The sequence below is a fragment of the Photinus pyralis genome, unplaced genomic scaffold, assembly GCF_008802855.1.
Source record: "Photinus pyralis isolate 1611_PpyrPB1 unplaced genomic scaffold, Ppyr1.3 Ppyr1.4_LG3a, whole genome shotgun sequence".
Classification (NCBI taxonomy): Eukaryota; Metazoa; Arthropoda; class Insecta; order Coleoptera; family Lampyridae; genus Photinus; species Photinus pyralis.
Window position 1 is genome coordinate 13,073,783 of NW_022170509.1, and position 129,390 is coordinate 13,203,172.

Consider the following 129,390-nt stretch of genomic DNA (forward strand, 5'->3'; position numbering starts at 1 on the left):
TACAACTACACCGGCCTGAAAGTACAAACTTAAAGTGAGCACACTAAAGGAATTTGGTGAACTTACCTTCTCCAGTGCATTAATTTTGTCACGAGCACCACCTTTGCCTCCAGAAATGATGGCGCCAGCATGTCCCATCCTACGGCCAGGTGGTGCAGACAGTCCAGCAATGAACGACACTACCGGTTTTGCATCTGGCCCCTATACATTAATAGACAATTTATCGCACATTAGTTGTATTTTTTATTATTAGGTTTTTTCCAAAAAAATGGTGTTTGAAAAAAACCTGAATCAGTTTTTCTTTTTTTTTTAATTTCAAAAGTCAAAGTTGGATGCGTGATCTTTCTGAAATTTGAATGCCACCTCTTTTTAATAAAGGCAAACTAATCGCTAATATCAAATAAGAAGGGGGGGGGGGGCAATTTTGAATTTGAAAATCTTGAAACCAAAGCATCAGAAGAGGGTAGTTATACAGGGAAAATTATAAAAGTCGACGCGTACCGTCCATAGGGTCAAAACTTCAATTTTGATTATTTCAAAAATGGAGCGCCGAAAGAGGAAACCTACAGAGCTGTTGACAAAGTGCATGCGTGTCATTTTTGTTTCCTTGTTTGATTTTGTTTTAAAGAGTCCACATGACACCTTTTAGTGCACATAAAAGAATAGCCTCTGCCCAATTCAAAAATTACAAAATTTTTTTAAACTCTTTTTACATGATTGACCTCCCTGAAGTAGACAGGGCAAGTTGAGCTCAAAAATTGTTCAATGTTTTATTACTATGAGCTTTTTTTAAGCTTTTCAACAGTACCGTTTGAAATTTTTGAGTTCTTACAGCCAGTTCACTAATCAATTTTTCTCTTGCTGCAACACAACCACCACCTACAAATTAACGAAGTACCATGAAGAATAATGTTGTAGGTAATTCTGTAGCTACTACCTGCAGTAATGTTAACTACTTGTTTTAAGTAATATTCCTGCAACAGTACGTCAGTTTCTCCTAGCTCATAGCTCTTAAAAATGATAAAAAAATCTGTGGTTTGTTTTCATATTAAATTAACTTGGATTCCGCGTAGCACTGCTTTCTTATGCTACAAACTTACCTACGCCCCAGCCTTACTGGTCCCACTTACCGAATTGTGCTTTAAGAGATATTCCGCAGCATTTTCTTCGGCAACTCCACCAATTTCTCCAATAAGAATAATTCCCTTAGTTTTCGGATCCTGTAAAAATACTTCTAGGCAGTCTATGAAGTCGGTACCGTTAAACGGATCACCGCCGATGCCGATACATAACGTTTGGCCTAATCCGACTTGCGTAGTTTGATGTACGGCTTCGTACGTTAACGTGCCCGATCTTGAGACAACTCCTATTCTACCTTTCTGGTGTATGTGACCGGGCATTATGCCAATTTTACACTGCAAAAAAAAGGCAGTTGGCTTATTTATAATGACGATGTAAAAAAATTACTTCTTCGGGGGCAATTATTCCGGGACAGTTAGGGCCGAGCAAGCGTGTTTTGTTCTGTCTCAATAGTTTGTGCTTAACTCTAACCATGTCCTGCTGTGGAATGCCCTCAGTGATGCATACGATGAGAGGAATTTCGGCATCTATGCCCTCCATAATGGCAGCTGCAGCTCCTGGAGGCGGAACGTAGATGACAGTCGCATCGGCACCAGTTGCATTCATCGCCTACAACAAAAGGTAGACGACACTTCCACAAGATGCAAACGTACTTCCTTAACAGTATTAAACACTGGCTGACCAAGATGCATCTGGCCTCCTTTACCAGGAGAAACTCCGCCGACAACATTAGTTCCATATTCTATAGCTTGTTTACTATGAAATGTCCCTTGTTTACCGGTAAACCCTTGGCATATCACTTTTGTATTGCTATTAATTTTTAAATTTTTGCGAGTGGCCTCATAACTGTTAAATCGGACAATCTGAGTATGTCTTAGACTTCCAGCTAAAACAAAACCAAAATCGATTCAAAGTTGGGACCGAAATGCACAGGAAATGAATACTATTGAAAATAGGAACTTATATAATATTATTTAGCTATTATTACATACGGGCTCACCTATTATTCTAGAAAACATCCTACTTAACACAACCATATTTGAACAAAAGCAGTAAGTAACAATTGAATTGTAAGTTAAAAATAAGCCGTTTTTATAAATTTAACCATAATAATTTAAATATTCAATGGATAAGATATCTGTTCTTGTTAACCACAATACAAGGAGTAGCTGAAATGAGAGAGAGAAGACAAAGTACAAAAAGCAGCTGACTTAATACAGGGCGCTACTATCACCTTTATTATACAAGGTGTCTATGTGAAAATTTTCAACAGGTTTATACAGGCGCAGTTGCGTCTCGTAAAGTAGGCCTAAAAAAAATAACGGCCAACTTTCCGAAATCAACCACAAATTTTAAATAAATTGCCAAACTATTATTAATGTACCTTTTTCATAATTTAATTCGCCACTGCACCATAATTCGTACCTCCGCCATTTTTTTTTCAGTATTATTCTATATAAAAAACACTTGTGGCCATTGTTCTTACATGTCGTCGAGTTGGTCGGAAACAGATTTTTCAAAGGTTCCAAGGGTGTAATGGAAAAGGGTTTTGTTATAGACTTATTCGAAGTTCATCCGATGTTGTGTCATGAAGTTGACCGTGGAACCTGATTTTCCGAAAATAGATGAGGCACAAGGTTTCTCAGTATATTTTGACCCCCGCTTTTATTTTCATTAATTTTGGGAACACAAAAAAGTTTCAAATAATAAGGTTTTCTTATTTTATTATTACCAGCACTACGCGCAACCTGGCCAACCTCTCCTACACTCCATACTCGACCTATCCGGAAGTGGACTGCCGTTTGTCCGAGACAAGTAGGGGTTGTAGTGAGCTTGGTTTGCTTCCTTCCGAATTTTATATAATTTTACAGATCGTATAATTTGAAAGAGCTGGGAATTTGCCCACGTTTCTGTGTAATCTGTTGATCTATCTGGGAAATTACATGTTTCTGTAAACCTAGTTCCTCGAATTAAGCGATATCGGCAGCCATAAACCCTACGATTGGTTACAAATACATTCCCTCCACTGCCCAGGGTAACGAAGCGAATAGCATAAGTGATGCATATGAATGAAACAGTGACTATGGTAGCAACCAAAGACAGCATCGCAGACCAGCTACCGCCGTCTAGCTGTCTCTCCTGTCGTGGGCAAGGGCTTGAACGGGATTAAACGGCGCCGACATGTATTCACATTCACATGCGCCAACCATGTCGATATACCATGCACTAACCGGTTGAGCTTAGGATGGTGCGGGGGTTTTTGGCTTAGCCGCCTGGACCAAGAGGAGACAGCTTCAGCAAATATCCTAAATCCGAAGGGTCCACAATTACTGGCTCCAAACTCGGAGCACCAGGCGCCACTCCATGAATTAAGTCGCCTTATATACACGTGTGTAGAGGCACCGTGAGTGTGTACATTTTTTCCCCCATATACTCGGACTTATATGGACCAGGAAAAAGAAAAACTACATCCTGATAACCTGGTATTGGGGAGCCTAAAAAACACAATGGGGCAGCGTGCCGGAAGCTAACAAAAATGCACCAAAAAACCAGGGAGAGCTAAGAAGCCTTTGACCTCACATATCGATATCTGCTGAAGTTGGGCAACCTGGGCGCTCTAAAAGCCGCTTTACATTAGGCAATTTTCGTGCAATGCAAGAGCAATGCAAGTTAGAGATACGTTACTGCGCATGTTCATACGCAATTCAGGTGCAAGAAAAATAAATAGAGAAAGTTCTATTTCACTTGCAAGTTTGGCGCAAGTTCTAGTAACTTTTCTAGTAATTTTGTCAATACCACAATTTATTTGGTTTCGCGTGTGTTATTTTGTGTGTTTTTTTTAATAGCAAGTCCCACCACATAATAAGCTGTAGCCAGCTTAATTTCCTTTTGTTTGCTCATACCTAATGGTCAATTTTATTAAGTTTCAAGAATAACCTTCGGTGTAAACAAACTGAAAAGTTTCAATTTTTGAAAAATATGTTGTCAGTACTGCAACACTTTTCTGAACTTGCACAAAAGTTGCAACACAATTGCATAAATGTAAAACCGTAATAAGCAATGCAAGGCAATTTTAGATTGCATAGCACAAGCCTTGCATTGCACTAAAATTGCCTAATGTAAAGCGGCTTTAAGCGAGCAGGAAACGCGCCTACCAAGGCTGCACTGAAAATTGGGACGCAAAAGCGACACCGATCTGAAGGTAGCACTTCCAAGGGAAGCAGCTCGAAAAAGGCAAAAACTGGGACCGTCGATCGTAAGATGGATCCGAGACGTGCTCGAAAGCAGAGTCATTATGTCCTCAATTGGGATTACGGAAATGAGCTCATCGGTCACTAGAGGATGTCCGCAGGGTGGTGGGGTGTTGTCTCCACTGCTGTGGTGCCTGGTACTAGACGGGCTCCTCCGCACCTTGAACGAGGGGGGAGCGTATACACAGGGATACGCGGACGATCTCGCGATCGTCATAACTGGGAAGTTTCCAAACACCGTGAAAGAACTCATGCAGGGGGCTCTTGAACAGGTGGATATGTGGTGCAGTAGCCATGGCCTTTCCGTTAACCCGGAAAAGACCGAGGTTGTTTCATTCACGAATAGAAGGAGAGCGGATCTTACTGGGCTCGCTCTTCGAGGACGTCAACTGGGTCTGACCAGGTCAGTGAAATACCTGGGAGTCATCATTGACTCCCGCCTGACCTGGAAAGGGCACATTGAGCGCATAAGCAAAAAGGCCACTGCATGTCTATGGGCATGTAGAAGGGCTTTTGGTTGTACATGGGGCTTGAACCCTCGACTGGTATACTGGCTTTACACTGCAGTGATAAGGCCAATAATACTGTATGGTGCACTTGTATGGTGGCCTGCCATGCGCAGGGTAACCTACAGGAAGCAGCTAGGAAAGGTCCAGCGACTCGCCTGTCTGGGAGTCACTGGAGCCCTAAAAACCACGCCAACCTTGGCCATGGAGGCACTTCTGGGACTAGAGCCTTTACACTTAGCTGTGGAGGCAGAGGCTCGGAAAGCTTCCATACGGCTAAACGATTGGGACGAGTGGAAGGACCGAGGCAGCATTGGGCACGGCGGAAACCCTCTGAACCGATCCCCTCCTCGCAAGAAGGGATGCGATCCGGGTTATCTTGCTAAGTAACAAAGTGTTATAAAAGTCATACGTACCACGTATTAACCATATGGCAAAAATCCGCCGTTCTGATTGGCCCACGGCGAAACGCAGTACGTTTTGTCCAGCTAGAGACAGTTATCTGGAACCGGGGAGGGTGAAGCAGGCTAAACAGGGTTCTATCCTTCATTGAGAGGAACGGGCTCTGAACTCAGTTGCGAAAGAAAGGGGGTAGACACAATGGGCCTCTGGTGTGCCTGGTCGGGCTCCCCTGAGGATAGAAAGACACCACCTCTGCCAATGTGACGCTTTATGCATCAAAAAAAATTTACAACGAAGATTCGCCCTATCAAAATCCCACCTTTTTTCCTATGGCGCGAACAAACGCTTTATCAATCGTGCGAGTGCGACGGTCAAAAGCTCTAAAGCATCAGGTGCCGAATGCAGTTACGTTTAAAACTGGCGCGCTTGAAAACCGGAAGTCGCATCAGTTCACCGTTTGACAGGTGAGGGCGCACTTTAAACCGTCAAATCTTTCTCTAACTATCAAAGTTTATTTAACTTTTAAAACTTAATTTGCGAGAATGGATGGCGAAAAACCAGCTGTGATGTGGCTACACCACATCGGTGGAAGCGTAAGTCACTGTTAAAAGTCACAGTCCACGACAAAGTGCATTTTTTAGCATGGCCGAGCTGCAACGATTCTTGAACGGTTCATTGATGCAACTACGGATGTGCCCCGCTTGCATTCCTTAGAGGGGTACTCGTCCTACGAATTAAGCGACCACCTCGCTAACTTTATACGCGTCCAGTCATTACTAAAGGAATATTCCCCTGATTCCCTGTATTACTTCTGCTTAGGTAAACTGACAATACTTGCAGACTTAGTGACTCTTTTCTTTCGTAGGAATACAGTGGTACCTTCATGCGTGTGGTCGCGTCGGTAATATATTTTTTCACGATACTTTCATGGATTGCAGAAAATTGTTGAACCAATTCGCACTGAAATTTATTGGCTCCTATTATGATGATCCGAGTAAGTAATTACGTGCTTAGTACGTTGAGTAGCTTGTTACCATTTTTAAGTATACATCTCCACCTGTGTTTCGGAGAAGTACTTGTGGGAATCTGATCACCTAAGTCCAAAGTGGCCACACACCTTATTATGGACGGTGGTGTATTTGGTGATGAAGTACTTTAAACTGTCGGTAAGTATCTTTACGGTTGTGCTATTTAAATAATTTACTTCTTCGCAGACAGTGGAAGAGCACAAAGCTCTAAAAATGAAAAATTTATTTAAACGTGAGACACGTGATCGAGTCAAGGGGAAACAAAGCTATTTTTTCTATTTTCTACAAGAATCACGAGGTTGATTTCATTGTCTTTGAGTTTTTTTTTGAAACTTTAAATCTTTAGGGACACAGTATTGCAAGCGACAACTGCTACCAGATAAGAATCCTTCACGATGCCCTGTGGAAATAATGAAAATATACTTATCCAAGTGGTAAGCATATTTGAGTATTGAGAGTTGTGTCTATTAGCTCTTTTAGTCCCCGATTGCCAAAGATGAGAGACTCATGCCTGTACCTGAAGCCTATTTCAAGATGTGATCTGGAGAGTCAGCCATACTGGTTCACACAAGAGGAACTACCTGATAAAGACCTGGCTGAAATGCTTAATAGATTTAAAATGGTATCTGAAATTACAGAGCTATTTGTGAAAGATCGCATAACATCATTAATTCCATGGTATTAGAACTCGTTCTTGTATCTATAGTTTGTTGATTACATCCCCGCAAATAAAGTATTTATTTTGGTTCATTTATTATAGGTACTTTACTTAATAGTATCAGGTGTGTTGGTTAGTGCCCTAAAAAAATTATCCAGCATTACCATAAAATGCACAAAATTTATATCATAATTTGATTCAATCAGGTGAACCTACCTGTCCAGAACCGAAAAAAGGTTTTTTAAATCCCTCAAATTGATAATCCAGGATAATAATAATCAACTAAATATATAAAGATCGCCTCTATAACTACAGCATATTCCACTACAAAAAGAACACCTTGAATTCCATATGCCACTTGTTTGTAGGAAATCTTACAAATTATGCCTGTACAACTCTTTCTTCTTCAAGTATTTATAAGGGGACCCGTTGTGCCTACCCCCTTTTCTTTTGCAACTAGGTCCAGAGCTCGCTCCTCTAGGATAGGACCCTGTTTAGCCTAAGTTACTTTGCCCTCCCCGGTTCTATATATAATTGTTGCCCAGGAGTTGATGTCTGCCTCTGCTCAAGGTGTCACAGTGACAGACCATATGCCACAGAACCTGCACGTGGCCACTCCTTCAAAGCCAATATGTTGTGCAGGTGATAGTTGACCATTTCAGTGCCTCGTGAGGACACCAGTGATATTCGTAATCTGCCTTCTTTTCAGTTTTTGGCTTAGAAGACTCAGATTTGCCAAGGGGCACTGAACTGTCCGAGTCCAGTTGTTTGTTGCCACCGTGCCTGCCTGGAATTGGGAGCAATTCCTACCGAGTATGCTCGAACCAGCTGAAGACCCCACTACTGCCTTTGTAGGCCAGCTCGTACACCCTTTTTCGTTGTCCCCTATTTAGACTCACCTAATACATCTAGAATTACTCTACAGTGACCCGCATAATGCTTTTCAAAGGTACTCCTGCAGAAGGTTTTAAGTTGTTCTATACTACTCCAGGTCAGGCAGGAAAGTCTATGATGATTCCCAAATACTTTACTGACCTGGTCAAACGTACTCAAAGAATGAGGTCCGGCCTCCTTTTATTCGTAAATGGAACTATCTCGGTCTTTTCCGCATTAACGGAGCCGCCATGGCTACTGCACCACCTGTTCAAGAGCTCCCTGCATGAGCTCTTTCACGGTGTTAGGAAACTGGCAAGATCGTGCGCCTATCCCTGTGTATACGCTCCCTCCCCCTGGAGGAGCCCGTCCAGCCCAGGTACCACAGCAGTGGAGACAATACTCCACCCTGCAGAAATTCTCTAGTTAAAGAAGAGGTCATCTCCGTCTACCCGATGGAGGACCCCTGCTTCTGAGCATGGCGCAAATCCATTCTACCATTGACCCATCAATGCCAAAGCCTTCAGTAGCCTCACTAATGGAATCAAACATGGTGTTGTTAAACGCACCCACCGGCCTGTGTGGCGCATCAGTGCCGTGGAAACGCGACTGATGTGGTACTAGGGGTCTGGGCGAATCTGGGTTCGGGGATGGATGTTTGTCGATATGTATAGTGGGTTGACAGTTGTGGAGGGTCGACATGCATTAATTGTCGGTAAGGTCGTGGTTAACTTTTGGTGTAGTTAATTCTAGAGGGTTAATTCTGCATGTTTGGCAGAATGGCACAGGATTTCCTTGTACAAAAAATTGTATATCTGTGAAGTGCGCCCTCTTTTTGAGATATTTGTATTTAAAACTATCGACCCCACAGACAGTGTGTGTGTGTGTGTTGTGTTTTACACTTTCAACTGAATTCTTGAAATTTTTCAGATCCATAAGTCAAAGATTTTTAGATCTTAATCCCGGCCATAATTTTTTAATTCTTAGGACCCTCTATATGAAACTGTGAACTAACCTACTACATGAGTTTTTAGTTACTACTGTAATTCAAATATAAAATAGTATCTTCATCAGTTTTGATCCCTCTCTTCACTGCTCCTTCGATTTCACACATTTGACTAATACCCTCTTCTGTTGCCCATTTTCGAGATATCCCTTATCCTCCACTTCCAGGGCGGACAAACAAAATAAAATGTCACAAATAATATAAACTGTCAACAGTCTATCCAACCAAGTATTTTGTTGCTGTTTGTCTCAAAAAGGATGACCTAGGGATTAGTCCAGACCCAGAGGTCACCATTCTTTCTTTGAATCACAGTCGCTGCATTTTGAAATTTTCCACTCCTATAATCTTTTTATATATGGGGTGAATAACAATGAGTAAAAGAGGACACTAAAGAAGATTTTTAAAACAAACCACGGGTGAAAAATGTTTCAATAAAAAAAGTTCTCCAATTAGCGTTGTTTTTAAAATTTTTTCTCAGCAACCATAAAATTTAACGCCTTTACTTGGGTTTTTGGAGATACTGTTGTCAACATTTCCAAGATGGGCTACACGAGTTGCAAAAATTTTACCTAAAATCCTGAGCCTGACAATGAAAAAAGATTTTGTATGAAGGGCAAAGCTCATGTCAAAAAATTACAATAAAAAAACAGACTACATTTTATTTGACTACAATAGAAATATGAACAAAAAACTAGTATCACATAAAGTTGTGGAAAGAATAAATTAATATACTATACTAAGAACTAATTATCCTCGTTTTCTTCGTAATAAAACGGATTATCTATTATGAGTTTGTTACCTTCGCCGTCTACAAAAATTTATTCGATATTAATATACAGATCATAAATTGAAATATACATGAAAAGGTACTCTATTGAAAGAAAGTGTTAGTTTATGGTGGTATATGCAGATGAGGAAACATAAAAAATGTGTTCATCAGTAACAGTTTTCACTTTAGGTAGTGACCTACTGTCAGCACAAGCTATGTAGACTCGATGTTGAAATTAATTAGAAAAATAACCATTCACATCAGTATCAAATAAACGCCTATTCTACAATGTTTGTTAAAAGGTAAACATCAAATTCTGATCCTTTTTCTGAGTTTTTCATGCCACAGTTGATGAAAAAGTTTGAAGTGTGGATTGTATACAATTTTCAATTAATTTGACCCAAAAAAATTCGATTGGTTAATATCAAACAGTGATCACAATCACGTATCGGTATAAAGTATAAAATGAAAATATACATACATGTAAAGTAACAAAACTCTTTAATTTTTAGGCTTGTTTTCCCGTTTCCTACGCATATAAAGATGTTATTACATTTTTCTTACGACTACAAAGTTTGTTCAATTTGATTGATAACATTTTGTTTTTTCTGTTTTTTTTTATTAAATTATATGTTCTGCTGTGTTATTTTTTTTGTGCATTAAAAAATGAAATTATATATACATAATAGCAATAAAAAACTAGCAAACAAAAAACAACGATTTTTTGCCAAAATTATGCCAATTGCAAAAAAGGTACTCAATAAATCTTTGAATGTGTTGTATTTTTTACCTGGTCACAATTTTGATTCACGGATAGATGGTGCCTACACTTAATAAACGTAGAGTTCAATTTGAGCCCGATCTAACGGTTACTTTTTTAATAAGCCCCAAGTCGAGTCTGCATACGTTTTGCGCCAACAATATTGTCAATTACTAGCCACATACAGTCTAAATATTATTATTTATTTGGTCATTAAGGTTAGGTTGCATAATAATGATAATCAATAAATCAAGGACACTAACAAAACAATAAAGAAGAAAGAACCAATACATTGGCATGGTTGGGAAAAATTCAGAAAAAAATGATTTAAAAAAATATTCATACACATTCTATATTTATCGCGGCGTTTTAGAGAAAGATTGTTAAAAATGTATGCGGATGACTCACTATTTCTACGAAATATGACATGCCAACCTTTTGAGAATTTTCTAGATACTTTTTGTTCACTATATAAGCAATTGAAATGTGTTTAGTTTCAGTCTTAACATCGATGTCCAAGTCATAAATACTGAAACCAGTGGTTAAATTTAAATGTTACAAATGTGGCTGCAATTAAGTGATTATTAACTGTTACTGTCATAGATCAATCTACTGTATAAATAAATATATCACGTATCAAGTTTACATTAAAATATGTTGACGTTTTCGCCTACATAAAAAAAATCATGATTTTAGAAGGTTGTGACATTTGATTTTTAAGGTAATTGTAAACTTTATTGCATTCAAAGTAAGATATAAACTGGAAAAATGTCTCGCGTTCTTAGTCACATAGTAGAATGTGGTATCGTGTTGAATCATAGGTCCATTGAAAATGTTAGTTTCCTCCCTTAACGCTACGTAACATTTTTTTGTGTTATCAGCGTGACTTTACAAGATCATAGATAAATTGAGTAGTATGTTTCCTCAAATGTATACAACAACATACTTTCATTGAAACATCAAAATACAATGTGCAAGTTTTAATTAAGTTTTCCAATCAAAGCGCTTCATATTTTGTTGCCAAACTTCTCTGTATACAGTGCGTTTTAGTTTTAACCCACAGGGATTCACATGTAAATTTGGGATCTCAATTTTTCCAAATATACTTTGATTGGTGCAGTTGTAATTACGAAGATTATCGAACCATCGCAGAATGTTATGCTGGTACAATTCATACTTTTTCGATCAGACTTCTCAATAAAAAGTTATAGACTAGAAACCAATTTCGAAAGAAAATTCAAAGGGCTGTAACTTTTGAACTAGTAGCCCAATCTGGGAACTGTTTGAAATTATGGATTCTACAGGCCACGTTCTATAAGAAAAATTTTTTTCCGGGTCGCTCTGAGACAATTTTTTTTTTCGGGCCTCAAAAAAAGGCAGTGTATAACCTTCCTTTTTTACCAAAAATCGACTGCCCCAAAATGTCTCGGGAAAACACTTTTTCTTATTAATTTTGGTGCGTAAAATCCAAAACAATTCGTACTTTTTTGGCCAGACTTCTCAATAAAAAATTATAGACTAGAAACGAATTTCGAAAAAAAATTCAAAGGGCTGTAACTTTATCCTCTGATGTAGGCGCAAACAATATCAAAATATTCTTAGTCGGTAAAGAGCAGTAGAAACCACAGGTAGAAACTGACAAGTTGACAGACAGAACGAGAAAATTTGTGTGATTGTAGTTAATTATCTGTATCAGTGTACACACTTCCAGTTTGCTAGCATTTCTAGAACAAATGATAACATAGGGATCCCAAACTAACATGTAAATTGGTATGGGCAAAATTAAAAAAAAACGCACGGTATGTTGGTCAATGACGATAGGACATTGCGCAAAAAAATTTCTAAAAATTTATAGATAAAGGTTTTTCAACGAGTCTATTTCAGCTCAAATATTTTCAATTGCATATTGTAAAACCAATTTTCTTCTCTAAACTCAATGGACTTTAATTTAAATGAACTATCAAGAAATGCTTGTGTAAAAAAAATGGGCGTTTCAAGGACACAAACATTGTTTGCATTCCAAAAAACAATTTATTTTGTAAAAGGGTACAAACAATAAATAATTTTGATAAAATTGAATGTTAAACTGAAAATATTTCAGCTGAAACAGACCATTTGAAAAACCCTCGTGTCATTGAGGACTACAGAAAAGTTTTAGTTAAATATCAATATCAGCAATGATCCAAGATCTAACAAAAGTCTGTTCACCAACACTGCTGTCACAACACGTATAATTTAAGTTTGCGTTTTTTGTTTAGGCCACATAAAATATGCGCAATTGTTGCTTTTATTTCATCTGATACTCCATATCTTTAGAAATTATTTGTTAGACACTATTTTTGAATAAAATGGGCAGATGTGTTAATAGTTCATAGGTTTGGATAAAGCAACAATTGATAAAATTCTGGTTGAACCTAGTAAGTGCAAAAATGTGGAAGTGGGATTCGTAATTACGGGTGTATATTGCTATGTAACGGACGTGGACGTTGAGATTTGGGTCCAGCCGCCTGAATTAATGAGGGGTTTTTAATGTTAGTCAAATTTTCGTTTCAATTTGTTAAATTAGTCTGGTGGGGTTTTATGTTCAAGCACGGAACGATTGTTGCGTGTTTAGTTGTATCCAATTTTTTGCTTATAAAAGATTATTTCCTACAATTGTTAAATGTAGAGCAATGTATCGCTGATTTATGTTATGAATTTTACTTTGTTAAATCATTTAAGTGACTGTTTTACTGTATAGGCACTTTTATTACTTTTGTTAAAAGGTTGGTGTAATTTATTAGCGATAAGTGGGAAAAATCTGCGTCTTTTCCATAGATAAGAGAATTCCGTTTAAAATTTAAATACTGAAGGAGGCCCTTTTGTCAATTTCCAGGCCAGGTTGCTGTTCGTTGTGTCGTGTGCATGGCCAGCGAGTTGGGAGTAAAATTACATTCCTGTGGCCCAAAGAGAAGAAAAACAATTTTTGGGAATTTAACACAAAACGTTAAGTATTTTAAGTTTTCACTAATTTGTTTACTTGTGATGGAACGCGTATGCGGGGTGTGTAAACGGACCTTGTTATAGTCCACTCTGTTAGAATTTTATGATTAATTTGATTGTGTTCGTAATCTGATTGGTTATTTATAAAATAAAAATTTGTGTTAGGGAAAATAAAGCAATTAAATTTGGTTTTAAAAAATAGTCATTGCGACTTTAGTAGGGTGACAGTTTACTTTGATAGCATTTTCATTCGAAATACTTACAACAATCTTGGCAACAAAAAAAGAAAAAATAGAAAACTATACTTCGCCAACTACCTGGCAAATTTTGATTAAGTACAGTTGAGCCATTTGAGATCGCAACCGACGCACACAAATGATTTGCTAATTTAAAACAGCTCAGCTGTAACTCGCTACGATTGGAAAACTTCGACAGATGAATTCATACTTATTAAACAAAACTAAGCCTTAAAAATCGATAGAATGGCAATATATTATCGGTTAATTTCATATAGATATTTTTCACATAAGAAGAATTGTTACCTTCAATAATTTGAAATTTCTCGACTTGCTCTGGTCTACGCCCGGACTGTGTCTCTTCTACAAAGAATAAATATAACAACCATGTCGTTAATACAAAAAATCTACCTACCTTTCTGTGGTCGCTCCAACTGCTCTGTGGTGGAGCCCGAAGTGGATGGTGTTGGTTCTGTTTGTTGTCCTACTAAAACGTAAACCACTGTGGTCAATAAAACCTTTTTGCTATCTAGTTAAAAGTGTATAATCCAGTTTAATAAATTCAGCAGAAAGCATGAATACTGATTGTTATACAGAGGTTAAATATTTTTTTAAACTATCAATGTACAATGTGTCAAACACTATATTAGATCTGGAACTTGTTTCAGTAAAGAAAATCTTTAGACCCAGGCGGGTAGTTAATTACAGACATAAAATTTGAAAATAAAACCACTGTAATTATACTGCATACACAGAAAATCTGATACCTGATTCTGTTGGTGACGCCGGGCTTGGCTTAAAGCAGCTTGAGAACTGTTGCTTATCTGTGAAGTAAAAATTAACCCCCGTTCTTTAATGAATCACAAGGTTTTGGCTCAAATGCAAACATTCGTACCCAATAATAGCTTTCTTTAATATCAATAATGGGCTCATTTTATAATGTTTACTGCGTAATTATTAATCAGTTACAATCCTGAAAAGGTTAATTACTTTTGACTTAATTGTGAGTTCCTAGCAATGAGGTCAAGTTTGAGTGTTATAAACTAGAGTTGCCACGAATAGTGATATGGCTGAATATCCGGCCCCGCCCTTGACTGAAGGGCCGAATATTCGACTAGTACACATTTCGCGGTCTTCATGCAAGTACCGCCCATCAACTTCGCGCTGTATACCTCAGTTGCCTGGGACGCTGTGTCTCCGCTACAACCGTCGACCGTGCGGCGAGACGAAACAGTTTAAAGGAGAGAGGGGGCAGTGTAACGAACATTCCAGAAAATTCGGTAGACATTGAGACGCCATGAAAGATTAGTCATCGGCCATAAGGCACGAAGACGGATGTGATCTAATATTTCAAAGAAATATGGTTTGGGATGAATCAGTTAGTTCTTAACTTTGCTTAAACGCGAAATAACTTTTGTATATATATGCTGGCTATCTAGTGTACTATGATCTTTGCGCTTTATGAGGAAAAGCTCAATCAGTTGTTATGAACAAATGCTGAAACTTGTTTTCATTCATCACCTCTCATAATGCTTGGTGAAATATAATTAGCTTCCTAGCATGAGCTCGGGTACCTATTGCCATCATCGTTTTTTAGACATGTCAAAATTTCATCAGATGTCAACATTTTACATCATTTTAAGCAACTTTCATAGGATACAATTTTATTCTGTCTTATGTGCATAGGTATGTTGGCAATTTTCCTAGGTAATGGCTCGACGGATTCGGTTGAAATTTTGGATATGTATATTAGGCATACGGAAACGGAAAATAACAAGTCGGAGTTTTGGGAAAAAATCTTTGGAGCTCCGCAATAGTATCGAACTTTTTTTTTTCAAAAAGCAACCTAAAATTTTGATTAAGGTATTCGAAAGACCTTATTTTTCCGTGTACAACCTACAAAAATTGTCCAGGTTTTATTACAAAAAAACTGATAAAAAAATTTAGTTTTGGCAAAAAACCAACCCTTTCAAATGAGCCGTATATTGCCCAAATCGGTTCAGTCGTATAGAAGGAGTACGTGTGACGGATTTTTCACTTTCGAGGAAAATACGCTAAAAAAGCGGTCAACCATCCAAATAGAGCGGGAGCGCAGATCGAACGAGACCAGAGTTTTCAACGTGGTATTGCCGCTGTCGAGAAAACGACTGTTGTAAGGTAAGGTCAGAATTTCTCGAATTGGGGCTTTGAGTGCTTTGTAAAAGATCGTTAAACAATTTTCGCATGCTTGACGGAAAATGCGTCAAGATCGCAGAGGGAAAATACACAAAACAATAGAAAGAATCCAAAACAAAGCAATTTTCAATTATGTAATAATTTGATAACTGGTTTTTTAAATGAACTTTCACTTTCAAAAAATGTTTGAGTCACACAGGCGCCACAACTATACCACTTGGTATTGGTGTCATTCGATCTGAAATTAAGACTTATTTCATGTTTGAATTCTCGTTAAGACATGAAAGGCCCATAAGTGCTATTAAAATTGAAAATACAAATTTGAAAGTGCACTCTTCGCCTCTACCTAACGAGCGGCTTAACGAGTTTCTTTTTAGTAATAGGTGCGAATATTCGTGACAACTCTGTGTAAAAAATTCGTCAAAAAAACCTATTTTGAAGAAAGAGACTTTGAGAAAGTAACATTTACAAAAATCCTTTTTACAATAGCAACATTAGGGTATAGAATTTTGTTCACTAAATAACAACTTTCATACATCAACAGACATGGCGAAAAGCAAGAGCTTCAAAATCGGTTACCTTTTAATTTATGATAAAACTGCGATACAGCCTCATATGCAGAAGATAAAGTTGTTGGTTTTTTGTCTGTAGAATGGTCTTTCTTTCCATCTGCTACAAAATGGAAACACAATAATTATTCAATAGTATTAAAAGTTAGTGGTATAAAATCTATCCACGCAATAAAGTAGCGTGAGCATGCATTTTGCGCACGCCTGCTTTGGGGGTTAACGCCTCATTGTCTATCTGTGTATCAAATTTGAGCTCTATATACCAAAGGATCTTCAAGTTATATAAACGCACGTTCAGATTTTTTGCTTGTTACTATCATTTTATTCAATTACTATATTACCTTTTGTAGGTACAGGCGTCTTGAAACGTCCTAGTAGTGGTCGACCTGCGGGGGTCCTAGTTCGCCGTAATATACCTACAAAATGAATGAAATATCGAACTATCCATTTTTTGACAGTTATCTTGTTAGTCACTTATACAGTATACTAGGGTACTTTAATTTTAAAGTTAGAGTATGTATTACAAATCGTAAGTTATCAATAAAATAAACAAGCCAGCATTTAGTCATTACCTTTTAAAGGTGCAGCAGGTGTTGGAACAGTGCCTAGAAAATAAATCAAACACAAATAATCAAATATTATACAAAGAATTACAAGGTGAATAAATTATGACAGATGAAAACGAGCTAATATTTACCTGGTATTGGTGTAGGGGTTTTTGGAATCGCACCTTGCTGTCTTCTTTTCTCTAGATCTGATTGTTCTATAATAAGATAATTATTCAAATCTTCGATTAATCATTTAATCCATTATTAAACGTTTATTAACCAAAACTTCATTCAAATTTATATTAATCGAATGAAAATCGCCCACCTCTAACAGGATAACATTTATTATTATTATTATTGGGTATTAACACAACAAGAAGTGCTAGTCCTGAAAACTCTGTTTACTAAAAAGGCTCCAGTGTAATAATCGAATTGGAAGTAGCAAATTATCAGGTCACAATCAGATAACCAGTTTGACACAGGGAAGTAAAAGTAATATTAGATAGAGGTCCATACGTTAGCAACGGCATCACAGGCATGTGTATAACCAACCCTTTCTAAGTGTGCCAAATTCTTGACAGAACAGCTTCCTAGTTCAAACCAAAAATCGCGCTTCTGGAAGTGTTTGCAAAAAATGAAAAGTGTAGGGAAAAACGTTTCCCACAAAGTGTATTATTTTCCGATGTAGAATGAGAATATTCAATAAAAAGTATAGGTTTCTACTTGAAAAAATTAAGTTGCCATACACTTCACCCTTAACCTTAAAGGACAGTTATATGAAAATGTGCATAGCAAATTTTACAAAAATCATTTTTGATACCCTCGCTAGTTTCCGCAATAGTCGACTGTCTGAAGATAAAGGGGAATTAAGTAATATTCAAATATAAGATTACGAAACTGGTAGTCGCAAAGTTTACTGCAACTCACAAAAGAAATGACTGCTATACCCCAGTTCTTCTGGCTTATGCAGGTAGTTACCCCCCAGTAAATCATCCCCTGAAACTTATATCTTTTCTAGGCAAAATTTAATCCAATATAATGAGCAAAATGGGCTATCCGAAACAGTATTTCAATGGCTTGTGTCCAAACCAGTTTTCCGTGACAAACGAAAATAACTTTCCCTGTGAAAATGCACGTCTTAGAGAAAAAATTGATATCTAGAAATCTAAACATTTCTGAAACACTTTAAAAATTGCTTAAACATTTTCAATATGTCTGCGCGCTTTTATCAGAAAAAAAATATCGATCTCGAGGCAAATTTAATCCAATATACCAGACAAAATGAGATATTTGAAACACTGTTTCAATCGCCTGTGTACCTGTTATTTTTTCGAACCATTGTTTGTTGCTAACTTTATGTAGCTTAATGTTAGCAGACTTGGTTAATTTTTCTACCACACAATTTTGTTGTAGCTCTTGTAAAAGGGAATTTTTATCCCGTTACTACCATTCAAATATTGACCTTTGGTTTGTTGCATTTTTTTGTGTATAACAAAGCGTGATACTTGCTCTTAGGTGCTTTCATACTTGTCATGGAAAAACTAGCGTAGACACAGGCCATTGAAACTCCATTTCAGATATCCCAACAGACTTATCCAATACTAACACCAAGTGTCAGGAAACCCATTATATCTCAATCAAAGAATAAGTAAAATCCTCTATTTACTCACCTTCGCTATTAATAGTTGTCAGCTCCTGCGCCTCACAAGATGGAGCAGGGGGAATATCTTCCGCTGCCGCTGCACAACAATTTAAATACACATTAGAGCTTCTAACACACAGAATTATACTTTCAATGTCGTCTTTAATTAGCATGGTAAAGTTTTTTCTTTGCAATTGTGACAATTCTACAATTATCTTTTTTAGAGCATTTTTCAACGAAGTTGGGTGCGCTATTGCAGACACTGTCCGAGGCCTTAACTACACATACAGTTTTCAAGATATTAAGTTCGTTCTTTTTGCATTCGGTAGCGTATAGCTCTAGCACCTGATCCAAGGAAAATCTTCAATTAAACTGCGCAATGTCAACTTCCTTATTTATTAATATATTTTGTTGAAATTTTAACCCAGATATTTCTGGCGAAGGCAAACATGTCACATATAGTAAAAATCAGATGTGCGCATGCGCAGACTGCGCAATGGCAACTTTCTTATTTATGGAGATATTTCTTTGAAATTTTAACCAAAGTTGCTTATAGTGTAAGCAAATGTATCGCATATTCTAAACATCAGGTTAATGCGTAATATCAACTGTTATTTATGGAGATATCTTTTTGAAATTTTAATCACAGATGCTTCTGTTAAAGGCAAACATAACTGATATTGCAAACATTAGATGTGCGCATGCGCAGTCAGTGCCAACTTCTTTATCAAGATATTTCTTTGAAATTTAAACCATAAACGCTCCTAGCAAAAACAAACATCGCATACCTATAGCATACGAACTGCGCAACGCCGTTTTGTTTATGGAGATATTTCTCTGAAAATATAAAAAAGGGAAATTTGGAAACCCCCTCCCTTTTCATTCAAGATTTACCCATCTATCATTAAAAATATTCGGACCAATCGCCTGTCACCTTTTTTAACGCCACCTTTCAGTGTAAACAAATGGTAAAACATCCCATTTTATTTTAACATAATGGAATTGCTATATCCATTTTGCAGATCTACTATTATTTGGGGCGATTTGGGAGCTACCATTCAGACAATTGGGAAAACATATTGTCAAATATTAACCGCACAAAATTCGCGTACCCGTTATATTTGCATGACATGAGATATCATACACAATTTTCAAAGCACCAATTTAAATACAAATTAACCCTAAATATTAACTTAAGCAACAGGAAATGAATAACTAAACTTAATTACCTCTGGCATGAGAAGGTCCTGCTTCGTCGTCTAGATTTCGTGATTTAAATATTACTTTACCCGGAGCGAACCTCACTTCCTTGTGAATCATAGAGTCACTTTTCGAACCTGAAAAAGTTATACATTTATATCCAAACATATGCATACGCTATCTGAAAGCTGTCCAAATCAGCTGATCCAAATAACGTGAAGGCCAAAGAATAGTAACAAACTGGACATTTGCAAATCAAATAATGATAAAATTGCTCATTAGTATCCAGACGATGAAAGCAACATGAGAACTCAATAGACTATTATAAACACACACGAAATGATGTTTTCTAAACGACCCTTGTAAGTTCTACTTTTATAAGCTTCTCTTGAATCGAGTATACTAATTTTTTAAATAGGTGGGGTGAGGGTTTGTACCAATTTTTATGAAATTTTTTAAAATATTAGGTAGGTATGAGAATAGGTCATAAAGTATATTTCATACCATACCGCTAATAATAATATAGGTATATTACTATTATCATTATTATAATATTATTATTAGCGGTATGAACCATACCGAATAGCGTGTTTATACTAAATTACAGGTATTTGTTTTGTTGAAGATGCAGTTCATTTTTTTATAATAAATCTGTGCAGAAGCAAAGTTTCTACCTTCTGAACAGCCACCGAAAATTTGTTCATCTTATTCATCAAACCAAATTTTTTCAAAAGCTATCAGCGTTTGTGTGAGATTAGTGCGTCTTATATCACAAAACGGATGTGAGCCTCGCAGTTACTTCCTTTGAGCCAAGGAGTACTGCAAATTAATGTCGTCAAAACAAGCACAACAATCACTATGAATTGTAAATTAGTTTGACCTACTAACTATAGATATAAATATGATGTTCTTTTATTTCAGATATCATATAAAGAAGTTATGACGGTGCAGGGGATACAGCTATGAGTATCAGTGTTTATTTAGGGTACATGATTAAAAAAATGTTTGAGAAACGCTGTTCTAAAATATTCGAGGATTGTTTTCTTGAACGCAAAACATGATCTACTGTCAACACAACAAATCGGATGCCCTACATACAATTAGATATATCGACAATGGTAAATGCCAAGTAGGTCTCGTTTACTATCTTTTCATTTTTGTGCAATAGAGAACAGGTAGTTTCAATAACTGGCCCAGTAAATAGAGTAAAACAAAAGCTTTACACAAATAAAAATTATAAATACTGGTGACCCCTAAGTTCCTGGGACCTACGCTATTCCTTCTCCACATGAAGGATCTATTCACTTAGGTACCTGGGAACGAAAGTACCCCACTTTTTGTATGCGGAGGACATATCGCGACTGCTGTTACAGAGAGATGAAATGGCACTTACCGACTTAACAAATATTTAGAAAGGCTTGAGGTTTAATGGAAATATTGAAAAATAATAATGCCATTATTTGTTATTTTTATAGAAAATTGAATTTAGTTTAAAATTGCATAAAAATAAATAAAAAGTTATTTTGTAATAATTAAACAAATTTTTTATCAAACTCTGTTGATATATGTCTAGGCTACTTCCTGTTTTGCTTGGTAGAGTTTATCGATGGCAACCCTAGTATACCTTGTTCTCTGCATTTGAACACTTCTGTATTGGTCCCCCATGCTCACTACCTAATAATTTGATACATTAAAAATGAGCTCGAACACTTTGTAGATTTTTGCAAATGCCCACCGTTGCAGTTTAGAAACACTACTTACCACATTCAATAATTGTTTTGGTCAGATTGCCTGTGTTTGACAGTTGTGACTTATAGCTTGTATTGGATAAATTATCACATCACAGTGTACACTTTTAAATTTTTTTTTGTTTTAGAAAACCACCTTTTAAGTGTTTTCATTAGCGTCTTTTTTTGATATTTATTGAAATTTGACATCAGACATGAACTTTACGTTCACACTAGATAGAGAAAACTACCAGAACAATTATTGAACACCAACATGTTATACCTCTTTTACTTTGACTTACGTAAATCACTCCATTGTGTATCCCAACATTGGGGAAAACGTCTTGGTAAGCACTCTGTAATAGCTAAAGGAAAAAAAATCACTTTTTGGTATAATCTAAAAGTCTGCTTACCTTGTCCATGCTGCTTCAATACCGCCATAGGTCGTATCGGTGCTAAAAGTACAAAAAATTTATTAAACAAATTTACTAATAATTGCATTCTTACCGTCAACAGATTGATGTGACCAGGACAATGGGGATGCATTATCTAAAACAGACCAAAAATCAATAAAAAAATAATTTCTTACTATTATTATCTTCAACCATTGTTTATAGTTGAACAATCAAGAAATGTGTGGTATGTTTCCAAAAATTAGCAAACAAAGTTTATGTAGGGTACCCATCGACGAGCTAAATTGATTATTAGCTGGGAAGCTAATGCTGAAAATTTATTAGCTCTTCAAATAAGCCCGTTTCAGCTAAAACATTTTTAAATGTATACGACTTTTAGTTGGACTAGCACTTTATTATTTTAAATGGGATGCCCTAATTTGTATTCATTTTCTCAATTGGGGCTAATTTTAATTTCAATGACTATCGAACCAATCCGATTTTGAAATTATTTCAGTTTTTTCAACATTTTTCTTTAAATAAAATACTTTCCGTAAATAAATTGCTTTTTATAAAACCGACAAGGATTTGCGTCAGTAAGGCTTTATGCAATATGTAACAATTGTTAAAAAATTTAAACTGTGCACAGTAATTCATGCAAATTTAGAGAAAACTTTCCCTGATGTCTGGCGTTAAACGTGCCGAGCACATTGATTTTGGGCACCATAAATTAAGATAATTTCCACTCTTTCGTTTAGTGTGTAAACCATTTTGCCAGTAAAATCTGAAGCAATAAATTAATTTTCACTATCCCAAGATGGTCACAAAGGTAACTGACAGCAAATCAAATTCTTTCTTTCCCATAGGAACAAATAAGTGATATTTTCGTTTGTTTTTGTTTTCTATCTGAACAAATTAACATAGGTCGATTAAATAAATTAAATAGATTTTTCTAATTCTCTCGAAAACGAATTGACCGATTTAAAAAAATAAAACGTCAAAATAAACGACTAAACAAGCAATTACTCGATACCACTTGCCATTTAAAATTTTTAAGAGAATGAACCTGAGGTGAAAGGGGGTGAAGTAGTTTTTGGTTAAACAGTTGTTCCCCTTGACAAATCTTTGGATGTGTCTCGGCGATTTTTTCCTTTAATCAGTGGTGGACATTTTTAAATGAACACCCTGTATGTGTAATGAAGTGTAAATATTGTACAGATTTAATAAACATAATAATAACACCACATCATGGGTGTACAGGAGGGTCCACATTCGTGGCCCACTATTGGAAACTCAGTAATGAAGATGAGATACAGTGTAGGTTAAATATTTGCTCCTTTTTTTGACTAAAAAAAATCTGTAATCAGCATTTCCATAACACGCTAGATGTAGAAGCTATAGGGTGCCATATTGAATTTTTACAAAATGAGAGGACAAAAAAAGAAAAAAATGACGCGTCACAATTTACAAGGTCAAATTCAAAAACAGTTTTACATTCATTTCTCAACAAAACATCCACCGGTAACTATACCCTACTAAATCAACATGGCTATGGTGGCGACGCATTCAAATGAATTTCTTTTTTTGTCCTCTATCTCTTTCTGTAAAAATCCAACATGGCGTCCATAATATTTTTGGTTTAAGTTTAAAATTATCGATCTCACGAGTAATCTAACTCAGAATACCCTAGAGCATGCACATCGACACTATAGCAGGAAGCATTTAGTGAAAATTTGAAGTCTCAATCTACCTATTGTAATTGCTGAGATCTCAGCCGGACAGACAGCTAGCCATAACAAATAGCGTATTTTTTTTCACAAATAGGCTAAAAATAGTGTTATTTTCAGATTTTTCAAAAATTAGAAAAGTGTTTTTTTAGTCACAAAAAGGGGCAACTTTGCGTCTATTTAACCTACACTGTACCTATCTCTCATCGTTAACCAACCCTGTACAAAAACAGAAGGTACACTTCTAAATGGATACATTGGATCTGTTCTTATTGTTTCAACCCACCTTCCCTTAATGGCAACTGCTTGCTGTAGTCCCGTATTCCAAGCGAACCTCCTAAAAAAAGAGAAAGGTATACACATTCGGCCAAACATAAAAATGTACATTGTCATTTTTGGTTTAATAACACTGCTACATTATTGGATTATACCAGACACGCTACCTACGTACCTTGTTTGGTGCAGATTAAGTAAGCAGGAAGCCTGAATCAAACACGCAAAAATATATAGGCCTGTATGGTTGAAACAAAATATTCAACAAGTTACAAAAGTAATAGTCAACATTTTCACATTAATAGAATAGTCATTTCTCCTAAAAAATTAAGCCCCACCCTTAAAAGATCAAAAAACACCCATAAATAATACCTTTAAATCTGCACATGACTAAACAATTTTTTTTTGATAACAACGCAGATATGAAAACATTACAAGATATCAAAAAGTTTAAACCAGAAAAATGATTTCTTATTTTACAATCTACCGGCGGCACACCGGAAAAAATTGTAGTAGTGTAATGGCCCCTGAAAAAACATCACCCTTTAGACTCACTTAACTGAAAAACTGCATCAAATTATAACTCCCTATAGACCGCTAACAAAGCATTTGCGGACCTATGTTTATATGTATAATGAGCAATAAGAAGTAGTCAGTTTAAAAGTTTTGAATTTGAGTACAATAGCACGATAAAGAAATGTGAGCAGCAATCATTCAACTCCGTCATCACAAACAAGCTCAACAAATGAATTATGGTACAGAAATTGAAAATGTGAAATGGATGCCGATGTACTCGAGAATTGACAAAGTACTTCAAATCCAAAAAGAACAAACAATGAGTAATTAGATATTAAAAATCACCTTCAGGCAGTATTTGTTCGAGAGCGTACGTCAACGCTAGGTCGGATGCATCGACCAGCTTCCTAGTTTTAAAAGAACTCGTTTTTATGCAAAGTGCTACCGTAGCTAAAAATAAAAAAATTATCAATGCAAATCATGAGAAAGTGTTACCTTTGTCCACACTATCAAAAATAACAACCACCGAATTCAGGTTGCAACTGAAGAAAGTCACGTCAGGACTACCCCAAAGCTCGACCACGTCCACCATACTGACTCCATACCTTATGTCGTACACTTCGACTATACGAGCAAAATCCCATGTATTGGTAGTCAAAGATGAATAATCTTGTGATGCCAATACGACGAGAGTATTAGCACCAAAGGACTCTTCAATCTAATAAGAAAAAAAATTATGATGCATGAAGTCAGACGTAAGTAGACTTACTTGACGAGCAATGTTAGGATTAAGATCGAAACCCTTACACCATGCCAAAAAGTTCAGATTATTGCCCATTGAATTAAAACAGGCCTGAATGGTAGAACTCGATTCTGTGGAACACGCCGAAACGTTGTCGGGTGGAGCCTCACTAACTGGTTCGGGAGGATTTTCTTCGCCTGTACTTTCATTCTTACTGTTACTCTGCGGATTCATCTCGTCCTTAAGTTAAATTGTATAAGTATACAATACAGAATGCGGGATGATACAACACACCATGAAAGTAAACGCTTCAATGCAAAACAAACACTTAACGAACAAAGAAAACGTAAACTTCTGCGGAAGCGCCGATGAAAATGTTGGCGGTAATTTGTACTTTTTTAGGTTAGCGTCGCGTCGGTTGCATGTTTATTCATTGGTTGCCTGTGCATGACGTCACACTCAAAAATGCTTACAATTGCTACGTTGCCAAATTGCCAATATTAACTTTCACAAGAGTATTGTTATATTTATCACTTATCAATTGGTCGATGCAATACAAAAAAATGGCAGCAAATTAGTCCCAGTCTATCAGACTTTCGCTAATGCAGTCTTTTGGTCTGCTATCCATGTACACCATGTGCATAAGAACCGTACATTTACGTATCATATAAATTTCTAAGCAAAGAGGTCTGGATTTCCACTTACGGATGTCAGAACCTAATAGAATTAAACTTCAAACTAGCCTTTGACCATTGAATGAGATATAGGAGTTAATAGCCCGTTGATCACTGATCCACTCTACGCCCAGGGGGAGGGGGCATTCTTTACTTGAGCAACTGTTCTTGCATTATTTGCAGCTGCGGGAGAAAGGTAAGAGTTGTGTACCTACCTAAACCGGGTCGTGCCAAATAAGACCCGGCGAAGGATTATTACATGCCAATCAACCTGTTATAGTTTCTTATAAAAACGGTAGAAAAGCTGATGGATGCATACATAAGGAATGGTCCTTGATTGATTACTCCCATTCCATCATGCTTACAGGGCTGGTATGTCCATGGAAACGAATTTTCACAGCTATGGTCTGCAGGTTGGAGAGAGTCGGTCGGGGGGTAACCCTGGGAGAGTTTTTATCATAGGTATCGAAAGTGCGTTTAACAACGTACCATGTGCGCGGGTAGACGATCTCTCGATCGCAATAACTGGATCGTTTCCAAATACGTGAAAGAGCTCATTCAGTGGATAGGTGTATACTGCGGTAGTCATAGCCTTTAGACTGAGGGTACTCCCATTCACGTGTCTTGCAAAATGTGATTACTTTCGCCCCTAGGAAAAAAAAACAAAACTCCATCAAGCAAGCAGAATGGAATCAAAGAAAATCTTTTTTAAACACGTTTTTTATTAGGTCCTATTGCGGCTATCGATTTCGACCTTATAAGGTCATCTTCAGGCCGAGCTATAATATATTGTATAGCTCGGCCTGAAGATGACCTTATAAGGTCGAAATCGATAGCCGCAATAGGACCTAATAAAAAACGTGTTTAAAAAAGATTTTCTTTGATTCCATTTTGCATCACGACAACACGTTTAAAATAAAGAACGATGGAACAATACATCAACCGAATCCATCAAGCAAGATTTGTGCGCGTTTACAAGATCTTTCCGACGACGCACCGGTTTGAAAACAATCGGACCAAAACCGTAGAAGCAGAACAAACTGAAAAATCACCATGTTAGTAAACCACGCTCGGAAATGGTGCCCTTATGTCACCGATCCCACATCATGTATCCCCATCCCTAAAGCTGTCAATTATACGGCCCGGTATAGGGTATACTATACACTCCTCGTCCTTCTACAGCGTTACTTCTGTACGGTTCTTCATTGGCTGCCATCCAAGCCGACAGGACAAAGTGAGATTAAAACCTACCTTTTTACAAATAAATTTTCAAAAATGGGCTTAAAATCATCGTCACCGAAATATTGTACCCAATGATCAATTTTACATAAGGTGCTATTGCCCTATTTCTACGCTACTGACTTGTAGTTATATTGGTGTGGAAATGTTGGCACTACTGTTGGGGTTTCTTTCATTTTTCAGTTTTTTGATAGTTGTCACTTTAGTTGTCATTGTTAACATGTAAATCGCATATGCTATTTTGTGATAATGGTTCTAAGATAAATTTACGAAGAAATCGATTTTATAGTATAACTTTAACCATTTTCAATCAACTAGTAACATAATGTCCGGTTTTGATGAGAACCCCTTTGGAGAGCCAACAATTGACAACCCCTTTGCGGTATGTACCATTCAAACACTTCTAGTGATTCAAATGCTATTGATAGTATAAGGAGGTTAATAACACGCATAATCCCGCTTTTAGGATCCTGCCGTTCAACAAGTTACGCGAAATACAAATTCACAGATCCGAGTTGAAGATTATAATCCTTTCGATAATACTAACAATCAAAGAACGGTGAGTTCTAGATTTTAATCATGCCTTTCCTAATTCTCTCAATCCCTAAGATGGAATGCATTAATCATTTTGTGATATGCAAATGAGATCAACGTGACTGTGACTATGATAATTAGGTTTTTATCGTATCTGTCAATTTGGGTACCTATCTTGTGTTTATAATGCCATTGATAAGGTAGTCTTTGTTTATAAATTCTAGTTTATCAAAGATCAGTATTTTTTATATTTTTTTGCTTAAGTTTGTATATATTTACCCACTTAGGGCATAGGTCTATCATTACTGTTTCGTCCTTATAGATCATTCAAAACCTTCCATTTTAGCAGGTCGAAACCACTTATTTACATACCACAATCAATAGTCACAGTTTAACTGAAAGCACTACAATTGTATTTCATCTCGTTAATTAGGGCTACAGTAATAATCAACCGGCAATAATGCAGCCGACACAGGATAACCCGCCAGTCTACGCTCGTAGTGGTCAGCAGACAATGCCGCCAGGAAAGCCAGTTCTTAATACTGCCGAGTTACAAGTAGGTATCATTCAAAGCACCCACACTATTGTTTGTACGAGAATAAGTTTAAACAGCAGACACACAACTATGGAACACCGTTTTACTAAGTATTGTGGAAATATTAGTCTATCCGATAGTTTATGAGAACTACAAGAATGTCAGGTTTTCAGTAAAAATTTTTGTAGAGCAAAATTATGCACAATTACCCTTGTCATGTTTCTGAAATATTTTTATCACCAGTGGCGTACTGTTCCAGTGGCGTTTTTTTTTAATGGAACACACCATATTTTATTACAAATTTGGAAAGTACTTGTTTTTTTATGTTCTACCCTTAATTTTAACGATTTTGCCCATTTCCTCAAAATTTGACAGTTTTTTAAATTTTTTTTTAGACAAACTAAATCGCACTGTCTCGTAATTTTTTTTAGGTACTTTATCGAACAAATATAATGTTTGATTGATTTTCGCCAAATGCCATATTTTTTTTTAATTTCAAATGGCACCCCCCTAAACAAATTATAGCTCTGCATAGCAGAAACTACAAAATTTCCACTGATACAAACAAAACCACATATTCCATAAGAAAATTTCAGAGAAAAAACAACCCAAAACGTTTCATTGTTTGTATATTACAAGAGATGGCACTAGCAATACTATTCTAATATAACTTTGACTGAAAATATGGCAAGTAGATACGTTCTGGTCTTTGGGAAATTGGGGAGCAAATGTGGCCCTAATGTTGAAAAGTTTGGAGACCCTTGGTGTAGAATAGTATAGTCTATAGTATATTTTGTAAAAGAAGAATAATACTGAAAATTCCCGAATATTCTGGAAAATTCCCGAATATTCGCAACGATAAATAAATTATGGCAATTTTACAACATTACCCAGGTCTTTTGCTGTTTTTTTTTTTTTTAAATAATTATGTCGAACAACAGTATCTTCTGTCACACATCTAGCGTACATGGCATTTTTTTTAAATATTAGCAATTTCCATTGGTCAGAAAATATTTATTGTAGAACACTTTAACAGAAAGAGCAAGTTTTATGATATTTTTACCATGCTCTCGACCAATTCGGGATGCGTATTTTACTAGGTTGGTGACACAAAAATAACTAGATTTATCCCTAGAATTGCGCGCTTGGTGCAAGCAGTGTATCAGGTGACTGTAAACTGTGCATGCCTTTTGCAATTGCTCTTGCAACTTACAATTTTTATTGCTCCATGTCAAGCGGGCTTTAGATGCCAGCTTGGCAAATCTTTTTATACTAAAACTAAAATGCATTTTTTCCCCTTCTCACTTCCTCCGCCCTTATCTAGCACCTTCTACTTCTCCCTGTCATTTCCTCCAGATATCCTTTGACTCCATTCCCCTTTTTCTCTTTATTTCCGCACTTGAATCTCGTTATTTTAATATCTTTTCTTCCTTCCCACAAATATTCTGGTAGCCACTCCCTTATTAGCTCTTTATCACTACTACTTCCGCGTGCGCATTCTATCTTCACCCTTTGTGGTTGAATTTCTGCATAATTTTCCATCTTTTCTCTTACTCCTGTTCTTTCGACCTCAGTACATCCGTATCCATTTCTTTCGTAATATTTTCGTCTTTGGTCTTTACATTTTCCTTTTGCATCCAGTTTCTCCAATTCCTTCCACTTCCATATCTCCATTCAAATAGGTACTTTCGTGTTCTAAAATCATTTTTTAACCCTCTCTCTCCAATTCCCCACGTCTAATCGCCGCCACCCCCTTTTTCCGTAATTCTCTTATCTGCGCATTTGCTCCGTTGTTTGTTTGCATTTGGTACCCTAAATATTTAATTTTATTTACCTTTTTGATCCCTTCCTCCCTCCATTTTCATTCCCTCTTCCCAAATCTCCTCAGATTCGACTTGTCTACCTTTAAATCCATTCTTTTCTTTTCCTTATATCATTTCCTTCATTTGTTCTACCTCTGTTGCGTCGTCCGCGTATGCCAGGAAGTATGTCTTTCTTCTTCCCAGTCCCACTACTATCTCTCCACCTTGGCCTAGTCTTAATATTTTTTCCATATCTCTTAAGTGGAGATTAAGGAAGGTTGGGCTACATGGGCTTCCCTGTCTTAGTCCTGTACAGGTTCAAAACAGTTCAGACTCCTTCCCTTCTATTCTTACCCTCAACCTTATATCTCCATACAGTTCCTTGATTCCGTCCTATTACCCCTTGTCAATTTTCCTATCTTCTGTACTTTTTTCCTTTTCACTCTTGTCAGATGCTGCCTTTAAGTCCATGAAAAACGCGAACATCTTTCCGCCCTTTTTTCCCAATTCCTTTTCCACCAATTTATGTAATACATACATGCAGCCGATCATTCCCTTTTCTGAAGCCCATTTGTGTTTCCTCCAGCATCTCCTTTTCTTCTATTTCTCTTTCTGGTCTTTCGCTCATGATCGTTTCTTTTTTTCTATTCTTTCGCCTCTTTCTCATCTATTTTCCCTCTTCTTTCTTGCTCCATCATTTCTCTATGTATATTTCTCCCTTCTGTACACTCTGGCCCACCACTCCTTTATTTTTTCTCTCCCTTCTCCTTCAGTTATTTGTTTCCACGTTATTGCTGTTTTAATACTCTCCCTTATATTTTTCCACTCTTTCTACTTTTTCTTCTTGTCCCTCTACTTTCCATCCCACTTAATTAAAGACCAATAATAAAAATAAAAACATCCAGGATATTCCACTATTAGGCCGTTAATTTTCAAATTTGCACATGTCTGTTTTTATTTGGATTACTGGTCTTTATTTTTAAGTGGGCGGGGTTTTAGCCAAGGGCTGCTCTTATTGAGATTGGTGAGTGTAGTGAATTATCTTGAGACACAAGGAGACTCCACATTAAATATGGGGGGGGCAGGGAGCCACATTGGTATTACTAATTTTTACATTACTGGTGACTATCCCAATTTAATGAATTATGAACAAATATTTCGGAATAAATACGAAAACGGCGTTCCATACACAACCCACGTTAATACATTTGGGGACTTTTAAGTTCTCAAATTAGTTTCATATTATCACATAAATTAAAATTGTTGATTCTGTTATCTGCTACTTTTTAATTGTGCACATTTAGCGAAGACAAGAAGAACTGGAGAGGAAAGAGGAGGAGTTGGCGCGTAGAGAAGAGGAGATGCGTCAAACCACATATAATGTAAGGCGAAATAATTGGCCTCCGTTACCTGAACAGTGCTGTTTTCAACCCTGCTTCTATCAAGATATTCAAGTAGACATACCGCTTGAGTTTCAAAAAATTGTGCGACATTTATATTACTTATGGATTTGTAAGTTGCTGACCGCGCAGTAGTGTAAGTTACGTTAATTATCTCTTTTAGTTCACGGTATGGTTCTACTTGTAAACGTGCTAGGCGGAATCATTATTGTAGATTTTGCCATTATTGGTTTGGGTATTCTTTATGTGATTTTATTTACGCCATTCTCATATTTATGTTGGTTTCGTCCAGCTTATAAAGCTTTTCGAGCCGATTCTTCATTTAATTTTATGGTATTTTTCTTTATTTTCTTTTTTCAATTTGTCATTACCATTATACAAGCTATTGGAATTCCTAGTTCAGGAACTATGTGAGTGATTTTTTTTAAAACTTGCAACGACTTACCTTGCTCTTTTAGCGGGATTATCACAGTTCTAACGCTGTTTAAAGCGGCCGAATCAGCTGGTCAGGTTGTTGTTGCCGTAATTGAATTACTAATAGCGATCGGTTTCGCATGTGCAGCTGCAGCCGATTTGTTTTTGATTTCCAAGGTGCGTACTCTTTTAGGAACTGTTCTAGGGATAGAATTCAAAAATTTGTTTCAGATTCATCGTATGTATCGAAGTACAGGGGCTAGTTTTGCAAAAGCGCAAGCTGAGTTTACGACTGAGTTTCTTAGAAACCAGCATGTGAGAGGTGCTGCGTCTAATGTAGCTGCCGCAGCTGTCCAGTCACAATTAAATACAAATACTACTAATAATAGATATTAAAATTGTACTGTTGCATTATGTAATGAGGTTATGTATGATACACCAAGTAAAATTTTTTGCGTTTACTTACACGACTACGGTTTCACCTTGGTGTTCATTAACAGTTATATTTACATATCCATCCTTTTATTTAATATTGAAAATATATTTGTGTTATAGTGTATGTAAATTGATTATTAAACTAATTACCAAGACTTGCCTTTGTTAATAAGGTTGAGACCAATTAATGTGGTCACAACTATATGTAATGGTTGTGGAGGCAGCAGCTAAACGGCAGACAATCTAAGATTACATTACATACATTCAATAACCAAAAGGGGACATACGGATCTATTGACTTTGATACAGTGGCGATTTCCAAAAACCCTCCATTTTTAACTGCTGACATGTCATTATTTTGTAAATGTTCACTGTTTCATATGATTTTTTGTTTGGAGTTCTTATACAAACAAATAGTTGTATGGTATATATTGCTATTTACTAAACTTTCAACTATAGTCAATAGATTGTATTTCTATTAATGTTATTATGTTGACGTTTTTTTTTGATAAATTTTGCAATGTGTCACATAGTCAAGATAAGAATACACTGTATTTAAAATTTTTCAATAATTTAAGTACTTGCTTATTAGGTCAATATTAATAATGAGGTGGATGGCTGCATTCAGTATAACATTTCATTTATCTTTTACATTGTGTTACTTTAAGTAATTTAACTTAATAAGCGGTTAAACCAACAGTAACAAATTTATATCGACAGCAATTAAAATTTGTTATTTAAGGTATTTATTATAATCACCATTGTTTTCTTTTTTGTAAAATACACGTTAATCAGTATAAGAGTAAAATTTATCTTTTTATTGTTTCACATATGTTTTTGTGGTTTGTGCCTTTTTTACTGTGGATCTAAACCATTTAGTACAGTAAAATCATGGTAATCTGAGGTCCAAAAGAAAACAAACTTGAAAACTGATAACCTTATTTTATTTTGATGTAATCAGTGTATCCCTGGAATATTCTGCGCTACTCGGCCCACGTCAGTGGGTGACGTGTGGAAGGTGGCAGTGCCACACGCCAAGTTTTAAAAATAGGTCAGTTCAGTAGTGCCTGCTACTGTATACAGATCGTGTTTCACTGTTCCAAAGTACCACCAGCCCGTATTATTTCGGATTATCAAGACTTGATTGAAATATTCTTATAATTGAAATTTCCTAATCACTTCTCCACAATGTCGAAAATACTACATTCTGTTAAATTAATGGTTAAAGTCACAGATTTTGCACTTTAAAATAGAAAAGCAATAGGAAATGATTTTGTTCAGAAGGGCGTTGCCAGAAACGATTTTTACTAGACATGATGTATTAAAAAACTGCTGAAATAAAACGTTAAGCACTTATTCACAAAGCAATACTATAAAACAAAACAAGCTCAAGCACAACCGATTCTATAATACTAGCAAACCCTGCGAATTTCGTACTCTCTTTGGGAAATTTTTGCTTGCCTTAACACGCACACCCGCTGGACGTCATACCGCCTATCAGTCGATGCTTTCTTGGATGATGGGACATGCGTTTGGTTACCGCCTCACCTCACACCCCGCAATTGTCGCACTATATAGTCACCTAGCGATATGAAATACTTATTTTCATACCTACCAAATTTGCCAAAAAAATTTCGACCACCAATTTGAAATTATATGTACAGTAGTACAGGTGAGGGAGTTTAAATAGATAAGTTACACCTCAACTGTTTTACTGAAATAACAACGCTGATATCAATAAAATTTAGGTGCTAGAGGGGATCAAAACAAAAATTTTTTTAAAATGCCAAGCTGATCTTTCTGTTTGTTATAGTTGCTAAGGAAAAAATTAAAGAAGAAAAAAATTTTGTGACTTGGAGACACGAACAAACTAATAATACGGTGTAACTACTATTTTTGTCGTTACTTATCTTAATTTTGACCACACTACCTGATAAATGCGATTATATTAATTATAAAGAAAGCAATTTCCTTTATTGTGGAAGGAAATTGCACTAGTCAGTGTTAGGGTTCGATACAGTGTGGTGGATAAATTTTTGTTAAATTAGTTGCCAGTGTATTGTGTGTCGTCAGAAATTTTTAGTATACATTATTCTGAGATTTGTTTAACATGTAAGTAACACATTCTTGAATATTATGAAATCGCGCCACAAACAACAAAGATTAGATCTCCAAGTATCAAATAGACAGACAGACAAAATAAGATTAGGTATACACTGTTCAAGATAAGAACATATTTTTCAGGAAATTTGTGGGATAGACATTCTCGCACGATTAGGGCATTGTGTGCGGGCGCACGATCCTGTTGAAACCAATATTTTGTGTGCCGTACATTTTGTATTTGTACTTTTTTTATGGGGTGTATATACCAAAGTAAAGTTGATGATTTCTCTGAAACGAAATGTTATATTGAACATTTTTCAATGCTGTCTTGTAGAGCTCATATAGTGGCAATGAATGAGAAAGTGTCTTTTATTTTTTTGTATCTGTTCAAATAACAGAAAAAAATAAAAACCAAATCTGCAAATTTCGGTTTTTTTGGCATAGCTTTGGAAGTAATCCGAATTTTCTCGTTTTCTTTACAGTATGATAATGACTGTTTAATTGAGCAATTTTTCCCTTATTTGATCATCTTCCATGGTTTCTGAATTCCCCATGATAGACATTCTTATCTTGGACACACTGTATGTGATCGTTTCCAATGCCATTTGGTAGTTTTGGAAACGGATACTGACGCGAGCTTTTCGATTTGACATAGGTAGGTCTCTCATACATGTCCATTTTATATAAATTGGCCATTGCTTGTATTTTATCTGAGGCCATGACCCCCAGAAGTGGCTGTAATCCATTTTCTACTGTGCCGTAGAGATCGTCCTCAAGGCTCTCCAGATTTTGTGCCAACCGAACCAAGTACCTGCGTCATGGTATCTCGGAGAAACGGATACGCCCGAACCCTCAAAAGGTAGCCGCGATACAAAATATCCCAGAAGCGAAGAATGGTATCGGAAATTGATAAAAGGCATTGAAGCTGATCACCACCTCCCCAACTTTACGTCAGGTGCACGACAGCAAACCCTTCACAACAAAACAATCCTGCTTTCTCTTGTTACTTTTTTTACAATCCCTTCTCTCCACTTTACTTCTTCCCCCTTTATTCCCGCATCTGAACTTTGCAATTAGTTTGAGGTTTTTTTCCTCCTTCCCTTATGTATGTATACATACCTTATACTTTCTGTCGCATTACATCGTGTGTTTTAGATTTTCTCTCTATTGCACTATTTTGTATATCTTTGTCCCTTTTTGTTAGCTCCTCTTCCATTCTTTCCACCATTTCAGTCATAATTTTTTTTTTGCTCCCACCAATTTTTTATTGTTAACAAACACTTTTTCAACAATGCACTATCTTTCTCTCCTTTCCTCGAATCTTATCGCACTGCGCCCCAAACACTATCCTTATCCATTTTCTTATTCTGAACTTTTTTTTGAATTCCCCACACCTGTCTCTCTATTTTTCTTAATTTCGGTATTTCTGCATTTGCCCCATTATTTCGTTGCATCTGGGTATAACCTAAGTTCCCTTACTTCCTCTCTCTTTCCTCCTTATCCATTTCCATTCTATTTCTGTTTCGCTCCTCCCTTCTCAAATTTCATCGTAGATTTTTTTTCCCAGTATCCCTCCGTTCTTCCCATTACTTCTATCATCTATTAATTAATTTATTATCCCTCTCTTGTTCTGGGCCCTCAACAGGCTTGCGCCCAATTACAGAGTGACCCCCATAAAGCTTTTTCTGTTCTACGCCTGTTGCCAATATTATTGTGTCGTCAGCGTATGCCAGGAACCATATCCTTCTTCTTCCCACCGCAATTCCTCCATATCTCGTATGTAAATCTTAAATAAACAGGGGCGGACTGGGTAACTGCGGGCCAGGTGGAATTGCATAGGTTACGGGCCATTAAAGTATTAGTGTAGTAATGATGGTGGCGCGGGGGGGGGTTTAGCTCTGAGGTGCACCAAAACATTTTAGTACAAGTACTCCTTTCTCGAAAATAAATTACCATACAGTTTTTTTTAAAATTGCAGCTGATAATTAAAAGTAACAAAATATACAATCCACACGAGGTGCGTCGCCTATCATTGTATTTCAGCACTTTCAAAATACTACGACAAAAAATGATAAATTCATTGTAAAACACTTCAATTAAAACAGAATTTTTTAATTTTTTAACAACCTAACATCAACCCCAATTAGAGAAACGTGTTAATAATTTATTAATAGTGCAAGAAACTAAATACAGCACATACTTATAAATTTCCAACGGGCCATTATGATCTACAGGCCAAGTGGCAATCGCCACCCACCCCCCCGGGCCAGTGCGCCCCTGGTTATACACTGCCTTTTTTTGAGCCCCTCAGATCGACCCGGAAAAAAAAATTTCTTATAGAATGTGGCCTGTAGAATCCATAATTTCAAACAGTTCCAAGATTGGGCTACTAGTTCAAAAGTTACAGCCCTTTGAATTTTCTTTCGAAATTGGTTTCTAGTCTATAACTTTTGATTGAGAAGTCTGATCGAAAAAGTACGAATTGATTTGGATTCTACGCACCCAAATTAATAAGAAAAAGTGTTTTCCCGAGAAATTTTGGTGTAGTCGATTTTTGGTAAAAAAAGGAAGGTTATACACTGCCATTTTTTGAGCCCCGAAAAAAAATTGTCTCAGATCGACCCGGAAAAAAATTTTCTTATAGAATGTGGCCTGTAGAATCCATAATTTCAAACAGTTCCAAGATTGGGCTACTAGTTCAAAAGTTACAGCCCTTTAAATTTTTTTTCGAAATTGGTTTCTAGTCTATAACTTTTGATTGAGAAGCCTGATCGAAAAAGTACGAATTGTTTTGGATTCTACGCACCAAAATTAATAAGAAAAAGTGTTTTCCCGAGAAATTTTGGTGCAGTCAATTTTTGGTAAAAAAGGAAGGTTATACACTGCCTTTTTTTGAGCCCCGAAAAAAAACTTGTCTCAGATCGACCCGGAAAAAAATTTTCTTATAGAATGTGGCCTGTAGAATCCATAATTTCAAACAGTTCCAAGATTGCGCTACTAGTTCAAAAGTTACAGCCCTTTGAATTTTTTTTCGAAATTGGTTTCTAGTCTATAACTTTTGATTGAGAAGCCTGATCGAAAAAGTACGAATTGGTTTGGATTCTACGCACCAAAATAAATAAGAAAAAGTGTTTTCCCGAGAAAGTTTGGTGTAGTCCAATTTTGGTAAAAAAGGAAGGTTATACACAGGGGCGGACTGGGTACTTACGGGCCATTAAAGTATTATTGTAGTAATGAAGGTGCCGGTGGGGGGGGGGGGAACTTCTGAGTTGCACCACAAAAACATTTTAAAGTACTCCTTTCTCGAAAATCAATTACCATACAGTTTTTTTTAAATTGCAGCTGATAATTAAAGGTAACAAAATATACAATCCACACGAGGTGCGTCGCCTATCATTGTATTTCGGCACTTTCATGCTACGACAAAAAATGATAAATTCATTGTAAAACACTTCAATTAAAACAGAATTTTTTAACAACCTAACATCAACCCCAATTAGAGAAACGTGTTAATAATTTATTAATAGCGCAAGAAATTAAATACAGCACATACTTATAAATTTCCAACGGGCCATTATGATCTACAGGCCAGGTGGCAATCGCCCCCCCCCCCCGTGCCAGTCCGCCCCTGTAAATAAGGTTGGGCTAAGTGGACATATCCATGTATCAGTCCTACATGGCTCCTGTCCTTATACTTTCATCCCTGTCTATCCATATCCTTCAATCTGTCCTATAAGTTATTGTCTATTTTCCCATCATCGTCCACCATTTTCCATATACAGGGTGACAATTTGAAAACTTACCACCCCCCATATCTTAGTAAATAAACGAGATATTTAAAAAAATCAAAATCCGTTTCGGTAATTCGGAGGGGGAATCACAATGACCTAGTTGGCGACGCACCCCCTCACACCCCCTGCGCCCTAGCCACCCCAACTTTTAAATCTTAAATAGGGACTCCCCATGTGTGATACGTCATTGGAAAGCTCTGAAAAAATGCTTTCCAACCATACCAAATAGCATTACATTTAGGTCAGTAATTATCGTGCAAATCAAAAAATAAACATGGAAAATCGTATTTAACTTGAACTTCCAAAGCCGACTCGACAGCAACTCATTTTTGATCGCCAGTTATAATCTATTCTCAAACTCTTGTCGAACCTTTTCAAATGTTGGTTTTGCAATATTTCGACATTCTTGAATTATTCTCTGTCTTAGTTCGTCTATGTTCGCCGGTTGCGTTTTAAATACGACAGATTTCAAATGTATCATATTAGTTTATTTTTTGATTTGCACGATAATTACTAACCTAAATGTAATGCTATTTGGTATGGTTGGAAAGCATTTTTTCAGAGCTTTCCAACGACGTATCACACATGGGGGGGTCACTATTTAAGATTTAAAAGTTGGGGTGGCTGGGGCGCAGGGGGTTGGAGAGGGTGCGTCGCCAACTATGTCATTGTGATTCCCCCTCCGAATTACCGAAACGGATTTTGATTTTTTTAAATATCTCGTTTATTTACTAAGATATGGGGGGTGGTAAGTTTTCAAATTGTCACCCTGTATATATATTTACTCTCTGTACTCTGCCAAATGCTGCCTCTCAGTCCAACCATTGAATAATAAATCTGAATTTATTATTCAATGGTCCAACCCAATGCCATTTGGCAGCTTTGGAAACGCAGAGGTCTATGGCAACATGTCGTATAGATATACGATTTAAGGATTTTTACTTGGCATATTTGATACGAAAGTGAAAATTTGTGGCGAATTAGCTTTGAACGGATTATTTAAATTTATTTCATTGCTTCATTTTATCGTTTTTACAATGCTTGCAATAATCGTCAATTTCTCGATTATTGATGAAGGATATTCCTCTACAAAATCGCATTCGGATCACGTTAAGAACCAAACATGGATGGATTTCCAAGAACCCTCCGCTCAACGTTTCGCAACTCACGTACGCAAATTTTTGCAAGTTGCGCCACTGTGCAATTGGATTTCATTGGCTCGAACTTTTATTAAGTAACCAATCGGCATGGGGGTCTCCCTAACCTGGACTTTGTTAAGAAACGTCAGTGACAGTCGCACTCTACGTTTTCATTTCGCGTTAAAACAGAAAACTACATGTGGCGATAAGTGGAGTGATTCATTTGTAAACATATTTATCAGCACATAATGATAAGCTTTAAACAATTTGGCGGTAAATTTGGTAGAAATAATGTTAATGGAAGATATTGTTCTAATAAAACTATCATCCAAGGGTAATTGGGTAACATGAATTTCATGTTCAGGTATGTTTACCTGCTTCTAAAAATAATTGCCTACTAATTAATAATACACGATTTTTTAATTATTAAATTCAAATTTGTTTAGACAATAACTTATTTTTACAAGAACTTTTTTGGGCAGTTATAATAATTATCTCGATAATGACATCATTATTAAAACATTTGGCAATGAATCCCTGTCTGGGCATTACTAAATTGTAATTGATAGTAACACTTTGCTGATTTATTGTTCTTTTAGACTGACATCATGTCGCTTGCAGAATCCACAACAAAACCAATCTTTCGAAGACACCTTTTATCTATCACGTGAAGTGGTGAGTACAAAGCAATTTAAGTTCTCGTAGCTTCTTCGGATAGTACAGCTGTGCTTACCGAAAGAGTACTCGAATGAATGTTATCTGTTTAAGTATGCAAATGACAAACTTCCACATTTCCTTTGAAACTCGTAATTTTGGCAACCGGTTGTCCTAATCAATATTAATAAATGAACTAACTAAACTATTACCTAATTACTTTCTGGGGATCAATAACTTTAATATTAATTGGCATAATTATAGTCGTATTTTGGTACCTATGCATATTACATAAACGTTGCGAAATATTCATAAGTTCAATGTAGTAGCTCTATTGTAGAGCAGGCCGCTTTAAAAAAAATACAATTTGGAGGGCCGCATTATAACATCTTTGTACATAAATATATCAGTGGTATCGTGCACAGTTTTGTATTTGACGGAAATTTATACATTTTAGTGGCCGCAAAAACACTAGGGTCTTATGTTGGACATAGGATGCGAGGGAGGATCTGGTTTACACCAATTTAAAAAAATTGAAATAACTTGTCCTTGCTTCGGAAGGTTCCAAATAAAAGCAAATTACACCTGTAACATTATGTTTAATAAAATTCAGTTGCAATAGTGGATGTATGTTTCTAATAAACAATATAGAGTTAGAAACAGGGTATGAAAGGGTGTTACATTTAAGTAAATATGAAAATATTTATGATAAGGTATCTGTGTAACAAAAAATATAGGGGTAGAGGTTTCCAAAACAAGCATTTTTTTTACAAATCAAGCAATGGCTCACAATACTTCGCCGGAGAGATATACATATTCCTCTCAATTTTGCGTTGCCGCGCTCTATAAGCATGTACCTACTCTAATTCCAATTAATGCGCAATACCATAACTCATTCCACTAATTTCGCCAAAATTCCACTCTAAATCTCCCATACATCCCACTAATATTGTTTCAATTCCTAGATACGTATGTGCTAGTAATGAATGTTTGTAATAACTTGCAAAACCAATGAAACTAGCTTTATTTTTGATTTAATTAATAATAGTATAATATACGCAAACAAGAACTTAAAAAAGACCTCTTACAACAATAAATCAAATAAAATGAAGTAAAAATAAATCGACCTTTTTTTTATCTCCTAAAACATACTTTCCCACACTCATAGATCTATGGATACTGTGCCCACAATTCATCTACAGACAACCTGAATCAGTAAAGAATTTTTTTAGGTTAAACCACTGTGTATCTACTTTGTCTATTGATTATAAATATTAATTCGGAAAATTGTTGAAATACCTAATAAATAATTAAACATTGAATGTATATTATATACGTACAATTCGTTACCCAGATTATTAACAGACTGCACTGAGAACGTGAAAAGAAGATACGAAGAATTGCATACGATTTTCAGTGGGGGAATTTTTTGACACTCGGCTAACATTCAGAAACGCAACTTTTAATCCGGCTCATATTCAGTAGTACTGATCATTGAACTTGTCGAAATTGATTAGCGAAGATTTGATAGCGTTGTCTCTTTTCGCTTTAAGTTAGATGAGGGACAGACAGACAGACTGACCGACAAAATCATTATGCGCTTCGTCAACATGTCATTTGTCGACATGTCATTTTCAAGATATTCACATTTGAAGTATTCACTCCACCGACGCATACTTCTCGTCGACATCTATTATTTTCCCTTGGCGAGTACCCTCTATTAACATTCCATTTTTGGCATATTCACACATGATGTTTTCACCCCACCGAGGGATGCGTCTCATCGACAACTATCATTTTCCCTTCGTAAGTACGCTCTTCAAACACTATGTTTTCGAAATATTCAATTAATATGAAGATGGTGATTCAGGGAATGTATTCATTAGTAAGAACTAAGAACCAATTTTTCGTAGCTCATCACCTGAACTGTTCAAATTGTTCCCAGTTCCCCAAAATGACCGGCTTCATGGTTCAGTGGTAGAGCGTTGGACTATAAATCCAGAGGTCGAGTGTTCGAACCTGGGTTGAGGTGAATTTTTCACTGTGGCAGAGATGGGAATTACCTTAGATCAGTTTTGAGCATTCTGCCGGGTGTGCATTATGCGGGTCACTCTGTAGTTGGGTGCAAGGCTGTTGAGGTCCGGAACAAGAGAGGAATAATAAATAAATAAATAAATAAAATGATTGGTTTCTACTTCCAAATCAAGGCTCATGTGTTTGTTCCTGAATTACCGAGTGAGAGCAAACAGCATTATTATCAACTCCCTGAAATCGTATTAGGCTTTCCAAACATCTACTTTTGGTTTGGCTACACGAACTCAGGCAATGATTCCGGGTTTTCCGACACTAAGCATCACCTCAACGACTAAACCCAATGGCCCGAACTACCGGGGACGATATTACCGACTCATCATGTTTGAGCCAGCTTTTATTAGCGTTGTATGTTACTTTATTGACTGACCTGAACATTTCGTCTACTATGAACGGACAGATAACTGGCCAAACTCAGGATCGATTGGCTACGGAAACTATTTATAGAACCAAAATTTACAGCGAATTCTGGCCTCAACTGACAGCTGTTAAATCCCCTTTTTTAGGGTAAAGTATTGCTATGCGCCACGTTGGGCGCCAAAATATTGCTGTAGCTCTTATAATTCGGGCTCATAAAAAATAATTTGAATGCCGGCACCGGCACTGGTTCCAAGACACTTGTGCCTTGCTTATCTCGTTTAATTTAGTTTTACTTTGATAAAGTCCTCTTAGCAAGCATTTGTTAATTGATTTTTTTTCGTAAAAACGCAATACATTATTTACCCACATGTTGCTTACCTTCTACGTCTTAAATTACAAACAAGAACAATTACAACCTACTAAATTCTTCAATCATTTCTCGAGCATAGTGTGCTGCTTGTCATTCCTTTAGCACGCCAGGAAGGCATACCCTTATCGTCGGCATTATTTCGACCTAAAGGGTATACACCCCCTGGTTTACATTATTACGAAGCTGCCGTAAGTTTTTCAATCACTCGAACCAGTACAAATTTATCTAAATTACTCCAATGGACTTATGTTCATGGAGAGTAAAATGCAAGTAAAAGCGAATAATTAATACTTGACCTAAAATTTAATATAATTTACATTAGCTGCTCGCATGTTTGGGCAATGACAAATAAATAATTGGTATTAGCCGGACGTATAACATCGTTTCTTGTACAAAAAAAATGGTTTTTAAATTTCTACAATTTTTGGATCAAAAACGAAAAAATTGACAGAGTTAAAATGATTTCGACGCGCAGATCATATGTTATGCACTGTAATTATTCAATGAACTTTGAGAGATGCATCATACCATAGTGTAAAGAATAGAAAGTAGGTCTAAAATCGATTACCGCATGTGCCACCACTTTTGAAGCGATGCATTCTTTGTGAAAAGCAAAAACTGTTAAGCAGTTTGATTGTTAAATCATAAACAGTGCACCCAGTAAATTTCATCAAACTCCGACGATTTATTTTGCTCGGTCAAGATTTTCTGTTTAATTTTTTTTCTGTATTTTTAGCGTACCCCGGACCTTTGCCATATGAAACCTTATGTATTCTTGAGTGGAAATATGAAAAAGAAACGAAGAATCATATACTATTTTCAGTAGGGTAATTTTTTGACACTCAGCTCGCATTCGGGAACATGACTTTTCGGCTCATATTCAATAGCCCTGATCCTGGAACTCGTAAAAATCGATTGGCGAAGGTTTGAGATCGCGAGGAACAGGCCGACATACGGACGGACAAAACCATTATATAAGGGGAGTTTATTTCGAAAAATTCCCTTAAAAACGGATGTGTCTTGTCAACATATATCATTTTCCCTTCTGTCACTCGGTTTTCGAGATATTCTCGTTTGAAATTTTAGCCCCACCAATGAATACGTTGGTTCCAGTCAGGGCTTCTATGGTATAGGGCCGCGTCCATTTGGGGTGGAAGCTCTCGCCCCTCTTACTCGCGCTCTTGGCACCGGGTGACCACGGGATCGTACAACTTCTGTAGCGGTGTTGGTCCACGCAGGATTTAGCGTTGCCGTCCTTCTTTTGGACAATGACGATTGGGGACGAGTAGCTGGATGCGCTCGGTTTAATAATGTGGTCGGGCAGCATCGTTTCGACCTCCTGGGCAATGATCGCAAGCGGAAAGGGGCGGTGTTGTGTAATCGAATTTTGGGCTTGGTCGAGACGATGGTGGACGAAACGGTTCCTTTCGAAAATGTGGCCCGAAAAGTTTGGGGTAGTTCTCGGAACCTAGGGATCAGTAATGTGGGAAAACCATGGTGGACCTCTCTTCGACCTTCGGCGTGACGTCCTCGCGTCGACATTTGATGATATTTGGACATGTTGAAAAAGCGGTGATTGCAATAGCTCAAGCTAGGAAGCTAAAAATCATAAACAAACCTTTCTATTACATGATGTACATAGTAGAAAATAAAATAAAGTGTTGGTGGTCGGTAACTGTACAGGCTGATTTGAATACGAGGGCCACCTTGAGGATCTCGAAACTGTAAGAGATAGGTAGGTAGTTTAAATTTGCAAAAGTTGCGTATTTTGATGCTTAATAAAATGCCGTTTGGAAACTGAAAATATTCCGACTACTCTCGGAGATATCCTGAAACAACGAAATTTTGCAAAATTGTTTTTATTTTTTATCGAAGATACTTAAAAAGATTTTTCAAAATAAATGTCCACTTTTTTCCCTCTACAAGATGCTAGTTTTAAATTTGAAGTCTGACGTTTCGTCTCCCGTTAACCATCATCAAGAAACTACGAATATACACTACCCACGACAAAGTTTGCCGGGAAAAAAAGATGTTTTAACAATATTTAAAAAATACGCAACTTCGCCAAATTTAAACTACCTACCTCTTACAGTTCCCGAGATCCCCATGGTGGCCCTCGAATTTGTATCAGCCTGTATACATACTAAGTGAGGAAATTATATCTCATAGAGTGCAAAAAGTGTCAGCGTAATGATGAAAAATCTTTATAATACTAAAAATAGGTGATCTAATCGATGGTGGTGACGTTACTTTTCGAAAGTGTAAAACGATGTGGTGAAGTTCAAGGCGAAGGTCCTGCCGGCAAATTTTCCGAGGGTGAATCTTTTGACAGGAAACTCAGAGCGCGAGTTTTCTTGGAGTCAACTCTGCCACGCGTGCGCAAATGGGGGAAAAATTGTTCGAGGGCGAATTTACCAAAAAACACTTGTATTATGTATAAAACTTACTTTTTTTTCATTTCTAGCTTCCAATGTTGGGTAAGAATAGTTGCTATTGAAGTATACGACAATAGCGAGCTATTAATGTGGTTTGACCGTTTTCTTTTGTACGCTAAAGTCATTATAATGCTAATATATTATTGTTGTTTTCTCAATGTCATATACGTCAATTTCAACAGATTAAAATCATTGCAAACGCTTGATTAGCAAAACAATATGCCCAATGTTAAATTTAAATAAAACTCACAAATGGTAAATGTTTTATTTCCTTGTTATTATGTGCGGATGCCGCTGGTATATAATTTTTTACCCTGTTATTTATAAATTTAAACTTTCCTTTCCCTATGTAATTGTTAAATGTCGACTTTTGTTATCATTTATCCTCTACTCGCAATAATTATGGTTTGGCATTTCAAAATATTAACTTTACATAATACGTGCGGAATTTCAATTAAAGATAAACAATGGGCAGAAATAAAAGCAGTACATACATCTTTACTGCCATGTTTTTACAAAATCGCCAATAGGGAAGTAGTTAATTTTGCTAATTCACGTCATAAATGGTAATTATGTTAATTGCAACATTAGCGACAAATTCAGGCTTGCATTGAATTGTTAATTTATCTTTAATCAAATAATTGTTTATTGCTGTAGGAAATTTTTTCATGTGTAATATAGTTCCATTTTACACTTTTCCGCACTAGAAAACGCGGAAAGATTTCTTTGATTTAAAAGCAGTAGACGACGCTTCTAATGGATATCTTAAAACAATAAAGGAGTTGTTAAATATTTTGATTTAGTATTCATCGCGCTTCATGCAGACAGATCTAGGTTTTTCCAACATTGTAAAATGGCGCAAATTTGTAGTCGAACTTGTAGCCAATGTCGGTGAATCATTTACATATATGCAAATTCGCCTTTCTACATTTTTAATTGCATCACTTAATTAAAAAGCTTATCAAGTTCTGGCTTTTAATCGCATTTGATAACATTTAACAAACACAATCGCAAGTCATCACAGTAAAACTAATTTGGACTCGATGGTGATTAGCAAACGTCAGGAGTCATTAAAGTAAGTACGATTTTTTTAATATTAGAAACGGATAAACACCTTTATTGCGTTAGACTATTTACTGTAGCTGTATTCGAATTTTTAATTTTGTATTTGTCTGGGGGTTCGGGGCGGAGGTGGGTTAACGTGATAATTTTTACGGGACTGTCTGATTTTCCAGAAATTGTTTGAAATTTCCTTTGAATAGGTATCACTTACTATTTCCTAGCGATTTTCTTGATTTCTTTAAAATCACTTACGGTTTTTAGCTGGCAGAAAATGCGGGGCCGTAGAAGCATGTAGAGAGACGAGTCACGAGGAGTATACACCCGGGGCCGTGTAATTAACAACTTTAGAGACGGGCTACATCTGGGTGCCATCCCCGAGCGTGTTATACTAACGTGGTGATTTTTCAGTTTTTTTCTATCTTCTACAGTTTTGGTCCGATTGTTTTCCAACTGGTGTCGGCGGTCTCATTCTCGCGTCTCGAGCTATGCGAAGTGCCACAAACATTGAGTGGAAGGTTTTTAGCGAAATCCAGTCGGAAGTGGTTACCGACAAAGATAACATTTTTCATCTGTGATAGAGATGGGATATTCCTTAGATCAGTTTCGAGCATTTTGCCGGCTACTCCGAATTAGGTTGTAAGGTAAATACCTACCGGAGTAATATAGAACAACAAGCAAGACCTTCTGCAGGGGTACCTCTAAAGAGATTTATGCGGGTCACTCTGTAAATGGGCCCAGAACAAGAGAGGGATAATAATTAAATAAATAATGTGGTAACATTTGACAAAGTCTTATTAATGGTGGAGTTCAAATTGGATAACAGAATACTGATCTGCCACACAAAATGCGCTGAACTCTTCGATCTCATACGAGGACTATATTTTTTTTCATATTGGACAGAATACACGCCAGGTACGGTATATGGCATCCCATCCAGAGACCTATAATTGAAACATTGTGGATTCGCATGTAAGCGAGGTTACATGTTCTTTAAGAATAGTTTCGTATTGTCTGTCCATATGCACGATAACTGATCGTATTGAAATTTGGTGTACAGGTGCTTTAGACATTAGGACCGGTCGGTCTTTTGGCAACTAGGTCAACAGGAACAACAGTTGTGGGACTTCAAATCAATCGGGAACGGAAAATTGATTGCAAATATAATAGAAATTGATATATTTCATTTCCTAGATACTAAGTACAGACTTCCACTAGATTATTAACGAATCTCGAGATCGTTTATAATTTTGTATTGTTGTCTGTCTGTTCGTGTGGCACGATAATTTTGTTTAGAAATGTCCGACTGTTTTGAAAATTGGGAAAATTGAGCAAAATGTACCATTTGTGGGGTGGGATAGGCTTCACATTTGATAACGGTGCATTTTGATTAAAACCAAGATCCTCGGGGTCAAGACCAAGGGAATTATTTAGATGCAGTTTTGTCCACCACTCGGATTTTGATCATTAAAGTGAACTAAAAAGTCAAGTAAACATCGGTAGTTCAAAGCATTAAAATAAACAATTACTAATGATCCTTTGGTATTCCGTTGTATCGGTTGATTCTTTTGTGTTTGTTAGAGTTGTGTACTGTTCCGCGCTGATGTTTTTATGTACACTTCCTCTTACAGGTTGGATTTTCAATCGATCATAGGTTTTATAATGAAGGACAGGGTCAGGAAGCAAGAAAGAATTTTAGAATTGAACCTAAACATTCTCGAAAAATCCCTACAGTCGTATTTACTCATAATCTTGCATGTTTTTCTACCAGGGAGTTGAAACGGTTGCACCGGGAGACGATCCAGAAAATGTAAAATTTACTACTGATTTCTTAACAAAGTTAATTGTTCAATCAAATATCGGGGAAGGTAAAAGGGGCAGGGAGAAAAGATTCTAATATGATGTCTTAATAGGTCCCGAAAGTTAGCAACATGACGTCATCACCGGTATCTGAATAATCCAAAGAGGTAACTCGTTAATATAATTAAAGCGGGCGTTGGTCGAAGCTGTCCACCCCGTACGATACACTTCGCATTACGACTATGTGTTTGAGTGGTAAAGCGTTGGGATACATAGCCGGAAGGTCGGGTGTTCGAACCTGGGCTGAGGGGCTGAGGTAAGAATTTTTCATCTGTGGCAGAGATAGGAATTTCCTTAGATCAGTTTTGAGCATTCTGCCGGGTACTCCGAATTAGGTTTTCTTGCAGTTTTCCTAATTCTTAAGGTAAATGTCGGAGTGATATAGAACAACTTAAGGCCTTCTCCAGGGGCACCTCTAAAAAGCATTATGCGGGTCACTCTGTAATTGAGCACAAACCTGTGGAGGGCCCAGAACAAGAGAGGGACAATAAATAAATAAATAAACAATAAATTAGTGAAGCATGTTTGCTTTTCAAAAAATTTCAGAAAATATCTTAATCCTACATATAACCTAATGTCCAATTCCGCTGAATTAGGTACGAAAAAGGTACGCAAGGTAAAAAATGTTTGTTGCTACCAAAGAATCCAACACGAGCGGTGCGGGTGCCAACCGTGTTTAATACCCACTAGACCAGCCATACGCAATTTATGGCACGCGGCCCGCCTGTTATTACGGTAAAGTTAAATTTTGACTCGGACTAAGTGGGACCTTTTGGAATATGTTCGGGCCCCTTCCAGGATGAAGCTCATAAAAGTCCCACGACCTCGCTAGTGGAATAGCCGGGACATCCTGGAAAGTGGAATAAGTAAATCGTTATAAATAACGCAATTTTTATTGGATCACAGTTTTTATATACAAAACATCTGAAATTTCAGATTTATTCTCCGGTGCATTTTAGCGTCAAAAAAACTAGAAAAACTGGAATTTTGCTATGGAAAACCTAGAGTTGGTTTAGAGCATTTTTAAATTCTAAACGGCTTTCTATTGTTCTTAATATGATGACATTAAATATTTTCAGTTTCAGAATTCCAGGACACGTGGAATTTGCCTAAGACGAGCTTAAATTTGTTAAAAAATTAGCTACTTTGATAACTTTTCCCATTCTTATGCATTTTATGCGCTCTACGCATGCGTATTGCAGTATTGTAGGATTCCTGGAAATCCTTGTTTGTCATGTTCATTAACTTTTCATCTCGCTTTTCATATTACTGAATAATCGCTTTGCAAATTGATACACATGTTCTGCGGGATATATGAAAGGTCGCTATTGTTTTTTTGGCTATGTAGACTAACGGGCCAAAATGTTACCGCCCAAACCTCCAAAAAGGGTTTCTGTTGTAACTCTTGTTACAAAGAACATATGAATGTCCGGTTTTCTGTGTTAGTAAATATTTCTTAAACTTCAGGCAACTATGTAGATGCAAAAAAATATTGCACATGCGCATTACAACTTTTATATTTGCGCAATCCCAATTTTTTTATTTGTCACGATATTTAATGGAAATTTTGTATGTATGCACTTCGAATAAATGTAAAACGAATGCCGAATCAAAAAATTTGTTTTGCGCATGCGCAGCCGGTTTTTTTAATTTGTTAAGATATTAAAATGAAATTTTTTATGTAGGCACCTCAAATATAAGTAAAACTATTGCCGAATTAAAAAATTTGTTTTGCGCATGCAAACTAATGCCGATTCAAAAGTTCGTTTTACAAGTCATGCTGATCTGGTGGGACAGAATCAATCCCTTAAGGTGTATTGTAAAAATGATGAAGATGTGTGAAGATCTCGAGGATCGTTCGGTATTCAGTTGTATCGGATTGTTTATTTTGTTTTTGGTCTTTATTTTCAAGTAGGCGGAGTGTCAGCTAAGGCTAACCTTACGACCTTACCCACCATGATACTTTTTAAGTTGTAGTATCATGCTTACCCACTATTGGTGGTGGTCAGACTGGGGATTGTATTTGTACGATTAAAATCCGCTATCGTCGTTCGCACGTATGCGTAGATTCTTCACAACTTGTTTTTTTTATGTGCGACAATACTTTGGTTAACAAGAGTTCAATGTTAAGAGAAATTTGAGGTTTCTTTCAACACTCGATGTTCAATTACTAACAGCCAAATGCTGTGATTTTAGTATTTGCACTCTGGTGGTTGAGGTTGACTTTGGTTATTTTTTCCCAATCCCATCACCTTATAATGGCATAGATTGTGATTTTATTAATTCGTAACAATTAATGGAAAGGAATAGTTTCATCAGATGCAATTTAATTGATCTGAACTAGGTCGCAATTAGATGAAAAAGGCGAAGGGGGTGGAACCGTAAGAGGAATCGTGTGACAAAAGTTCCAGATGGTACCCATAGTTACCACCACTACGAAAAACCTCTTTTCGGCCAACTCTCGTTTTTTCAACCACCCTGTGTATAATTAGCATGCGTTAATCAGAAATTCAACCGAGCAATAAATAAGTCTTCTGTGGGTAATTATAGCGCAAATGTACACGCTGGTTCATCGACCTTCTCTAATTTAAACAGAATAAAACTTGGCGATTTCGTAAAGGTCACAAAAACTGCCGTATTTCGGCGTTTTTCTGCATTTGGTAACGGATGTAAGTGGCAATCCATTGTGAATTAAAAAAAAAAGCAATTATTAGAGAAATTAAATGATTTTTGCTGTTGCGCGTGTTGCAATGCACTTTCGGTAATGTGTACACGGTGGTGATTTTATTACAGACAATTAATATTGCCATTAAATAGAGACAAGCTGCCGTGGAAATAGTAGGTGCCCATTCAATCAACGTAAAAACTACAAGCAGAATGTGGCGCGAACTTATTGACATTCAATAAACAGATCAGACGTCTGGTAAATTTAAATTACTGTACCAAAGTGCATTGCCTCACAGGCCGGTCATAATGAGCATCTATCAGTTACATACAGCGTGGCAAAAGAGTAAGGACATAAAATTTGTAACACGTGCGTTTTTTATTGGGCTTTTTTGGGCGCATTCAAAATATTTCTGCAACACTTTCACTTTTTTCCTGTTAACTTTCTCCTGCAAAATAAAGCATCTATTCTAATAACGTTAAGTACTGTGAAACTGACGAAATGTCACTTTCCAAGTGCTGGTCTATGAATCCTTCCATTAATTTCATCATCTTTGAATTGTTCTTAGAAATTAACTGGCTTAACTGCAAAACCTGCTTACCTTACACAATATTTATGTAGTAATTAAGAACGAACACCTTGAAAAGTAATGATTTTTCAATTTTTTTTTCAAAAATTCTCTGTGAATAAAGGACGTCAAGGCCACTACATCGTCATTTTCATTTTAAGTTTAACAATTAGCTTCTTCGTGTCTGCTCATTTTAATGACTGTTTACACGATCATTAACATTAAGTCTTGCATTTAATATAATAATGTTATTACCTAGAGTTGTTTGACCACGCTCAGCTGATTTAGTAGAATTTTTTTATGTATTCAAGTCAATGGAATTAATGTGGCGATTATTGATAGTACTGGTCCATGTGTAATAAATGTTGAGTGTTATTTCCTTTCATAACTTAGAGGCAGGGAGAGTGTTCCTGCAGTCCTGCAATCAATGGAACTAAGAATTTAAAAAAATCGTGCCTGGGATTGTTTGAAGGGTTCAAATTGGCCAGTCATGAATATTCGTCATCGAGGTCGCTACTGACGACGCTTTGGCAGTGATGCAATACGAGCGGTTACAGGGAGTAACGACGGTGACGTTGGGCATGCGTCATTTTTAGTCAAAGTTAACAAGTTAAAAAGTAATCGTAAACGATTTACATAAAGCGCATTTCCACTTGCATTCATTTCCCATTTGTAAGATGCAACTTCTGTTAAAATCGTAAAAATCCGCCCACAAATATGAAAGATAGCGTTGCACATGGGCAATCCATTTTTGACGTGCTACTTCAATTTCAGTTTATGAGAAGAATTTCAATTCAATGCTTTTCTAAATAAGAAAGTTGGAACTGCGCATGCGCAAACCTAAATTTTGAAACTAATGTTAGATTTTCCTTTGTTCCAAGCGCCTAAGTATCAAATTTCACTTAAATGGTTCCATAGATAAAAAAGTTGACACTGCGCATGCGCAAAACCAAATTTTAAAATTGGCGTTTGATTTTCCTTTATCCCAAGTGCCTATGTATCAAATTTCGTTTAAATTCTTCCATAAATAAAAAAGTTGGCACTGCGCATGCGCAAATCCAAATTTTGAAATTGGCGTTTGATTTTCCTTTATTCCAAGTGCCTATGTATCAAATTTCATTCAAATACTTTTATAAGTAAAAAAAGTTTGCAATTCGGTTTATAAATGGTCGAGATGCGAAAAGGGCACTGTGAATTTTGAATCGATTCGATCCAACTTTTGGCATTGCGTATTATATGGCTAAAGCTATGCCCCTATTGAATTTCATGCAATTCAGTTCATAACTAACGGAGATGTAAAAGCGATCGAACATTTCTAAACAAAGTTATCGTTCACACGGACAGATAGATGGACAGACAGACAAAGAAACAGACGGAGGGACCAACCGGCAGGCGACAGATAGCAATGCAAAATTATAAAACGATCTCTAGGATCGTTAATAAACGGCAAAAGTGTAAAATTATGGAACATGTGAAAAACGGTTTTTTGTTTTTTTTTACACTAACTTTTTTTGTAAGCGGTACAGAAAAAAATCCTTCCTTGGTACAAGACTCGACACCATAACGAACCAAATAGCGAAAAAAGTAGAACAATAGCTCTTAAGATAAAGAACTAGTAGCGTCGCAAAACGATCGGACGGACGGACGGACGGGCAAAGTGGCCACAATAGCGCATTTTTTTTATTTTTATGGAAATGCGCTAAAATGTTGTTTCCATTCCTGTAATTGTATTTCCCTCTCATTTGTTCTATTTTTATTTTTTCTTCTGTCTATCACCTTTCACAAATGCTTTTCTTTTTTTATTTCCTTGATTTGCTCTTTGGATTCTTTCTATTTCTCCATCTTTTTTTCTTTAAATTTTCTTGTGTATTGCTTTTTCATCTTTCTTGTCCCATCATTTCTCTATTTTTATTGCTCTCTTCTGTACACTTTTTGTCTCAGCACCCATTTTTTTTCTCTCCGCTCACCTTTCTGTTATTTGTTTCCACGTTATGGCTTTTTTAATACTTTTCTTTATATTATTCCACTGGTTCTCTGTATTCTCTCCAATTTCTTCTTCCTTTAACCTTCCTCTCTACAGCTCCACCGCGTCTCTTGTCCATAATTGTATCTCTCTTTGTCTATGCGTCTTTTCATTATTTCCTTAGTGGTTACGTCCTAGTTTTGCTTACTCACCTGAATCAGTACTTCTTCCGGTTCTCTAGGAAGCCCCGGATTCATACCACTATTTTCGGAGGTTCTTGATTTTAAGAAACCCTAGCTCCGTCCATTCGCAAGGTGGAGTAACCGCTTGTTGGCACTCCGTGAAGCGGGGAGAAACCATTCCCTCTTCAGAACTATTATTTCCTCCGAGGAACTAGATCTTATTACGCCTTTTTTCCCTCCCGGTTAACGCACCCTCCCTACCTTGGCGCTTGTAGTAGCTGCATCGCTGAAGGATTTAGTGTTTAGTGGTTCCTCTATGGGCCCCAACTTTAGCTTTTTTTCCCTTCGACTTGTGTCGCTTACTTTGTTACCTTTGCGGTTGACAGATTACCGCTGCTCTCTACCCCTTGCGGCTTTTTAACCATTTTTACCTTTCGACTCTGACCCCTGGATAGCTTTGACCCAGGCCTTGCACTGAGCGTCAGTCCTACCAACTTTAATTGGAATACAGTAGGAAGTTTGCCTAGTGATTGGGCGATATGGAAGTTCTTTGGAGTAAATACCAGTGCGTGTTCCTTCCATTGTTTTAGATTCATCCGTGTAGATGAATATGTCTGGTTGGGGTGCCACTTCCGCATTAAAAAGATGTAATAGTTTTTCCCTTTTTTAGGATGATGTAGTAGAGATAGACCCAGAAGGGCCCCCATAACGGCTGTAGGGGTTGTTCGCATTGTATCTATCGCACAATCTTTCAAGTATCTTAACAAGAAAAGACATCAAATTGATTGGAGGATAATGCTAGGTGTGGAGCAATCACCTTTGCCAGGTTTGGGGAGAAAGCCAGCTGTAGAGCCACTATGTAAGCAATGGGGGCTCGAATGTAACTGTTACTGTCACGACTTGGCGAGTAATTGAACCGATTCTGTTTCTGTGGAGCTTCCAGCGAAGGAGAAATGAAGATTTGTGTCAGTGACAGCCCTAAATGGCAACTGCAGCTGTAACACGAACGAGGACGTTCCAACGCTATGGGCGAATAGGATCTAGTGCACGATAAGTGTATGACCTCGGGCACCTACGCTACGGGCAAACAGCAGGTGTTGTGGTCCTATATTATGGACGAGCAGTAGAGCCAGGGAGAGTCTTCTCCGCTATGGGTGAACAGAAGTCGACTGAAGTTTTAATCCGGTGCACGCTCTTTTATACCCTATTTCTGTCGTGGGGTATGTCACTGTCAGCTGATCAAATTTTTACATCACAGTTAGCGACATGCTGTCTCGATCGTTGCATGCATGTTATGGTGTCTGAAAACGATACACCTCGCGATACACCCTATATATTCTCACTAGGTAGCTGACAATACCATTCCTGCTGAGAATGATTTTACCTCCTAGGTCTCCCTCTGAGAGTGTTAAAATCATCCTCTCGTCTGAAGCTGGCTAAGTGAATTCTATAGAGCTGCAAAAACTCTTCCATGCCTCTCTCTGACGCCTCGTAATCTCCTTCGTATATAGCCTTAGGTTTTCCTTATAGGATTCCCAGTTGGGTATAGCTTTGTTGTTCCTTACCTTTGTTCTCTAAAGCGGCAGAATTCAGGCATCCCTGAGAGGGTGTTCGTTTTCAAGATACTGTTTTCGACCCGACCAGTTTATTTTGCCTGTGTGAGTACTCTCCTTCGACACACCATTTTCAAGATCTTTGCTCTTAAGGTTTTGATATTGCCAATGGATATATACTAGACGTTCCAATCATTCTTTGTGAGTACCCTCCTCCGACACGCCGGTCTTAAGATGTGGAATTATAACCGCTCATGATAGGGGTTGGTAGAAGTTAATTCCTTTCATTGAGACCTTTCAGTAGGAAGATAAAACCAATTCCCCTGATTTTCATAAGGGGAAATGGTGAAGGACGGTAGTTGGGAGAAAACAGTTCCTTTCCTTGAGACCTTTAATTATAATACCATGAGCAATAAAATCAATTTCTAACACCCCCCACCAAACCTGAGTTTCGCGTATTTGATTATCCTACTCAAAACAAAACGTTTACATTTTCTGAGCCACACATTTTGCTCTAGTTCAGAGTAATTTATCGTAGTAGTCTATTATTGTGATTACTGTCCCATTGGAAACTGTTATTTAAAATACAACGTACCTACATTATTATAGTAAGGATTATTTCACAGTTTGGGTACAGAGCAGTGAAAAATGGAAAATTTGTCCGATAGGTATTCTCCCACAATTCATTGTATGCAGGTGCATCATCCTGTTGAAACCAACAGTTTCGAATTTTTTAGCGTATTTTCCTCAAAGTCGCTATTGGCTGCACTTTGCTGTCCGTCCGTCTGCCCGTCACACGTACTCCTTCTAAACCACTGAACCGATTTTGGCGATATAAGACTCATTTGGAAGGGCTTGGTCCAAGGATTCCGTGCATACCCATATTTTTTGGTTTTGCGCATGCGCAGTGTCAAAAATTTGGTTTAACGCATGTGCGATGCTATACCAGTATAAGTAAAATTAAAGAAATTTTCAAAATGTTTTGCGCATGCGCAATGCCAACTTTCTTATTTATGAAGGCATTTATATGCAATTTTATACATAGGTATTTGGAATAGACAAATTTAACACCAGTGGCAAAATTTGGTATTGCGCATGCGCAGTGTCAAAAATGTGGTTTAACGCACGTGCAATGCTAACTTTTTTATTTATGAAGATATTTAAATGAAACTTTACATGTCAACACTACTAATATAAGTAAAATTAACGACATTTTCAAAATGTTTTGCCCATGTGCAATGTGAACTTCCTTATTTATGAAGGCATTTAAATGAAATTTTATACATAGGCATTTGGCATAAAGACAAATCTAACACCAGTTGCAAAATTTGGTTGTGCGCATGCGCAATACCAACTTCCTTATTTACGGAAGCAAAAAAAAATTATTATTTTTTAGTAAAAAAAAAAATTATTATTTTTTAGTGATTGTATAAACGCTCTATTTTCTTCCCGACACCTGTAATAGGTTTCTTCTGTTTATTTTATAATTTTATTTATACTGTTAGTTAATTGGTTTGTACAGAAGTAGGGAATAAATCATTATTATTATTATATTATTATTTAAATGAAATTTCATGCATAGGCACTAGGAATACAAGCAAATATAACACCAGTTTTAAAATTTAATTTTGCGCATGCGCAATAGCAACTTTCTTATTTATGAAACTAAGCTAATCCCGGCTTTAACTGTTTACGCATACTGTATATTTTATTTATGAATGTATTCAATGAAATTTCTAATGTAGACAATACGCAATGCTATTTACGAAAGCATTTATAAAAACTTCCATATCCAGACACTTCGAATAAAAGTAAAATTAATGCCCATTTCAACATTTATATGTATTTGTATACGCTCCACTATTTTTCATTAAACTGTATAGACTTCGATGATAGGCGGCTCATTTGAAAGAGAATGGGGTAAGGATCTCGTGCCTACCGGTATTTTTCCCTGGTCCTGGCATTTGTTACGAAACTCACTTGATTTCTTTTTAAATTTTGTTCGAATTTATAAGCCCTGCGTTATACTAGCATTAATATTATTAGGAGGAAAATAGGCTCTCGTCATTTATGTTTGCATAATGACTTTTTAACTTGTGTTTTTTTGTGTTCTTTGCCCATTGTTGTATTTATTCGTAATAAAAAATGTGACTCAATACATTATGCACTTCTTTTATGGGCCATATAACAAATAAAGTTGATGATTTCTCCGAAACAAAGGTTTTTTATTTTTCTATAACTGCTCAAATAACACTCAAATAAATGTATTAAAAAAATGCTATAAAAACCAAACATCGTTCCCGTTTTAACAGATTTGTGCATCGCTGTTACATCTTACACCCCCCAATATGAAAATCTTGTGAAGAGTGCAAAACATCTACCCAAAAGTTAGCAAAGAATTTCTAATTTTGAAACTATTGTTTAATAAATAATCTGAACTCCAGCTTACAATTGAACACAAGATTTTTTCTTGAACTTAAGTAGACCTCAGTAATTGGTCACCCCTGTTCTATGGTTCCCAAGATCTCCATGATAGACATCCTAAAATAGTTGAAAGGTTTTTACAGAAGCCATATTTTTTGGCTCGAAGTATTTCATTTTTTTCAAAATAGTTAACAATTTAATTTGTTTAGTAAACATTCAAAAAGTATAATATCAACATAATAATTTTTATTACAAGGTGTTTTAGGAATGTTTCTGAATGTATATACGTATGATAGCCTACTGTAACAAATCATATAAATCACTATATTTATATAACATGGGAAAATTGCAATTGGCCGGCCCGTATGACAAGGTTGAGTTGAAGGTAGACTGTGGTGCTAAGGATCCCTGGTTCAGGCATTGAGGTTTGTAAGCTTTGCCCGAAACCCCGCCCACTCAAAAATAAAAGCCAAAAATAAAATAAATAATAAGTGATGATGAAGAAATCATATGATTTCACAAAAATCAAAGAAATGCAATTGCAAATCGCTTAAAAGATGTTGAAGCACTGGATAGACTGAATTGTATGAATGAAATGTATAAGCTTCCCTCAAATTTTGATTAGTCATAGAAATTTCTTTCTTTACAGGAATGGGGGTGCCATGGGTCTCACAAGTGCGGCTATTGCACTTAATAATACTAGGAATCACGACAGCATCGCTGGTAATGTATGTAGTGTACATGTCGACTCCTCAACCGCGTACGACTGCATCTCCGGTATTGTTACCAGTATCACTTGAATTCCACACGCCACACGTGAACGGCACGACCCAGGATAATTCAGCACTGAAAAATGACACTTCCGTACCAGTAGCAAACAAAAACACCTCATCGGAAATTCCATCCTTACTATCCTTCAGTAATTCTTTGCAGTCCGATTTAACGCGAGGAGTTCCCGCCGAAGTCATTTACGAATCTGGTCATTCTCCTACCAATGAACATATATGCCAAGAGAAAGGTAAACATTTGCAACTTCTAATAATCATCACATCCGCACCTTCGCATGATAACGCTCGCATGGCTATAAGGCAGACGTGGGGACATTTTAGTGCGAGAAGAGACGTATCGATTGTCTTCATGTTAGGTGCAACGAATAATATGAATTTTCACGACAAGATCGAAAAAGAACATTTTATGTACGAAGACATTATACAGGGAAAATTTATAGACACTTATGAAAACCTAACTCTTAAATCTATATCTATGCTGGAATGGGTAAAGGACAATTGTCCACAAGCAGACTATGTACTTAAAACGGACGACGACATGTTTATTAATATACCTCGCTTACTTACGTTTATATCGAAGCATAATCCCGAGACACGCGCGATTTATGGACGTCTTGCGAAGAAATGGAAACCAATTCGAAATAAAAAGTCCAAATATTACATATCGCCTCAGCAGTATAAACCGGCAGTATTCCCGGACTTTACAACAGGACCTGCTTATCTGCTACCTGCCAGATTATCGAAAGAGTTGTATCACTCCTCACTTAATCATACTTATTTCAAATTGGAGGACGTATTTTTAACCGGTATTGTAGCGAACGATTTAAAAATTAAAAGAATTCATGTTCCTGAGTTTCTTAATAAACGAGTTTCTTTAGCTCCGTGTAGCGTTCAACGTGGTATTAGCATTCATATGGTGAAAGGAAGCGAACAATTTGATTTATGGAAGAAACTGCTGGATGGTCACGCAAAATGCAAGTAGATCTGTGTTTTTTTTATTGTTGTTTATAGACATCTAGAAATTATTTTACAATCTAAGTCAAGTACGTTTATTTAATTAAGGCAGCAAAGAGTAGTGAGATTGAAATATTTGTTTTATAGTTTTATATATTTTTTTTATGAGATATGTATTTAAAGAGTCTACATGACAAATATTTTTATGTAATCTCACTTTAAGTGATAAAATCGAATTGCGCTTTTGCTGGGTGACACGCTCTGAATTGGTAGACTGCGTAGACTTAAAATTAAAAGAAAACAGCGGCATTTACGTGCCCAAAATTTATTTTTCTACATGCGATGTTAAGATTTTTATAATGAATTTTAAACATCTAAACTATTAGTCGTAAGCACACTAAGTTAAGTTATAGCGATGCCATATTCTTTCTCGAATTTGAAATGCAATTTCATTTCATCAAAAGCTAGTCACCAAATCAGTGCAATTGACGTTATACCAGTGAAAAGTAAAACAGTGGGCGCTGCTAGATATTAGTAGATATTTATTCAATAATTAATAGCGATAAGTAGACTTTTTAATTAAGCAACAAGCATCTATATATTTTTTAATATATAAACCACAATTTTGTTTGTGTAATAGTAAATAAATATCCTCAAAGGTTACACATTAACTGTGATTGTAATAAAAAAATAAAACATCTAAATCTCCACATGTAATACTCAAATTTGCTCATATTGAATTCCTAACACAAGATTTTATTATCCCTGTCTGATTCATGTTCCTTGCAGATAAATAAAGCTGTCCAAAAACCTTGTATTTGTTACATTGTACAGAGTGCAATATTTGGGTGGTAGAATTATTACATCAGTGATTTTTTTGTGAATAAACCGATTTTGTATGACGTCCAAAATAATTATACAATTTTGACTTCTAATTTTACACAAAGTGGCCATCATCTTATCTTTAAGAATACAAAAATTTCGTATCTAGCGTTGCACTGCCCTCTGCATAATTATCAATAAACTAAATGTGCGATTTACATCAATATTCAATTGACTTTTGGGTTGCCATTAGGAACTCCAAATGTATGGAGTATTCCCTAGCAAAAGAAGATCTTCATCATCATTGTGGAGAAATGAAAATTCTTGCCTTTGTTCCTGGGGGAATACCCCAGGTTCTACATTCTTTCCAAAACGTAGAGTCCTTAGCTCACACAATAATTTTTGGAAAGAGGTTTTACGCATAGACTGAACGTTTTGATGGTAAACGTGTCACTGGGAGGGTACAGAATACCGAACACCCCCCCAGTAAACGATCTTTATGGTCGTTGTGGATAAATGAAAATTGAATTTTGTCCTTGTTCTTGAGGCGGAATACCCTCCAAACCTCACGGTTCTCCATTCTTTCCACAACGTTTGAGGCCTTGGCTCTTACACAAAGTTTTTTTGAGAGAGGTTTTAAGACTGGGTGTGTCACCGCGGAGGGTATATTCCAGTTGTATAGAGAATTTGCCTTAGTCAGTCAATGTATATGCTCAGGTGTGGACGGAACTGTGTAAATTCAGATTCATACGTGGCAATGGCGGGTGGCTTGTAGTTGTAGTTGTTAACAACCGTGGTTGATCAGTGGCCGTTATATTTAATGGTGGTTGAGAGGAAGCAGGCATCCTCTATGTTAATTATAAACATTTTCGGGAACGTCGTTCATGTTTACATCGAACTTTATGGCGATATCTTGCCAGGTGTCTAACTTATTTTTTAAAATTCCGTACGGTTTTCTCAATTTCGGTTGTCCGTATATAACGTTTTACTATCAAAACGCTCATAATTGTTACCTTTACTGCACAACAATGCAGAAACAACAAAAATGTACATTTGTTTGACGCACAGTGTATACAGTCAATCTTTGGTTACGTACGTAGAGACACTTCCACATTTTGTTTCCATAACCTCAATTTTTCGTTCATAATCTTCAAGTTAAAGTGTATTCATTTTTGATAAAATTTGTCTAATGACCGAGTAACGTAACTAAAATGGCTTCTTTAGTCATTTACTTGTTAGGGGCATTTGTGAGGGTCTGGTTATGTACCTCCGAGTATCGAAACGTGATAGCAGATCGGATCGAAATATCTACACCTTTGAATTCGTGGAAGCGCGGTATGTGCTTGATTGTGTGAGAAATTTTTTATTCCATGTTTTTTTTACAGTTACCGAAGGCTTGCATTTACTTGATCTTAAGATTTATCCTTATACCGGTGATACGTTACACGAACCACCTTTGCATTTACTTGCTTATAATTTTGTAGTTAAGAGTTGTGGAGACTACTTATACGTAATATTTGTGTGCTGCGATTTATTTACTAGTTATTTATTGTATACGTGTGCCCGGAAGTATATGGAACATTTGCGAGAGACTCAAAACAGAAATAAAGACAAGTATGCTAAAGATGCTATGAATCTTTTGTTGACTGAGAAAGACTTTGCCATTTCACCTCAATATGTCGCAGTTGCTTATTTATTTAATCCATATACAGTATTTAATTGTGTTGGATTTACCACTACAGTATTTGGAAATTTTTTTATTGCCGCCTTTTTGGTGGGGTTGAGCTATGGTTAGTTACTATTAAATGTTTGTACTTTGTAATGATGAAGTTGTGTAGGTAATTTACTGTTTGCTACACTGCCACTGGCGATTTGCATATCACAAAGTTTCTACCCAGTGCTATTAATTTCGCCACTTTTTCTTCAGTTGATAATGAAGAAGGATTCAAAGATAAAAGGTGCAATAGCTGTTATGTTAACAGTTGGCTTTTGGATTGCGATTACGTACTTATCGTATAATCTGTATGGCCGTTGGGATTTTATTGAGAACACCTATGGATTTATGTGAGTGTTGAAAATGCCCGATTTTTATTAATCATATTTTTTTTAGCTTGACAGTACCTGATTTACATCCTAATATTGGATTATTTTGGTATTTCTTTATTGAGATGTTTGAACATTTTCGCCATTTGTTTATATATTCATTTCAAATTAATGTCACAATATTGTATTTAGTTCCCTTATCAATTCGTTTCCGTAAAGATCCAATGTTACTTGCTACAAGTTTATTGTCGCTAACTGCAATATTTAAATCTTATCCGTGTCTAGGTGATGTGGGATTTGTTATTTCCCTTTATCCTTGTTGGAGGCACTTGTTCAACTGTACGTTAACGTAATTCTACCTGGCCTGTAGTAATGCTTTGTTTTAGATGTTCAACAAGGGTTTCTAGTGAGCTGCTGTTTTTTCGTCACTACAATTTTGGGACCTACAGTGTGGTACCTATGGATATACTCGGGATCGGCTAACGCTAACTTCTATTTTGGCGTAACATTAGCATTCGCAACTGCTCAAATATTCTTAATAACCGATATCTTGTTTTCGTACACTAAGCGGGAATTCTCTCTAAAGTACGGCAGAATCCGTAAAATAAATGCGAAGGTTGCGCAATTAACCTTGGAGTAATTCGTGTAAAGTAGAATGTGTCTATTATTTGTGATATTCACGTAATAATTTAGGATTAGCGTTTTGATATTGTTATTATAAGATCTCTTATCCTGACAATATATTAATTAAAGACCTTACAAAATTATTCTTAAATTGCATCTGTCAGTGCTATAAAACTCTACATTCTGGAGTAAATGGTTGCTCACTTGCACAGGCATGTATGTCATTTGTACTAGAGTCATCCGTCTCTTGAGCCATTTCATACATGAGATGAGGTTGAGAATGCTGGTGGGGAGATTGTAATTTGTAATCTTTCACATGCCTGGTCAGGATCCGTGTCTCCCTCATGGATTCTCTTAATTCTGCAAGTGATGGGTAATCACAAAGAAACGTCCTTTGTGCATTTAAAAAAAAAATAGATTGCGCATGCGCGGACCCAACTTTTATTTATCATTTCAGAAAAAACCGCTGATAAATAAAAAAGTTACAATAAAACTGCTTGGTAAGATCAGGGCACATATACATTAAATAAATAGATAAAAGATAAAATCACATAAAAAAGATACTTGTCACACAGATTTCTATTATCAGGGCAGGAAGAAGAACTTAAGATTACGTGTGAAATGCTTAGCCCCACCCTGTGGAACATTGTGTGTGTGTGAAACAGGCGGTTTTCTTAAGTACAAGGAACCCGGACGACAATCATGCAAATGGACCGGAGATCTAGACATACTACTAGACAAAAAAAGGTGATCTTTTCCACATCGAGTGGTGAGGCGGGTCTCTTAGTTGAGAAAAGAGGCCGGATTTACGAAGGAATAGTGGAGATGGCAGAAAAAAGCAGATGGACATACGCGTTTGATTCCCGAGATCATCAGGGAATGGGTAGAAAGAAAAGGAATATATATCTACCTCTCGCAGGTACTTACTGCGTCCTGACACATCACAGTTGTTTTTCGTGCTACAGAGGAAAAGAAAGGAACGAAAACCCTGGTGCATGTTTTGCAATTGCAAAGAGGACATCCCCTGTGCCTTGAATGAAATAACTTTTCTTTAATAAAATCAAGGAATGGTCTGAACTCGAAAGTATATGCGAAATCATGGTTTGGAAAGTAATTGGGAGTAAAGGAAAATAGAAGATGAAAACTTTATTACTATAGCTGAGAGGTGTGCGAACATCGAGTCACCCAGCACCACCACCCATCAACAGAATAAATAATGCCTGCGCGGTTTGGGGTTGGGGATGGAACTATGGATGGTAGGAGAAGGGTTTTAGTGGATGGAAGCCCTATACTACTCCCCCTATAGAGCCAAAGCGTGAGTGTCCGTACGAATTTCTCTATCCCAAAAAAAGGCACAGGACTCCCCCCCCCCCATGACAACGAAATCCAGAAATAGATAAGATCGTGGTAACTGAGACTCCAGACGGCGCTGAACGACCTAGAAAGATGGTATACCAGGATAGCTGATGTGAACCTCAAAAAGAGCTCAACTGCCTATTTAAAAAGAAAAGGCACACACACCCACATCTTCGGAAGTGCCATTTTATTGCGTATACGTAAATCACCGATGATGACCTATCGCCTATCATTGTATTTCAGCACTTTCATGCTACGACAAAAAATGATAAATTCATTGTAAAACACTATTAAAACAGAATTTTTTAACAACCTAACATCAACCCCAATATTAGAGAAACGTGTTAATAATTTATTAATAGTGCAAGAAACTAAATACAGCACATACTTATAAATTCCCAACGGGCCATTATGATCTACAGGCCAGGTGGCAATCGCCACCCGCCCCCCCGGGTCAGTCAGCCCCTGCAGGGATCCACCGAGACATGGAGTTGCTCATTATCAGACAGTGACGGTGAAGACCTTCGGCGCCCTGCCAGACCATCAAAAAACCAAATGGTACGGGAACTGAACATAAAGATGAATCCGTAAGCACAAACGTCAAAGGATGATAAACCGTTGAGTGAAAATTCCCAATGGCTAAACTAGATGGGGTTAATTTCATCTAAAATTAACGAAAAATAGGCAACACACGCAACATTACATCATATTCATAGCTTAAACCCGAAAATGTGCAAACTTACAATGCTAGACCTTTTTTTAAAACAAATTAAGAATGAATTATGCCGTGGTTTATAATAACAATTAAAAATAAATTTGAATAATTTTAGCGGCAACTGGTATAAGAAAGCGGGGTTATTCGTCAAAGGATAAACATAAAAGTAACTAAAAAAGATTTCCTCTAATTTAAATAGCTCACGAAAACGCCTACGTTAATCTATTTACTATTCAATTAAATAAAAAGGCCATGTAATTAATATAAATTAAACTGCCTGCGACCTTTTATCAACCAGTGGAGCGAATTTGATTTTTCCCCTTTCACTTTTTGTGTTGCATCCTGTAGAGATTAGGTAGGGAAGATAAGAGACATTTTTTATAAATGAAGTGAAAGTGTCCTTATCCAAAATGGAACGTTTTCATAAAATTGAGGTGAACAAAACTGTATGGGAGGTACCTGATCGTTATCAGATGCTAGCTGCAGTTGGATCGGGTGCATATGGCCAAGTTTGGTGAGTACTGTTTGTTGTGATAGCAAGGTTATGATACTTATCACCTTGTAGTTCAGCACTGGATTCGACTACGAGCACAAAAGTTGCCATAAAAAAATTGGCTCGTCCATTTCAGTCGGCCGTTCATGCCAAGCGAACGTACAGGGAATTAAAATTGCTTAAACACATGCGACACGAAAATGTTATCGGACTTTTAAACGTCTTCTATCCGCACAACGATACCAGCCAGGTTTGAGGAGCAATGCTTTTGGAGGACTGCGACACTTCGATGTGGTTATTCGCACTGTAGTAGTGTCTTTAATTTACACTGAATTAAAAATGATATTTGCAGAAAATTACAAAAATGATTGTACGAGTAGTTTGTAGGTCTACCAATTTTTAGAAGTGTCGCACCTCGCGTATCTTTTTCTAGTCTCGTTACACTAACATTTTAGATCTACCTAGTAACACATTTAATGGGTGCAGATTTGAACAATATTATTCGCACCCAGAAATTAACAGATGAGCACGTCCAGTTTTTAGTGTACCAAATTTTACGGGGCCTAAAATATATACACTCGGCAGGAATAATACATCGAGTAAGTCTTAATTTGAATGATATCAAATTATGAACGTCATAATAGGATTTAAAACCGTCAAACATTGCCGTAAACGAGGATTGCGAGCTGAAAATATTAGATTTCGGGTTGGCGAGGCCCACTGAAACGGAAATGACCGGATATGTAGCAACACGGTGGTATCGTGCCCCCGAAATAATGCTCAACTGGATGCATTATAATCAAACTGTCGATATATGGTCGGTTGGGTGTATAATGGCAGAATTGTTAACAGGACGAACTCTGTTTCCTGGAACTGACCGTATCCTTTTTATTGTGTTTACTGATTGTAGTTTTAATTAAGTGTAAATACCTTGACCTGCTGTAGATATTCATCAGCTTAATTTAATAATGGAAATTTTAGGTACACCTTCTGACGAATTTATGCAAAAAATTACATCTGATAGCGTAAGTGTCTCTTGCTCCGACTTTTTTAATAGCAGCTGACATTTATAGGCCAGGAGTTACATCAAATCTCTGCCACCTTTAAAGAAGAAGGACTTGAAGCAAGTGTTTGCGGGAGCGAATCCTTTAGCGGTAGATTTACTAGGTTTAATGTTAGAATTAGATAGCGATATACGTATTACTGCAGAACAAGCTTTAGCTCACGTGTACTTAGCTCAATATGCCGATCCGAGCGATGAACCTATTTCTGCGCCATACGATCAAAGCATCGAAGACATGGATCTTCCAGTCGAGAAGTGGAGAGGTAATAAATAGGAATGGTTGTGAAATTAACGCAGATTTTTTTAACATGCATTAGCGAGGAAACTCATTTTCGTTATACATATTAATACTTATTTAAACAGTACTGAAATCTCAAGCCTTTGGACAGACAAAGTTCAGAGTATTTAAAAAAAATGTCTCAACAATTAAATCTTAAAACTTGGGGTGAATCAATGAGCTTATCGCCAACCACCATGTAAAATAAGAGATGTGTATGGACCTCCTATCTTTAATATAACAAAACAATCTAGTTTATGGTTGACGCAATGTAAAACAGATGGCGGGGTTGGGCGCAGTGTATCATTTCTACTGGTGGTTTTCATAATCCATAACTCGTCGACATATGCATCACATAATTTTTGTGGGAAATTTAATCCTCCATTATAGCATTTACTGGTATTGGAATCCTTGTGATAACACTGCATCAGTTCATTTAAAGGCTCGAAGGACCAAATGTAGCATTAGGGTTGTACATCCTAATGTTCACCGAAGCAAACTTACACAAAGTAAATATCTTATAACTCAAAACCAGTACAATTGTTAACTGATAATATTTATTGTAAGCGTTTACATGCTATTTATATCACATATTTTGACCTCCTTAACCTATGTTAATTATGTTAGTATGCAGGAAAGGTCAACCTTGCCAACAATGTGCATAATATTGTTTTACTACCTTTGCAGTTTACTTCCTGATAGTAAAGTAGTATCCACATTTCTTTGTTATTCTTGGCGATTATATTTCCTTAATTTTGACGGTCGCTCTAAATCTGTCTTTCAGTTGCGCCTCCGTTTTGAATCAAAGGGATGTGATCGCGCTTTCAGTAAGAAAACACCATACGACTCTACTAGCAGAAATGTGATAGACTGAGATCAAACCCTTTCTTACATTGCATCGGCCATACAATTTCACCAACCAGCATTCACATTCTATTATTTAGTTTAATTCACGTTCTGGCACTCATGTTGTCATTCAGGTTTTTGGGTCATCCAAATTATAACAAAAAATCAACCATGCTGATCAGAAGAGCGAAGCCTGACTTACTCATGATTGATTCAAATATTTACAATCTGATAGCAATTGATTTACTTTGCAGAGTTGGTATTGGAAGAGGTGAGATCCTTCGTTCCGATGCCACTGGAAGAAGCGTCGTGATATTAATTTAGTAAAAATTGGGTAGCTTTACTTTAGTCTAATCAATTTAGATGTTATTTGTAAAAGATTAATTTTTAGATTTTGGCAGGGCTTTAATTGTATACAAATACGGACTTAATAATTCTAACATTAGTGCGTATCCATGGCCATGTTAACATTTGGCATTATATAATAATTTAATTCGATCCAGAAGAACTTTATGACACAATAATATTATGTTCATGGCGTTTTATGTGCTACACGTTTTTCGTAGGTAGTCTTGTTTATTGTTTTAACTTCCTATGTTCGTATATTAACAAATTTGCCACTTGCAAATCTTAATTTTTTTATTTGAAATACAGTAATCTTTACTAATGTGAAATATATGCAATTTTAACATAGACAACTGATTTATTGCTGCAGCTAGGATGTAACTTTCTTCTGAAATTATCAAAAATATTGCAGATAGTGTTCGAATCTCATCTATTATATACATGTTCACAAATGATTATAAAATAAAGAGTTTGTTTCATTTTGTTCAAAACTCACTATGCAATATTTGCTGTTGGCAACAAACCATTTGACATCTAATACAATTTGCCACCAGCGACACATCTAACAGAGATTGTATTGAAAGCATTTTCGAATTACTTCGAGAGCTTTTAAGTATATTTTAGTGTAATAATTACCTAAGACATTGGATTTTGGGGCCTTTGAACTTGGCAAACATTCATAGCTCAGACAATTGCACCTTTTATTCTCGCTGTAGATATTTCGGAGGAATTCCCCCAGGCATATGTAGGAATACTATATAGCATGGTCCACCGTGAGCAGTGCACTTTTATCAAGGACATGAATTAGCTTCATCATAACATAATATGGGCTATTTAATTTTTTCTACAAAGGTACCTACTATAATCTTAGTGTAATCAGCATTGCTGACAATCGATGAAATGTTAAGTATAGTCCTACAGTTTTATCTGTGTTCAAAACTATGTGGTTTTTAATGCACCAATTTTCAAATTCTGCTCTGGAAGAGCCAATGGCTTGAGACAGACTATTATATTATCAGCAGATACTGCTATTGTAGTATCATCCGCAAAGCTAATTAAAAAACCGTTATTAATAAAATGTGACAAGCCAAGCTACATATAATAATTTATTTAATGGACCCACCACAGATCCTAAATGTAAGTACATTATAATTATGCAAACACCCGCCAGAGTTCTACTAAAACAGTTCTCTCGTTGTCAACACCTTAAGGATTGGTCTGTGGCAGATCTCCATCTTTCTCGATCTTCAGTTAACCTTTTCAGCGTCAAGTGGGAAGTACAGGCCATGTCTACCATTATTTGGTCGATGTATTCCTACCTGCATTTAGGTACAATTCTGATAAACTTATGTTGTGAGTTGCAGATCAGGATATTTTTAGCGCATTTTTGAAAAAAAAATATGCTATTAATTCCTTATGCCTGGCTGTCCGACTGAGATCTCAGCAATTACAATTTCTAGAGACTTTAAATTTTCACTAAAAGCATTCTGTTATAGTGTAGATGTGCAGGATCTAGTCTATTTTGAGTTAGATTAAAACGAAGGAACACAAAAAGGACGTCAAGCAAGTATTTGCACTGTTGCAACTTGTAATGAACTTTTTCTCTACTTTCTAGTATTTGTGATATAGGGAAGGGTGGAACTCGTTTTACCCAGAGTTCGTTGTATCTGCAGTTACTAAAGCTAAATCTTTTTCTATTCTGTTCATAAGGAGAGCCTGACCAGGCACACCAAAAAAGGCCCATTCGCAACCATGTTTAGAGCCTGTTCCTCTCAATAAGGTATAGGACCCTGTTTAGCCTACATCACCGTCCCCAGTTCCAGATATAACTGTTGCCAAGGGGCTGATTAGCTGTTGTGCAGGCTACAGGAAAGCAGCTGGGTAAGGTACTGAGACTCGCCTGTCTGGGAGGTACTGGAGCCATGAAAACCATACGTAAACTTGGGCCATGGGGACACTTCTAGGACTAGAGCCTTTACACTTAGTGGAGGCTTGAAAGATTTCCATACGGCTAAACGATTTGGAAGAGGGGCAGCTTTGAGCACGGACGGATTTGGGAAACCCTCACATCCAATCTCCTCCTTACAAGAAGTGATGTGATCCGGGTTGCCTTACTGTGGTTAAACTCAGCTCGCCCATTCCTTAAATCTGAGGGCGGGCTTGTGTGGTTTACAGAACAGGCATGGGTATATTTACGGTACCTATATAAGCTTACTCCCATGTCAGCACCAGACAAGTTCCGATTGGCGCTTGAGGACAGGCAAACTCTAGATAAGTTATGTGAGTCTTATAGTGTAATCTTGATATGGTGGCGCACTGCAAAATAGGGGACAACGAAAGAGGGTCTTTGTCGGGCTCGAGCCTATCCTAGAAATTGCTCCAGGGCCAGGTTTGTAAAGACTGGGTCACCGGTCAATTCCAGACTCAGTAGCAACAATTAAGCAACCGGATTAGGAAGATCATCATCAGTGACCTCATTGCAACTGCAACTTGCACGGCCATATGTCTTTCTAGACTAGAGCATCACAAAGCTATTTCCATCAATCCCTCCACTATCTAACACTTGTCACCATGTCACGCGGCACATCGCGATTTATTCTTCGCACCATCACCACCTGATGTCATTGTTGTCCCATAAATTTCGGTCTTCATGAACTCCTACACGATCGTCCAGGGTCAAATCCTTCTTTCCCCTGCTGAACATGGTAGTGTTCATAATTGTTTTAAGCCCCATTCCTGGATCACTCCTCATGTATACTATTTGTCTTTAGGTAACCTCCTTTTAACTTTTTTATCCCATTCATTTTGTCTGCTGCATTGTTTCGTTGGGCGATAGGTGAATACTGTACAAATCCACATCCCCGCCTGCCCCTTGGTCCATATCATCCCCGTTCACGCGATCACTATCCCGTCCTCTGGTTCTTAGTTCCTAATGGCCCATAGCTAGGTGTGATTGTTACAATTAATTCAATCAACATTAAAGAGTTCTGCCTGATGAAAGTTATACGAGATATAAAAATATAATTCCTCTTTTATTAACAAAATTCAATACATTTACAATTCCCAATGAAAAACAAGATTCCAAAAACAAAAAGGAGAGGTGTTTTACTTAATAAAAAATGGAATAGTAAAATAACTTGTTTGGAATAAGTCTTCACTTTGCATGCCTGATTTGGTACACTATTAAGACCTAGCTGATACAAACGTATCAGTAATGCTATTAATTCATTTGGAGAACAGCTATTGGGCAGTGACACGGCTGGACAATTTTTTTCTGAAGGGTATAAGGTTCGTCATAAGGGACTAGTTGACTAATCACCCAGTCTACAACTAAACAATATATAAATCATTCAAATGAAAATGCAAGACCATGTAATACCTATGCATGCAATAAAGCACCACAGTTATATTATATTGGTTAAGTAGTTTTTTTCTCTATTTAACAATATTAAGTATGTTTGACTAGTTGAATACAATTTAAACAAATTGTTTTTAGTTTACAATATGGGAATAATAAAGTATAGTCCATTAACTTTAAAGATTTAAATTTAATCCATACAACAATCATCCATTTCTGTGTAATTTGCAGAAAAGCAAAACTAAGCAACATATAACTATTATTAGCTGTCATTGGTTATACAAATCGGTTGAGTAGTTTTAGAATATTGGTCCAAATTGAGCGGACTAAACTTTATATTCCTATAGTAGGTAGGTAGTGACTATCATTTGTTAAACCTGATCTGATTTTTACAATGACATAATAGAAAAATGTTTGATAAGTAAGTTGAATTTACTTAATTTTCTATCATTCTTTGAGGGGTATAACTGCGTGTCATTGCACATCCGGTTAGGAGGTACAAACTGTGCTTGCAATTAGACCATTTGTCCACCTATATTTACAAACTTTAATCTTAAATGAAGTTGCACTGCGTTTTATTGAATAAAAATTGTTTATGTAGATTTAAATGCAACCATCGATCCGTACTATCACAATGGGAGGTCATATTTAAAAAAAAATAAAATATAGATAAAATTTGATTAGCTGACATACAACAGATGCCTGACAAAATACTTAGTATAATTGGCCATTTCATTATAGTATATCACATAATAATTTGTGGTTCCGGAACAGACGCCGCTATATTTTTATGAGGAAGAACTTGGCCACCATTTATATATAGTTCATCTTTCACGATAACATCTTCACCGAGGACCGTTGAACCTTCCATTCTAACCCATCTGCCAATTGAGCAACGCCAACCGATTATACAGTTCTCCAACCACGAGTGTGACTTAATCATGGCATCACGTAGGATAGTACATCGTTTAATGCAAACACCTGTTAACAGAAAAGCTATTAGTATAATAACAGTCACCCACATATCAAGACAATTGATATATTCTGGGAAGAAAGAAAAAAATGTGGTATGAACCACAAGACAGGAAAGAAATAGAACTGGGCAACCAGGAGGGAAATGGTAGTTGCCTGAAACATCTGACTTGAATGCGAATGATCATACCATCTTCGATAACAACACCAGGTCCAATTGTTACATTAGGCCCAATCTGGCAGCCTGCTCCTATTACAGCAGTAGGATCCACCAGAACATTGCCAACAACACCGACACCACTATATAACACATCTGGTGTTTTCTGACGAAGCGATTTCAAGTACATACACATACCTAAAATCGGAATAATAAAGCTTTCCGCAAGTACATTAGCCAAAGCTAAACTAACCCGTCAAAAAGTCTTTAGGTTGCCCGACGTCCATCCAAAACCCTTCCAATTCGAAAGCATTTAATTGCTTGTCTTCGGCCATACCTGGAAAGACTTCCTTCTCGATCGACATCGGTTGCAGTTTTATTCTATTTAAAACACTAGGATTTAAAATATAAAGTCCGGCGTTAATTTTATTTGATATAAATTCTTGGGGTTTCTCGACGAAACTTTCGATCACGTTATTTTCGTCATACACAACAACACCATACTTAGAGGGTTCCTCAACCTTCGTGACTACTATTGTCCCCTCCCTCTTACATTTCTTGTGAAATTCGGCAAGTTCCTTAAAGGGAAATTCGCAAATAATATCCGAATTTAACACAAAAAATGGATCGTCACTTTTCTGCAGTATTTCTCTCGCCAAAGCTATGGGACCGGCTGTCCCTAATGGTACAACTTCGTGGGAGAACACAATATTAACACCTAACTTTTTCGCCTCCACAGACAATTCCTCTTCCATCTCTTCAGCTCTGTAGGACACTGCGAGTATTACCTCCGTAACATTTGCCTCAACCAACGCTTCAATTTGATGCAGAAGTATTGATTTGTTCGCGAATTCCACCAACGGTTTCGGCCTGCTCAACGTGAGAGGTCTCAACCTCGTACCATACCCTCCAACCAGAATTAAGGCTCTCATTTCAGCAAAAGTGTCTCAGTCACAAGAAAATTAATGAATGGATGTCTTGTTGGCAATTACACGTCATGTATAATGAGTATGGTGAGTAACAAGATCATTAGGACAAAAAAAACGCATGTATCATTCACAAATTACTTTAACTGAAACACGGACGACTTAAAAGGCCCACTATGAATATAATTATTTCAGTAATACGCCATCATTAATAAAAAATCACGTAAAATTGTAAAAACATTAAATTTAAATTTTTTTAAAATTTTTGACAGACTAAAATGACAAGTAAACAAACTTTGGTAGCAAAACCGAACTAACGGATAATTTGTAGCGTAACTCCTGGACTGCAATTTGCTAGATTATATTATTGTGGTTGAAGATGAAGTGACACCAAACAGATTTGTGCATTAGGTTTAAGTTAGTACAGATGGGTTTAAGATTTTTTTTAACTTTGCATTTCTCAAAGCAAAGGCGAAGAATCACGCTGGAAATTATATGCCAGCCTATGCGCAAGTATTCGCGTTCGTGACGTCATTGGGATTTTCATTATGACGTAATGTGCGCGAACTTGACGAATTTGCGTACCTTTATGTTTATAGGCATGTTTACCCTAACCCTACTTTTGTACTAGTCAAATGAAAGTTTTTCTGTTGCCTATTATTGTTCATAATTTGTATAAGGTTTTTCGTAATAACAATCCAATAGCTTTCATTTATTTAAACATTATGACCAGTAGAAAACGGCCAAGGTAAGTGTGGCGGCACAAAAATGGTTATTATACTTATTTATTTTTAATAGCAACAGCACTTCGCTACAGCGTTCAAACATTACCAAACTAATTGATAGGTTACAAATGGTGGAAAACACTATTCAATTTGCTGTTGCTGAAATTGGTGATATTAAAAAAGAGTTACTACTTTTACAAGATGGTTCTACGACCTGTGACGGTGTCAGTGAGACAGCGTTAACTGGAGCTAAAAGATCGTGTTATAATTTTTCAAGAGAAAACGAATTTGTTGTTGTTTATACAGATGGAGCGTGCGAAAATAACGGTAGAGCAAATGCGAAGGCCGGAATAGGTGTTTGGTTTGGACATAACCATCCCCTGTAAGTTGTGTACATCGTTGTTCTTATTATATGTGTACAACTTTCAGAAATATTTCGTGCCCTGTTAAAGGACGACCTACTAATAATACAGCCGAGATACAAGCATGCATACATGCTATTAAAACTGCTCATGCAAACGGTAAGAAGACATTCAATTTCCAATTAAAGGCATTAGAAAATTACAGGCATTCGAAAACTGAAAATCAAGACTGACTCGGAGTTTGTAATAAATTCCATGACAAAGTGGATTTTAAAATGGCGTACCAACAATTGGAAAGTTGCTGGAGGAGGTGATGTAAAGAATAAAGAGGACTTTGTGATTCTTGATAAGGAAATCAAATTGTTGGATCAAGTCGTTTGGGTAATGCAGTTTTTCCCATGTGTTTACTAAGGCATTGTTTTTAGGAACATGTGGATGGTCATGTAGGCATTGAAGGTAATGAAGCAGCAGATAGGTTAGCAAAGGCAGGTGCCAATCTATACAAACCTTAAAAGTTAGTGATTTTTTAATTTTTGTATCAATAAAGTGGTAAATCTGTTCAAATTGGCTTATTTTTCAGTTGCAACATTTATAATATTAATATTATGGCTATAGTTTTACCGAAAGTGTGTCAAATGTTCATTAAAGTAATCAAATCCATCGTTAAACCTGCCTCTGGATTTAGGAGAAAGTTGTGCACGCTGGACAATTTTTCTATTTGTCCCTCTTATTACATTAATACGCATTTTTCTGTAACGTTGTGCTGAGACCTCAAGCCCTTGGAAGGGTGGAGGAAATTCATTGAGTACCTAGGAATTGGAGTCCTAATGGGCCCATCGGATGGTGAAGATGCCTACGAAATAAACGGGATGTTGTTGTTGAGTGGATTTTAGGCAACTAAACATACATACACGAATGGTGTTAGTGTTTTGTCGGCAGGTTGGCTGCACTGTACTTGGCATAAATTTTATTGTGTTGGTGTTTGCCATTGTTGTTTAATGTTGCAAAAGTATAAGAATAATAAAAGCAACAAATGTAGATAATTTCTACAGGTAATTAACAGTGAAATTGTGTTTACTTTCAAACTACACACGCAATTAATAGTCTAATTAAAATAGTTTTAAGCTAATCAGATTTTGTGAACAATGCAATGCAATTTTGTAATTAAGTTACTCACCTTAATAGTATGGATTGCATAATGATTTTAATTACATTAGGGAAATGGGTATTACTTGCTTATTAGTTCTGTTTTAGTTTCCTTTTCGAATGGTGTCATGACATTACATTGGTGGATGCATTGGTTTTGGATAACATATCAAACGTGCGGTAAGCTTTGAATTTAAATAAGTCCACATTTAAAATGAGGTCATTTCAGTGTGTTACTCGAGCATGGTAACGATGCCAATGCATTCAGTTTCTGTGGCAGTTAACGAAACCATCGGTTTTCCAAATACGAACGTCACAGCTAAAGATGTTGCAGCTTCTAATTACATTCCGCCCATAACCACATTATTTACTAGTTCATTACTAAACTCTACCGTTATTCCTATTAAGTTATATAAGACATCGAAGAAATATGATTTTCAAACAAATTCGACCAATCGATTTACGACCGTAAATCCATTGATTAAAATAACGACTGTGATAGACCAAAATCTTACCGACGTAGGCGTAAATTTAACTAGCAGTTCCGAAAATACAAGTTTTATTGATGCGTTGAACGCGTCTTTCGGTAACAATTATGCAAACAGAAACATAATCACAAATTCGGAACTTGTAGAAGCTAAAAGTTTTGATACGTCGAAAAGTAGTTTGACAGCTGCTGGTATTACGGGTATTACTTTAGGTTGTGTTAGTATTATTGGAGTGATATGTGCTGCGAGTTTTATCATGTATCGCAACTATGGGTTTAATCGATTGCAGGTTCTTAATGATCGTTGCAGTAATCCAGATTCCATGGGATACATTGACGACAGTACAGTACGTGTAAGTTTACCTTTTGTTTTTTTGTTGCGCGTCATTTAATTTGTTTTATCATGTTATAGTGTAAAGTATGGAATAATTAGACAAGCTCTGTGTATTTTTTGCAAATAGCAAATTTAAGGGCGAAGAATTTAGTGCGTCACAATTTTATGACGATTCCAGAAACTACTACATATCTTATCTTAATTTTTAGCGCAATTATTTTAAATATTAATGTGCTTGTTTGCGTTTTGCTTCACAAAGTGTATTTTTTGTTGTTTTCAAGAAAAAAAACTTATATTTTTTCTCTTTTTCAGGAAAATTCTGAAGAAATGTACAGCCTAGATAATGATTCTTTTTTGAATAGTCTGGAGGCTATGACAATCCAGAATTTATGGACAGATAGTGTGAAACATACAAAACTCTAGATTTATTGTCCCCGTTTTGTATATAACTTTGAGTATTTCTGGAGCTGTTCTCATCAATCTAAATGTACCAGAATGCCAATGTGACATTTGATATACTAAAACATGACAAATTGGCAATCTGGATGCATTGTCTAATAGAAATTAGCTCTGAGTATTTTAGAATCTGTGATGCATATCAATAGACTTTGATCAAAATTATTTAGTAGTTGTATATTTTTGTAACAGTTGTACAGTAGGTCCAGTTTTTAGTTGAAATTTATTTATTTAATTATTCGTTGACTTTTTACAAGATAGCGAAAGAAATCATACCTACAAAAGCGTAGGTCTATTTTTTTTAAACTTACAAAACCACACTACTATGTTATATTTATTGTTATTTAACATATTGGTACACAGTAAGTTTTTTATTGTAGCAAAAATTGATCTTAATAATTTTGTATATTATCATATCTTATCAAGTTTCTTCCAAACGTAAATTATTATAGACCCTTTTATAATGATGTGTAAACATAATAATACATAACAATCATTTTTCTTCAACTAAAGTGCAATAATGTATGGTTAGATTATAATTGCTGTCCTGTGTACTAAGTATATCTGTATAGGGTTTATGTAATAATGACCACCTGATTAGCTAATAAATTAGATTTTTTATTACAGTTTTGTTTATTGTATTCGGTACTGTGTAAATCACGAATGCATCAGGCGGTTTTAGCATGTGGAAGAGCTCATTTCAGATAAAACACTATAAGACTTCTGATGAAGGTGGCACGGACAGGGTGCAGAAAACTTGAGACTATCTCCTGATTCTTGTTAGTTGTGAGTTGCATGCTCCCATGATAACCTTTTTGAGAGGATTGGGTCTGCACTAGAACTGCTGTTATCAAGAGATTTTAATATGGTGGACACTATTGCATTTGGGGTTGTTATCTAAGTATCTAGGGAGTGGAATGAAGGATTTGGGTACCTGGAAGGTATCTATTAGCTGAAGGAATAGAGGGCGGGAAATTTGAATTGGGACTCTAAAAGAGCGTGGGGGTAGGTGGCGAAGCGAATTCGACTGTTGAGTTCATAAAGACCCAGAGCGCTGTTCTTGTTTCTGCCTTTTTTGACGTCGGACTTAGGGGTTACTGCAAAGTGTTGATCAAAGTGAAGATTGTCAACATTGACACAAGTTCCCTCGATTTTTCCTTCATATTCCCCTTTTTTGTTCTGTCAACTGATTTTCAGTTACAAACTTCTTCAGTAATTCGCCACATCTTTTTTGTTTTTACATCAAAAGGTCAGAATCATCATTTTTCACTGATTTTATTGGAAAAACGTTGACACCCTATCTGGAAACCAAGAAGTGAGTTTTTGAAATAAACTCATTATTTTTCCTCCACTTCCACTCTTCTCTCCTGTATACCCTCCTACTCTTCTATTTTTACTCCTTTTGTCTTTTACCTTTGCTAATATTCCTACACTTCTTAAAATTGCTACCAACTAGTGAGAACTTAGTAGGTAACAGAGTGTTGTCATTGGATCTAAAATTAAACGCATTAACGGTTCCGGTCCGCTTTCGGTTCTAAAAAAAACGGTTCGGTTCTGATCATTTTTTCGGTCCATAACGGTTCTTTTCGGTTCAGGTCTTTTAGAAAGTATGGCATTCAAAAAATTCATTATAACAACGTGATATGTAAATTAATAGGTGTGAAAAAGAAGTAAAAAGTCACGAATACCAAAACGTTCGAAATTGGTTTCTAGTCTATAACTTTTGATTGAGAAGTCTGATCGAAAAAGTACGAATTGATTTGGATTCTACGCACCCAAATTAATAAGATCGACCCGGAAAAAGAATTTTGGTCCAGTCGATGGCATTAAAAAATTGTTATACACGTGATTTTTAATGAGGTGTGAAAAAGAAGTAAAAAGTTACAGCCGTTTGAATTTTTTTTCGAAATTGGTTTCTAGTCTATAACTTTTGATTGAGAAGTCTGATCGAAAAAGTACGAATTGATTTGGATTCTACGCACCCAAATTAATAAGAAGAAGTGTTTTCTCGAGAAATTTTGGTGTAGTCGATTTTTTAAAATTATTTTGAGGTAAAGCACCTTAGGCATTCCAAATGGCGTTGCTAAATTCCTTGTAACGGATCCCTTGATTGCTTGTTTGTTGAAAAATAGTGGTGAAAGGTTGAATGAAGCTATTTGTGAAAATATTATTTTAGAAACGCACAAAACTACAGGTGCCTTATGAAGAATCATTTCCAAGTTTGTTAATACTTAATAAAATATACGTTTCATTGTTTATATAGGTAGCATTTACCTGTCAAAATTAAATATGTACTACCTATATGTACAGTGGTGCAGTGTGTGAATAAAAAATGCAGCATAAAATTAGCTAATTATTTTTAAACAGTTAAGCAAATTAAAAATATTATGATAGTTGTCAACAATTTATTTGCATACAAGAGTACAGAACACGATGGCAAATGTATACGATAACAAGCAGGCGTTGAAAGTCAATATTAGCTAAAGATCCTTTATCTTGGGAGTGGTGTACTTGTCTAGAACTTCCTGGAGAGGTCTATTACAGCAAACACTTAGAAAACGCTACCACACACTAGACGTTTCAAGTTCTGTATTGACGTAGAGGAATTATAGCATTCCATTCGCAATCGTTCGACACATTCCCAAAATCTAATCTACTTTAAACTGAAATGAAACGTGGGAGTAATAACTTTTAGATAGTGGCAGTTCTCACAAGGAGTTTAGAAATGTTTGCGTTGTAAACGTTACCGGCTATTATAGGAATGAGAAACTGAAAGAGTGGACAAACCTTTCTAAACAGACAAAAAATAACAATATCATGGTTAGTGTTGACATAATAAATAATAATATTTAATGGACACAACAAAGGCTCTCTTGATTAACATTCAAGATTTTTTCTATTCACTTTTCAAAAAATATTGAAAATAGTGTTTGGCCTGCTTTGTTTGTTAAAAAAATAGTTTTGACGTACCATAGCGAAGAAAACAAACAGGGACAATGACAGGTGTGAACATATTTCAATTAAAAAGTGACGCCAATCATCTATCCAAGATTATAATATGAATGTGCATAAATTGATACAATATCATCTATACAAAAATCTTTGTGTGAGTCAGGACCGAATTAAGGTATTCGGTAACGCAAAACGTTCACTTGTAGCAAACCACCCCATCATGCTGGTATATTTTGAGAAGGTCACAACATTCAGTTATTGGGGATAAATGAAACTTGACTAGATATACTGAATTCGTTAGGGAATTTGCGGAAATTGGGGATGGAAGTTTGGAGATGCTTTTTTCAATTATATGGCAAGCACATTGCGTTAAAATCGTGCCTCAACTTCTCACACTTATTAATTAGACTTCAAATAAACCAACCCATGCCGTAGTACTTACTTATTTTCAAAAAGTCACACATTTTAGTGATTTCCGTCAGCTTTTATCAATTATTAATTAATTTATTTCACATATGCCGATGGGTGATTAGGTACGATTCGCTTTTCAATATAAAATCCCCATCTACTTTTCGACCTCGAACACGCAATTTTGCACTATGGGTAGTCCTTTTTAAGGTTTTCTTGCTCGAAGATCTCAAATATGCCCACGAGAAATCGCTGTAATAGTTGAAAGTGGCTCTAAAACCAAGATGGTGGGCGTAAATCAGATTATGGAATAAGGATAAGGACATGATCGAAAAATCCCAAAATTTAATTGGACCTCCATACAATAACTGGAATTCGAATTGAAATGAATTGAACGTAAAATTTACTCAGTTCTCAAAAAAAGGTGCTTTCATTTTAACATTCGTCTTTAAATTTAGCACCCTTGGTGCCCCAATTTAACCTGCATTATCACTTAATATATCCGAGGCCAAAGGAAGGTGCAGCGAATTTCCGTGTGTGCCCAAAACTTTGATAAGTCGACATCTGTTTTTTTTCCAATTTCCATAAAATTTCTCTATTCAATTTGGAGGGAAGAGTAATCGCAATGCGATAAACAGGTCCACTTAGAAACTTGATTGTTTGTTATCTTTAGTAGCATTAAACATTTGCGGAATTAGTCGTATAGTTGAAGGTAAACGGTGTGCAGTGCGTGTACCTATTTTGGGGGACTGTTTTGGAAGAACTCTGAAGTTGGCCCAGTAGGTAAGTTAAATTATTATAATCAAATTAAATTGTTGCAAATTATGCGAAAGTAAAAGGTAACGTCCAAATTGAGTATTGCGTCTCTAATTTATTATTATTATTATTAATATCCCCAATATCGTATTTATTCGTTAAAATAATTATACCGGGTGATTCCTAACCAACACAGTATTGTAATCCAATTTGCTTGTCCAACAATTTTAGTGACAAAGTACTTACATTTAAGTTTTGTCGCACTACCTACGTATCCCTACATATCATTGCCTATATGATTTATTTTGCGTCATTGGATATAAAGAAGCTTGGGGGCGCATTTTCAGTGGCAAACTCTTGATAATTTAGAAGTCGTAAAAACCTGCGTTTGGTACTCATAAACGCAAATGATTTCATTGGGATGTAAGGTAGGGGGTAGTTTTAACGGCCAAGCTTTTTTCAGTAAATTTAGACTTCAAATAAACCCACTCATGCTGTAGGATTGTGAAAAAAGTTACAAATTATTTAGCTCAGTTTTTATCAATTAGGTATTTATTAATTTATTTCACATGTGTCGATGGGTGACTAAGCCGATTACAATATTCGCTTTTCAATATAAAATCCGCATCTACTTTTCGATCTCGAACATGGAGTTTTGGAGTGAGGTATCCTTTCTATGGTTTTCTTGGTCGAAGATCTCAAATATGCCTCACGAGAAATCGCTGTAATATAGTTGAAGGTGGTTATAAAACCAAGATGGGGGGCAAAAGAAAATATAATTTTAGTTTTTAATGGCGTCAGATAGACTGTGAATAGGATGAGGAAATTATCAAAAAATCCCAAAATTCAATCGGACCGACCGAAAATAACTTGAATTCGAATCGAAGTAAACGTTTTAAAAAGAAACTATAAAAAATTAGCTTAAAAGTGCTTTGATTTTAACATTCGTTTTAGCTTAGCAAACTTGCCCTAATTTAACCTGCATTCTATCACTTAATATAACGAGGCCAAAGGGCGTACAAAGGTACAACGAATTTTTTTCTGTCCTCAAAAATTAAGGCCTGATATTTATGTTTATGAGGCATTTAGGTTCTGCATCCGATTTGGTACGTGCCAACACTTTATTGATATTAAGGCTGTGGGTGGTTTTATTTTTAAGTACCTATATCTATATGCGTTTGACAATTCAGGGTGTTATCAAACGTAAGTCCCAAGAATTGTGCATATTGGATCTCCTGACAAAAATAATAGCGGGTCGTAGTATATCGTTTTCGAAACCTGCAAAAGTCTGAGTCTTCTCTCTGGAAAAACTCAGGCCAACATTGTTACCATTTTGATTTATTTGGTCTATCACAGGTTGGAGTTATTTCCCCAAACCATATCATACGCCCCTTTAATATCAAAAAAGACAGTCACCAAGCGATTTCTTTTCCGAAAAGATTCTTGAATAGCATGCCTTATGAAGAACAAGAGGTGATCACTGATCAGGGATAGATCTATGCCTCTTGAAGCCTGCCTGACATGGTACCAAAACATCATGTTCTTCCGAATGCCACTGATGCAACCTATTATTTATCATTCTCTCCCATAATTTTTCCATACTAGAGGTGAGGTTGATTGGGTGATAGCTGACTGGAGTCAGTCATGGATTGTTTCAAATTGTCATTTATCAGTTTTTTATATCTCAATACTCTTTTTCCAGAAATGAGATTAATCCCATATTCGGTGCTTCATGACATGAACTCTTGTGCCGGATAAGAAAGAAGTTAAATTAAGCGACAATTTATGTCTCTAAAAGAAAATTTAACGCCATATTCGCACCTACTGTTCGATGGAATTGTTTTAAATCGTCATTTATTGTTTTTTATTTACATATACTTTTTCTAGACTGGGACTAATCTCAAACTGAGTTCTTGGTACGGACTTTTGCGCTAAATAAGAAAAAAGTTACATTACGCGACAATTTATTGTCGCTAAAATGAAATCGCCATATTCGCATACAATTTGACGGAACTAATTTTTTTTTTAGGTTTATGGCTCCGACTGCTGAGGTCTTGCGCCATTTTAAATGAAAACGGTAAGTGATTAAATTTCTCTAAACATGTTAAAAACTGTATTAAACGTTCAATACTTATAAGTACGATCATTACTTAAAATCTTACTCAGTTCTTTATCTATAGGTTCGAATTCTCTCTTTCATTTGAGACGTTGCAATGTATAAGGTACCCCGCATATTCTACAGATATTATGCCTACATCTACCTAGGAGGTGCAAGTGTGTCAAACGAGTCTGCCCTATTCGTATTCTTGTGTACACTACTTCTTCCCTTTTTGATAGGTTATAATCAGTTTTACATGGCCGTACATTTCTTTTGAAATTACTTAAGAAAGTTTCAGAACTAATTTAAATTGACCTTTTTATCTGAATATGCATGTTCTATTTATTTATTTATTATCCCTCTCTTGTTCTGGGCCCTCAACAGGCTTGCGCCCAATTACAGAGTGACCCGCATAATGCTTTTAAGAGGTGCCCCTACAGACTGGGATTAGTCGATTAGTCCAATATGCAGTGCTTTTGGCATGAACTTTTGCGGCAAATAAGAAAAAAAGTTAACTTAAGTGACTTTTTTTGGTACTTAAGACCTTCTGTAGGGGCACCTCTAAAAAAGCATTATGCGAGTCACTCTATAATTGGGCGAAAACCTGTTGAGGGCCCATAACAAGAGAGGGGCAATAAATAAATAAATAAATAAATAAAATTTTTACCTATTCGCACCTACAATTTGGTATTAATTTATACCAAATCTTTGAATATCCTAACAGCATATACCAATACATTGTATTTATTATAATCAAGTATTTGATAGGCTTGATAAAGATTTATGTATAATTTATTGAAACGTTGGGATTTCTAACTTTTAACAATATGTCCAATTTCCTGAAAAGATGCTACAAGAAATGAACAGTTTTACATTGACATTTATTGTTTTTTATCGAAGTATATTTTTTCTAGACTGGGACATGAATCACTAAGAGCTGCAAAGGTTTTAACAATTCTATTAATCTTTTTGGACAGGTATACTTTTGGATAATGTCCAGTTTTACTACAGTTCATACAGATAAAATCATGAGCAGGGCAAACAGAGCGTGAGTGAGCAGATCCTCTACAAAAGTAGCATTTATGAGTAGTTCTATAGAACGTGTTGAATAACAGTGATTCTTAGACAGACCGTCAGAATTTGATATTATGTGTATACCTATTGCTGAATTTGTTGGTTGCTCTTGCAATTGATCGAGCTTTTTCTTCTGCTTCATCTAGTTCAAGGGCCGCGTTCTCTAAAAATCTTTTGTTTGTTAGGTGAAAGCGTCTCGAAGGTAGTCTCGTTTACTTCCTTGGCTAAAGATTTGAGAGCAGTCACATGACCAATTGATCTTGCTGGAGGTTGTTTCGAGTTGATGTCTAGCATATATTAGGTTTTTTGGTTTCACCATAAATAGCTGTAAGAGTATCTATGCTTTACAATTGTGAATGTGTTCAAATACGTTAGAAGATGAGAAATTTGGTAGTAGGTATACAATGTAATTGATCTTCATCTTGCATTATACATATTCGGATTTTTCAGTGAAGTTCTCCAATAATCGAATCCAATGAAGCCATTCTCGTTGAACCGTAGGTCTCTCAGGGTCCGAGGAAAATTTGTCTCGTTGAAAGAACTTTTCCATTGTTTCTTTTTTTATTTCATTAAATTGTAATAAATTAGCCTACGAACTTCGAAAGATGAGCACGCCTACAAAAATTTGTATCTGGGGCGCCATTGTCTCACCGTCAGTAACAATAGTAGGTAACGTCACCATTATGAAAAACATTTAAATTACCCTGGAAACAAGTCACCTGGCGCAAGTGTCCTGGCACGAAGAATTGGACCAAATGAATGAACTTTTGTCTTCAAACTTTGTAATTGTATTAGCTGGATTTAGACAGTTAGGGGGGGCGTTACTAGGTAGGTATATCTAAATAAATCTAAATCTAAAGAAATAAATGTATGCTTAGTATGTATTGGCAATCAAGAAGAGGATGTATTTCATTCTTATGTTAAAAGAATTTCGCAAGACCCGTACTAATACAAGGAAGGATACTCACATTAATTGAACTTGTAGAATATTTGAATGGGCAAGATTTTATATAGTGAATTTTATCGTATCGCAATTTAGAAGTTCCATAAAGCCGTGAAAACGGAAATTGATTCCATACAAAGGCAAATAAGTCCCCACAGAACAAATGACAAGAAGGTATGCTTGTGCAGCGTTTCCACTAGTGGGATGGGAGTGTATGGGGCAGAAAAGACTTTAGCGAAGAAGCGTCGTCAGTGATTAACACAAATATGCACAATGCTATTGAATTCTGTAAATTTTATTGCGAAATAAGCATAATGGAGGTCCCGAAAGAAAAAATAACGGTAACAAAATAATCCAGTTATCTATTGGAAAAGCTTTAACAGGAAAATAGTTCGAAAGGAGCATTGAGCAATTCGGGTTAATTTGTAAAAAATTTAAATTAAGAAACCTAAACGGTTTAGTCACGCATTTTAAGAAGACCAAACATTTCTAAATATCGTTCTCAATACACCTATGAGTTGATTTCATAAAGTGAGAGCACACTCGATACATTTATAATAGTAAACGTTATAACGTTGTTTGAACGACGGTACCTTTTGTATAGAAGTCTGAAGTGGTCCAAACAATTAAGACTTTGATGTTGACAGCTCATCGGGGTCTTTGTTGAAATGTCAGCCTCAAATAACTTTAAATAACATTGTCTTTGTTGTATATGTGGTAAAAAAGGCCGGCTTGTGTTACATTAATCAGCGTTTCATTTTTGACACCGTTCGTGTTTATTATAATATATATGTTTGTAGTTGTGTGCTTTTATATATCCCTATAGTTGTACTCAAACTGCAAATTCATTTCAAAACATCGTACCAGGGCTGGATTGAGGTACAAAGAGTCTTCTCATTCGATCAGGTCAAATGTATTTTACAGGGGTCAATAGGATAGATAGAAAGCCTTTGTGCATAAATCTATTAGAACTTTATTTTACGCTGTTGATTTATTTCCATTTTATGAAACAAATATGCATGCATTTTAATTGATGGTCCTTTTAACCTGCAGTGTGCATTATCTAGTTAACATCTAGACGATTATCTAGCCCTTCTATCTATTATTCGGAGAGAATTATTTTATCTTTAAGCTAGATAAAATTTGCGATCATCTTTGATAAGATCGGGCGACTTACAATCCCTCGGGCCGGAGGCCCTCGGGCTCTGTCGCCCTCGGCATAAATATCGCCTTAATGCCCTTGATACATAAATAAACATTTCGTGCAATTTTAAACTAATAAATGCAATTTTCTAAAGAAATAACAAATAATGGCATTTTTATTTTCATAAAAAAATAAAAATTCCTCTATTAATGGCACAAAATCTTCTTTAAGTATTAGGAAACTACCATCTCTTGTCGACATTTTTAATTTTATTATTTAAAAGTTCAATTTTTTTCTCATTGTACCAGCTAGGTGGTCCAGAAGAATGTCTCAAGAACCTTTTAAACTAGGCATAGGCGTCAGTCGCCATTTACTACTGCTGATTGGATTGCGCTAAGATTTACATTCGCAATGACGAGCTTTGAGGGTCAGAAAATGTGTAAAAATATACAAGGTGTTCCAGTTACGGAAGTATTTATGGCGTTATACAATGATGTCTTTACAGAATGTACTCTCCTTCTTCTGGTTACCTAACTTCGCTCACACATAGTATGTCAATTTTGTATCTTTTCATTTCGTTCACTAGATTTTCTAGTTTTTCTTTTCTATTCATTGTGCTTATGTTCGAGGTACCTATCCTAAGACATGAATTGTTTCCTACCTTCTTTCCTTTAACTCTCCTCTCACATGTAACTCCCGAGGTAGCGCTCACCCGGAGATCCGAATATGAGCACATTACTCTGGAACATTTTTTCTCAAGAACTGTTATAATAAAAAAGAGTGCTTTTCCAGCTTTGCTGAGGATGTCCATAATAACTTTTAATACGGTAGTCTCATTCGTCTTTAGGGGAGGTTTCTCCCCCCAAGGGCAAGATGGTATCCTGACATCCTCCCACTCATCCGCCTTACAAAAAGAAGGGTGGTATCTTATACCGGACGCCACCAAGTGAATGCCAACATTACAGATTAATCGTTACCTTATAAGAGAAATTAGAATTGAAGAATTGTGGATGGCTTTTTAATCTTTAAGGGCGGATTTCACCCTCATTTGAGTTTTATTTGGTAATTGTCACCTTTAAAAAGAATTAGAATTTGAAGACCATTATGGTTTTTTTCAGCTTCATGAGTGGATTTAACCCCCTTAGCTTAGACGGTCGCTAATTCAATCCCAATTTTTTAATAATACTACAAACTAATTATCACATTTTAAGCGAATTGCAATATTTGAAATGCTCTTTCTGATGCCTTCAAAGGTCAAAGGTGGGCTAATGAACAACGCCACTCTTTTGTAGTTTTACAGCCTAATCGCAACCTTCTAAATGAATTAAAATTTGAAAACCCTTATTGTAGGGTTGTTAGATGCTTTTTTTACCTTCAAGAGTGGGTTTCATCCCGTTAGACGGTCGCTGTGAATACCAATTTTTTTGGTAATAACAGACTAATCAGAACCACTTTTAAACAAACTACAATTTGTGTGTGGGTGTGTTAAATACCTTCAAGAGTAGATTTCATCCCTTAAGTGGTCGCTAAGTGAATACCGATTTTTTGGTAAACTTAATACAATTTGAAAATCCTTAGAGTGGATGTATTAAAAGCTTTTTTTGCCCTCAACATCGGATTTTACTCTTTAGATGGTCGCTAAGTGAATGCAATTTTTTTGATTGGTATAACATTAGAGATTAATCGTCACCTTCTAATAGGAACTAATATTTGAAAGCCTTTGTTGTGTTTTTTTTCCTTCAGGAGTGGATCTCACCCCCCTAAGATGGTTTTTGTTGATACTAAAAAATTTCAATTAATTCACCTTTACACATGGAAAATGCGGTGAAACTTTTGCCATTTTTTTGTCAATTATCAGAAGCTACTTCTAAATTATCATATCCGCTCTCTTCAATATAGGACCTATTCCGGAAGTCAATGAAGTGTACGTTTATATGAAGAACGTTATAGTGACAGGGAATTACGAAAAACTTGAACTAGGATCACAGAAAAAACAAGGATGCTCTTCTGTAGACCATTAACGAAATTTCCCTTGGAAACAAAAGATTTAACTAAATTAGGTAACACATCATTCTTTAAGTATTTAAGAGGCAAGAGCCGATTGGCAGGAAGGTGCAGTATAGGAAGATACATTGGGCAAAAAATATAATGTGCTGCCTTTAAATGATTCGCCTTGAAGACGCGCCATAATTTTTATTCATCTATATAATTATTAAAAATGTTACAAAATTGAACTTTAGATACCTATAATAAAACATACAAAAGTTAAAATGTGTATAAGGTCATTACACAATATACAAGTTTAACAAATCTTTAAATGTTGCGTCATTAGTATTAAATTGGAATAGGTTACCGTCAAAATTAGATCTTCTTTGTTAAACGATTTCGATATTTCTGAAGTATATTGAAGTAAATTGACCACGTTTGTTTCAAACGTCTTTCAAAATTGTTCATTCTTATTTTTACTTAACGTGCGTGAATAACGGTTCCTTTGCGTTGCATTCTATTTCTCATAGCGGTATTTATAATGATATTAATTTAGATTTTTGAAATGTAAATGCACTATTTGGGTGAGAGCTAACATTCAGTTTTTAAGGTTCCGTAATTCGGCAAATAATTGATGTCGCATACAATGTCAGTACAAGGGTTAACTGTGTTATCAAATATTAGCAACTTTGTATTTACATCTTGGGTTCTTTATTTCAAAATGAATGAAATTTTGCTGTAAAGACTTGTGACAAAAAATTCATTGGGAGATATAGCGCCAAAACAAAACCAATCACAAAGTTAGTTTTCACTATATTCAGGCACCTTAGCTTAGACGATCGTCTAGTAAACGCCATTTTGTTTGGTGATAACTGGAGATTAATATATTAAAGCGAATTACAGCTTGAAAAACTCTTTGTTGTGGATGGTAAATGAATTTGCTTCAACTACAAAGGCAGCTTTCGCCCTTTAGATGGCCGCTAAGTGAATGGTGGAATGCTGGAAATACTAGAAGTTATCTTTAACATTTTAAAAAGAATTAAAACTTGAAAAGGCGGTGGCTAAGTTAATGCCAACTTTCTGATAATACTAAAAGGAATTACAATTTAAACACGTCTTCTGATGTGCGTGAGTAACCTTCAAGGCTGTATTTCATTCTCTTATAGCTGTGTTTTTTTTAACATTCTACTCCTTTGCAAGTTAAAAAATTCTGGCGATCCCCTGATGGCACGTGCACCAATACGATGCAGTTCTCTTACCATGTAAGCATCAGCTAACAATGAACACAGGATTCCTCTGAAAACTGAGTGTATGGTCACTTTGAAAAAAAGTGTTTTCCATGGGTTCAGAAGATTGTCGAACAAACTACAATGGACCAATGGTTGGTATGAAGCTCTCACATTCCGTGCATGATTCAGATCTCGCACAATTTGCAAGATCCACTAGCAAGATATTTAAAATTATTAGTTCCATTCGCCACTTCCTACTAACGTTCTCTTCAATGTTGAACATCAAAACCAAGGAAAGAAATAGGCCCCACTTAGAAGTGATTTGATCGATTACGTATCAAAAATAGAACCACGTTTCAACAAATTATTGAAAAATAAAGAAGCACAACCTTCGCACATTTTCATTGTAGTCTAGTATTTACTAACAATTGCATTTTTATTTTACTTGCGACCCCCCGAGCAGGGCTTGGCGGCCCGACCCCCAGGTTGAAAAACACTGTCTTATAGTGAATTACAATCTTTTTAGTCGGGTCTTGTTTTGCGAAAGGTATTTCATGTAGCAATTGAGTTAAAATCGTTACCCCTATTAATTCGATCCTGCTTAATCCGAAAATGCCATTTGCCATCTCAAAATTCCAACCGTAAGTGAGTTATTCGAGATGGCGCCCAAAATAGCGACAAGTGTTTTTCTATGTTTTAGAACACGAATTAAACACTTAAAAATGAATTTGGTGCATTAAAACACCATTAAAACACCATTAAAAGGCAATATTTTAACAAAAATTCACCAAAATTCAAAAAGTTAGGTGGAAATGTGTATAATACTGTGCTCTATGTGTTATGTGCTATATTTTGAACAAGTATTTAGGATATCTAGGAGTAAATTAACATTATTAGGTACTTTCTTTATTCATCATCCTCACTCGTCCCATTCATGCACTTCGCTTTACATTTGCACATGCGAGGAACTTAGGGCTCTTTCCTCCATCCACACTGCAGTACATTCCGGGCATGACTTTGGAATGGATGGTAAAGTCATGAGGACGGCCCGTTTTTGATCTTCCATCCACAATCCTTAGGGCTCGGTAGTTCGGGATAGGTAACGTGCACATTTAACCACACGAACACCAAAATAAACTAAAGCAATAGAAAAATACCTCCGACTGTTTATTTAATGTCGCCATTTTAAATAGACAGTCCCCACGCCTAGTCCACGAAGCGTGGCAGCGTGTAACCACAGATTTAAATTTAAATCTGTGGTGTAACGTAGCAGTGTGGCGACCGGGCTAGGCGAGAGTGAATAAGGAAGAAGCTCGCGAGTCGCGTGATCTGCCCAAACACCCCACACACGCCGTCCGCCTCGTGTGGCCCTGTGCTAGAGGAAAACGAGGAGGGAGGGAGCACTTTTGCTTCTGGTAGAGACAGCAACTTTACAGCTCTAAAAAGGAAAACACGTGCTGCATTAGCCATTGTAATGTCTGGTCCAATCTGAAATAACAGTGGAATAATTATACAAATTTTATATTTTCAACACAAATTATATTTTTAAAGAAGGGGGCGCAACAAATCTTGTACAAAACTTGCACCTCGCTGGAGAGAGGTAGTCCAAGTACATTTTAGGAGTGCCTTTCTTCCGTGTAATTTTTCCATACACCAGTTTTTGTTAGGTACGGAAGTCAAGTTTGATATGGTATCACTTCCATAATTGCATGGAGAGCCAGTAAATGTTTGACCTGGTTGGGTTTAATTCTTTGACAAGGTTCGTGAATCGGAATGTGCTTTAACACGGTAGGTCCCGCACATTAATCAACATTCCTTGCATTTCATTTGTTGAAAGTGGTGGATAAATAATAGCATTACATCGGTGTCTCTTACAGAAACAAAAGCTCACATTCGCTGTGGATTGCATGGAGCACGTGTCAGTCTCCTTATGGTTTGCCATGAAGTGAATGAGGTTTCTTGCTTAGTTTTTTGACTCGACTTGCGTGCGAAGTCAGCCTTTTGACAGGGCGAGGAAGCTTGTACAATCTTTAGAGAAGGCAACTCTGCCGTTTTTGATTACCCTTGTATTGGCTCTGACAGAAAAATCGCGATACATATTAAAAACGGCGTGAACTTCTTTATACCTAGATGAGTAAAGTTGAAAGCAGTCGAGAAATCATCAAACGTTTTCGCTGTTGCTGGTCTATCCAGGGCCGTATCTAGATATGACCGCGCCCTTGGCGGACTTCCCCCCCTCCTGCCCCCCCCCCCAATTGGATGTTTGGGGATATTAAATCAACGAAAACGCAGGTTCCGGGGGCCCTGCTCCGAAAATTTTACAAAATTAAGTCGAAGGTTTAAAGCTTTAGTCCGAAAATGTCGCTTCTTTAAAAAAAATTTTGTCGTGATATTTTATTTTTTTACCACTCGCACGTTAGTAAGGGAGGTGTTGCAATAGGGTAGGTAAAAAATGACCCCCCCCTCCCCCACTTTTTGACGGAAAAACACCACCATACAGCATGAATCTGAATCGAACAAAATCTCTGCCTGTCTGTACTCTCATTTACGGCTGAACCAATTGTACCCAAATTTGGTACACATATTCTTACATCGTAAAAGGAAGAGCCGAAAAGCTTTTGGGCAGAATCGCGCATGCGCAGGTGTATGGATGGTATCTGTGCTAGCCACACCAAATTTTCTTTATATGAACATATTAGCATATTTAAATAAATAAAAATTTGCTTTTAAGTATTTAATCGTGTTCTACGCTTCCGAAAACATTGGGATAGAAACCTGGATCGCCTATACATATATGACCGAAAGCAGAAAAACACTTAAATCTGGCGCTATATTGTGGACACCATCTGGAATAGTTCACTTCCGGTTGGAATTTTGAGTTGGCAAACGGTATTTTCGAATTAGGGGGATAACGATTTTAACGCAATTGCATTATGACTGTGAGCTTTTCTGAGATTTCCCGACTATTTGGATTTTGGGTTACACTGAACCTTCCACGACGCATTTTGCCCGATTTACTGAATGCCAATTTTGTTTAGTAATAAATAATTCGAAAAATTTGAAATCTTTGTTTTACTGGATGGAAAATCAATTTTTTGGTGGTACGGAAGATTGTTAATTTATTAAAAAAAATTAGAATTTAAAAACCTTTCTTAAATGAACTTCTGCAAGAGTGGATTTTACATTCTTCCAAGGATTTTTTTGGTGATATTAAAGAGCCCAATAACAACTTTTTAAAAAGAAAAAACTTTTTTTTACTCTTTAAGGGGTAGGTTTCTAGGCTTATATGGCCGCTAATGGAATCTCAACTTTCTGGCAATACTGGAGATCATTAACCTTCTAAAAGGAAGAACAATTTGAATCTTTTTTCGAGATATCATTCCAAATTTCCAGGTTCCTTCTTTCTCTTCATCTGTTAATTTTCGTCAACTTTATCAGCGCAAGAAATTTATAAATGGTTGCATAAATCAACACAAGAAATTTGAAAATTAATTGGACCATAATGGAGATTTTATGCACAAATTAGCGAAGTGTGTTGACGATTTGGCAAAATGAGGTGCTACCTTAACCCACCCTTTCCCTGGCAATAATAAAGAATTTTGGTTTCGTATACGATAAAAGTCTGTCTTCCTATAACCATGTGTAAAATGCAAACGATGTATTTACATTAGGAACATACGAAACATTTGAACCGACCAATTTAACAACAACTGTACGTAATCGTTGTCGTTGCCCTGCAACAAGCGCGTTGAAAGTCGTTATATTAATTCAGTAACTTATTTAATAATAATGTGAAACCTCCGAAAAACCCTTCAATGCATTTACCGATTGAACTCGATCCTTTATTTTCAAACGAATTTCTGCTATTGGAATCATTCCGTACAACACATACGAAAGAGCAAAAGAAATCGTGTTCGATTTTCTAACGTTGGAATAGTAACAAATTAGTTTAATATACATAAATATTTTGCGAATCGTAGTTCCTTCGAATGGAGTTATTTTTATTTATTCCGAGCTCTTTTAAAGCATTCAATTTTTTTGCTTTTGTTACGTTCTTTGTCTTCATTTCCAATATCTACATTTTCAACCCCAGTACTTTCATATTCAGGTCACTCATGTATGCAGCGGAATTCTGAACGTGCCTGAATTTTTGCATGCGAGAAAATAAGATCAAAAACAATTTTTGTCAATCTATTATGTGACGACATAACAGTCAAAATATGTTATTTCAAATAAGTTTTTGATGAAAGAGGTGAACGGTGAACGACGACTGCAAATATTTTGAAGTCTAATTTTCTTACATTTCGCAACGTATTTTGAATTAAATTTTAGGCAAATCGATAAATCGGTTTTACACTGCAACATTACAGTATTTAAAATAATGCTTCTAAGATATTCATTATCAGTAGAGTCGATTTTCAGTGTGCTTTTCAGTAAACTGCTCAAGTTTGTCACTATAAATATACCTACCGCTGACTTTTGAGTCTAGCGCAAAAGCACTTCACGATATAAACCGTAAATACGAACTAATTACCAAAGTGGAAAGTGTGTGGGTTTCATGATGTTAGAACTTTACGAAATTACTAGGGTGTTTGTTTTGTTTAGATGAAGAAAATGGAGTTTTCTCTGTACTAACACATTGGCGCATTTTGAGCTGTTTTATTTCATAAAAAAGTTCATTGAAACAAGAAGTAGGTACTTGTTCTTGGATACATATTGTCCAATTTCCTTCTTTATAGAAAACGTCAATAAATGTCCGATGCTGAAAGTTAAGTACGCTCATTTTTCGACTAACTAACACAAAATAGAAAGTATTTCTTTACAATTAGGTAACGTAACGTAACTAATAAGTGGGCCTTGTTTTGTAGTGCAAACTCGTAGTCTTGGTGAATGAGATTTCCCGGTGATGTAACTAGGTCATGACCTGGGATTTCCCCGCCAAAATCAAATGACCTATAACCTTGCAAGTACCTAGGTAAATTCCTACTTGATGCTACATACCCGTTAAGAAAAAATTGTGAATTAATTAGAAATTAGATGATGGTTTTTTTGTGCAACATTTTTTTCAGAACTTATACCGACTAGATTGCAAATGCTTACAGCTCCAGCTCACGAGTGGGGATAAATGGTGTGAACTAAACCATTTACCATTAAACACTTCAAAATGCAGAATAAGGACCTTTCCTAGAAAAAGGATACTAGTTCGAGCTTACGCAGTGACTACGGCACTCGCTGGTCTCACCTAACCTAATTTCTATTTTTAATAATTCCAAAGTTGTCTATGAAAATCGCACTCTGGGCACGAGTATGACTGATCGGGACCACAAAAAAGGACATAGACTGGTTCAATGGGGAATGCATTGAAACAAAAAACAAAGCCAGGATGGACCCCAAAAATATGAGAAAATATGAAGAAAAGAAACAAAAAAGACTCCATATGAGCATAGACCCCAAATGGTTGCTTTCGTCGACGATGTAGCCTTAGTAGCCAGAAGCGAGCACCAAATAATAGAAATGCTACGGAAATTGGAAAAAGTTGCAAAGGAGTGTGGTCTAACAATCAACATGGAGAAGACAAAGTATACGGAAGCGCAAGAAGGAAAGAGAGAACAGAAGAAATTTAATATTTAGATGGGAGGACGAAAACCAGAATGAAATAGGAGTGGAGGACTTTACCTATTTAGGAGTGAGGTTATCCAACATGGAGGAGACCAAAAGGAAATAAACAGAAGAATAGTAAAAGGAAATAAGTGTGCGGGATTCTTATTGCGAATTTTCCAATAAAATAGTGTATCCCGAAAAGTCAAGATCAGACTTTATAAAACTGTGTTGCACCCACCAGTAACTTACGGGAATGAAATGTGGTCTCTTACCAAAACAGCTGGAAATATGGGAAAGGCAAGAAGAATATTTAAAGGCAAGGAAGGTGGAAATGACAACGAATGAAGAGGTGATGGGCTTGTATGGCCAACATTCCATATTTGGAGTGATTAAAAGTCAAAAGGATACGCTGAGATGCTAGGAGAGGAAATAGCAACAAGATAAGTCATGCAGCATCGACTGAAGAGAAAGAAGTGAAGATACACGTGTACAAGAAAAATGTCACCATTTACCAATGCCACTGCAAAAGCTCAAATGAGACATTTGCAGGACTTCACTCTTAACCTACCTATATTAACATTGTCGGTTTTCTCCGCCAAACCTATGGATCAGCCTACTCTCATAGCATCTTTAGCTTGTTCCAATAATTTATTGTAATTCCTTTTAGTTCCCTCACTTGTACTTTAATCCATTCACATCAATTTGGCTAAATGCTGGATCTGCCTTTTTCCAAAAGTAGGAAGATACTTGCGGACAAAAGAATCACTTGTTAAGATCTAAGATTTATTGCAATGAAATTTTGTGTAAAAGGGAACATCCTGCACCTCCAGAAAATTGTCTCAGACATCAATGGGAAGGCATATATACTAATAAACATTAAATTGGATTACACTTTTCCGTGCTTAAGAGAATAAAAAGCCGTGCTGTAATAAATTGTTTAATTCAATCGCCAAAATAGTATTTAAAGGTTCATTTAGACAAAAGTAATTGAAACGTGCATGGAATTAAAACGCGGTAGGTAACGCGTGGCATCAATGTTGATGAGCGTCAGTTTGATCAGAGACATTGCAATTGTACCTACCAAAACATTTGTTTCAAATTAACCCCACAAGAGTGGTCTTCTGGAGTAGGAATGTAAAATTGAAATTTGATGATCGACGATTAACTCAGTAGGTATACAGTTGTACGTTGTTAGGGTGGAAACAAGGAACAAAGGGGCGATTGTCGTGACCGATAACTCGACATTTTACTAAATATAAACATACGCAAAGTAGCTACACGCTCGCCTGTTTACTTCACCTAACGTTTGCAGCGATTTTTAAATTTGAGTTAAAAAGAGCTGTTTAAGAAATTATTTCAAAACACAACAAAATAACAAACTTGCCGGCGCGCAAGGGGTGCGCAATTATTCAGATGGGGTGAGGTATTCATTATTCCGCATTTACTTGCTGTTTCACACCACAATGCAGATCTGAATAATTCAATAACACTCTAAATAGGCAGAACTAACACAGAAAGGAACATTCAAAATGCGGTGAATTTAAAATTGTTATAATTCAGATGTTCGCAAAGCAGAAATTGCTTTCAGTAAATTATTTTGTTCCATTTAGCTTTTTTCTTGCGAATAATTGTTACATCTCGAAAACAAAAATGCGAAAACTTGCTTATTGTTCGCGTTTTATATAAAAAAAAACCGTTGAGCTCTGTAATATATTCAGACGAAACGAAAGAAATGCAAATAATAAAAAATATCCAAAATTTGTAGTCCCTAGTGAATTTTGCTTTGGTATAATGCATGAGAACTGAGACTGTATTTTTACTTCTCCTCTTTTGTATCGATGTTTCTAGTTATTTCGTTTTAAACTTTGGGCCGATGATTTGATTTCAACGTGCATTTCATTGCTCACGGGTGATTAGTAACTAAATAGGCACCTTTATTGGCCTATGTTCGTCCAATTACAATCGAGAACGTAATAAAGAGATCAAACTCTTTTAGAAGTTCATTCCACATATATGTAGGTGGGTATAATGCATCTGATGTTGGTTTTAGCAAGAATGACGTTAGTTTTTCATATCTCAAAATGAAAATGCCCGTGTTTCACATTTCTCCTCGCATTTCATGGAATTCTTAGTTGAAACGTTAGTTTCTGTACGTTTTTATAAAACCCACCGTTTATTTCCCTTTATTCATCATATATTTCAATTGTGCGGTCATGGTTCACTTGTTGTAAAATTGTTTAATTACAAATGACGCTCAACATCTGCTATAAGTTCGTCAAGTGTTCCTAGATTTTGCCCTCCTTAGTGTTTTTTTTGAGATTCGAGAATAAAAAATAGTCACTGTGTGCTAGCTCTGGACGACAAGGCAATTTCTTCGAAGCCCCAATCAGCTACAGCAACTTTTGAAAGTCTGGACTGGTGCACGGTGCATTGTCGTGGAGCAACAATAAGACACCTTGCGTTAGTTTTCCGCGTTTCTACACTTTCATAGCGCCTCTAAAGCCATGCATCAGGTTTGCATAATACTCTTCTGTTACCATACACCCTTATTCATATAATCAATTTCCCTAAGAATGCCAAAAAATGGTTGTTATAATTTTTCCTGCGAAAGAAATTCCTTCGGAGGAATGGAGCCTTTAACATGCCACTGTATCAACTCTTGTTTAGATTCAGGATCATAAAGATGAAGCCAGGTTTCATCTCCAGTGACAAGTCGATTGATAATTAAATCTGTGTAAGTCTGGGGCTTCTACATCTAGTGTATTTTGGAACTTCTATAATAACATATTCAGATTCTTCGAAAAAAATTTTTTTCAATTTAAAAACATCCGTGCACTTTGGACGTCGTCAACATATAAATTTGTAATTTAAAAACATCCGTGCACTTTGGACGTCGTCAACATATAAATTTGTATAGGTACGTTAAAAATACATTATCATACACTCTACTACACCAGGGTGTAACAATTAGTCAACTAAATAAGCATTTCTTCTCCATTCCATTTTGTAAAAATGTTCTTAAAATTCAAAATTCCTACCCCAAGGCAGTACATCTTAAAGGGGTGCGAAGATTGGTTTTTCGTATAAAGTATTTTTTTGTAACGTGTGTTCTGCGGGTGGAAATGATACAAAAGCTTTATCCTTGTCGTACAAATTTTAGTGGTAGAAATCTCTTCCCCAAGTTTCACTTTAATATTTGCATGTTCAAGATAGCAAAATATCAAATGTCATTAAAATTTGAATTTTCTCACACAGTCGCTTTGGGGTAACAATTTCGGGATTAACAACTTAGAAAAAGCGATAATTTAATTTCATTATGTGTTCGAAGAAGGCACGAAAACTAAACATTTTGGACCTTCAGTTTACATCGAGAAAATATGCTTTGGGTCTCCTCTACCACATCATTTTTTGTGAGAACTTAATTGTTACACCTTGTATAAATCGAAGTATAAATTATACTCTACAAGCATCTTCTACCTTGCATTGTCTCTCCGTCTCTAGTTTGTGCGCTGGAAAGAAACAACAATTTCTAATTGGGCATGGTCCTGTATCTAAAATAAACAATTTTATTACTTTTCCTCAAAGTGAAAAATCGCTATTGGCTGCACTTTGACGTCCGTCTGTCCGTCACACGTACTCCTTCTAAACCACTGAACCGATTTTCGCGATATAGGGCTCATTTGAAAGGTCTTGGCCCAAGGATTCCGTGCGTACCAATATTTTTTGGTTTTACGCATGCAGTGTCAAAAATTTGGTTTAACGCATGTGCAATGCTAACTTTTTATTTATGAAGATATTTAAATGAAACTTTATATGTAAACACTACGAATATAAGTAAAATTAGCGAGGTTTTCAAAATGTTGGTTTGCGCATGCGCAATGTTAACTTTCTTATTTACGAAAATTTTTATATGTAGGCACTTTGAATGAAACTAAAACTAATACCGGTTTCAAAGTTACTGTATACGCATGCTGTATGTTTTATTTATGAAGGTATTCAATGAAATTTCTAATGTAGACAATGTCCAATGCTATTTACGAAAGCAGTTATAAAGTTTCATATGTAGACACTTCGAGTAAAAGTAAAACTAATGTCCATTTCAAAATTTGTAACTATTTGTATACGCTGCACTATTTTTCATTAAACTGTATAGGGGTAAGGATCCCGTGCCAACCGGTATTTTTTCCAGGTCGTATTGATATTAATTAATTAATTGATATTAGTAGGAGGAAAATACGTCATTTATGTTTACATAATGTCTTTTTAACTTGTATCTCCTCTCTGATGTGTGGTCGTTATGTCCCCTTTTTTAATTCTTGCGAAATTTCCCATTTCGATGAGTTCCAGACTTCGTTTTTTACCGGGTTTCCTTCATATTTTATGTTTCAATTTGCATAATTTAATGTGACTACTATATTGTGTAGTCATGCAGTCTAGGTACATTAAATAAATTAGGAAGGAAGTACCTATATCTAATGAAATGGAATATGGGGACAATCTTTATTTGCAACCACAAAAACTCACACTTAATTTGATCCAACCCTGAATGAAATATTCGTTCACTAGAAGTGTCCACTTAAACTGCAGGAGGTACAAATATTTTGGCTTTGTGAACTAAAGTTCGCTTTGTGTTCAATAATCTACTTGACACGGTATTCATGCGCGTAAGATTTTCGTAGATTTGGACTTTTAACAATGTTTTTATAAAAGGATTTAAAGATTTACGTCTGATTTCGGAAGGCTTTCTATTTTACACAAATAATTATCGAACTACCTTATCCCTGGTAAACATAAATTCTGTTATAGGCATTTTAGATAACGTGACATGAAAGGAACTTATGGACGAGGATGTGAAGTAAATACTCGTATAATTCCATGGGGAGATCACAATGTACTATAGTAGTTGTTATTCGAACATTAATCTTGCTTGGAGTGCACAAGATTAATTTGCACGCTAACAGTAATGGTGGTTTGATCAATTTTAATTACATACCACTACTAATAATATACTGTTTTATTTCGCTCCGTCGACCAGTAGCAATTACACAATTTTTCGCTGTATTAAATTTCTCAATAATGCTATATTAATAAGGGATTTACTGGTTTCTAATTATTAGATCATACACTTTAAGTCCAACGAGAAGGTTAGGTGGGATTATAATTACTTATCTACTACCGGATTGTAAACTACCCGTCTTGAAGTAGCGCTGTACCTATACCTGTGAGGGGGTAATTTTTTACAAACCATTTACAAACAGGACATTTCTCTATTAATAAATGTGTGTCCAAAATAAAACTACGATTAAACCTTATATATCGAGTGGGTTTTTAAAAGATACTTTCCAAACATGCTCTTCTGTAGGGTTATACTTGCATATGTTTTTAATAGTTTTAGTTTAATTTCAAAAAGCGCAAGTGAATAATAAACTAATATTAGGTGAGAGTGCACTAAGTCTTACAGAAACACTTATGATGATCTACGGGATCTACCTCAAGATGATCCCCAGTAACAAATTTTCATTCATGCGATACTGTTGCTGTGCGTAAATCTTATTCTCGGTTTCATACTTTCGCTTCAAAATTTTTTGTGGCTCCCTGGTCGTCTCAATTTTTGGCGATTACCTGGTCATATGCCGAATCCCCGTTTAGGGTTTGGCCTTCAGTGCATTGTTGAAATTAATTCTCCAATTTGTTCATTCCTATGGAGAAAGATACACGTGTGAAGAGGCTTTCCAGACCGTCTTAAATGGGTACAGTTCCTGCAGTAAACTCTGAAGCAGATGAGTAGGTATATCAATATACCATAGCAGGTTCCATAGCAGTACGAAACTTTAGTGTGGAAGAGCAAAATTACATTTCCCAAATTTCCATGTCAGCACATCGCAAGCCGTGGAGAGGTACGTATAACTAGTGATTGAAGCATTTTCCAAAACATTCCAATTCATCATCTTCGGGTCATTTGAATTCCATTCAAGGGTATTTTCTCCACAACCACATGAGACATGCGTTTTTTGTATTGCCTCTCTAAAAAATTTCATAAACAATACCGGTAACTCATCTTAGGATGTACCTACCCATATTTTAGTTTCATTTTATTTTATATTTTTTGTTTTCCTTTCGACGAAAGTTTAAGCTAAATTGATTTGGTGGGGACTCGTAGGGCACATTTAAGGGTAGACAGATGCAGTGGTGGATCCAAAGAAACTTTCAACGAGGACACATTATGAATACTTCGCTCGCATAGACGCCCCAACCCCCAATTACGGTTATGGAGTACGTAGTGCTATTTTTAGAAAGATAGAAAGTGTAGAATGTGTAAATACTGTAAAACTTCTAAAAGGGCGCTTTTGCCTTTTCGGTTTGTCGGTGGAGGCAATAGCCCCCCACCACCCCCTGCTGAATCTGCCACTGGACAGATGCCAGTTAAAAACCTTGTTTTTTACAGCAATGGAAACTCTGGATTTATTTAAATAAATTCACGCTCGTTTTATTTTCTCCCTCTAAAACTACATATTTCTGAAACATTGCCTTCATATATCCATCACATTTCCAAAATATTTAAAAAATAATCTCACATTTCCAAAATTTCCATAATTTCGCACATATTTCCAAAGTTTATAAAACGTTTCTAATATTTCCGAAGCATTATTGAAACATTTTCTGAAGCATTTCCAAAATTCTTTAAACATTCTAGAAACATTTTCAAATTTGTCTGCACGTTTCCTACACTTTTGAAACATCTCTGTAATATCTTACAAAATTTCCTATACAAATATTTAAAAAAATTGCAGGAAAACTGTACACATTTTCAACGTGCTAGTTTCATTTCCAAGACATTTTCAAATTTTTTACACATTTTTTTTCTACTATTCATTTTTGAAAAAAAAGCTTTTCTCCAATTATTTAAGCATTTTCAAATTTGTTCATTCAAGCACTTTTGAGATTCTTAAATAACATATTTGCACCTTTTTGATATATTTCCAAAATTGTTTACATTTTTTCTATAAATTTCTGAAACATTTTCACTGTCCACACGCGTCTGATACATTACTGATATAGTATAACTCGCTATACGAAACGGTATTTCAAAGACTTGTATCTACATTAGTTTTTCTGTGGCAAGAAAATGCGCGTGAACAGAAAAATTTACGATTGTCTTATTTACTTATGGGATCAATGTAAATTTAATCGAATAAAACAGGTGAAATGGGTTACTTGAACCTGCGTTTCAAGTTTCAATAGCTTGTGCGTCTATTCAATGGAACAAAGACGAGTCGCGAATAGCATTAAGTTCTTTTACAAACTAACCAACAGTCATTTAGATTGTCCCTACTTACTTCACAAGCTATCCTTTACCATTCCAACGCACTCTACTAGGCACTTAAAAACCTTCACATATCCTACTCCCAAATCCAATCTCCTTCGCAGAACTCCCTCCTTAATAATGTCCAGTAATTATAATAAGATTTGCCAGAACTGTGACATTCATTACAACTCATTATGCAATGTTTTAAGCTTTGTTTATGGTTAACTGAAAATTGTAATTTTGGTTTGTGCTTTCTATCTTAAAAGCGTATCATCAACCTTTTTTTTACTTCATTTTCTTTACTTTATTTATTTTTTTTTAATTCTCTTTTTATCAATACTCTATTTTTAGTTTAGAACTTAAATGTCAAAGGTATTTATTTATTTCATTACTTAAAATTACCTATTGCAATATTTATATTGATTTTATGTTTTCTATTTTAAATATGAGTTCCTACTATAGTTTTAATAATGCAGTATGCGCTTAATGATTTATTCTTTTTTTTGCGATTGTTCATATATGGATTATGAGTCTGTTGAACAACAATAAACATTATTATTATTATTATTATTATTCCTATGAGTAAAAAATAAATACTCATATACAATAGTTTTCCGATGGAAAACGTTTCCCTATGTAAATGCGCGCGTTAAGTAAAAAATTAAAACTTTTTTATTTATTGATCGATATCAATGAATATTTTTATCCAATATCAAAGTGTTTTTAGTGTAGTCTGCTTTGGTTATACGCATATCGGCGAAGACGTCATGGCGCTTTATAGACCTATAAGTACATATTTTGCTATAGACGATTCCTATAGTCCCCAACTTATTCAAGTTCGTATTAAACTCCTTTTCGGTTCCCATCAAGTTTACTAAATTCATTATTCTTCTCAAGCTCTTTTTTAAGTTTACTGAGAATTCCCTCAAACTCTCCTTAAGTTCATCCTAAATTTTTCAAAACTTCTCATATCAAATTCCCTTTGTTACTCTGATTGTTTCTCTCAAGTCCCACAAGTTGTTACTTCAAGCACCATTTAAACTTGACCACATTGTTCTCGCATTCCTCTCAAATTCCTCTCAAATTGCTCTCAAAAATCCATTCCTCATGATGATTTAAGGTTATTAAGTTTTCATCAAGTTCATCAAGTCTAAAGTTCTTGTCTATCGAAATGGTTTTAACAATGTCCACGGGTAGGTAATAGGTATACCTATATTTTCCCTGTTGGTGAGCGATGGATAGACTGTTGGCTGAGGGATTTCAAGTCAAACAACTTTAGCATAAAGATAACTCCGATCGAGGAATTAAATAGCCACGAAATTAAGCGAGTGACGAGGATTTGAGTGTCATTTTTCCAGTCTCAAATAGTGATACAGCCTCAAAAAGCTTTTTTTAAAAGATTGAAGTCATTTCGCAGATCGGGGACGCTTATGCGGAGATCTATTCTAAAATACCAAAGCTTCATGTAAAAATTCGATAAAAGGTTGCAATTTATCGCAAAGAAAACGTAACAGAAATTGGAAACCTAGTTATACTAAAGTCAAAATCGGTAACATTCCAATCTGAACAAAAATTGTCGAAAATCGTCATTTGTCGATGGAAATTGGAACACAACTTAGCTGGAAAGGGGAAATTAGATGAACGTTACTTAAAAAGAGCTCCCTTCAAGACATTGGTCTGATCAAATTTCACCTTTTTGTGCCTGTTCATCATTTAAATGAGCCACACATCTCCAACAACACTTTAACAACTGTTAAAGAAATAAATCGAAAATTACTTAACAGTAAATCACTAACAACCGGGCGTTTGACGCGAAAACGCCGCGTGTTATAGGCCGTTAATAAGATTTCGAAATTTGTATCACATCCATCAAGGCATTTTTTACTATGCTGTGATCTAGGGTCCCCTAACCTTTTGAGCCTACTGTGTCTTATGGGTAATCAACCACTGTATTCGACTTGCTAATAGCGATACTTTATTGTTGAGAAGATACATTCTTTTTCCCATAATCAAAAGCGCTGAAAGCACGCCGAAAAAGATAAAATCGTGCAGATCTTCGATATTTTTATGATAGATTTTTTTGCCTAAGTAGAACAATAAAAAATGTAATTTTATTTAACCGGTGGGTCATATCGGAGTATAATGCTAATAAAATTTGGTACCTATCGTAGATATAAAAGCATTTTTTACTTTTAACAAACACAATTTTGTCGGCACTTTAATTAATAACCAAATATGATCGGTTGTCAAGCGTTGTTGTTAAACCCGATGTATTTTATATTCTACTAATATCTCGATCTTTATTTAAGTGCTCCCTGGATGTTATAAGCTATAATTTTAAGACCGCTCATGCTACCACGATAGTGCTCTGAATTCAAATGATGATGATGCGAATTAAAAATTTTTGTTCGTCATTATTTAAATGTTTCACATGTAACTATTACGATGTTTATATATATAGTGAAAATTACATAGGAAGTTCATTTGTTCTGCTTTGACCCATGAAAATTGCATATGGAAAACTACCTTTTAACTATACTTCCGATAAATTCTCATACTGTTAGGGTAAAGAAATTCAATGTGGGAGTTATTTCAAGTGGCAGCGATGGAAAAATAATCAGTTTATTATACAATTTCTTCAAACAGGAAATCAATAATGCAGTGAGGTGCTAATTTCACATTCAGGCAAACGTCAAACCTGTAGTTGGATAGTGTATTTCTAAAAGGATTGTTTATCTGTTCGTTCTGGATTTTTGGTCGCAACAAAAACTCAACCGTGGCGCCAAGTCAAAAGTGTCGAGATTTCGAATTCAAGCAATTTATTTCGAATTAGATACCTATACGAGTATGTAAATCGTATTAAAGGGCAATTTTTTGGGTATACACGTACTTCAAATACATGACTGAGGTGTCGCAAATGTAATGAAACTTACATTTTAGTTTCAAAGATTGTGTAAGTAATTACATAGCAATTACCAGAGGCCCATTGTGCCCACCCCCTTTCTTCGCAACTGAGTTCAGAGCCCGTTCCTCTCAATGAAGGATAGGACCCTGTTTAGCCTAAGTTGCTTCACCCTCCTCGGTTCCAGGTATCTGTCTCCAAGGAGTTGATATCTGTCCCTGATCAAAGCGTCACAGTGACAGACCACATGCTCGGTAGTTTCATCTGCCTCGCCACAGAACCTGCACGTTGACTCCTCCGCGAGCCCAATGTTATGCAGGTGATAGTTGACCATCCAGTGTCCCGTAAGGACACCGGTGATCTTCCTAATCTGGCTTCTATTCAGTTTTAGAAGCTTAGAAGATCCCGATTTGCCAAGGGGCCCTGTTAGAAAGGCCTTGGACTGTCGGAGTCCGGTTACTTGTTGCCACTGAGCCTGGAATTGACTGGTCAACCAATCTTTAATCCTGGCCCTAACAACGGAGGGAGCAATCCCTAGGGTAGGCTCGGGCCCGACGAAGACTCCACCACTGCCTTCGCGAGCCAACTCGTCCGCCCTTTCGTTGCCCCCTATTCCGCAGTGCGCTGGCACCCAAATCAAGCTTACCCTATTAGACTCACCTAATCTATCTAGGGTTCGCCTGCAATCAAGCGCCGTAGCTGATCGGAACCTGTCTACCGACAGGGCCCTCAACGCCGCCTGACTATCACTGCATATGTATATATGCTTGTTACGGTAACCTCTACGGAGGTTTTCCTGTGCACAGGTCATGATGGCTAACATCTCTGCCTGAAACACGGTGCTATGCTGACCAAGGGAGACGCTGACGCTGGCTCTCGGTCGATCACCATATATACCCATGCCCGTTCCCCTTTCTGTTTGGGACCCGTCTGTAAACCACACGAGCCCCTCAGGTTTGAGGAACGGGCAATCCGAGTTCAGCCACTGCTCCCTATCCGGGAGAATGACTTTATAACGCTTTGGTCTTAGCAAGATAGCCCGGATCACGTCCCTCCTTGCAAGGAGGGGATCGGTTCTGAGGGTTTCCTCCCAGATCCGCCCGTGCCCAAGGCTGCCTCGATCCTTCCATTCATCCCAATCGTTTAGCCGTATGGAAGCTTTCCGAGCCTCTGCCTCCACAGCTAAGTGTAAAGGCTCTAGTCCCAGAAGTGCCTCCATGGCCAAGGTTGGCGTGGTTTTTAGAGCTCCAGTGACTCCCAGACAGGCGAGTCGCTGGACCTTTCCTAGCTGCTTCCTGTAGGTTACCCTGCGCATGGCAGGCCACCATACAAGTGCACCATACAGTATTATTGGCCTTATCACTGCAGTGTAAAGCCAGTATACCAGTCGAGGGTTCAAGCCCCATGTACAACCAAAAGCCCTTCTGCATGCCCATAGACATGCAGTGGCCTTTTTGCTTATGCGCTCAATGTGCCCTTTCCAGGTCAGGCGGGAGTCAATGATGACTCCCAGGTATTTCACTGACCTGGTCAGACCCAGTTGACGTCCTCGAAGAGCGAGCCCAGTAAGATCCGCTCTCCTTCTATTCGTGAATGAAACAACCTCGGTCTTTTCCGGGTTAACGGAAAGGCCATGGCTACTGCACCACCTATCCACCTGTTCAAGAGCCCCCTGCATGAGCTCTTTCACGGTGTTTGGAAACTTCCCAGTTATGACGATCGCGAGATCGTCCGCGTATCCCTGTGTATACGCTCCCCCCTCGTTCAAGGTGCGGAGGAGCCCGTCTAGTACCTACATTAATCCGATTTCAGATGTAATAATTTAGGCATCTTCATCGGCTCTGCGCTAGTGCATTTCAGCCAGATGTTTCAATATATAGGGAAGATTAAATTATGTACAAAATTTTCTTTTACATCTTATGCCGAAGAATGCACCAGGTGCCCCAACTTTTACTCAAAGGATATCCATTAATTTTTAAAAATTTGAAAAAATCTGCATTACTTGGAATGACGACAAAATCGAAAACTATAGGTTTTCATATTATTACAGCACACTGAATACATGCTATACGAGAATACTGTTGTAGTCGATTCCTAGGACAAATTCCGCTTAATCCCATTTTTGAGAACCTCGCACGCAAGGACTGTTCGACATAAAAAGCGAATTCATTAAATTTCATCAGTTTTGTTGTCCGATCTAGTTGGCAGTCATTTTTGTATTCGCCAGATATGAATTTCGTCGGTATCAAAATATTATTTTCCACGTCTAAGGGGAACTTTTTTGGGTCGTGTGAGTACATAGCTCCGCAGACGAACTTGGATTTTAGGTTCATTGGCCATTGCCATTACCCTTGCAGTACATTTACCTATACTTAATCAACATCTTTATATTACCCCACGTAGGCAGAAATTCTTCTGCTAGTTACCCCTGATGTAGATAAAGGTGAAGCAGAGCGAATGTAGTACTTTCTATTTAAATTTGCCTTAGATTTTGCATGTTGTGAAAACTTGAAATACTGCACATAGGTAAACAAAAGTGCGCACGAACTTCATTATTTTTTATGAGACCGTATTTTTATTGCAGTTTTTGATGCGCGTAAGATTGGTGAGGATTGAAGAAGCGGGATTCGAAAATCCAGAAAAAAATATCCATTGATACTAATTAAAGGTTGGTGGCGTCGACTTCCGCTGTAATATAAATATGAAAAATATTTTGGTTTAACTGAAAATGTTGGGAAATGGCTTTTATAGCGATTCTTCATCACGTATCCCGTGTAGATGAGACACTTCATATCGGAGTCTTATAAAGAGCTTTGCCACTTCCAACTCTAAAAATACTTCATGTTATATGCTTTTATCAAAAAAAACAAATTTCAGCAAAATTCGCTATTATCGGCTATTTGTCTAGCTGTCTGTCCATCTGTTTGCCTGTTCATCCCCCTTTATGGTCCAGTGAAAGCGCACTTCTTCATTCTAATGCCTCTTCTTTCTCAACCGCACTCAACTCTTTGAAATGTATTTATGTGAAAATGTACTTCTTCGTGAATAGCCAATATTCGGGCCACAGAAAAATCTAACAAATCAAAAATCCTGAAAAACGTCCAGCCGTTCTTGTAATTTATATATAAGTGGTGTGACTAACCCGAAGTTGTTTTATACAGGGTAAGTAAAAAGTGGCTGACGAGTCGATCATTTCCGTATTTATGAAGCATTTAATAATTGGTGTGCTCATATACCAAACATTAATGTAATGTCTTATTTCTTCGACTTCCGGTTTAGCTGGAAATGACCTTAATTTTTTGTGTTTAAATGTATCTTTAATTGTTACCAAACGCAAGAAAAAACTACATAAGAAAAGTTATAACTACGCATAAAAATTATTTAAAAAATTGGGTCATAAATAACGGAAATCATCAACCGTTCCGGAACTTTTCACCTACCCAGTACATTCGGATTTCCAATGGCCACGTGTATTCGGATCAAAAAATATTTGGGGGCTCTTTTCCTTACGCTTAATTTAACCACTTGGATTTCTAATGACAACCGTCTTAAAAATATATAAATGAAAGTTCACTAGAAGTACCCCCAAAAGATCCTGACGTTACTCGACTCTGAGCTCTAAAAAAAATTTGATGGCTAGAGCTAGCTGCAGAAATTGCTTATGAAGGAAGGCTTCAGGAATTGATCCATTTTTACCAATGTATTTCTTCGCTGTTCAGCGTTTTTTTTTGCTTTTCTCTTGGAGGTTCTACTATGGTATTTTCGTCTGAGCTGTCTGATTTCAAAATTTCAAACGACAAAGACCGTTGGCGTATCTACAGACGCCGCTGGAAATACATTTAAACTCATTTAGTTTTATTAGGGATTTCACTTCATTGTGCATGAATCTGCCTTTTTTTGAATGTCGCTTACTGTTTCGTCCGTGCAGAGGTAAATGCTGGAGTGTTAAAATCACTTAGCAGTATTCATCTCGAAATACGACTTCAGTCTAAGGTTACCGACACCGTATCCAGGACGTTCAGATACTCTCTGGACTGCAGAAGGTTCCGTTAATTAACAAAGTATTTCATGCACTTTATGTAAGAGACTTCGGAATGTTTTTGTCACAAATGGGAAATGAGTGGAGTTGCTTTTAAAACTATTTGAGCTGGTTACTTTTGTGCATATCAAAATTCGTATTAAATTAAGGTCAGATTTAAATTAATAAAATTCAGGAGTTACTTCCTCCGATTGCTAATTTTTGTATATTTTAGATATATTTACCCTCTGTGAACAATGATTCGGAATTGTCTTCAGCTCGGTTCTTTTGTTCGATGAGTTGTAGGGGAACACGGCATTAAATGCATTCTGTCTAAATTTGTAGGAACTCTTTTGGCTTTTGGCCTTTAAGTCGGTGCCAGTCCTCATTGACCTTTGAGACATTGTAGTTACGCCACTGATCTTCCCATGCAGAAATTTTAATGAAAACTAAAGACGAAAAATCCGATACAACTGAATACCGAATGATCCTCGAGAACTTCATATCATTTTTACAATATACCTTAAGGAGTTGATTCTATCCCACCAGATCAGTGAATAAATTTTTGAATCGGCATTAGTTTTACTATTATTTGAGGCGCCTACATACAAAATTTCATTTAAATATCTTAACTAATAAAAAAATTGAGACTGCGCAAATACAAAAATTGGAATGCTCATGCGCAATATGTTTTTTTCAATCTGCATAGTTACCTGAGGTTTAAGGAATATTTACTAACACACAGGAAACTGGACATTTATATGTTCTTATTGTAACAAGAGTTATAAAAGAAACCCTTTTTGGAGGTTTGGGCAGTTTTTGGGCTGCAACTTTTTGGCCCGTTAGTCTACGTAGCCGAAAAACAATAGCGACCTTTTTTATATCTATATATGAAGAACATGTGTTTAAATTTTCAAAGCGATCGCACGTTTCTACACAAAGTTATCGTGCACACGGGCAGACAGACGGACAGATAGACGGAGAGACAGACGGACAGGCAGACGGACCAGCAATACAAAATTATAAACGATCTCGAGGATCGTTAATAACACGGCATATGTTTCGTAACTCAACTGGTTTGTTTATACTTAAATAATTTAAAATTTGCCTCTTTTGGATCGAGTTAATTAAAAATCTTTATCCGTTGTCGAGTCGGTCGTCGCGGGCATCTCGGCGGGCATAGTCAGACAAAGAGGATGATTTCACGCAAAAAAGCTTAAAGGATTTCACTTTTTCAGCAACATAAAATTAGTTCCTAAAAATTATTTGTCGGAAAAAACGTTTTATTATAACTCTTTTGTTGGGCATACGCAACAAGTATAAATTGTGCACATAAAGCGCATTTTTTTTAGCTTAGAGAATAACTGGGTTATAAGGGACTAACGTGCTATATGTTATCGATGTTTAGCTTCTAGGTAGATGATTAATGGATAGTGAGCTCTTTACATATAGTTAATATACATTCAAAATCTATACGCTATACATAATGCAAGAAAAATCAATCCCTCAGAAAAATTCTCCGCTACATTATACATTTTCTTTCGACAGGCAGTTTTTTGCACTTCAGCTTTGGCATCATCAGTAGTGTCTCGTTCAGACAATTCACTTTGCCTTTATGAGCACTCTTCCCCGACACACCGCTTTTCGAGATATCCATCTGAGGTAGACATCACTAATGGATATGTTTTTTTTTTCTGACGTCCCAATTACCTTTTTTAGATAGGAGGAATTATAACCGATCTCGGTAAGGGATCGAGAAGGATGAATCCTTCCGTTGAAACCTGTCATACCATGAAAAATCCAGTTCCTTCCCCCTCTCCCCCTGGATTCTGATAAGGGCTAAGAGTGAAAGGCAAACGGTTCCTTTCGTTCAGACCTTTTACAACTGAAAGATAAAACCAATTTCCAATTTCTACCCATTGATCTGGAAAAGGAGTCGCGGAGGAAAGTTTCAGAATACCGTGAAGGGCACGTTTTATTTTCGGAAACAGCATCTTGGGAAATAATTCATGCCTCCCCCTTATAAGGTAACAACATTTTATGGCCGTCTGGCACAGTTCCAAACCGCAGAACTGGTTGCGGACGGACGCGTTGTTGCCCTCTATAAGCTTGTAGTGTTCACACGATCTATATCATTAGGCACAAAACGAGGAGTTGACGCCAAAATCGGTACAAAACCCTTGCAGTTTTCATAAAACAAAAATCCGATACAACTGAATACCTAACTTTTTGACCCGATATAGTTCTAGGTAGCTGAAAAACAATAGCGACCTTTCTTGTATCAGTATTAAGTGTAGGTACCTACTAATTTTCGTAAGCAATTTGGACGCTAAACAAAGTTATCATGCACACGAACAGATAGACAGACAGTAATACAAAATATAATATATAATTTGATATAGAATCGTGCATCTTCTGTTGTTTTATTCTTTCTAATTTTCTCGATCAATTGCACCCTCAAATTCAGGGAATAAAAATATTTAGAAGGATATGATATTATGCAGTTTAAAACTTTAGGATTTGTGGTATTTACGGATACTGAATTGCATCGTAAAATTGACGTTCAACCATTGAGTGAAGCGATTTTTTTCACCTTCTTCACTTTTGAAAAGAATGCGGCTCTGTTCCTCCCTCTGTGAAGTTAGCACACCATTATTGAAACTGGGAAAATTTCTTATAATAGGTAGTTCTGTTTGCACACATATAGTACCTATAGTTTTGCAGCTCTTTTTTCTCGAATCTAGCTCATGACAGGTCTAGGTAGATTTTATTTTGAGGCAAAATAAAATTTTTAAAGCAAGCGCTTCGAACTCTCTCCCTCATTTCTAATAATTAAACGTTTCCCTCACCCTCACTACTCACTACTAGTAACCGTTTTGTTTATTTACTGACGAATTGATTATCAACTTCCTGCGGAATTTATTTGTATATTTTCTCTCTCCTACAAATTGTGACTATAATAGTTTAGAATTGATTGTTCCGTATGGACAATGGTGTAGTGTAGATTGTAGAATATAAATTTTTAAAAGACGCAGATTCTACATGAACTACTTTAATTATTATGTGTATCACTAGCGTGTTGTGTCCATTTATCTGTTCGTATGACAATGATGCTATTGATGCCGGAGCCGGACATTAGGGCGCCGCCGATAGGGGCGCGTGGACATAAGGGCGCGGGACATAAGGGCGCGAGGACATATGGGCGCGGGATACAGGATTCTCTAAAAAAATATATTGTAGTTTGTTTGTGTTGATATGTTATATCAACAGTCATTATACAGGGCGTTCAAGATACCAAAAACATATAATGCGTAATGCCAAAAGTTAGGTTATATCTTTTATATCCCTGGGTGCACTATCTTGTTAACCAACAGTTTCCAACTTTCGTTTTTTGCCAAAAATAGTCGAAATGAATTCTAATATTGCCAAACTGCGAAATGGATCAATCCGGTTGTATCCCAAATTTATTTTTCATCGCGACTACATTACATTTCCTTGCCCTTACGAAATGGAAAAGTGAAATGTTACATCTTCATTTTCTTTAATTAAAAATTACTAAATTAATTTGCTGACTTTTGTAGCATCGTCGAGAATCACCAATTTCCGACATCCCGTTCACCCGCAAATTGCGTTTGAAATTTTAACTCCACCACCGAATAGATATATTTCAGCTTAATCGGTTCAACCGTTCCCTTTTAAATATTTTCAGAAATGGCCCAGCAGTCAAAAAGGCATTGTGAATTTTGAATCTATTAAACCCAAATTTTGGCGTCGCCTATTGTATGGTGTCGGCTATGCTTATTTTGAAATTCGTGCAATTCCTATCTATAAATTTGATAAAGAATTCATCTGCACAATTACATCGCAATTGGTGCGGTGGTTCTATTCTGGTTGGACATAAAAATCGAGCGAGCGAGCGATTGGGAGAAAGCATAACATTCCTTTTTAAACAACTATGTAGACCCTAAAAACATAGAAATAGAAGTATAAGTAATATAAAAAGTGTGATCCAGCTTTTGACATTGCGTATTATGTTTTTGGTATCTCGAATGCCCCGTATAATGACTGTTTATAGAAAATATTAACGCAAACTAACGACAATATATTTTGTTAGAGAATATTCTGTCCCGCGTCCATATGTCCTCGCGCCATTATGTCCCGCGCCAATTTGTTTTGCGCCCTTTTGTCTTCGCGCCCTTATGTCCACGCGCCCTTGTGTCTCGCGCCCTAACGGCCGCGCCCTTATGGTCGCGCCCTTTCGGCGGCGCCCTAATGTCCTAGACCGTATTGATGCAGGTTATAGAAAACTCCTAAAGATCTTACACTTTGATTCATATTTGATTCAAATTTATTTTTTGAAATACGCTTTATGAAGGATGTTTTATCGTAGCAGGGCCGCCCAGACAATTTAAGGGGCCTGGGACAAAGTAAATTTTGGGGCCCTGTTTTGGAATAGAAAAAATTTCAAAGAAAATGTTAATGTGCCAACGGCAACTCTATTGCTGTTTCATTCATCCTCACAGATCCACGGCCAACACGGGGGCCCTTTGAAATCTGGGGCCTGGGGCAAATCGCCCCAGTTGCCCCCCTCCCCTCTGGGCAGCCCTGTATCGTAGATATAAAGCTGTCGAGATGTATAGTAGGTACCGGATTAGAAAGAAAATAAATTATTGTTAATTCACATATAAGCCACCAGCAACCAAAATTGTGTGTTTAAGATCACGGGTTTTTAGGTTTAAAAATGTATAGGTATATATACCGATGTTACTATCATTACTGATAAGTGATAAGGAACTGCAGTTTTCAAAAATTTAAAAAAAACCTAGCTTAGCTGTTTGAAGCTAGTCGTTAACTTGGCGGCAATGGATACAAATACCAACTAATTGAAATTGAAACTCTTTGAAACCAATGCGGGGTGTTAATTTACTTTAAAACCCAACTTTGTGCTAATTTTTCCTCTTTGACCAATCAGGACTTGGCATTTTTAAAATGATGTTTGCACTAAGCACATTTTTAATTGAGAAATGGATCAACCTGCAGGAGTTTTGAAAACTTTTTCTTGAAACATTTACGTTTGTTTACCAATAGCTATAATTAATTGGGGAGGGTAACGTGAAGAATTACAATTCATTTTTTTATTTTAAATAATTTCAGATTTTATAATTACATGGGGAATAAGTAAGCAATATTTTATAGGAAATTAAAATAGAACTTCTTTGAAGACAAAAACCCTAATAAACTATAATTTTATTCTCAACCGTTTTGAAGATATAGGGCAAGAATTGTCAGTTTATTTTAACTACTCAATAAGGCGGTTATAAATCAATTGTTTCAGCCAACTATAGTCCCCTTGAGTGTGACTGCATCAAAGGCTCAAAAATTCCACCTTATAGTTATACGTTACTTCACCAACACAAATTTTATATTTTATAATTTATATTTATATTATTTATACAATCAACTTTTGCAATAGTGCAGTGTTTGTTTATACTCAATTGTTACCCCAAGCCGACTAGTTGACTAGAGACAATTGATTTATAGCCGCTTTATTAAAAATGACAATTGTTGGCTATATTTTCGAAACGGTTAAGAATAAAAATATATAGTTTATTAGCGTTTTTGCCTTCAAATAACTTCTATTTAATTTCCCAAAATGTTGCCATTCCTCCTAGGGGTATTTTGTAGGTCGATGATCAATTAAATTAAAATTTAAATAGCGAAACATTAAATATCTGCCGTTTTTCAGTACCTAAGTCTTATTTTTTCGGTTTAGAGAAGTACCTACTATAGGTACATGTCATTTAATTGAAAATAGGTAGGTAAAGTCTTTAAAGTGTGCTTCTTGAAAATAAACTAGGTGGTACCTACCTATTTGCATAGGTATTCTTAGAATTTTTTGTAAGTGGCGAATATTGTAAAATTGTGCAAACACTTGCGTATTTTAGACATGAACCATCAAGTACGATTCCTTCATTTTCTATCATTGGCGGCCCAGTGAATATTTATTTATTCATCTCTTATCTGAAATAAAATCACTGATACCTATACCGCCAAATTAACCCTAACACTGCCTACACACAAAACTATAGTAAACGAGTTCCTGGGTCAGTGAAAATGTAATCAGTTCTTCCTTGGATGATGATAAACATAATACTGAAAACAAACTTGGATAATTCGAAACTGTTCGCGTGCTATTATGTACACAGACCGACGGACGGACGAGCGGACGAACAGACGGACGGAAAGAAATCTTGAACTCCCTTTAGGAGCTCGTTAATAAGTATATACATTGAAAAAAGGCTCTATCAATACCTATTCAAATGTCTGTAACTATTATAGAAGTAGCTATAAGCATTTTTATAAAAAAGTAAGGAATTTTGACGAACAAATATCCAAATTATGGGGCAAAAACAGTGTCGTCGACGGTTCGACACCTATCCGCTGCTTTGGTGCAAACCAACAAGTTTAATTAAAAATTAAATGTTGTGCAATTTCTTGCACTGTTCATGCAAGCTTTCGACCCAGCTCGTTAATGATTTTTGACTTTCTGTCCGTCCGTCCGTCTGTGTACATGATAACTCGTTAGCGATTTCGCATTTTCCAATTATGTTTTCAGTAATAGGTAGACAATGGTCAAGGAACTAACTAAGAACTTTTGGTCATTTGGACTTTCTGTCCGGCCGTCTGTGTTTGTCGCTCGTTGTCTATATTGGTTTGAAACAGTATTTATTTAGTGTGAGTACATTTAGAAAGGTAATTTTTCCGGGTATTTTTATTATCAATATTTTCGATTGGAAACTTTTTTTAAACCATAAGTATCCAGAACTGCAGTACTATTGCGCTGGAACTACGTCCAGCCATCAGGTTTAAAATGAGATACCACAGGAAGTTGATTGGTTCCTTTTGGACTGAGTATTTAATTAAATAATTGGCGTCTTTACTAAAATTCAATGTGTATATATTTATTACCTACCTACCTGTAAGTGCAAATAATTAAATCTCCGATACCTATAATGACCGCTGTTTATATTTTTCGATGGACTGTCCTGTATATCTGCCTATACTTTACCGGCGGGTGCAGATTTGACTGCGAGAAAACAACATTCAATTTTCTTATAAGGAGAATTCCTGCACAAAACCTAAATACGTTTTTCCTCTAAGTCTATTTGGGACTTTACTTGTGCCGAGTCTTTTGCAACTTACTATGTTCTGATCCTGATGGACATATGTTTTGTCAGCATGTAAATAATATATACCTAACATTTGGTGTGTTGTAGAGTTCAGTTAAAATTTGGTTGTAATTTTTGAAGGAATGTCGTGGTGCATTATTGAAATTGTAGAAAATGATTTACCTACCTACAGAGCAGTGACATACGATAATTTGCTAAATCGGGGATTACACTGAGGAAATCCAAGTAACGATCGTTTGACTAAGTAAATGTTCAGATTCCAAAATGCAGGGCTAGATTAAGCGAACATTGCCCCCCCCCCCTCCCCGTCCTTCCTTTATATTCACATCTGATGTGGTAGTTCATATTTTTCTAACGCGACTTTTTGAGAACTTTGAGAAGCAATTTTTTACAGATTTGTCAGTAGTATGTTATTGAATATTAGACATTTGTAGGTAATTAATTTCTGTTTAGCACTCGGATAGTCGACAGTTTTTATTCCACCAAAGCGTTCCTTCTACGAACATTAACTATCTCACCAGTACCTACAGCAAGTACCTCATTTCGGATCGTAGGTACATAGGAGATAAACTTTTGCATTTTTTTATAATGAAATTGTATCTTAAAAAGAAAAGGAAACTTACACTGCCTTCTAATCACAGTCATTTGAGTATTGATTCTATAGCAAAATTCTTATTGGTGTTGTCTTCGTCAGCAGTATCACTTGAAATTAATATACTTATAATAGAGCCCCTCTAACTTGCCCTTAGGATATAGAGATTGTAGACTTCAAAAACGATGGAGTTGTAGGTTTTAAGATGTAATTTTGAAGTATGCGACGGCATCATGCACTTTCAAAATATAGCATATCGGAATAAAAGCAAAGCTGATTTTAATTTTACATAAGTATATATATTTACATATAAGTTAATATAGATATACACTGTTATGTTATACACTTGGTAGATCTTTGTACAAGATAATTTCATTCTAAAGTCATTATAATTGCATATAGGTATAATCGAGTAACTATAAAAACAAAAATTTTGGTTAGCTTCAAGATATTAAACATTTACCTTTTAGAATTTTCAAATTCAAACACAAATAGTCACTTTAAATGTATACCTATAAATATATATCAATATCACGTTCGTTTAAGGAGAATCCAGATTATCTGTGTTAGACGGTTCGTCTTTAGGTGGTCCCGATCGCGACTGTAACAGCGCCTGATAATAATTAACGATAGGAAATATCGGCCACTGTTTTGGTGAGGGTTGTTCTTGGTGGTGCTCTCCACTTACCACATCAATATCTTCCTCGGTCGTTTCCTCTCCGGAATCCGGCGCTAATAGTGAGGCAACGTCGAACTGTCGCTTGCGAGATGGCACCTTTGTATTTACGGGTACCTGGAATACGGATGTTGAAGGTCCTGGTACGACTGGAGGACTGACAGAAATCGGCGGCGGACTCGGAGAATCCGTACCATCTTCATCCACCGCTAATCCCATGTGTTTCCTTACTTTTCTTTGCGCTTTGCGTCTTCGAAAATCACCCTTACGGAAATCATCTACATTTGCGGGATGAATAGCCCAATAATGACCTTTGCCATTTGCACTTCTCCCCGCTTTAATAAAGCAATCGTTTAACGATAAATTGTGTCTAATTGAGTTACGCCAGCCTGGGCCCCTTGTACGAAAATAAGGGTAATTATCTAGTATGTGTTGATAAATATCTGAAAGCACTAGTTTTCCTTCTGGAGTACTTAAAATTGCCATTGCGATTAACCCAATGTAACTGTGTTGCGGTTTAGGTTCCTCCGGTTGTAAAGCACGTGGAAACAGCGCCGGGTAACACGGAAGAGGTGTTGGAAAAGGATTTAATAAAGGATATCGAAGTCGTTCAGCGACGGCGTATTGATATAATTGAAGGCGATACTGGTCGATTGGCATGAGTGGTCTAGGTGAACTGTTTGCTTCTAACGCTGAAAATGGTAGCGGTAGTCGAGGGGTTGGTGTTGCTGGACTTTCGTTACTACACATTATCACGATTCAACTGTTCAGAACACAAACACTATTTCACCAAGAACATTTTTATTTAAAACAGTTCACTCCGAAAATGCGTGAAAACTCGCAAGAATACAAACTGGCTAATGGCCTTTTTCAGTTTGTGGGGGTTTACTAGGTTAAATATTATAAATCAAGCCTGTCAGTCAAGAGTGAATAAGCTAAACTAAAGGACTAAAGGACCCATCTGGGTCTCTAAACATATAACAAACACAACTATTTGTCGACCAATATTTGCCAACAATCCAGAGGCGGACTTCAAATAGACCAATCAGCAAGGTCTGCACCCTTCCGGGATACATGGAAACCCCGCCTCGCCATCTTGTTACTTCCTAGTGGAGTAATAATACCCAGTTTTTATGACAGGGACAGGGAATTTCCTATTCGAGGGAAGAGTTAGCAACGAATCTTTTTCTACATTCTTTGCGTGCGGATTTGAATTCACGTTTTGTGTATAAGTATTTAGGAAATGAGAAAAAATCTCTTTTTCAGATTAACATGAGCAATACCCAAAATAAGTCATTAATAAATGCATAGGTTGTTAATTGTACAAATAAGACATGCCGTATAAACGATTTTAATTAACCTGCTTGTTAAATTGTGAATATACCTATTCCCGTGTTTCTAGAGTGCCATAAAATGCTCCACCCAGTTATACCCCACCAAACACCAACTTCTCTCTCTTAATAATGATGTTACTACATTTACAGTTGCTCCTTAAGTATTATTATTCCTTCAAACAAGGCATCAGCTACATAGGTTCGCTTGAATCTTCGCAAAATAACGGAGGATGCCAATTCCCAATTAAAACGTGTTCTATGAATGCCTCTATTTCCGGCACAGATAGAGACAGGGTATGTTTTTCACTTATCTAATCAAGCTTACACATTCTGCGTTGGAAAATTCGCCGAAAAACAACAAAAAAGGAAAGGCATACTAGACTGATGCCTAAGGAGAAATAACTGAAATTCTCCAAAGTGATTCTCTTTATCGTCTTGTTTATCGGGACTGCGTGTTTGTTCAGGCGACATTTTTATACTTAGTTGTCACATAAATTAGAATTTTATATACCTAATCCAGGAAAATTATCGAATTTATATAGGTACTTTGATGTTTCAAACGATTTAGGTATCCAACAGCAAATTGGCGATTTGTAAAATAATAAAAGAAACCAAAAATTCAGGGAAAAATATTTTATTTTTGTCTTACAATCTGTGTAAAATATAGGTAGGTAATGAGTTTCTCTAAAAAATGTGTTTTGTCGTTTTAAGTGCAGCAAGGCTTATTTAAATTACGATTTTGGGTTATGCCTTTAGCTATAGGTACCTGATAGAATATTTTTCTGACATTTTTGTACGTTTTGGTAATCATTTTTGTTGGCCAAAGCGCCGTTTCGGTCAATAATATAGGTACGACAAAATGTTATTTAGAAAAGATGTGCATTATGTTCATATATAACTCCCCAAATATCGGACCACTTTGACCAAATCGCGCTATTTGATTTGCATATTGTGGCATTATAACTACAGAAAAAGATAGATAGGTAGGTACCTATTCTGCATAAAAACTATAAATATGCGTTATTAAGCGGCAGGGGTAGCGATGCCAGCTTTATAAGGGGGTCGATGGTGTCCGTCTGTTTGTGAACACGATAACTACCAAACGCTTGGGCCGATTCAGTTTCACGGATTCATTTGACACATGTAAGAAGCCTATTAAAAATGGGTCAAATCCAATGATCCAGGAGGGTCACACCGAGGTGGTCAGCCCGCAGCCGCTTTTTTAGATCCAATTTAGGGGTTATTATCAATTGTCATTTACTATCTGATCAAATACCTATTAATTTAGTATAATCAAAGTGACTCTTTATATTTGTGAAATTTTGCACATGGAGTTAATTTCATATTCTGAACTGAAGCACTTTTTTGTTTTTCTGTTATATATTCTCCAACGTGCCTTGCAACATGATGAGGAGACATTTAATAGCCAACAAAGTAGAATCATTTAGTACTTAGTATATCTTTTTACAAATTTTTCATGTTTATTATTTCTTTCTATGTTTACTTCAATCTATTGTTCCCACTTTGCCACGAGAATGACCTGTCATAGCAACCCCCCCTCCCAATTTTAAATTTGCCCTTTGCTACTGTTAGGCTTGGAACAAAATTAACAAAATTTAAATGATATAAAACCCGAAAAGCGAGCACACAACGTTCCAACGGAGCACTAAAATAATCATACTACTTATAATTAGTCTTTTGTAGGTAGTGCATCAAAATTTCTTTCTCAAAGTCTTCAGTGGCATAGGTAAGTAAGGGTTGGGGCAGCCGTCTTAAGAGCTCTTAGACTTAGTTCACAAATTTTTCTTTTGGGGAAACATTTTACAAACCTTTAGGAAGCGTTAAAACGCACGGCTTTGCAAATTATAACGATATTTATTTGATGGATTTGCTGTTATTTAATTTTAGGATAAGTATATATCGTGGAACAGCGTAATGTGCCATGGTTAAGCATAATGAAAAATAAACGAGCTCTAGATTAATTCTTTTTAGTAGACCCAAATCATGTAGGTACACTACTGCATTCTAGCTCTTGATGATCTTTCCTGTTTTCGTGTGTTCCATCATAGTGTAAAGAATATTAGACTGCTTGGCAAAGCCCTTACTGAAAGGGCTTGAAGCTCTAAGCACAAAGCCCTTAGTCAATGTGCTTCGATACTCAAGCACAAATTACTACCGGTCATCAGAAAGACTTGAAATTACAAATTACTTCTAAAAGGGCTTTGAACTTCAAGCACAAACCACTTTAGGACAAGGCTTGTACACAATTTGAGGGCTTGAAGCCCTGAAAGGACTTGAACACTTTTCCAAGCAGAACGCACTTTTAGGGAAAGGGCTTGAAGCACTTTTGCTCGAAGTCCTCTTATTAACGATCCTTGATATCGTTTATAATTTTGTCATTGTTGTTTGTCCGTATGTGCACGATAACTTTGTTTAGAAACGTCCGATCGCTTTGAAAATTGGTACACATGTTCTTAAGGATGTATGAAAAGTCCTATAGTTTTAGTCAGCTACGTAGACTGCCCAAAAACTTAAAAAAAATTTAAATTAAATTGTAAAATTTAAAACACAAACACATTCGCCACACTTTTAATAAAGCATACTGAATCTGAATGCTATGCACTATACCTATGCGATACACTGTTCTTAAAGAAGAAATACTGAGAGGTAATTTTTCGTACCACACAATGGTCCGTATGAATAAAAATAAGCAAATGCTTATACTTGCAAAATTCAGAGTAAATACTCGTAACTGCCCCTTCATACTGGTCTGTTTAGCATGGTTTAGCAGCGCTGCACTGCGTCCTGCCTTTCTGCTTAGAAGCGCTGCTAAGTCGCCCAGTGCGAAGGAGTACTTACGAGTATTTACCTGAAATTTTGCAAGTAAGTATAAGCATTTGCTTACATTTATTCATACGGGCCAATATTCATGTGTGATTAAAGTGCTTGAATAAAATTCTAATTTAGACAAGCACAGTGCTTGGAAGCCCTGAAAGAGCTTGAAAGCACTTTTACAAGCACAAAGCACTATTGAAAAGGGCTTGTAGAGGAAATGGGCTTGAAGTACTTTTCCTTGTAATTCAAAACCCCAAGCACTTTGGAAAAGTAATTCAATTACCAAGTCCTAATTACAAACACAAGAAAGTGCTTAAAGTTCAGGGCTTGAAAGTCCTGAAAGGACTTGAAGCCCTTTTACAAGCACAAAGTCCTCAAGTTCTGCCTAGCTCTGGCGTATAGTCATATTTTCAACTTTCTATAGTTTCTGATGGTTACTTTTTGTGTATTTTATTACTAATTGCGATTTGTCCTTTTTACCACCCGCATATGTCAATAAAGGGAGGTATTGCATTGGAATAAAAATAACCTCCCACTTTTTTTTTACGGAAATACACACTAGGAGTTCCGAATCCGAATCAAACACAATCGCGATGATGTCGGTCGGTCTGTCTGTCCTCTCATTTCCGGCTGAACTGATTGGAACGAATTAATTGATAGACACATTCTTAGATACAAAAAGAAGAGCTGGTTGGGCAGAATCGCATACGCGCAAGTGTGCTAAAGTACCAAAAAAAACTGGCAATTTTTGACGTCTTTTCATATCATGAACTTATGCATCAAATTGAACCAAATTTGGTACATTTTCTATAAACACTGAACTGAAATATATTTAGTCAAAATTGCGTTTGCGAAAATCATTAGATAATAATGTAGTGCAGTCGGTATGGAGGTTGGAGTTTACAAAAATGGAAAGTTTCTGAAACTTTGGTACCTATATACGTTGTTTGGCGATGTTCAGTAGCACTGTGCCCTATTTTTCAAAAAAATTTCGTTGCTAACTTCAGGGGATTCAAAAAACCTTGATATCTTTGGACTTTTTTTTATATTTTTGCTTCTAGCGCGCTAACCATCTGTTTTGATGGAAATACCTCACAAACTATACGGAGCTTTGAAGTTGGTTTAAAAATTCTAAAATTCAGAACAAGGCCATAATGATGCTGTTTTTCTTCAAACTTCAATATAACGTGATATTTCTCAACTCATTTCATGACATAAAAGTTTTACATTTTAGACGGTTATGCGTTGCCATGGTAGCGCATGAAAAAGTACTCCTTGTCATTAGCACTTAGCAGTGCAGTGCAAAAAGAGTAGGTAGGTACTTTGTTTGACGATCTGAGCGAAGTAAAAGTAAATTACCATAGCAACTCGGACTATGCGATATTGACATATTTTTTCGTTTATTTACCTATACATGGAGCACATAAATTCTATATACTTATAATACAGCAGGGAGAGTATTGAGCGTTTCCTTTTATATGGTAGGTATGTGGTCTCTTTGGCAAGCTACGACGCCGATTTTAACCTGTGCATGCTGACTGGACTAATCATAATTTTCTGATGTCACAAATAATGATGACTGCGCTTTCCTAAATACGTATAATAGCCAGTACATTACGTCAAGATTCCTTCACTCAACGGTAGTATGTACACGGTAAAAAACGTTAGCTATTTATAACCAACGTAAAGTTCTGCGAAAATACCTAACGATTTGTAAATTAATTTTACTGTAATACGTAACGTAATTTACCTTACCATCAATATTCACAGATTAATTCATGATTGATTTAGGAAAGTTCCAATTTTTATTATTGGATAGGTATTCCGAGGAGCTTATAAATTAATGTGATTTTCCATTCTTCAACTTGAAAAAAGCAATACTTCACACTGTATTTTTCCGTAATATGGGAAATTCACTATTTCATTTTCCAGAGGATGTCACAAAACAATCCATATCTTTTTTGGGTAGGTTTTATGTTCCGATTATGCTTTATTACAGTATTTCCGCTAGCATATGATACGTATGATATTATGGAATATGACATGTCTACAAGTTGATGCAAAAAAAGAACATATATAACAGAATTGTTCAACCACTTCCAAAAATCCTTTGGATAGGTTTTCAAGACCATATTACCATTGGAATCTTCATTAGACACCTTGCACGCAAAAAAATAAAAGCAAAAATGGTGAAATTCTAAATTTTTTTAATTAAAATGTAAACATAACCTCTGTAATACAAAAAAACATTATTCTCTCGATTATACTTAAAAGTAAAGAAAAAGAAAGTCTCAAATTCATGAACACTATACATAATTATGTTTTCTTTATGGAAAAAATACTATAGTGCAGCAGTGTTTCAAAAGTGCAAACAGAACCAAAGTTTGCTATCAAGGTCTTTATCTTGCAGGCTCGCTCTGCCCTTAAATTTACAATTGTTACAGATAAACATAATATAGTACCTTCAGAATTGCAGATAAGTTGCACTAGATTAGCTCACACTAACTTATAGACGGGATAAATGACATCAGCGCCTCAGCCAAAACTACACCCCAGCAAAAGTAATAATGGTACTGCCTTCGTTTTTAAGTATATCTATACATTAATATTACACATGTGCATTTTCAGGACAAAATCTTACAGTATATGTTAGACGTTTTTCACACTTACATTGTAATTATTCTTTCTCTGCGAATTTTCATATTTCCACTCAAAATTTAGGTACCAAGTAATATAGTTTTATGTATTATGTCATGTAATACTCATATGCATTTTCAAACTGCAATTTTTACCGCACAACGATTGGAAAATTCCTGCAATTTTCTTCAGTGTAGTTGTTAACTGTAATGCGGTGAGGATGGTACATCTGTGCTATGTTCGTTACCTGTTTTTTGACCATCCGTATTTTTCTACTATTAGTTTTTTAATTGTGCTGTAAGTCCGATATAGGTAAACTTTTCTACTTGACGGTTGATCTTTCCTCCCACTTATTTTACTCTCTCTCAGCAGGTATGGTAAGTATTATTTCTTCGTTGATCGTACAACACTATTGCAGTACTGTATGTTCTAATTTTTTTTGGTTATTTTTACCACGTATTTTCCTTTGCATTCAATTCTAATTTTATATATTGTGTTGAATGTCTTTGTTTTTCTACTCTTTTTAAAGTAAAAGATAACTTTGGTGTAAGTAGTAGGTATATCACGAATTCAGGAGTATGGGTGGTAGTATACAGGGTGCCCATTATGTATCGAATATAAAATACCTAATCCGTCTTTATTCTTTCGAATGGTTTCCCATTATAGAACATGTCAATGTTGATCTACGTTTTAGCTTAACTAAGTATACATTTTTTTTTAAATTTTTAATTAGATAGCTTAAACGGAAAGCTTAAGGTTGAAGAACTCGTTAAATGAATATAAAGGCAATGCGTGAAAGTATGCTTTTATTCTTTTTTTGTATACGCTCATATCTTCGTTTTTCTTCAATCTTTCTTCAAAAAATTTATTATAATTAGATCAATGTTCATCATTAACTGCAAGGCAGTGGCATAACTTATCACAAAAAGGTTGAAATACGAAATACAAATTAATTTCTTTTACACGGATGCTAACGTGTTCCGTCATTGAAAAGAGAAAAAAAATCTCTAACAAATGAGCCTAATGAAAGTGTGAATTGCTATTAAAAAAAAATCAATTGTTTTTCGTTATTCATTTGTTTTCGGAAATAAAAACAACTGCCTTATTATGAAAATAAAATGTTAAACAACTTTCATATAGAAACATTTTGTATACATTCGTATTCACCGAGATATATTATATACCATATTCCATACATAACGGGCACCCTTTATATGTGTTTATAGGTAATGTATAGATTTCCTTGCTATGGGTAGGTATTGTCCCAGGTTGTGCATAGTTAAATAAACTCCAAAGGATCCCTGGTTTCCTTGGAGACGCGCATGCAAAGCATATAGTACATAAATAATAGGTACACTATGGCAGTAATTGTGCAAAAGTAGTTCGTGTTCTAAATGCATTTGAGATGTAACCCCTTTCCATGCGTTTATAGATATAGTTCAAAATCAATTAGAAAAAGCCGTTTTGGTAGATTTACTGTTCATAGAAATATCCTGCGATGAGTTTTGTTGTAGTGGTCTACTCCTTAATTGTGCTTCTTTTTTGTATTAGATATTCGGTCGATCTGATATACATGTCGTTTTTGATCGATTTTTGAGTCATTATTGTTTTAAAAAACTGCTCACTTCCTGTAACTCTTATTAGGTCTAATGGTTGTACTGCAGGTTTAGTCATCACTTACGCCTCGTTTTTGGTCTCTCGGTCGACTTTTTGGGGCAAGACCTTACGATCTACTCGAGAAAGCCGTTTCCCGTTCAAATCATTTCTACACATCAAAATGTAATACAAAATCTTAGGTCTATAAGAAGAAGTCGTTTTTGGCCAATTTTGGAGGCGAGGACACTTTGGTTGTCTTGTAGTACTCGCGGTTAATCTGATGAGGCAGTCGGCGTTTTTGTCGAAATTCCAGCTAAAGCAAGGCACTCTGGTTTTTTAGAAATATGATCTCTTGCGACCATTCGCTGTAGTTATCTACCCCTCAATTTCAAAGTAAGGGCGCAGATAATCGTTTCTTTGTTGTACCAAAATATTCACGGTAAGCGACAGTAGCACATTTCTCTTGAGCTTTTGGAATAGTGAATTACTCTTTACTGTGGGAGGTTTTGGAAAGCATTGGTATCTGTGGAATACCACTTAAGGGTGACCTATACAAACGCAAATAACAATAAGTTAGATTAGGGAGAGTGTTGAGTGGAGAAATAACTTATGGAATACCAGAAGGTACGGTTTTGGGGTTTTTCCAATAAAATGAGTTGCGAAGCGTTACCTTTCTAAGCCAGCGGTTCCCAACCCTTCATATCCAGTGGGGCGCTAACAGTTTTACGCTCCACTTTCCCTCACTAAAATGGATTAAAATACTAAATTTCTGAACTGAAGTTTCAGATGAATCCTTTGTGATAAATGCCATATGGATTTTGTTAGTTTCTCTACGTCCAATCCATGTCAAACACTTAACTTCGTTGAAATCTAATAATTAAAATAAACTGCAACCATAGAAAAAGAACCAAGTTTAAAATTGGAGAGAATTTGCGAAATTTCGTATGATTTATCAATCGGATTAAATTTCGAGTTGAAGGCTTCCACCGCCACCCCCCGACTTAAACGCTAATACGTATTTGTTCTGTAACTTCCAAAAGTCGTGTCTGTTTCCATGTTTTGTCGAAATCTTTCTCATATACATACTAAAGAATTTCTTGCGTGTAGTTTAATTTTCTAAGTTAAGTGCACTTCCAACGAGGTTTTGTTAGAGTTGCAGTCTATTCATAAAGCTTTATATTAGGTTAATTAGGTTTAACAGGATACAGTTCAAAATAAAAAGTCTGAAGTATAATATAAAATCAATTCCTCGAATCTCTCGGATAATAAAAAGAAAGACATTGATTGAGAGTATGAAATAAAATATATATAGAAAAGTTTCTACGTTTTGTGCGATCGTGCGAGTGTATCACAGACTGGCTATGTGTTTAGAAACACAATGCGTGACATGTGATACGGTCCGCTTCGTGACCAGAATCTGTCACAATAGTTAGTCGAATCGATTTATTTCATCGAGTACTCATTCGGAAACCGCAACTGAAAATCAGCTAATGCGCTCAAATTATTTTTAGTGCTTTGGCTTTTCAATTGTACTTACTACATAATGCTTCAGTTTATTACTATCGATTTTACTTTTAAATGTAATTTGTTCAAATAGCGCCTATTTTCGCCAGAAGTCTTTTATTATGTTAGTTTTTTCAAAGGTTTCATGGCTTTATGAAAACATCAACAAATAGGTGGGTAGATTTTCCTTAAAGATGAAAATCAAGGGAAGCCGTATTGAATTACAACACGATCTTGTTCTTTGACAAAAAATAACCCACAAATACACTAATTTGTTATAATTTTTAGCAAAGGGCACTTTGTCTTATTGCCATACAAAAACAATAAAAAAGTCGTTAAATATAATCACATAGCAGACATATGCTGTCTATGTTTATCGCCACACCTTTTATAAAGCCCGAAAACGATTATATGATGTTTCATGTGCCCTATAAAGAGAGGGATGAAACTATCGAAGGGGGAGCTGTTAAATAGAAAATACGGGGTCATACCTGCTATAGTCACATATATTTTAATGTTTTCACATACTGCATTCTTCAATTGCTGAACTGCATAGAAATACATTATAGGGGGTTGCTGTAGAAAATACGCCCATTTTAAAAACTATAAACGTTTGTGTAGCTGTAGGTATATAACAATTTTTCATCCATTTAAGTCTCTATTAACGGAATTTTCTAATGAGAAACTGCGTGGATTGCGTATGGATCATACTAAATATGGTTTTACCCCTGTGAAATGTTTGCATGATTGGCCAAGTAGTCATAAGAAGCCGTCCCGTCCCGTAGGCGCAGTCAGTGGCTCAGTCCTCAAGCATTTTACTAGCGCCGGCTGTGTGAAAGAGAGAATGATAGATTTTCCAACCGGACGTTGCTGCTGACTGTCGCCATCTTAAAAAATGGCGAATATATAATATTGTGTATACCTCCTGTTAGACGGGATGTTCAATTCTAACTAATACTAATCTTAAAATGGCAGGCATTTCTTGTTCTTCACTTTTCTTTCTCTGCATTTGACGTAGTTGCCTGACCTAAATGGGCTTGCGTTTTTACATAAATTGTTGCTACATTAATTTTTACATCCCGCGCCAATGTTATTAAATATTTTATCTTCCACTATAGCTATAGGATAAATACAATTAAACTCAAGTAATTACGTTTTCTTCTAACCCCAAGTTTACATCAGGAAAATGCGCTAAAGTTCTAGGAATTTATGTAGACGACCGTTTAAATTGGACCAATCACATTGACTACCTAGTTAGTAAATTAGCAAAGGCCACGTTTGTTCTAAGGAACTTAAAAAAATGTATTAACACCACCACCCTTCAGGCATGTTATTTTGCACTATTTCACTCTCATTTAATGTATGGTGTTAACCTATAAGTAATTCCTCTAAAGCAAAAAAAGTGTTTTCAATGCAAAAGAAATTCGTCAAGATGTTAGCCAATGAACATTATAGAGAACACGGTCAAAGTATTTTTTGTAAATTTCAAATCATGCCTCTTCCATCTATATTCATTTATTGTGCACTTCTAGAATTACACAAAAAGCAATCCTCGGTACTGACAAATGGCAGCACTCATAAATACAACACTAGAAAGGCTAACGATATGCGAACCCCTTACTTCAGGCTTTCCAAGTCTAAAAAGTATTACTATCAAGTGAAACTTTATAATATTCTCCCTAGTAATGTCAGGGACTCGACATTTTATTGTTTTAAAAATCGTGTAAGGAAACATATACTAAGTCATTGTTTTTATTGTGTAGATGAATATTTAAATTCTCCATTTTCTCCTTAGCTCTAGTCATTATAGTATTGTATTCTACTTACAACTTTGATCTTTGACTGTGATATTTTATTACTGTACATTTGTTGGTTATTTACATATTCATTGTTATTATATTTATTTTTGTGTATTTATGTGATGTTAGATTTTAATAGTTTACGATATAGGTACATTTTATCTTGTTATTACTGTTACCACACATTGTAATCGACGAGTCCTATATCCAATAAGCGATCATTCGGACTAATAAATAAATTATTATCATT

The 129,390-nt window shown here is 36.2% G+C and overlaps 11 protein-coding genes across 17 annotated transcripts in view; 7 read left to right on the forward strand and 4 right to left on the reverse strand.

Moving 5' to 3' along the window:
* Positions 1 to 2,263, reverse strand: part of LOC116165354 (succinate--CoA ligase [ADP/GDP-forming] subunit alpha, mitochondrial-like) — a 2,679-nt gene extending 416 nt beyond the window's left edge. Inside the window, exons 1-6 of the mRNA XM_031479719.1 lie at positions 2,081 to 2,263; positions 1,734 to 1,966; positions 1,468 to 1,689; positions 1,131 to 1,415; positions 67 to 201; positions 1 to 15 (exon numbers count right to left, since the gene is read on the reverse strand). The exon at positions 1 to 15 is cut by the window's left edge and continues 416 nt beyond it. Coding sequence (XP_031335579.1) covers positions 1 to 15; positions 67 to 201; positions 1,131 to 1,415; positions 1,468 to 1,689; positions 1,734 to 1,966; positions 2,081 to 2,117 — 927 coding nt within the window. The 5' untranslated portion in view covers positions 2,118 to 2,263. The remainder of the gene's footprint in view (positions 16 to 66; positions 202 to 1,130; positions 1,416 to 1,467; positions 1,690 to 1,733; positions 1,967 to 2,080) is intronic.
* A 3,439-nt stretch (positions 2,264 to 5,702) lies between these two features.
* LOC116165355 (zinc finger MYM-type protein 3-like) lies at positions 5,703 to 7,012 on the forward strand. Its single transcript, XM_031479720.1, has 7 exons — positions 5,703 to 5,832; positions 5,881 to 6,058; positions 6,105 to 6,233; positions 6,284 to 6,405; positions 6,454 to 6,565; positions 6,614 to 6,701; positions 6,748 to 7,012. The coding sequence occupies exons 1-7, from the start codon at positions 5,782 to 5,784 to the stop codon at positions 6,950 to 6,952; spliced, it is 885 nt and encodes a 294-aa protein (XP_031335580.1). The 5' UTR covers positions 5,703 to 5,781; the 3' UTR covers positions 6,953 to 7,012.
* Positions 7,013 to 9,445: 2,433 nt separating this feature from the next.
* LOC116165353 lies at positions 9,446 to 25,493 on the reverse strand. Of its 3 annotated transcripts, XM_031479718.1 has the most exons (18): positions 25,357 to 25,493; positions 25,090 to 25,302; positions 24,816 to 25,038; positions 24,666 to 24,770; positions 23,818 to 23,868; positions 21,920 to 21,961; positions 21,826 to 21,867; positions 21,715 to 21,777; positions 19,715 to 19,822; positions 18,514 to 18,582; positions 16,993 to 17,058; positions 16,868 to 16,900; positions 16,637 to 16,711; positions 16,306 to 16,398; positions 14,319 to 14,375; positions 13,967 to 14,038; positions 13,858 to 13,914; positions 9,446 to 9,612 (listed from the first exon to the last, which is right to left on the reverse strand). In XM_031479718.1, the coding sequence occupies exons 1-18, from the start codon at positions 25,357 to 25,359 to the stop codon at positions 9,548 to 9,550; spliced, it is 1,437 nt and encodes a 478-aa protein (XP_031335578.1). In that variant the 5' UTR covers positions 25,360 to 25,493; the 3' UTR covers positions 9,446 to 9,547. The 3 variants fall into 3 exon arrangements, with proteins under 3 accessions (XP_031335578.1, XP_031335577.1, XP_031335576.1); XM_031479717.1 differs by lacking the exon at positions 9,446 to 9,612 and having other exon boundaries at positions 12,168 to 13,914; positions 13,967 to 14,035; XM_031479716.1 differs by lacking the exon at positions 9,446 to 9,612 and having other exon boundaries at positions 12,168 to 13,914.
* Positions 25,494 to 27,147: 1,654 nt separating this feature from the next.
* LOC116165769 (secretory carrier-associated membrane protein 1) lies at positions 27,148 to 32,250 on the forward strand. The gene is made up of 7 exons (XM_031480437.1): positions 27,148 to 27,357; positions 27,442 to 27,534; positions 27,943 to 28,065; positions 31,151 to 31,358; positions 31,410 to 31,656; positions 31,705 to 31,837; positions 31,892 to 32,250. The coding sequence occupies exons 1-7, from the start codon at positions 27,301 to 27,303 to the stop codon at positions 32,054 to 32,056; spliced, it is 1,026 nt and encodes a 341-aa protein (XP_031336297.1). The 5' UTR covers positions 27,148 to 27,300; the 3' UTR covers positions 32,057 to 32,250.
* A 7,022-nt stretch (positions 32,251 to 39,272) lies between these two features.
* On the forward strand, positions 39,273 to 59,865 carry LOC116165498 (beta-1,3-galactosyltransferase 5-like). Of its 3 annotated transcripts, XM_031479988.1 has the most exons (3): positions 39,273 to 39,492; positions 39,728 to 39,803; positions 57,962 to 59,865. In XM_031479988.1, exon 3 carries the CDS (start codon positions 57,964 to 57,966, stop codon positions 59,080 to 59,082), a length of 1,119 nt encoding a protein of 372 aa, XP_031335848.1. In that variant the 5' UTR covers positions 39,273 to 39,492; positions 39,728 to 39,803; positions 57,962 to 57,963; the 3' UTR covers positions 59,083 to 59,865. The 3 variants fall into 3 exon arrangements, with proteins under 3 accessions (XP_031335848.1, XP_031335849.1, XP_031335847.1); XM_031479989.1 differs by lacking the exons at positions 39,273 to 39,492; positions 39,728 to 39,803 and adding an exon at positions 45,929 to 46,113; XM_031479987.1 differs by lacking the exons at positions 39,273 to 39,492; positions 39,728 to 39,803 and adding an exon at positions 50,783 to 50,967.
* Positions 59,866 to 60,974: 1,109 nt separating this feature from the next.
* Positions 60,975 to 62,686, forward strand: LOC116165497 (phosphatidylinositol glycan anchor biosynthesis class U protein). The gene is made up of 5 exons (XM_031479986.1): positions 60,975 to 61,211; positions 61,262 to 61,666; positions 61,715 to 61,940; positions 61,987 to 62,258; positions 62,306 to 62,686. The coding sequence occupies exons 1-5, from the start codon at positions 61,088 to 61,090 to the stop codon at positions 62,557 to 62,559; spliced, it is 1,281 nt and encodes a 426-aa protein (XP_031335846.1). The 5' UTR covers positions 60,975 to 61,087; the 3' UTR covers positions 62,560 to 62,686.
* A 1,934-nt stretch (positions 62,687 to 64,620) lies between these two features.
* On the forward strand, positions 64,621 to 67,988 carry LOC116165879 (mitogen-activated protein kinase p38b-like). Its single transcript, XM_031480608.1, has 7 exons — positions 64,621 to 65,128; positions 65,180 to 65,357; positions 65,563 to 65,706; positions 65,752 to 65,986; positions 66,053 to 66,132; positions 66,181 to 66,433; positions 67,548 to 67,988. The coding sequence occupies exons 1-7, from the start codon at positions 65,025 to 65,027 to the stop codon at positions 67,604 to 67,606; spliced, it is 1,053 nt and encodes a 350-aa protein (XP_031336468.1). The 5' UTR covers positions 64,621 to 65,024; the 3' UTR covers positions 67,607 to 67,988.
* Positions 67,989 to 70,651: 2,663 nt separating this feature from the next.
* LOC116165512 (mannose-1-phosphate guanyltransferase beta) lies at positions 70,652 to 73,341 on the reverse strand. Its single transcript, XM_031480013.1, has 3 exons — positions 72,379 to 73,341; positions 72,159 to 72,323; positions 70,652 to 71,977 (listed from the first exon to the last, which is right to left on the reverse strand). Exons 1-3 carry the CDS (start codon positions 73,055 to 73,057, stop codon positions 71,742 to 71,744), a joined length of 1,080 nt encoding a protein of 359 aa, XP_031335873.1. The 5' UTR covers positions 73,058 to 73,341; the 3' UTR covers positions 70,652 to 71,741.
* Positions 73,342 to 73,638: 297 nt separating this feature from the next.
* On the forward strand, positions 73,639 to 74,702 carry LOC116165513 (ribonuclease H1). The gene is made up of 5 exons (XM_031480014.1): positions 73,639 to 73,799; positions 73,850 to 74,158; positions 74,206 to 74,297; positions 74,344 to 74,519; positions 74,564 to 74,702. The coding sequence occupies exons 1-5, from the start codon at positions 73,687 to 73,689 to the stop codon at positions 74,648 to 74,650; spliced, it is 777 nt and encodes a 258-aa protein (XP_031335874.1). The 5' UTR covers positions 73,639 to 73,686; the 3' UTR covers positions 74,651 to 74,702.
* Positions 74,703 to 75,133: 431 nt separating this feature from the next.
* LOC116165514 lies at positions 75,134 to 77,187 on the forward strand. 3 transcript variants are annotated; one of them, XM_031480015.1, is made up of 4 exons: positions 75,134 to 75,190; positions 75,393 to 75,464; positions 75,514 to 76,124; positions 76,418 to 77,187. In XM_031480015.1, the coding sequence occupies exons 2-4, from the start codon at positions 75,413 to 75,415 to the stop codon at positions 76,526 to 76,528; spliced, it is 774 nt and encodes a 257-aa protein (XP_031335875.1). In that variant the 5' UTR covers positions 75,134 to 75,190; positions 75,393 to 75,412; the 3' UTR covers positions 76,529 to 77,187. The 3 variants fall into 3 exon arrangements, with proteins under 3 accessions (XP_031335875.1, XP_031335876.1, XP_031335877.1); XM_031480016.1 differs by having other exon boundaries at positions 75,514 to 76,118; XM_031480017.1 differs by having other exon boundaries at positions 75,138 to 75,190; positions 75,393 to 75,459.
* Positions 77,188 to 117,202: 40,015 nt separating this feature from the next.
* LOC116166201 (forkhead box protein L1) lies at positions 117,203 to 118,389 on the reverse strand. Its single transcript, XM_031481065.1, has one exon. The coding sequence runs from the start codon at positions 118,184 to 118,186 to the stop codon at positions 117,302 to 117,304; it is 885 nt and encodes a 294-aa protein (XP_031336925.1). The 5' UTR covers positions 118,187 to 118,389; the 3' UTR covers positions 117,203 to 117,301.
* Between the last annotated feature and the right edge of the window lie 11,001 nt (positions 118,390 to 129,390).

Coding starts and splice junctions, on each gene's coding strand:
- LOC116165353 (XM_031479716.1), bottom strand. Junction 25,039..25,089: donor ATCCTAACATTGCTCGTCAA/GTAAGTCTACTT, acceptor TTTTCTTATTAG/ATTGAAGAGTCCTTTGGTGC. Junction 13,915..13,966: donor GTTGGAGCGACCACAGAAAG/GTAGGTAGATTT, acceptor TATTCTTTGTAG/AAGAGACACAGTCCGGGCGT.
- LOC116165514 (XM_031480015.1), top strand. CDS start 75,413: ATGACATTACATTGGTGGATGCATTGGTTTTGGATAACATATCAAACG. Junction 75,465..75,513: donor GATAACATATCAAACGTGCG/GTAAGCTTTGAA, acceptor AGGTCATTTCAG/TGTGTTACTCGAGCATGGTA. Junction 76,125..76,417: donor TTGACGACAGTACAGTACGT/GTAAGTTTACCT, acceptor TCTCTTTTTCAG/GAAAATTCTGAAGAAATGTA.
- LOC116165497 (XM_031479986.1), top strand. CDS start 61,088: ATGGCTTCTTTAGTCATTTACTTGTTAGGGGCATTTGTGAGGGTCTGG. Junction 61,212..61,261: donor TTTGAATTCGTGGAAGCGCG/GTATGTGCTTGA, acceptor TTTTTTTTACAG/TTACCGAAGGCTTGCATTTA. Junction 61,667..61,714: donor TTTGGTGGGGTTGAGCTATG/GTTAGTTACTAT, acceptor GAAGTTGTGTAG/GTAATTTACTGTTTGCTACA.
- LOC116165513 (XM_031480014.1), top strand. CDS start 73,687: ATGAAAGTTTTTCTGTTGCCTATTATTGTTCATAATTTGTATAAGGTT. Junction 73,800..73,849: donor ACCAGTAGAAAACGGCCAAG/GTAAGTGTGGCG, acceptor TATTTTTAATAG/CAACAGCACTTCGCTACAGC. Junction 74,159..74,205: donor TTTGGACATAACCATCCCCT/GTAAGTTGTGTA, acceptor TACAACTTTCAG/AAATATTTCGTGCCCTGTTA.
- LOC116165769 (XM_031480437.1), top strand. CDS start 27,301: ATGTCCGGTTTTGATGAGAACCCCTTTGGAGAGCCAACAATTGACAAC. Junction 28,066..31,150: donor TTAATACTGCCGAGTTACAA/GTAGGTATCATT, acceptor GTGCACATTTAG/CGAAGACAAGAAGAACTGGA. Junction 31,359..31,409: donor TTTATATTACTTATGGATTT/GTAAGTTGCTGA, acceptor TATCTCTTTTAG/TTCACGGTATGGTTCTACTT.
- LOC116166201 (XM_031481065.1), bottom strand. CDS start 118,186: ATGTGTAGTAACGAAAGTCCAGCAACACCAACCCCTCGACTACCGCTA.
- LOC116165498 (XM_031479987.1), top strand. CDS start 50,931: ATGAGCATCTATCAGTTACATACAGCGTGGCAAAAGA. Junction 50,968..57,961: donor ACATACAGCGTGGCAAAAGA/GTAAGGACATAA, acceptor CTTTCTTTACAG/GAATGGGGGTGCCATGGGTC.
- LOC116165879 (XM_031480608.1), top strand. CDS start 65,025: ATGGAACGTTTTCATAAAATTGAGGTGAACAAAACTGTATGGGAGGTA. Junction 65,129..65,179: donor GGTGCATATGGCCAAGTTTG/GTGAGTACTGTT, acceptor ATCACCTTGTAG/TTCAGCACTGGATTCGACTA. Junction 65,987..66,052: donor TCTGTTTCCTGGAACTGACC/GTATCCTTTTTA, acceptor GACCTGCTGTAG/ATATTCATCAGCTTAATTTA.
- LOC116165512 (XM_031480013.1), bottom strand. CDS start 73,057: ATGAGAGCCTTAATTCTGGTTGGAGGGTATGGTACGAGGTTGAGACCT. Junction 72,324..72,378: donor ACCTAAAGACTTTTTGACGG/GTTAGTTTAGCT, acceptor TTCCGATTTTAG/GTATGTGTATGTACTTGAAA. Junction 71,978..72,158: donor TGGTGTTGTTATCGAAGATG/GTATGATCATTC, acceptor TTCTGTTAACAG/GTGTTTGCATTAAACGATGT.
- LOC116165355 (XM_031479720.1), top strand. CDS start 5,782: ATGGATGGCGAAAAACCAGCTGTGATGTGGCTACACCACATCGGTGGA. Junction 6,406..6,453: donor TGAAGTACTTTAAACTGTCG/GTAAGTATCTTT, acceptor ACTTCTTCGCAG/ACAGTGGAAGAGCACAAAGC. Junction 6,566..6,613: donor TTTTCTACAAGAATCACGAG/GTTGATTTCATT, acceptor TTAAATCTTTAG/GGACACAGTATTGCAAGCGA.